The following is a 117,407-nucleotide window of genomic DNA, read 5'->3' on the forward strand; positions in this document are numbered from 1 at the left end:
TAAAGAGTTTAAAGCCCTTGTTGAAAAACATAGCAGCTTTAACATAAAAATGTTGAGATCAGACCGAGGAGGAGAATTCACCTCAACTGCATTTAACAATTACTGCAAGATTCAAGGTATCCAACGTCAACTGACAGCTAGCTATACACCTCAACAGAATGGTATAGCTGAAAGAAAAAATAGGACAATTTTTGAAATGGCCAGAAGCATGTTAAAAGCTAAATCTCTGTCAAAGTCTTTTTGGGCAGAAGCTATTGCTTGTGCTGTATATTTGTTGAACAGGTGTCCAACAAAGAGTGTTCTTGGAAGAACTCCAGAAGAGGCTTGGAGTGGCAACAAGCCAGATGTTTCTTTCTTACGGGTATTTGGATGTATTGCATATCCACATATGCCTGAAGAAAGAAGGAATAAGCTAGACGACAAGAGCCAGAAATGCATCTTCATCGGCTACAGTGATGTCACCAGAGGTTATAAATTATATAACCCGGTATCAGGGGCAGTGATCGTGAGCAGAGATGTCTAGTTTGTTGAAGATGAAGCCTGGGCATGGAACCAGAAAGAGGACAACCAGAAAGATGTCATCATCGAAAATGAACCGTGGGAGGACACGGACAGATCTTTACCCAGCAGTTCATCCCCTTTACAAAGTTCTCAATCACAGGCAGCAGTTCCGGAGCCTACGGAACGACCAAAGCGAATGCGGGTGATTCCGACCCGCTTACAAGACAATGTGATCACTTTAGACAGCGACACTGATAAAGATATTACTGATGAAACTTTAGTAAATTTTTGTCTATTCGCAGATTGTGACCCAGTTTTCTATAAAGATGCAGCCAAAGATGCACGATGGATTCAGGCTATGGATGAGGAGATCCATGCAATAGAAAAAAAATGCCACATGGGAGTTGACTTCTTTACCATCTGGAAAGAAGCCAATCGGTGTCAAGTGGGTGTACAATACGAAGTACAGACCCGACGGTCAAGTCGACCGATTCAAGGCAAGGCTAGTGGTCAAAGGCTACAGACAGAAGCTAGGGATTGACTACTTTGAGGTGTTCGCACCTGTTACCAGAATGGATACCATCCGGATAATCGTAGCACTTGCAGCTCAAAATCGGTGAAAAATCCAACAGATGGATGTCAAATCAGCATTTCTAAATGGCGTCCTTGAAGAGGAGGTTTATGTTGAACAACCAGAAGGTTATGTCAAGAGAGGCCATGAGAATCAAGTGTACAGGTTGAAGAAGGCATTGTACGGACTGAAACAAGCACCACGTGCCTGGTACACACGAATCGACACATACATGCTGGAAGATGGGTTCCAGAAATGTCCTTATGAGCACACGTTATATATCAAGTCAAAATCCAACGGTGATATGATGATTGTATCTCTTTATGTTGATGACTTAATATTCACAGGAAATTGCAAGGCAATGTTTGCTGAATTCAGGGAGGCGATGACTCCTCAATTCAAAATGACAGATATGGGATTGATGTCCTATTTCTTAGGCATCGAAGTGCAACAGACAGATAATGGCATATATATTTCTCAGAAAAAGTATGCTAATGATACCTTGAAGAAATTCAAGATGGACACCGCGAAGCCAATTCGGACTTCGGTTGGCGTTCTGGAGATGAAGAAAGAAGGAAGTGGAGAACTGGTAAACCCCACCTATTTTAAAAGCATAGTCGGTAGTCTACGATATTTCACTTCCACTAGACCAGATATTGTTTATGGAGTGAGGCTTATCAGTCGATTCATGGAGACACCACAACAATCACATCTACAAGCGGCAAAACGGATCTTGCGGTACGTCGGCAGTACTCGAGATCATGAAATTTTGTATACATGTTCTGACAATTTCAGTCTAGCAGGTTACACAGACAGTGATTGGGGAGGTGATATTGAGACTCGAAAAAGCACTTCCGGGTATGTTTTCTATCTGGAAGCAGGAGTGTTTTCCTGGTCTTCAAAGAAGCAACAGGTTGTTGCGCTGTCAACAGCAGAAGCAGAATACATGACAGCAACTTCAGCGGCATGTCAAGCAGTATGGCTGCGTCACATGTACTGCTTGACATGCTGGATGAGTTGAGGTACAAACATGGAGGCCCTACCAAAATCATGTGTAATAATAAATCTGCAAGCGCACTTGCTAAGAATCCAGTTTTCATGGCAGGAGTAAGCATATTGGGATTAAATATCATTACAATCGAGATTTGGTTAAAGATGGGGAAATCGAGATCGAATTTTGAAGATCTAAAGATGAAGTGGCAGATATTTTGACAAAACCGCTGCAGACGAATTCATTTGAGAGATTGAAGATGATGCTCGATGTTGTTGATTTTAAAAATCGATTTAAGGGATGTTGTTGAAAATTAAATCGATATTTTAATGTTTGTCAACAACTCTTGAGATTGGTAGATCTTTGGCGGTTGGTCAAAAATTCGGCGCATGCAAATCCGAAGATATCAAGACATGCAAATAAGATTCGTAAAAATCCTTTAGTATTGCTTTTTCTTTGTATTGTATTTATGGCATTGAATGTGTTAGGTGTTATGTGATGTAACATGAAAATAACATGCATTCTATATAATGCATGGTGTGTGTGAAATAAAAGACAGACGAATTTTAACATCTCTCTCTCTCTCCCCCTTATCTTTCTCCTAATCCAGTAGAAGAAATACACTGGTACAGATATCATTTTTTAAAACAGAGTTATTTGAGTAGAGTTTCTGGTTTCAACACCAAGTTATCGAAGAAGAACCTAACATAAATGGGGTCAAGTATGCTTAGAGTTTTTTGTGGGCATAACTTTTTGTGCTAGTGTAAGCCCAATGGTTCCCACCTTGGCATTCCCATCTTCTTTTGATGATTTCAAACTCAAGTGATTTTATATCACTAATGTGTTTGATTGTCTTAGTTATAGATCATGATAGTTTAACATCAAGGTTGCTCGGATCAAGTCCAAGAAGCGCTCTTATTGGACCATATTCAGAAGGCCAAAGTCATTAGAGATCCAAGAAGCAAGAAGACTTGAAGCAATGCAAAGTGAAGACCATATCTTTGAAGTTTTATTAGTTTGTAAAGATCCAATCCTAGTTTAGGTTTTGAGAAGCATAAATAAAGTAATAACACACTCCTAAATGGCTAAGTGATTGTCCTTGTGGTGTTCCAAGACTTTAGAATCCTCATTACAATCCCAACTGGGTACAAATTGGAAGTCCATGAAGCCCAAAACAAATCAGCATTTTATATTTGAAAACCTGCTAGAAACAGGCTTCTCGGAACTCCGAGAAAATTCTCGAAGCTTCGAGCTCGTAATTCCAAGAAAGTTCTCGAAACTCCGAGAAATGGTTCAGAGACTAAATTTTCAATCTCTGTTTGTATTCCAGGAACTCCGAGAGAAATTCTCGGAACTCCGATAAAGCCTCTCGGAACTCCGAGAATACTATGAAGGGACAAATTTATATCCGCTGGGGATTTTTCCTAGAATTACGACTATGCCCTCAAACGGTCATATTTGGGTTTTCTATATATATATATATATATATATATATATATATATATATGAGATCTAAACTTCACCAAAAAAAAATCCTAACACTCTAAAACCTTATTGGGACATCCTAAGAGTGAATCAAACTTGTTTTATGCCTCTCATCCTCTAGATTTAGGATTTGGATCATAGGCTCTCATTTATACATCCTCTTCAAGATTGTAACCCTTTGGAAGGGATTTTTCTTTGTTCTTTCTTTCTTGATAAACTATTGTATTTGGGCGAGTGTTCGGAGAAGCGAAGCCCTCTCTCCGTGGTGAGGATTGCCACCAAGGTTAAAGCTATTGGAGATTGTAATTGGCACCGGTCTTCGCCAAGGTTAAGAAGATCAACATAGTGAAGCCATCAACGTGTTTGGTTGGTGGAGTGGAGTAGGCCTCGTGTGCACTCTTTCTTGACTCTTGCTCTTTTCATTTGCATTGCACTTTAGATTTAACTTACTTGCTTAAATAGTTTTTGATCTCTTAATCTTTAAATTGGGTTAAAAAAATTTCAAAAGATTAAACATTATTTTTATAAATAACCTAATCTCTCTCCTCCTAAGTTGTCAATCATAATACTCAGGCCTATCGTTGGAATTTCAGCTGGTCTTCACAATAGGCAAACACTGGCTGCAAATTTGATGCGAACGAAAAATAAAACCTTCAAAGAAGAAAATGTAGGTTTAAATTTTGACATTCATCAACAAATTGAAAATTTGAAAAATAAAAATGAAATGTTAATAAATGATTTAAAAAGACGAAATCAAGAAAACTTAGACATAAAGAAGGAAAACAATGAGTCCAAAACAAATTCAAGACTTGAAAAGGAAAAATGAACAAGTAATAAGAGAATTTATATGATGGGTAGCCGTGAAAACACGTGAAGTTTCAGAAAACAGGTACGGCCCACTTTTTTTTTATGATCCAAACCGTTCATCTGTTTGGGCACAACGTAGATAGGTTGTGCCCCAAAAATCATTTCCATAGGATGATCCTAACCCTCCGATCTGTAGAAGGTTCCATAAATGGTTTTTGAAAATTTCCATATTCAGATCAGTTCAGATCGGAGGGATAGGATCATCCAATGGAAATGATTTTTTGGGGCACAACCTATTTACGTTGTGCCCAAACAGATGAACGGTTTAGATCATCAAAAAAAGTGGGCTGTACCTACTTTTTGAGACTTCACGTGTTTTCACGGCCACCCATCATATAAATTCTCCAAGTAATAATATGTCTAAGTAGGTTTATAAATGGTGAATAAATTATAGACATTAATTATTCTTAAAAGTTCAAGATGCGCGAAAACAAAAGGAAGCTATCTTGCATCATGTAATCATTCTAACCCATACATTAGATGTCACTAATGAGGACATTAAGGACACCATCAATTTAAATGAAAATTTGAAAATCTTAATGAAAATGAGTATAAATGGGCCCAAAGAGAAGCAAATGGCCCAATGGAAAATGGGCTTCAAAAGCCCCAACTTGAACAATTCATTATTTTCACTTGGTGGCTAATGTAAAAATTGGTAAGTTTTTTTTCAATGCGGAGCATACCCATGAGTCCATGACTTTAAGCGAAAGAGCCACCACCCGTACGGGTTAGGACTTGGGAAACTGAAAATTGTCTGTCGTTTTGAATATGGGTTGTTTAATATTACAAGAATGACCCTCACGAATAGTCAGAAGAATGAAAATATAAAGAGGAAAGTGTCTCTAGTCTCTCCCCTAGATAAGCTTATCTACTCCTCCCTTTAAAAAAAACACAGTGGGCCCACGCTGTTTGGATGATCCAAAGCATTCATTTGATAGGTCCTAACATAGATAGGGTGTGCCCAAAAAATCAGCACCAAAGGGTCATCCTAGAACTTCGTTTTGTGGGGCACACCGTGTCCAAAATGGACGCATATAAACGTGGACGTTTATATGTGTCCATTCTGGGTACCACAAGGCCCCACAAAACGAAGTTCTAGGATGACCCTTTGGTGCTGATTTTTTGGGCACACCTTATCTATGTTAGGACCTATCAAATGAATGCTTTGGATCATCCAAATAGCGTGGGCCCACTGTGTTTTTTTAAAAGGAGGAGTAGATAAGCTTATCTAGGGGAGAGACTAGAGACACTTATTTTCGTACGTTTATGGCCTCAATTTGAATAATGTTCCATCTGGCTATCCAAAATAAGTTCGGACCTTATGATATGGATCCAATAAAGATAGTTTGGTTCCAATTCCTGCCCATATATGTTCGGATCCTAGAGATTAATCGAACCATCTGAGTCCATTGACGCCCCTTATCTTTAGAGTAAGATGGGTCCCACCGGATTAAAATTATTGTGACAAAGCTGAGAGAGAGAGAGAGAGAGAGAGAGAGACGTGGGAAATATGAAAAGTTGTATGTCATTTTGCTTACGGTTTTGAAAATATTCCTGACAAATTGACAATGCAAAGGTGGGACCCATAATATTGTGTCTAAGCGTCTCATTTGGTGGGTGTCTCATGCTATTGAAACCCTAATCAATGGAGAGAGAGAGAGAGAGAGAGACGTGGAAAATTTGAAAAGTTAGATGTAATTTTGGGTACGGTATTATTCCTGACAAATTGACAAAGCAAAGGTGGGACCGATAATATTGTGTCTAAGCGCCTCATTTGGTGGGTGTCTCATGCTATTGAAACCCGTGCTCCATTTGGTTGCCGGAATTATTTTGGTTCTTGGAATTTTTGTGGAACAAAAAACTTCCTGGGAGATTGGTGGGAAAACTCCCTGGAAGTATCCCGGTAAAATAAAAATCCCATGTTTGGTTGACCGGACTATGGTGGGAAAAAAAGAAGCTTTGTTTAGTTGCTTGAACTGTTGGGAAGAAAAAAAATTCTTCTCCAAGCTTATTTTTGGTTTCTAGGATTATTTTGGTTCCTGGCCTCTGGGAGTATTCTTTTATCCTTCCTGGGGTTTCGTGTGGGGTTATTTTGGTTCCTGAGATTATTTTGGGCCCACCAACCAAACGTGGGTTTTCTGCAGAAATTTCACAAAAGTCTCAAGAACCAAAAAAATTCCGGCAACCAAGAATGGATTTTTTTTTCTTCATTAACAAGTAGTTAGCCATTAAGAGAAATGATATCAGCACAACAATGTTTTGATATTTGCACAAAATCATCTTGTCTCTAATTAATTAAAGAGCTGTCAAAGGTCATTAGACTTGCCAAAAAGCTTTCAGAAGTCAATTAAAAAAGAAAAGACAAGCTAGGTTTGTGCAATTATTAAAACATTGTTGTGCTGATATCATTTCCCTTCAACCCAAAACCTATAACCCAGTTGGCAAACATATAATAGGAGACGCAATTTTTAGTTCTGTATGGCTGTGAACTTTTAGAAAGGTTTGTTTTCTGTACACAATCAAGTGTGACTGCTGAAAAAAAATATCAGAGGATAAAGCCATTGGCCTTTGCTTATCTGTAAAGGAGAGAATCTTATAAAGTAACCGAAAGGCAGACTTTTCTTGGCTCTTAATATTTTCATGGAAAAATTGCCAATGGGGGACATCAAAATACGAGAATTGCCAAGGGGGGACACACTTTTGAAACATTGTTAGAGATGGACGAAATGGGGTTATCAAGTCTCTAAAAGGGGGTTATCAACCCTCTAAATGGGGTTATCAAACTCTCAAAAGAGGGTTATGAACCCTCTTTAACAATTTTTCAAAAGTGTGTCCCCCGTTGGCAATTCTCGTATTTTGATGTCCCCTATTGGCAATTTTTCCTATTTTCATCAATAAATAAGACAAAGACCCATCTCTCAACTCCAATTAATACCCACCCACCTCTGTAATTCAAGCCATTTTTTTTTTTTTTTGCAACCTCTTGATCTTCTTTTCTTTTCATTCAGGTTCTTCTCAAATGGCTCAGGTATCTTCTTATTTTCCTTTTCTAATTATCACTTGTTCATTAGCTGTTTAAATGATTAATGGGTCTTATCAATTTTAGCCAAGTTCAATTTAAATCTTATTCTTCTTCTTCTTCATAATGTTTAGCAAAAGGTGGTGATTAAACTCACAGTCATGACTGATGAGAAGACGAAACAGAAAGCTATGGAGGCAGTCGCCGATATTTTTGGTATGTATGGAATTTCTTTTATTCCTTCTGATGATCTATGTTTATTTTAAGGAAAAATGGAAAACACCATCTTGGGTCTTTGAAATTGGAAACTACTATGGATTACACATATTTTAATCCGATATTAAGAAAAATCATTGAATTTCATAAGCAGATAGTATGCATAAGATTATTTCACATTTATTGATTCACAGCCATGTTTGGATTGCATGATTTTTTTGGAAATGTTCTAAATTTCATGATTTTCCATTGTTTGATTACACATGGAAAAGGCGACTTGAACCACCAGAGTTCAAGTCTTATATATTTAAGGAGACCTTTAATTTAGAGAAATGTTATCAGCACTCCCGTATTTTGATGATCGCACTCCTCACTTTATTAAAAAGTACGGAATGGCCTCCACCATAGGATGATCCAAACAGTCCATTGGATGGGCCACACCCTATGGAAATTATTTTTGGGGCACAACCTATTTAGGCTGTGGCCCATCTAATGGACGGTTTGGATCATCCTATGGTGCGGCCCATACCGTACTTTTTAATAAAGTGAGGAGCGCGGTGGTCATCAAAATACGGGAGTGCTGATAACATTTCCCTTAATTTTTAACAGTATCCTAAAATCTATTATTTCCCTCAAAATAAGAAAATCCTACGAAAAAATTTCTTCAAGAAATGTTTTTCCTACAATCCAAACAGGGCACCACCAAAATCAACCTTTATCTACATATGTAAATAAGATTAAATCTTACTTACAAATGTGACATTAAGGCCACTTTGGAAGACATTAGCTAAGATAGATGAGAAGTGTTGTAAGTGGAAAAACGTTAAAGTTAGTTAGTTCATACTTATAATTATATTTAAAGAAGGTTATAATTATATTTTATATTTTATAAAAGCATATATTATAACTATTATTTTCATGTAAGATTATATATATATATGTGCAAATACGGCAAGATTATATGCAAATGTGAATAATCCGATGAAAATTTCATTTTACATTTATTGCTTAAACAATTCTTTGATTATTTTAAAAAAATTGTGTAGGTATTGACTCGATTGCCGCAGATTTAAAGGAACAGAAGATGACGATCATAGGAGAAATGGACACTGTTGCGATCGCCAAAAAGTTGAAAAAAATTGGGAAAATAGACATAATATCAGTTGGGCCAGCTAAAGAAGAGAAGAAAGAAGAGAAGAAAGAAGAAAAGAAGGAAGAGAAAAAAGAAGAGAAGAAAGAAGAGAAGAAAGAAGAGAAAAAGTAAAGTAATAAGAAATATGTTTTCCATGTCGTAAAATCTGAATAACTGAATTTGGAAATCTATACTTATAATTATGTAAATTTTTCTTTTCTTGAATTTAAGCACGCATTTAAAATTACTATAGGAGAAGTGTCTCGCTACCTTTTGTTATTTTGTTATCCTCTCATGTTAGGAAAATAAATTTATGTGTAATTTAGACAAAATAGGAGGGTCAACTTGGTTCGAGTCATCCCAAACCCGGTGGGTTCGACCTGATTTTGGCTCTGATTAGGTTGGCATTTCCTTAGTTTGGGTCGGAAAAGCCAATCCGACTAAATTCAGGTCTGGTTACTGTTAAGGCCTTAGGCAAACCAACCTGACCCGAACCGACCTAAACTAGACCCGCCCTCTAATTTTATTGTGATATTCAAAACTTGGGCTTTTTCTGTATTTTTTATGTTTCTTACACCAGGCCAATCCAAACCCAACCCGACTCGACCCGATTTGGAAAAAAATAGGTTAGAGAGGTTGGATTAAGGTTGACCCTCCTTAACATGAGGCTCGGGTTGAGGGAATTCTACCTTGGGTTGGACTAGGGTTGGCCTCAACCAGACGCAACTCACCATGCTAATCATTCTATATTTGATCTTTGTTTTCATGTGGGTGTGTAGGGCTGCAACTCGAGCCGGGTTTTACCCGACCCGCATCGACCCGACCCGAAAATAGCCTGGGTCGGGTTCAGGTTTCATGGGTTTCGGGTCGAGCCGGGTTCAGCATGCAAAAGCCCGCATGAATCTCGGGTCGAGCCGGGTTTGAAGGGGCCCGACCCGACCCGACCCGAGTTACATAAGTTATAGTATGTACATTTTTTTCTATTGTTAGTTAAAAGTTAAAGGGATAATTACATTTACACCCCCTCTAGTTTCTGACACCTCCACTTCCACCCCTATAGTTTAAAACGTGACAAATACACCCTTGTAATTTCAATTTGTTTAAGGTAGGCCCCCTCAGCTGAAGGTTCGTCCATAGATTGAAGGGTTAGGATGATCCGATGGAGCTGATTTTTTGGGCACACCCTATCTATGTCAGGACCCATCAAATGAACGCTTTGGATCATCCAAACAATGTGGGCCCATATTATTTGGATGATTTTTTGGTAGTGTTTGGATTCGGCTAGGGGCCCACATTATTTGGATGATCCAAAGCGTTCATTTGATGGGTCCTGACATAGATATGGTGTGCCCAAAAAATCAGCTCCATCGGATCATCCTAACCCTTCAATCTATGGACGAACCTTCAGCTGAGGGGGCAAACCTTAAACAAATTGAAACTACAGGGGTGTATTTGTCACGTTTTAAACTATAGGGGTGGAAGTGGATGTGTTAGAAACTAGAGGGGGTGTAAATGTAATTATCCCAAAGTTAAAAGTGAAAACCCACGCACCCACTGTTACTGTATGTGAGTGTAATTTCTGCTTCTATGAGTTGAGTTGATTCAAGTGTTTGATTCAGCATTGTTTGATTGTAATTACAACATTGTTTGATTACTGATGTGAGTGTAATTACATCATTTTTTGATTCAAGTGTAATGTGAGTGTAATTTCTGCTTCTATGAGTTGAGTTGCCTTGCCAAACAAGAATTTTCCTTAAAAATTTGCGTCAACGTGAAAAAACCCGACCCGACCCGAACCGACCCGAGATTTATCATGGGTAGGGCCGGGTTTGGGAATCGTGGGTTTTCCGGAAAAAAACCCGACCCGACCCGACCCGAGATATTTCTCAGGTAGGGTTGGGTTCTCCAAAACCCGACCCGCCCGACCCGAGTTGCAGCCCTAGGTGTGGCTTCTTTAATTGGGTTTTAGTGTCATTATTGCTGCGATTAAGTTGGTGGGAGTCACATAAGTTTTCATATCAATGTGACAGAGGAAAGAATGTGTAGAAGCTTGGAATTTGATTGCGACGTAGGAGTAGGCAGCTGGTAATTGTTATGAAAAGAGGGCAGTCTTGGAATCAATTCTTAAGTGGGGCATGACTTGATTTGTTACATCGTGGGCCCCATTTTTTGTATATATGAACTGTACATTTGACAGGCCCAATGTCAAATTTCTAAGGACGTGAAAATCATGTCATTTTTATAACTTTAATATTGAATGAAATTTGGGCGCTGATAATCCCCCCCTAAGGCTAACGTTAAACGTTAGGATATGTCACTTTCCCACCATTTGACCGGTCTCTCTCTCTCTCTCTCTCTCTCAACACACACAACAGGAACAGTTGGTGGGCCCAACCGTTGGTGGAATGGTGGGCCCATCTTTACACAACGTAGGCCCCACCCATACCACTGTCGGATAATCCAAACCGTCCATATGATGGCCATAAACGTAAATAGGTTGCGTCCCAAAATATCATTTCCATAGGCAGATCCTAGCCCTCCGATCTAAATAGAAACTACACCTTATACAACCTCTATAGATTGTAGGGTTGTGATCATCCTATGGAAATGATTTTTGGGGCACAACCTATTTACATTGTGGCCCATCAAATGAATGGTTTGGATCATTCTATGGGTAAAGTAACATTAAGGCCCGTCCACAACATAGGACGATCCAAGCTGTCTATGGTTTGGATAATCCTATGGAGTTGGTAACATTAAGGCCCAATTGTAGGCCCCACCGATTTTTTTTCAAATTGAAGCGTACCGTCCACAACATAGGATGATCCAAACCGTCCATGGTTTGGATCCTCCTAGGTGTGGTTCGTACAGTAACATTAAGGCCCAATTTAGGCCCCACCCATATTTTTGAAAATGAAGTCTACCATCCAGACCATAGGATGATCCGAGCCGTCCATTTGATGGGCCATAACGTAAATGGGTTGTGCCCCCAAAAGGGTTGGCCGGTCGTACAGTAACATTAAGGCCCATCCACAACATAGGATGATCCAAGCCGTCCATGGTTTGGATAATCATATGGAGTTGGTCGTACACTAACATTAAGGCCCAATCGTAGGCCCCACCGATATTTTTCAAATTGAAGCGTACCATCCACAACATAGGATGATCCAAGCCGTCCATGGTTTGGATCATCCTATGGTGTGGTTCGTACCAATTTAGGCCCCACCCATATTTTTGAAAATGAAGTGTACCGTTCATACCATAGGATGATCTGAGCCGTCCATTTGATGGGCCACAATGTAAATAGGTTGTGCCCCAAAAATCATTTCCGTAGGATGATCACAACCCTACAATCTATAGAGGTTGCATAAGATGTAGTTTCTATTTAGATCAGAGGGCTAGGATCCGCCTATGGAAAAATATTTTGGGACGCAACCTATTTACGTTTATTGCCCATCAAATGGACGGTTTGGATTATCCTATGGTGTGGTATGGGCGGGGCCTACGTTGTTCAAAGATGGGCCCACCATTCCACCAATGGTTTCTGTTGGGCCCACCAACTGTTCCTGTTGTGTGTGTGTGTGTGTGGAGAGAGAGAGAGAGAGAGAGAGACCGGTCAAATGGTGGGAATACGTTAGCCAGCCGTAAGGATGGGGAAATTTAATAGGGCCGTAACGTATGAATCGATCCTTATTAAGATCCTAATCGGTTATTTAATAGCTATTACAAAGTTCCATCAACATTTGATTATTTGACCTAATGTTTCCAAAAGCATGCACTGAAGCCCTTCCATTACGTTTGATTTGGTTTCATATAGATTATAAAATTGCATAAAATAACATAGCACTCTCAACATTATATAGTTTATTAGGAAATTACTCGTGCTTATGGAGTCTAACAAGGAAGCCATTAAAGAAATCTCTCTCTACCTTTTTCACTTTATATAGTTGATTCAGAAATCTCACTTTTTCAGGAGAGAACAACCACCTCATATGAAGATGACAAAATTTTGCTAAAAAGTATTGTAGGGCCCACTTTCTAGGATGATCCTAACTGTTGATTTGTTGGGCCACAATCTAAATCGGATCTACCCTGTAGATCATTTTCATAGGATGATCCTAAACATACAATTTTTGAGGGATCATACACCGTAGATCATTTCCATAGGAAGATCCTAACCCTCGGATCTGTAGAGGAACTGCACATTATAGCAACCTCTATAGATCGGAGGGTTTGGATTATCCTATGCACATGATCTAAGAGGTACAGCCCATTTAAGTAGGTTTGGACCATCCTATAAACTGGGCCCCACATAACATTCTGAAACAAACTGGTCGTCACTCGTCAGGCGCACACAACATATAGATGGGCCCATGCATTCCAAATTGCGCCATGCATGACATCAGCCACTGCGCCAGACATTTGAAAATTTACGATTTTTTAACGTCTGTGCCTACGTGTTTTGATAGTGACACTCTTTCTCATCTGTTAAGAATTTACCTATAGCACGCCCGGAACAGGACTTTGTTTTGTCTTTCGGGAAAGAATAGATAGATGCCTCCCAAAATAGTATATGGACAGAGGCCTTTCGAACTTTAATGAAAGATGGGATTCTATGGGTGCCACCAAAATTAGTCCTTATCTGCAAGTGTGAATCCCTATCTCTCACACTTGCAGATAAGAACTAATTTTAGCCCTCCCCGGTAACGCTACGTACATCTAGCCCTCTCTAGACCCCGCAATGGTGGGAGCCTTGTGCCCTGGGCCACCCCAAGTGTGAATATTTTAATTTAAGAATATGCTAAGCAGTTTCGCTCACTTCTGCAGCAGAGAACAGCCACGTAGGCTCACTTTTAAGCAAATTTGTCTTATTCATCTAACATGGCTTTCGACAAAATTGTTCAGCAAAGCCCTTTAATTTAATACTATTTGCTAATATGGGAAGTGAATTCCTCTTGGAAGTCATTAACTATGGGCCTTTTTGGATGCCCCTGTAACTTATTTGCAGATAATTTTAGGTTAAAATAATGGTTTCTGATGATGCCGAAATCCGCTCTACAAGATCTAGTAGTGATAGAGTTATTCCTGTAAACAACTTGTACTCATAGAAAGATGCTAGTAGTACCAGAATTATGATACTTCAATATTTAAGCTAGAAATCGAAATCACAGGTGAATTGAAGGGAAGGGGATGAGATTCAGAAGCATTACCACCGAGGAAGAGGATGAGATGATTTGACTGAACCTGGTCTTCCCAAGCTGCCTAAGTACCCCTTTATTGAGGATCAAGTCTAGCGTAGTTCCATTATGAAGTAAGGGTCCCTTTTATAGAGAAATGAGTCCTCGATGATTAGAATTCTGCTGTTTTAGGAGTCTTTCCTGATTGGTTGACTTCCCCGGGAGATAAGTTTATATATATTTTTAATAGATATCATATTTCCCTTAACGAGTAAGTTATTATTCAATGAACTTCCTATAGGTAGAAAGTCACCGCCATAGAGTACATTGCCTCTTTGAGGGGCGGTTTCCCAACTATGAACGTTGTTGTTTATAAGGAAAGGATAAGATTTTATTATCTTTTCCGTAGGTCGGTTTCTTCGTTCATCAATGGCTAGTGGTGATTTTACCCCCAACATATTGCCCCCCACTTCCTTGAGCCATTTTTGGGTCAAGGAAGTAGCTCGAGGATTCCTTTATTCTGTAGGAAGTTTTATCGGTACCGATGGTGTTATGAACGCACATTTCCAGGGATCCATCCGATCTTCAATGTTTGGCTGGTTGAAGTGAAAACCGAGTCTCGCAAATGCAGTCATTTTTAACTTTCTCATTCCTCGTAGTTCATCATGGGGAATCGTCAAATCACTCTTGATATTCGAAATGACGGTGTCTATCATAATGACGTGATGGGAAAGGGTCTCTTCATAATGGACGGCGTTTCTTGGGGCAAATGGTATTGTGCCACGTGGCAAGGAGGCGAGAAAAACCCAAAGGACACTTAATGGTACTTAGGTTCCTTTTCTCTCTCCTTTCCACTTCTATTTATAGGGAGTTCCCCTTAGATTTTTACACAAAAACTTTTCGACAGAGACATCCTTCCCTTTTCTTCCTTTTTTCCAAAAACTCCATGATTGAAAACCAAGATTTGGACCTTTCCACTCATGGGCTCTTCGAGGCCCACATCGTTGATGTGGATGTCGTGCCCGAAGCGGAGGTTGTGATGACGCCCCCGCCGGAGCCACCAGTGGAGCCGGTTGCCAAAAGAACAAGGAAGGCTTCTGGAGGAAAAGAGATAATGAAAGAAGAAAAAGTGAAAAATGAGACTGTTGCACCTCCCTCTCCTCCACCGCCGGTGACCAAGAAGAAGCCGGAGAGGGCTGAACCTTCTTCTCCTGCCCAGTCAGACGCCTAATGCGAGATGTAAGACTTAAAGGGGATGAGATTGTTTGCTCGCAACTACCGGCGCTCAGTGAGGCGGGCCAAAGATCGGAACATAAGATTCGCTGACCGATTATAGAACTGCCGGAGGAGATGAGCGATCTGGAGATGAAGGCGGCCCTTCTGGAGGATGAGAACGCGGTGTTGCGCGCCTGCATCGTGGAACTGTCGGGGAACGTCGGTCCCTCGAAAGCTCCCTCCGCTGTAGAGCCTACCGAGTAATGTCGCTCAGTGCCCCTAGATTCTGGTCTCGTTGTCGAGGAGGCAAGAACATCGTTCTTTGCACTTCTCTTAGAATCCGGGGCGGGCTCTTTTAGCCGGGCGGTCTTCATCAATCTTCTAGGAGTTTACTGATCTTTTTTGTTTCTTTGTTTTACATGATTTTGGCTATGAAGCCCCCCTCTTGTAAACAGTTTAGCAAATTAATGAAAGTCTACTTTACTTACACCTATCATTCATATAGTTTATGTTTCATTTTACACTTTGCTCGCACCAATTTAGACGCGTATTGACCGAGTCATAAGTTTACTTGAACTATCTCATTTTGGCTCCATCATTTACATCAGTTACCTCCGTTCGCATAAATCAGTATTTACCCGAGAATAGTTCGTTACTGATCCAAATCTCTTTAGAGGTACATAGTTAATACCGAGCCATGTACACGCCTCCTTTTTGGCGGTTATCATCTTGGGAAGTGACATCTTTTACTCATAAAGGTAACCGCCACTTTTTTCAGCGCAATGATGGGAGATGTGAGGCGTCAATGCCTAGGGGCGTAACACGTGTTTCCTTTTAGAATGGTAACCCTGGTTTTTCCCGCCCAAGGGTTTTACCCTATTTATAAGGCTTTTTTATCCTTTCATTTTTTACCAAAAGCTTTTTTACTTGTCAATTTAGCTTCAAGGGTGGTGGCAAAGAATAGTGGGACTTTTCTTGCCTCAGAAGGTTCATCTGGTACCTTCGTTCTTACAAAAATCCGTAAGTTCTTCTCCTCTTTTCTCTTGTGTTTTTGCCTTTAAACATGTCTGATGCTTCAAACTCGCAAAACCCTTCTGGGAGCGTAGGGCATATGGAGAACTCAGAGTCTCCTCATAAAGTAGATTTAGATGAAAACCTTAGGGATGAGGCCAGCGCTAGTGAGCCACCAGCTCCTGCGAAGTCTTATAAGAAGAGAAAACCCACTAGGAAGGAGAGGGCCCCAAAATTGTCTAAGAGGGTCAAAACTGATTTGGGGGCCACTAGTGATGTTTACAAACCTGATGACATTCCTTTGGGTTTGATAATGAAAACACCGTTAGGGGAGCAACACATTTCCCTAGTTAAAGAGTCGAACGATTTCTTTAAGGCTATGGGGGATATTAGGGGACCCCATAGACCGCAGGTAGTCGCAACTCAGGTTTGCACCTTGATAGGGAGAAACGTAGATGATATCTGTAGAGAGTATCTCATTCCTGATGATTATTTTATTCGGATACCCAACTCCACCGAGCGAGCCTGTGAAAGTTCAGTCGCGGGTAAAACAGCCTTTTATCTAGAGGCCTTTCGTGGGAGTTTACGATTCCCCGTAGCGGAAGTAATTCCTCAAATCTTCAAGTTTTATGGGATAGCTCCCTCTCAAGTCTTTTCGAACAGTTGGAGAAATTTATTGGCCTACTTGGCCAAAAGCAAACTTTTGAATGCCGATGTATCGATTGATATCTTCCGTTAGTGTTTTAAACTGGTGGATGATGGGGAATGGTTGACCATTACACATCGTCGAAACATAATGATTGGGGCCAAAACCCCTTCTTCAATCAAAGGGTGGAAGAATGAGTTTCTTTTCGTTCGGCCTCCAATGGGTACTGGATGGGATTTTCCCTTTGATTGGAGAAAACCCTCAGCCGACAGATTAAGTGTTTTACCGAGGCTATGAGATATGGGAAATAAGATTTTCAGCTCCATCTCGTCGGGCTTTAAGATTGACACTCGGGAGTTCAAAGACCAAGAAAAGCTTGTAGAATATGGTTTGTGCTGGGAGGTAGTTCGCCCTAGAGTTTCCATCAAGGGGGTCGGATCCTCCAAGAGCAATAATTCTCGTTTTTGCGTCTTATTCATTCGGTTATGCCCCTATTGAAGAATCTAATAATTATATTTCTTTGTGCAGGAATGTCTTCTCAACAAAAGGGTGTTCCCGAGAGGAAAAAAGTCCTAGAAAAAATCAAGGTTCTTGAAAAGAGCAGATAGTCTGAGAAGGATAAAGCTCCTGAGAAAGGTGGAGCTCCCTCACAACCCGCCCTGATGATATCGGTGGCGGCTCTGGAGAGGGCTCAAAAAGCCAGATATGGGGGCACCAACCCGGTACCACCCCTCCTTTGACGACTCTTTTTGGAAAGTCGAAAGAACTGTCTGGAGGAGAGAGGCCTGACCCGGGGAAGAGACTCAAGGAGAGCACTTCCGAGGCTCCGACTGATGGAGGTCCTAGCAATCTCCCCCCCCCCCCCCCTTTACTGTTGACGGGAGTAGGTGAACACAGCTTCTCTTTCATCATGTCGACTTTCCAAAAGGAGACGCCCAGGTTCGAGGAGACCCCTTTATTCCCTCTTGGAAAATTGGGGACAAGGACTCGGCTATCCATAATCCACGAGTTGGGGTGGAAATGTGTCTGAGCAGCGTGCTCCCGAATGATAAGGAAGAGTTACGGAAATTAAGTTCTGGGGCCTTGAGTCGCTCCTTCCTTCATCAGCAGAAGATTGTAAGCTTTACTACACCTTTTTCTTTTCTTTTCTTTATGCCTCATGGACTTATGCCTTGCTATCCCTTGTTAGATGAACGATCTAAGTGCCATAGCTTCCAATCACATTATGGACACTTTGGCGGACAATCTAAAATTGAGGGACGTGGTTAACAGCTTAGAGGGGAAGAATAGCTCTTTAAGGGAAAGAGTTGGGGAACTGGAGAGAAAGGAAAAAACAGATGAAGAGATCATTGCCGCTCTCCGGAAGGACTTAGAGGACACGCAAAGGAAACTCAAAGAGTCGGAGGAGGCCATTAGCGATCTAGTTCGAGATCGGCAGGTAGTCGAGGCGGAGGCAATCTCCAAATTTAAGGAGAGTGAGGATTTTGGCTTTGAAGTAGCGTTCCTTGTTCTCGACTTTGAAGTGAGGAGGTTCGAAGAATGCAAGAGGCAAGTCCTGCAAATTATGCTCGATTTTCCGGTAGAGCGCTTCACTGCCCCTTAGATCGATACCGTGGCCACTGACTCTCCGCTCATTGCCGAGTTGAGCCCTCCTTCTGCTAATGTTTAAAGTTCTTTTTTAGATGCGCTTGAAGCGCAAAAGCTTATTTTATTGGTTTGTAATATTTGCCTCATGGTGGGGCGTATACTTTGTGGTGGTATGCTTTTGTTAGCACTTCTTGGTACTTACAAGTACCTCTTTTTATTTATACGATGCACGAATTCTATTCCTCACCTTTCCTTTGTGAGGGGCGGGGTCATCTTTTATTACTCTGATATTTCCCCTCTCATTGTTATATTTATGTGTGAATTGTAGGTAGAAAAAGCATGCATATTTGTTGTTTAGAACGGTACTACTAAGGTGTTTTGTTTGTTTTTTGTGTTTCAGGATTATTCTCAAATTCATACGGAGAATGGGGCTAAGAAGATATAAAAATAAAGAATTTTCCATTATTTACATTGCAATCATTCAATTTGGTGGCTCGGATCCTCATATGCATAGTGTAATGTTCCTTTTTGTGAACATCAGTCGAGTATTATGGATCGGATGGAGGTGCAACGATTGGGCCATGTGGATCAGCTTTTTGTGTGTTTTGGCATCGTCCATGGGGCCAGATTGGGTGGAAATGGTCTACTTGTGGGGCCATTGGAATGGGAGCCCCTCTTTGAATGCATTGGCCAAGGAGCCATCTGGTGTCCAAAGGGCCCATAAGATGTCCTTATTTTGTACTAATCCTCCTTGGGGCAAAAATGATACGAGCACACCTCTTTTTGAATATAAGTGCTTGACTTGGAATGAGGGTGGTATGCATCTAAGACATTCAAAGCAAGTTTCTCCTATGCTAGTGAAGCAACCAAAGTGAGTTTTCGTATTGGATGGTGCAGTGAGCATCCCATCTAATCCTCCATCCTCCTTGCAGCAGTGTGCACTTGGAGAACACCCATCTTCCATAACCATTCAAGAGAACACCACCTCCATCCGGCCAAGCTTCCCCATCTTGTGTTAACAAGCTTTTGAAGCATAAATAGTTCAAAACATGGTCTCCCACTCCATATGCCCCACAAGTGGACCACCTCTACACGATCCGGCTCCACGGATGATGCCCAAACACACAAAAGGGGCCCCACACGGCTCAAACCTTGCACCTTTGTTTGATCTTCAGCCCACTGAGTGGTCCCACATGAAGATGGCCCTTGGCTTATGCCCACATTAGCACCATAAGTGGTGCCCTCTTGAGAATGACCAAAAGAGTGGCCCTTGAACATGATGGAGCACGGTCCTCGATCAATGTTCCTAAAAAGGAACATTACACATAGATTTTGAAATTTTAACCCATCTAGGCCGAGAACCAAAAGTTGAATGGTTCGGATCATCTGTTGGAATTAATGTTTGGGTGCAACTCATTACACTGTGGCCCACCGATTGGACCTCACTTGCAGCCCAAATGAATTGATGGTTTGGATCACTTCATAGAATTGATTTTTGCGGGTACAATTTGTTTAAAGTGTAGCCCATTACTTGAACGGTTGGGATCATTATTTTGGGAATAATTTTTTGGCACAATTAGTTAAGCTGTGACCCATCAATTTGGACGGTTCAGATTATCTCCCGGAAGAATTTAGGGGGCACATCTTCACACGTGTAATAATGGGCTGTTGATATTAAAATATCAATTAAGGTGGGCTGTTGAATTGGACTGTTATTATCAAACACATGGGTGGTTTGGATCATTCCAATCCCTAGTGGATCCCATCCATATTCGGTCAGCCCACGTCGATATGCGAAAGTGAACTTACAAAATCTGATGTGATAAAAAAATGGAAAGTCAATGTGCATGGGCATGCATGGTGAGCAAGCAAGAGAATAATACACTACTGAAATAGAAAGTGACAGCAAAGATTTTTTTTATTTTGGTAATGGAATATTAATGTACATGGCATCTTGCTATTTTAACATCTTGCCATTCACATCCACCGTGCACTCTCATTAACATCTCCCATTTGAAGTTTCAAAATAGCAGCCCGCGGTTTTGAATTCAAAATAGCACGTATTGTATATATTATACTAGTAATACCCGACGTGCGATGCACGACACTGCCAAAAAAGGACTATGATACCAAGAAAAAAAAATAGTTAAAAATATGTAGAAACAATATATTTAACCATGACGTGAGATGCACGACACGGCCAAAAAAGGGAGTATGATACCCGACGTGCAATGCACGACACGGCAAAAAAAAAAGACTGGGATAACAAAAAAATTAGTTAAATATATGTAGAAACAATAAGCAAAAAAGCATGCATAAATACGTACCAAGTAATGAAAAAAATGCAAAAGAAAGAGTTTTCTAATTACTTTTTCTGGAAAAAAATATGCACGATACGGAGGAAAAAAAGTATATGATACAAAATTTCGTAATTAATTTTTGTGTAAAAAAATAAAAATATGCACGGCACGGCCAAAAAAAGTATATGATACAAAATTTCATAATTAATTTTTGTGTAAAAAAATAAAAATATGCACGACACAGCCAAAAAAAATATGATACGAAAAAATGTTATTTAAAAAATAAGTAGAAAAAATAAGTAAAAAGTAGCTATAACTAAAAATATATGCTTTTTATATTTTTCTAAAAATATTTTCTAATGCTTTTTAACAAATGAGGGGGGTAGGATTGAAATTATGCGTGTTTAATGGGTGCCTTCGTTAAAAAGCATAAAGGAGGGGGTATGATTGAAAATATGTGGGTTGAATGGGTGCTATTGTTAAAAAGCATAAAGGAGATGTATGATTGAAAATATGTGGGTTAAATGAGTGCCTCTGTTAGAAAAAGTCAAAAAAAGTGAGGTGTAAATTCCATAGATTTTTCAAAAAATTCAAAAAAGCTTGGGCTTTTCCATCCAGTTTATTATAGTAGATAATTCAAGTAAGACCCACTTACTAACTTGTTTTACTTGTTTGCATATTTAATATAAGTGGGGCCCACCATGAAGAAGGAGAGAAAGTTGCCAAATTCCCACCCATTTCTTCGTAAAAGAAGAGGAAAAAGTCAACAAAATTGCTCAAGTTACCAAAGCAAAGTACAAAGTTACTGAAATTGTAATGAAGAAAAGAAAAAAATTGTGCAATTATTAACAAATACTGGAAGTTGCTAAATTACCAGAGACAGGTGGTAGTTTCCAAAAATACAAGACACTTGCCAAGTTTGTGTCTTTTCTTGGATTTTAAAAATACAAGGGAAAGAAGGCTATATATCGAAGTGAAGGCTTTCTCTACACATACTCTACACACTCTCTTATACTCTCTCTTTACTCTCTTGTTCTCTCTTGCTCTCTTTCAAATTCTTTTTCTTTTCAACTCTCAATCCAAGGCATCATCATCCCCATTCAAACTAAAAGTGACATCAAAGCTTGAAGGAGGAAGATTCAACCAAAGATTAAAGGAGAAAAAAGACAAGTCCTTTTAATTTTTTGTTATTTATTTTCAAGTTCAAGTTGATATACTTTTGTTTCAATTCAAATTAGTGGAGTATTTTGCTTTTGTTTCTTTTCTTTCCAAGTTCTATATGGCACTCTTTCTCTCATCTATCTCTTTTATTTTTATTTTTCTTCCCTTCTTCATGAATAACTAAATCATAATTACTTAGGGTTTAGTTAAAGCCATGGGAAAAGAGAAATATTTATAATTAAATCAACTACTCAATTGAAAAATTGTGTAGGATTTTGTGTTTGAAAAATCCCAATCATTCATGTCATTGGCTTTCCCCTTTTGTGTGAATGATTATTGATTAACAAATATAAAGTTCTATATAATTAATGTAAATTGGAGAGTGGATTTAATTAATTACTTATAAGGAATGGCATCCCTTTGATCTTATTCCTTATTGACTAATTAATCGAAATTTCAACCCAATTCAAGATCCTTGTAACTCTGTAGGGCCCTTCCCATGAGGGGGTGAGTTTTCCGACATTCCTTGGGTCTAAAACCTCTACCCGTCGAAGTACCAGATCTCCTTCCTTAAGAGCTCTTTCTTTCATCCGATGGTTATAATACCGAGCGTGGTATGCGGCGACTCTAATCTGAGCTTTCTCTCTGGTCTCTTCAACGAGGTCCAAGCTGCTTCGCATGAGTTCGTCGTTCATATGTTCATTATAGCACTCGACCCTTGGAGAAGGGATGGCTATCTCAACAGGAATAATTGCTTCGACACCGAATGCTAGGTTGAATGGGGATTCACCCGTTGCGGTGCATGTAGTTCAGTATGCCCATACGACATTCGGTAACTCTGATGCCCAAGTGTTTTTGGCATTTTCAACTCTCTTTTTAAAACTTTGAAGGAGAATTCGGTTGGTTACCTCGACTTGTTCATTTGCTTGTGGATGTCCGACCGAAGTAAATCTTTATTCGATCATGAGTCTTTCGCAAAGGGCTAATGCCAGTCCGGCCAGGAGTGCCTCATACTCGGCCTCGTTATTGGAAGAATTGAAGTTGAGTTTCAGAGCATATTCCACTAGAAATTTATCGGGTCCGGCCAAGACTTTTCCTGCTCCTCTTCCGCCTGCATTGGCTGATCCATCGACAAACAACATCCATTGATATTGTTTTTCTTATTCATTGGTATTCCATATCTGCATATGATGTCATGGTAGAAAAAGGTTTCTGTCGCCTTAGAAGTGGCATTTTTTACTGCTTTGGCCTCTACCCATTTGGTGAAATAGTCTATCGCGACATATAGCATCCTATGTCCGCCTACTGATGATGGAAATGGACCTCATAGATCCATTCCCCACATCGCAAAGGGAATTGGGCTGGAGATAGGGGAGTATTGGGTTGCGGGCTGACGAGGTACCGATGAAAACTTTTGGCACTGTTCATACTTCTTGACATAGTGCTGGGCATCTTCCAGTATGGTCGGCCAAAAGAATCCTCGGCGAAGGATCTTATGAGCCAGCACCTTGCCCCTGAGTGATCTCCACATATGCCTTCATGTACCTCAATCATTGCTCGATCGGCGTCTATGAGTCGGAGACACTTTAGTAGTGGCCAAGAAAATGATCGTTTATAGAGCACTTCACCTTTCAGGATGTAAAGGGCGGATTTGGCAGTAATTCTCCTTGCTTCCTTTCGGTCATCTGGCAAGATACCGTCTTTGAGATACTGTATTATGGGGTCCATCTAGCTGGGTTCATGATCAATATGAGTAACTTCTTCTCTCTCTCTCTCTCTCTCTCTCTCTCTCTCTCTCTCTCTCTCTCTCTCTCTCTCTCTCTCTATGCTGGGACGGGAGAGAACCTCAGTATACACATTCCCCCAGCTAGTGGTTTCCGAGGAAGGCATTTTGGATAGGGCATCGGCTCTTGCATTAAGGGTTCTAGAAATTTGCACAATCTCAAATTCTTTGAAAAGGGAGATTTTCCCTCTCACATTTTCTAGGTATTTAAGCATCCTTCGATCTTTTGCCACATAGAGTTCATTAATATGTCCAACCACGAGTTGTGAATCATTATGGGCTTTTAGTCGGTCGGCTTCCAATTCAAGGGCTAATGCCAGTCCGGCCAGGAGTGCCTCATACTCGGCCTCGTTATTGGAAGAATTGAAGTTGAGTTTCAGAGCATATTCCACTAGAAATTTATCGGGTCCGGCCAAGACTAATCCTGCTCCTCTTCCGCCTGCATTGGCTGATCCATCGACAAACAACATCCATGGATATTGTTTTTCTTGTTCATCTTTTATCTCCTCCTACCCCCCAAGTCTTCGGTCGGAGCCATGCATTCTACCACAAAGTCGGCAAGTACTTGCGACTTAATTGCGGGGCGAGGTCGCACTTGTATGTCAAATTCGCCAAGTTCTACCGCCCAATTGATTAATCGTCCCAAAGTGTTCGGTTTTTGAAGGATTTTGCACAATGGTTGGTCGGTGAGAACAACTACGGTGTGGGCTTGAAAGTATGGACGCAATTTTCTGGCGGCAACGACAACCGCAAATGCAAACTTTTCGATCTTCTGATACCTTGTTTCAGGAATATTAGTATCCGATTTATAATTAATTAATATGAACTTAAAATAATCTAACCCATAAATAAAGATGGATTTTGGTGATATCTGAAGAGGCATGAATCATTTCTACAATTATTATAAGGGAAATGATAAATGCGCCCCTTTTCATCGCTTGGGACACCCAGCTAGAGTGTATCTATGACTGCAAAGGTGCTGATGTACTTCACATTTGAAGGAATGAAGTGACCTGATTGCCACGTACAATGCAGCTGGGTGTCCCAAGTGATGAAAAGGGGCGCATTTATCATTTCCCTTATTATAATCATTATTTACAAATATACATATTTAACTTCAAAACTACTTATAAGACAATGGCTACGGATCGACCATATTTTGATAATGAGAAGAATCACCTTGTCTTATATGTCTTATATTGTATGACCAGTTGGTTGTAATTCTCGAAAAGCTCCTGTTAGCCTTTCACTGCTGACTACAGCATATAAAACAATGCGACTTTGTCCCATTATCAAAACATGTATGTGCCGATATCAGTTGCCAAGGTAATATATGCAAATAGTTTTCAAGAGCCATAAAAGGAAGCCCTTAATAAGAAGGGTGGTTTCAAGGGCCCCTTAGATGTTGAAACAGCATCTTCAACCTTTATACCACATAACTTCATAAACAAATTGATGTGTAATAGTTGTGTTTTTCGTTGATGTAAAGAGTGTGTGTAAAATAATGGGAATACTTTTGACAATGTAATCCAATGACTATAAAAGGAAATTTATACTACACAAATCGTGTATATACAGAAAGAACAAAATAGGCAACAATATAGCATCAATCAAATGCTTGCCTCTCATACACTTTTCTCTAATAGCATGCCGCTTGTATATGCCAATAGCGTCTAATTCTTGCCTCTATACACTTTTCTCCAGTAAATTATATCCAATGCTTTCCTCACACTTTTCTCTAATACTCCCCCTGAAGTTGGAGCATAGATGTTAATCATGCCCAGCTTGCCAATTAGATGTTGAAAACTGTAGTTTTCCCAATGCTTTCATGAATAAATCAACAAGTTGTTTCGTTATTGGGAGATATGAGGTTTTGAGAAGACCGCTTTGAATTTTCTCTCTAATTAAATGAAAATCCAATTCAATATGTTTGGTACTTTCAAGGAAGATAGGATTGGCTGCAATGATGTTGTATGACACCAAGATTATTCAGAAGATACTTGAGCCAAGTAAACTCATAACTGACCAAAGCCATTGATCGAGACTCAGGTTCTAAAGTGGACCTAGATAGGTGCTTTGCTTCTTGGTTTTCCATGAGAGTGGAGAATTCCCAAGAAATGTGCAGTAACCACTAGCGGACATCATTGTCATGGGTTAGCCCAATTTGAATCACAATAACCTGATAAGGTGCGAGAGCTACAAGAGGATAATAACAATCTTTTTTCCAGGAGAACACTTTAAGGTAACTTAAGAGATGATGTGCAGCATGAAGATGAGGTTTTATTAGCATGAAGATAAGGTTTTATTCGACCATGCATGAACTGCCTTAGAATATGAATCGAATAAAGAATATCGGGTCTTGTTCTAGTGAGATAAATGAGTTGTCCAATCAATCTCCGATTAGAGGCAGTATCATCAAGTGGGCCTTCATCATCAGAAGATTGCTTGATATGTTAATACTTTGGAAACTTAGAAACATGAGATGCTATCCCGATATCGTGTAAAATATTGAGTATATTTTCTTTTGAGTGTGAAAGATGGCTTTTTGGAGCGAACAACTTCTATGTCAAGAAATTGTTAGCGATTATGTCAAATAATCTAATTAGAATTTTCTGTTAATATTTTTACTATAGATCTAATTATATAATCAATAAAGATAAATCAAACTAATAAAATCATTCATGAGAAAAGTTAAGAAATACCCTATATGTATGGATTGAGGCATGCTGAATAATGTTTTCTCCTTTGAGACGATACGCCCTCTTCTGCACTGGGTTTGATGGCATTCAACTCTCAAGATACAACAATCCTCCAGGGTTGTTGCACACACAAACATTCAACTCTCAAGATACAACAATCCTCCAGGGTTGTTTTTGTGCAGTGAAACGCTCCCCAACAACTATAATTGCCCATTTCTTCAAAAGAAAGTGAAATATAAAAGAAGCCAAGATAAAAACAATCAAAGTAGTGGGGTTTTTTCACATGAGAATATGGTGTTAGGTGAGAAATTTTTTAGAGAAAAATTAGAAGAAGTTATTCAAGAGCCTAACTGTTGAAAAGGTATTTTTTGAGAGGTAAGAGAGAGGTCTTTTATGAGAGTAAAGAGTGAGGCGGTTGAAATTATTCTCACCTCCCCACTCCTCTCTCTGTCTTTAATATCCCTAGAATCTGTCTCACCTATAACTTTCCTAAAACTTAGGTAACTAATAAGAATAAAAACAGTTAGTTTTAAAAGAGGTAACTCCCAATAATAATAAAAATCACTTAAATTTTAAATCATGTGCAGAGAGGTGACCACAGACACTTGTGACTCTCTGATTTGGTTTGACAACATGGAGTATGTCCTCAAAGTAGTAATCTGTTGTGGTATAGAAGAGGGTAGGGGTGCAAGTTTGGCCCTGTCAGCCCTGACCCGCCCTGAGCCCGAACAGGGTCAGGGTTCATTTTTTTTTACCCTGACTCAGGTCGGGCGGGTTTTGGGTTAATGCCTCGGGTACCATGACCCAGCCCGACCCTTAGTTTTCTATTATAGAATTGAACCATATGTGCATGTTTCTTTTGCTAATGTTTTCTATTATCTTGGATTGATGTTTCTTTAGATTATTATTATTAATTGTCTTTGTTGCCCGCATGTTGTTGAATTCATATTGTCTTATTTTGTTCCCTTTCTCTGTTTATTGATCATTTTGTTCCATATGATAAGTGGTTGCTTTATTATTGGCACTCTTAACAGATTTTTGCACTAGGGTCAATTAGGCCCGGCCCGGCCCAATCGGGGCCAATCAGGGCGGGCCAGGGCCAGCACAATACCCTGTAGGGCGGGTAATGGGTTGAGGTTTTCCGACCCTGACTCAGGGTCAGGGCGGGTTAGGGCCAAGATAATGGGATCAAGGGTTGGGCTAGGGTTTTGAAAAACCCGACCCAACCCGACCCTGTTGCAGCCCTAGAAGAGGGAATCTTGATGATAGCATTATTCTTTCAAGTTCAGAACCAAGCCTGAGAAATATTCTGACACAGGGGTTGCTATGAACGCAGACACCTTGAAGAAATTAAAGAATGCTTGATTCATTGTCAAAGCACTGCACCTCCTTATGCTTCTCCAGGTTATCAAAATAGAGAGACTAACCATTGAGCTCCTTGGCTTCAAGCACTCCTGCATCCAAGTTAACTCAGAACTGCACATTGCACTTAATGAAGTAATAATTTGGAAGGAACTACAATAATCTTTACACAAAACCAGATCTTGGAAGCTCTTCAAACTCAGAATACTCAAGGGCTGAAAATTCATAGAAACTTCACCCAGTCAGCAACAAACACCTTTTGAACAATCAGTACAAAAATTAGCATGGCAGAACCCTATGAGACCTGTGTGTTGGTTATGTTCTGCCCGATTGGATTTAGCACTAAGTTCAACCTTCCTAAACTTGAGAAAGGGTTAGAGCTTTTAATGTCTCTTGACAACCAGCAGAAGCAAGGAAGTTAGAGGGGGCATTTTTATGTAACTCTCATGAGCAGAAAATTCACTTGTGCAAAATAATTTCTAAAACAGGTTTCTCTTTCTAAAAGACCCAGCTGCTTGTTCAAGCTCCTTCTCTTGACTCATTATGAAATTGTGACACTAAAGCCAGCAGCAAGTGAATATCGAGCAGCAAAAGGCCATGTCCTTTTCCCTAGATACATGAACAAATGCATGCCCAACTTTGCTCATGTCCATTGATATATGTAGGCACATCACCTAATATGAACTAGATTTTTTTTTTTGGTTGCCAGAGAGATCATTGAAAATTCAAGCTGAGGCAGAGTTGCAGGGAACGTTGAAGAAAACCCCCAATGCTTTTCTGGAGACAGGAGCTATGTGCTTCCAGCGGTAACTGATGAGCCGAAGGAACTTTCTCAAGTTAACCACACAACGTAACTGACATCATCTGTTCGCAACATTTATTAGGACTGTTGTCACCCAGAATGCACAAATGTTACCTACGTCCCCTTGTTACTTCTCAATCAGCTAAGGAGGTCGTCTCAAATAAAGAACATCAGTAATGTGTGCTCGAAATAGTTAAAGAGCAGATCATCTTGAGCTGAACCCAGCAACCGAACACATAATGTGAGGCAAACAATTACTCAACTCAACTCAACTCAACAAAGCCTTTGTCCCAAACTAGTTGGGGTCGGCTAAATGAATCATTTAGAAAATTTTCATGAAGAATGTGAAAGGAATCTATCCGGTTCTAATCCTGGCTCTAGTTGGGTTCTTCTACGTGGATCATTTTCTTCCATTCTATCCTATCCAAGGTCATGTTCTCTGCTATGTTCCTAGCTATCAAGTCTTTCATCACTGTTTCTACCCAAGTTGTTTTCGGTCTGCCCCTACCTCTTTTTACTCCATCAATTTGGCACGAGTCGCCTCTTCTCACCGGAGCATCCAAAGGCCTACGTTGGATATGTCCAAACCATCTTAAGCGGTGCTCTCTCATCTTCTCCTCAATTGGTGTCACCCCCACCTTTTTACGAATGTCTTCATTTTTAATTCTATCGAACCTTGTGTGGCCGCACATCCATCTAAGCATTCGCATCTCCGCTACACTCATCTTATGCACATGCTGCTTCTTGGTTGCCCAACATTCAGAGCCATACAGCATGGCTGGCCTCACAGTTGTCTTATAAAACTTTCCCTTCAACTTGGTAGGGATTTTACGGTCACACAGAACTCGTAAGGCAAGCTTCCACTTCAACCAACCTGTTCTTATACTATGGTTAACATCGTCTTCAATCTCTCCTTCCTTATGTAGAATTGAACCAAGATGGCGAAATATATCCCTCTTAGGTACCTCCTGTCCAGTCATATTTACTACATCCTCATCCCGCCTCCTTACATTACTAAAGTTGCATTCCATATATTCTGTCTTAGTCCTACTCAGTCTAAAACCTTTGGATTCCAAAGTCGTTCTCCATAACTCTAACTTAGCATTTACTCATGCTTTGGTTTCGTCGATTAATACTTTGTCATCTGCAAATAACATACACCACGGCACTTCATCCTGGATACCCTCCGTAAGATCATCCATAACTAGCGTAAAAAGATAATGGCTTAGAGTTGATCCTTGGTGCAGTCCTATTGTACTTGTAAACTCACTAGACGTGCCATCCGTGGTTCTGACACGAGTTACTGCTCCATCGTACATATCCTTAATCATATCAACATATTTAGTAGGCACTTTTTTCCTTTCAAGGACCCACCACATAACATTCCTGGGAACCCTATCAAACGCTTTCTCCAAATCAATGGAAAGCATATGAAGGTCCTTTTTATTTTTTCTAAATCTCTCCATTAAGCGCCTAATTAAGAAGATAGCTTCCATAGTCGATCATCCGGGTATGAAGCCAAACTGATTCTCTGACACCTTAGTCTCTTTTCTTAGTCTATGCTCAATTACCCTCTCCCAGAGCTTCATAGTGTGACTCATTAGCTTGATTCTCCGGTAATTGGTACAAACTCTGAATATCCCCTTTATTCTTATAAATAGGTAGGTAGTAATGTACTCTTCCTCCACTCATCAGGAATCTTCTTAATCTTCAAAATATTATTAAATAATCTAGTTAATCAAACCAAACCCACATCACCCAAGCATCTCCAAGTCTTAATAGGAATATCGTCAGGCCCCCTAGCCTTACCTAATTTCATATTTTTCATAGCTACTCTTACCTCTGATGTTCGGATTCTATGAGCAAACCTCCGGTTTGTATCAGCAAAAGCATTATCAAGTTCTCCCAAATTCGCTACAGGTTCTCGATTAAACAACTTATCGAAGTAACTTCTCCACCACTCTTCCTCTCTTTAACCTTGTTTTCTTTTACTAACAATCTGTGATTCTCTTCTTTGATGCATTTTATATGATTCAAGTCCCTGCTCTTCCTTTCTCTTATCTTAGCAAGCTTGTAGACATCTTTTTCACCCTCTTTCGTCCCTAACTTGTGGTACAAATCCTCATATGCCTTGCCTCTAGCTTCCCTTACTGCCTTCTTAGCTTCTTTTCTAGCCAATTTATACTTCTCAATGTTCTCCTCATTTCTACACGTATGCAAATATTTATAACACTCTTTTAGACTTAATCGCCTTTTGGACCTTCTCATTCCACCACCATGTGTCTTTAGAGGGCGGCCCACTTCTTCCAGATTCTCCATAACCACTTTCCTGATATAATTAGACATCCCATTCCACATAATATTAGTCCCCTCATCAGGACTACAATGTCCTTCTTTAAGCGGTCTATCCTTAAACATCTTTAGTTTTTCCCCTTTGAGATCCCACCACCTAGTCCTCGGATGTCTAACATCTCTATCTTTTCTCCTCCAATGTTTGATGCATATATCCAACACCACCAACCTATGTTGTGTGACTAAACACTCCCCGGGTATAACTTTACAATCTTTACACGCAGATCTGTCCCCCCTCCTAGTGAGGATAAAATTTATCTGGCTACAGTTGGTGCCACTGCTAAAGGTTATCAAGTGTGAATCTCTTTTCTTAAAAAAAAGTATTTGTTAACATCAAATCATATGCCACTGCAAACCCTAAAATATCTTCTCCTGCCTCATTCCTATTGCCAAAACCGAATCCACCATGAACCCTCTCAAAACCTCCACTAGTTCTTCCCACATGTCCATTTAAATCTCCTCCTATAAATAACTTCTATCGATGTGGTATTCCTTGGACTACTTCATCCATATCTTCCCAAAATTGCCTCTTGACAGAATCATTTAATCTGCTATGTCTTCCAATCCTTTCAACCTGAACATTTGTATTCAACAAAGTTTCAAGACTATTGGAAATGAATATGCAGGTGCATGTAGTTATCTTGAAGTTATCGGAGTTGAAAAAAGAAACAGTAGGAAATCAGTTTACCAATCAGTCCTAAGCAGTTCAGTTTAAAAGGTAAAACCAAGCACGAAGGGATATGAATACAGAGTTACAGAGGAGCTTCGAGATCTGGGACGGGAGGAATTTCTTTAGTCCGTGCGGTCTTGTTGGAGCTTGAAACTCTCTTTAATAAGCAAGCTAAGTCACAACCACTCACATGCACAGTGACAAGCCTAGGTATGGTTCAGATTTTCAGTGGTTTAATGCTACCAGTGAGTAAAATTATACTAATTGGGAACTCCAAGGTTCCAAATCAGATCTGGCAAAAAGTAATATGTGTCAAAGCTTCCACGGAGGAACTATATGTTAGAAATAAGTGAATATGTTGCAAAGTTTAGTAAAAAACAGACTACTCTCCCACATGATTCTTTTCCTTCTCGCTTCTTCTGTATAGTACCATATGTGATTGAAGGAACTTTGTGTTGGGAATGATAAATCCTTTGTGAGGAGAAGACTCATGCTCAATTTTGTGGTTTGAAATGGCAATAGATCCTTTGTGACACAGAGAAGAGAGTGTAATTGAGGAGAAGACTCATGCTCCATTCTGTGGTTTGAGAAGGCAATACATCTTTAGCTCCTAGACCCTTGCTTCCAATACCTCTACTGTCTTTTGGTTCTGGCACTCATCTTCATTGGGTGTTTTGGGATAACAGAAACAATGGCGGGAATCATCATGGGGGTGAGATCTCCAATAAAAAAAGGAATGCAAGTCCATCTGCAGATAAAACAAAGGTAAAGGCTTTTCCACGAGATCACAGCTCCATCTAGAAAATCGAGCGAATGCCTTGTAGGAGTAAAAACTTAAGGAAGATGGAACAATGAAAGAAAGCTTTAAAGGATGGACAAAATTCACAACACAAACAGATGCAACCTGCAAAGGCCTCATCATAGAGAATAAGGGCCGAAAATTATAGTAACAAACAATCAAGTAATTTTATTGGTGTTGACAATTTGTTGAAGAAATTTCAGAAGCAACCCTTTAACTTCTGAGCTGCTTAGGCGAAAGAATAGAGGGATGCCCTTACCCTAGATGAATCAGATAGCAAACATACCTTTATTACATAAAAATTAAACCTGCAAGCAATCTACCGACATTATACTGAACCGATAAAAATAAACAAGTAGATAAAGATAAGCAAAGTATAAGATGTCAGCAAAACAATGATTTTCTTTTCAAACCATTGAAAAAATAAAAATTAGTTTGAAACAGGAATAGAAGTTACACAAGCCACTCCAAGTCATACACAGCGAACATATAATCATCATGAAATGAAAGAACAAGAATATCAAGGTCATCAAAGTTATCAGAAAATAGTCGCAGCCCAAGACCATAGAAATACTTTTCATGTTTGCTCAACTTTCTATACCATCATTTTCTAACTGCCACTTCAGGAGTTGACCCAAGGCCATGAATGTGTGTGCATGAGAGTTGGCAAAAGGATGCACCAAGAATGTCCTTATAATAATTCTTTTCCAGAATCACGGGCTGTTCTAGCAAGAAACAATCACTTGAAGAACATGAAAAAATGAGTGCTGCTAGCAAATGGGATTTCTTTTGGAAGATGAGGAGGAAATCCCATGTTGTGACACATGCAGAAAAGACAAGGAAGTGAGCTTGTATCCCCACAAAATGCAAAAAAAACTGCGGAATTGACCAATTCATCGGTCAATGCCATTTTCATCTAGATTTTCCAAACGAAATCCCATTTTGGAAATGTTTTCTTTAAAAAATAGCAAACAAGATACAGAGCAAATAATTAGTAGAAGCATCTATTTGGTACCCTCTATTGTTTCCATTGGTAACCTGTTTTACTACATTAACACTCTTAGTTACCGTTTCCTTCTTCATGCTTTTGATAACAATTTTTCAAGAGAGAGAGAGAGAGGGTATCAATAGAAACAAAAAGGGGTAATAGCAGCTCCTTCATTAAATGATTTAAGGATATCCTGGAGAAATCAATGATATTAATGCATCAAAAAGAGTCATAGCTATCATTCAAAAAAATAAAGAGTCGTAGCTTACTGAAATGAATGAATGTTTGCATGTATATGTATCTGTATACATACATACATATGTATGTACATTGTATCACCACAGATATAAAGAACTTATACTTACAGTTCACTTCTGCACAGGAATGTATGCCATTTCATAAATCATGTGTTGATACAAATACATATCACATGCTTTAAATTCTGTGTTTTTTAAATTTCTACCACACTTTCATGGAAAGAATAATGCTAATGACCAATAAGAACCCATATGATCTTAACTTTATTGTATTGGCTCATCATGTATATGAGAAAGTTTTCCAAAGGTAGGAAGAAAAGATAATTTAAAAGAATATCTAGTCTTACATTTGGCTTATGGTAATCATTGCCTTTCCTCTACCACTCATTAATGACCCAGCTACGATGAGTAACATTGTAGTATTTTCCAATAAGTTTACAACCAAAGAATCTCTTTATAAATACAATTGCCATTCAGCATCTCCTGTAGCCCTTAAATTTCGAGATAAGATGAATATACCGTTCCTTTTCCACCATATGGCTGATTATTTCATTTGCTTCAGAAAGCTTTCCAGCACTTCGCAGGTTCCCTACAAGTGTACTATAAACCCAAAAGTTGGGATTACATCCCCTTGATTCCATATCCTTGAGCATCGAACGAGCCTCCTCAAACTTGCCAGCAATGCAAAACCCACGAATCATAGAATTGTAAGTAATCACATTTGGAAGTTGCCCTTTGACAATCATATCATCAAACATTCCTTGAGCTTTCTCTATTTCACCAGCCACAGCATATCCCATAATCATAACAGTGTAGGATACTACGTCCGGTTCACAACCTTTCTTAACCATCTCGTCAAAAAAATACTTGCACGCATCCAAATTACCAGCCCTACTAAGGCCATCTATTAATGCCGTGAAATGTAGAACAGTCGGAGGACAACCAACCTCATCCATGTAGTTCAAAAGATTAAGAGCAGCTAATGGTTTGTCCCCTTTTCCAAGTACATGAAGGAGAAGGTTATATGTATGCAAATCCGGAGCAAATTCACTTCGACCCATCTCATCGAGCAATCTATGGAACTGATCCAACTTTCCTAACCGATATTTCGCGCACATAAGCATGTTATAAGTTAAAACATCTGGCGAATGCCCATCAAGTAGCATTTGCTGGTAAACCCATTCAATCAAATTGTATTGATTTACTGCAAGAAGGGAATGTATGACTGCATTAAAGGAGTGCTTGAAAGGTCTAAATACAAAAGTTTTGGACTTGACAAACATTTCAACCAATCTCCTTGCCATGCCTGCCTCCCCACAAGTGCATATCAAAATGTTAAACGTCCGAGCAGTCGTTGGATAGCCATTTTCAATCATCTCATCGACTAGTCTCCACATGGCCTTGAACTCCTCACAATTGGCAAAAATCTTCATAATCAGATTATACATATTTGAGGTGTGTCTGTAGTTTTTCTGTTGGCCTGACCATACGAAGAACTTATAACTCAATTTCGCACTACGATATTTGTTCGTATGATTGATGGATTTTGAAATCCTTTTAAGAACTTCCCTTACGAGACGGGTCGAAACCTCGAGCTGCATTTCGTCCAGAGCCAATCTTGCATCACAGCCGGGCCCATCTTGTTGGAGGGTTTCGAATATCTTATCCACTTTGCATCTAAGATTCTCATAAAATCTCTGCCGAGGAAAACTACTATCTGAACAATTGATTTCTTCATCATCATCTCTTTCTATAGACGAAAATCCAAAAAGGGTCTCGTCGGGTATTGAACTCTCACCCAAATCACACTCAAAACCCAATTTCACATCACATTCTTTTGAGAAATCACTATTAGCTTCAAACCCATTCCCATTATCTTTAGAACTACTTTCACATATCGATTGCGAATCAAATTTAAAACCCAACTTCGCATCACATTCCTTTGAGAAATCACTATTATCTTTAGAACTACTTTCACATAGAGATCGCGAAATGTTGCCAAAATTGCAGACTTTGCGACCGATTCTTCGGCCAAACAGGACCACAGAATTCATAGTGAAAATGGTTCAAACATTTGTAGAACTTCATATTTTGTGTAATTTAGCAGTCTCTAACAAACCCAACAAAACCCCATATCCCAAATTAAAGAATCCAAGTAGGAAGAACTTATTAAGCTTTATTCGCCTTTTGAGAAAGCCCCATTTTTTCATGTTTGTAGGTAGTGTCAAACAGACAGAATCCTTAACAGGTCAGAACACAAAACATTCTTGAAAAAATATATGATTTTTATTTCAATAAATCAATACAGCAAGGGAACTGTTTCAGAACTTATACTACTAAATTGAAGAACAGCTCTTGATAACAGAGTGTACACATACCATGCTTTGTTGTTCCCTTAATTTCTTTGCTTTCTATCCCCCAACCAACACACCTTGCTTTGTTGTTCCCTGCCAGTGTTTCAAATTCTAAGAGAGGATGGTTCCTCTATGAGAAGTGAGAACGGTTAGAAGACTGTAAAATAAAGTTTTTATGCGGTGCCCTAATGGGTTTAGGAACTTAGGATAGGTTTTTAATGGTATGTGCGTGTGAAGTCTCGTATATTTCATATAAAGTAGTGTGGGGCCCACTTGGTAGGATGATCCAAACCGTTCATTTGCTATGGCAGAAAAAAATAAATAGGTTGTACCCTGAAAATAATTGTATGTGGATTCTTCCTCTTCCTCTTCCTGTGTAAACGTGTTTTCAACATCTCGAAAGTTGGGGTGTTACAACCGGTTACAACCGAACCGAAAAAACCGAAATTTGATAACCGAAATAATTTCGGTTATCAAATTGTGGAAACCGAAACCGAACCGAATTTTACGAAAACCGAACAGATTAAAAATTCGGTTATAACCGAATAACCGAATAGTGATAGAAAAAGATAAAAAAAATCTATTTGGACGGTTTGATCGGAGGGCTATGATCAATCTATCGAAACGGTTTTTTAGGCCCAACCTATTGAAGTTGTGATCAATCAAATGGACGGTTTGGATCATCCTACGGAGTGCCCACACACCATTTTTTTTTTTAAAAGAATGTTTATTATTTGTTAATTTCGGTTATTCGGTTAACCGAAATTTTTTCCTGAGATAACCGAAACCGAATAACCGAATTAACCAAAAATAAAAACCGAAAACCGAACCGAATTGGCAAAAAACAGAACCGAACCGACCGTATCAATTCAGTCCGTTCGGTTATTCGGTTAAAACCGAATAATGAACACCCCTACTCGAAAGGGTGGGCCCCGCGGAGTGGGTCGGGCACAGTTAGTGCTGTTAGAAAACAAAACCAGAGAGGGTAAAAGACCCAGAACCGGACAATATTTACACAGTGGGTCGGGGCGTGACATAATGGTATCAGAGTAGGTCCTCCCTCTAGTATGGTGTTTTACACAGTGGGTCGAGATGTGACATAATGGTATCAAAGCAGGTCCTCCCTCTAGTATGGTGTGCTGGCGATTTCCCCTTTCAGTTGCTCGGCTATATATTTGGATTTCCCCTCTCCCTGTATAGACCTGTTTTCAGCATCTCCAAGGAGTGGGTCCCGCAGAGTGGGTCGGGCACGGTTAGTGCTGCTGGAAAACAAAACTGGAGAGGGTAAAAGACCCAGAACCAGACAATATTTACACAGTGGTCAGGGCACGACAGTGCCCGATAAGGCTCCAACACTAGCGGGGCATCCACCTTTGATATTGATCCAACAACCCACTTTTTAACTTTTTAAGAGAGATGCCAATGTGTAGAGGGACTATAGGGCATCGATAAATTCGCCCCCGCCAGAACATATGCGCCCCTACAACGGGTATAGCAAATTAGCAAGTACATACACATTTTGTCATTCTCTGTCTCCTCTCACACACTGTTGACATTCGCATCTCTCTCATGTATTTTTTTTTATTTTTATTAAGGCATGAGAAATCTATTATGGGTGGTCATATACTCATATAAACCCATATTTTAAAAGTACGGCACAGCCCACCCCATAAGATGATCCAAACCGTCCATTTATTGGATCACAACGTGAATAGGAATATAGGATCATGCTATGTAAATGATTTTTGGGACACAATCTATTCACTGTGTGGCCCAACAAATGGACGGTTTGGATCATCCTATTGAGTGGGTACGGGTTCGTACACTACAACCACAAATCATATAATTTCTTTTTAAAACGTAACCTATGTTATGACTTTGCATCACTTAGGCTCAACTTCTTCTAAATATCCAAACCATTCATTTGTTGGGCCCAATGTACATAAGCTTTTCCCCCAAAATTCATCACCAAAGGATGATTCTAACCATTCGATCTATAGACGGAAGACACCATATAACAGATCGAAGGGTTTGAATCATCACGTAGAGATAATATTTGGGGGGAGTGCCTAACAAATAAACGGTTTGGATCTTTGAACAATGTAGGCCCCAATAAATTTGCTAATAAATAAGCAATATATGGTGCCCATACATGGGGGTATGTATTTTTTTAAAAATCACTTGGGCCACTTTGTTCGAAGATCGAAAAGTTGATAAAACATAGAAATCTCTATAGACTGGATGGTTGGGATCATCCTATGGATATGATTTTTGGGCCTAACAACTGAATGGTTTACATCGAGTGCCAAGAAATGAAAGGTTTGGATCTTCGAACAAGGTGGACTCCACTCTATTTTTAAACAAAATGAGTACGGCGAGCATTATATAATGTGCATTTCTTAGAAATTTCACTGGGACCCACCTTGTTCGAGGATCCAAACCATTCATTTGTTGGACCTTGATGTAAATAGGCCTTTCCCCAAAAAACATTTCCATAGCCCAATAACCGAATTGTTTAAACCTTTGAATAAGGTAAGCCACACTTATTTTTTTTAAATATGTGCACAAATGAATGGATCCCCCTATGGAGAAGATTTTATAGGCAAGACCTGGTTACATTGGGCCCAACCAATGAATGGTTTGGATTTCGAATAAAGTAGGCCCAAGTATATGGTCCCTGTGTATGTAGATGCAAGTATTTTGTTTTTTTTTAAAAAAAAAAAAAAAACTATCGTGGGTCCATCTTTTCGAAGATCTAAAGGAAAGTGATATATTCGCCCCCCTTTTTTTGCTTGGGACAGCCGCCTCTAGTGTAAAAAAAACTACCAAGGTGTAGCCATGGTGCTGGATCGACGCACTGATACCACTTGTTACGTGCCTAATTAGCCGTAGCACAAATAAACAAGGAAACAGATATAGAAAGAGACAAGAAATGAGGCTGAATCGACGCAACCGGACCTCCTAATAGTTCAATTCGAGAGGTATCATTACTCTCCTAGAACAACCCTTCCTTCTTTACTGGAAAATTCTCTTCCTCCACATTTCATTCAAGTACTACTTAAATACAAGCAAGAGGGAGTACCACATCACAAACCCATCTACCCACCTACAAGACACATCACCAATAACTAACCCTACAAACCTAAAACAAATAACCACATAACAACTATTAACTACGTTATAACTACTCACACACACACTCATTCCGAGCATGTTCTTCACCTTTTTCAAAACCGATTTTTTCTCTTGCTGCTCTGCATTTCTCTCTTCAGTACATAAACAAAAAGAAGAGAAAATATAAGACTATAAGAGGACAAAAAAACCATATCATACTCAGAATTTCCATTTTCAAGTTTAGTTTCTCACCCATTGCTTGAGGGAGTTTTTCATAATTATGGAGGTTCCATCCTTCCTTCAGTCCTTCCTTTTGAGTATCCATCATTCAAACACTGAGAAAACTGATAGGTTATAAATTTATAGTTAGAGGAAGTCTAAACTGAAGGGAGCCCTTGCAAAAAAGAGGTGAAAGGCTCCCCTATTAGCTACACATCACCATCATGCATTAATAACTGGTGATGTGCAGCCAATAGGGGACCCCTTTTACCTATTTTTTGTTAGGGCTCCCTTCAGTCTAGAATTCCTCTTATAATTATATGGGACTCACGAGAGAGTTGCACAAGGTTTCGAGGGAGACCGTTTCTGTGACATTTTTCTTCTATACGTTTCGAGCTGACACGTGTTGTTAAAGCATGTGAGCTGGCCTTGAGAAAAATATAATCCAGGCAGCTGTCATTATACAGTGTGAAGGTACCTCTAAGTAAAACTTAAATTGTTGAGGTTAAAGTTACCTTCTCATTTGTGTCGGGGGTAAAATCAAGCATTTCATTTGTGTTGGGGGCAAAATCAAGCAATCGGCCAGTGTCAATGGTGACACTGGACCCGCGGAAGCACAAAACCCCATAAGGAGATACCCTCGATACCAAGATTCGTGGCTGCTCAGGGTAAAAAGACAAAAAAAACGCCCATTGTTGAGATCTTGAAACGTGGCTTCTAGTCTATTTTAAGGAACTAGACTTGCCGTTATGAAACAATGGCAAGCGAGCCATTTGCCCACTCTCCAAGAATAGAAACTACAATAGTTAGGAAAGTGGACTGGGGAGGAAATCTAACCTAGCATGGCAACCTTCCTAAAATATCAAAATTTAAATAAGCAACCGAGGGGAAAGTCTCCAATAATGATAAGCCTCCTAAGTTGCCAAGGACTCCTCTCTTATAAATAGACCCCATACTCGAAGGTACATCTTCTCTAGTTCACAAGCATTGTTATTCTGCTTCTTCGATTGCTTGGTTTTCCTACTTGTGTGCTAATTTCTGACTTGAGCGTCAGAGTGGTCTCTCGGAATCGACACTACAGAACCCCTAATGCGTGTTCTTTCAGCCTAGGACAGACATGAATTGGAGCTCTACTGTTCATTAATCCTAGAAGCATATTTTGGCACCAACATAGTGGCGCTATCCGTGGGACACTTCAGAAACATTTAGATGAAGAACCCCCTCCCGCCAAGCAATATGATTACCGGGAGATAAGCCAATCAAGGTTCTGGCTCCACTCGAGTCCCTCCAACAGGAGGAAACCAGCTTCCTCGCGTCGAATGGTGAATGTGACAGAGATGTTGCGACTCCACATCGACAACATGAGGAACCCAGGGGCTGAAGCCTGCACCGTTCCTCCCCAACCTATGCCGCGGTTGCCCGAAGCTTAGCACATTCCTATCACCCAATATGAGGAAGATCTAGATCCTCATGAGAGAAATCCAAGCAATATACGTCCACAAAGGAATCCCGTGCCGTTAGCCTGTGTCAAGTCCAGCAATGCCACAGCCATAGAATCAACTAGTGGCTACAGATCCCTTACTCCAAAACCATGTAGCGGTTGTCAACCCCGTTTTCTTGAATGGAGCTCCGGCCAACCCAGTTCCCATCGATCCAATTATTGCGAACCTCCAACGTCAAGTTCAAGAGATGCAGCAAAAGATCAATGAGCCAAAAGACAAACCAAAAGACAAGGATCTCCTCGACGAGTGGGAGGCCGAAGTCATTTGGTATGTAGCCCTCTTTTACCGCAATGGATCTGTCAGGGCCTCACAGTGGGCACCAAGCATCACTTGAAAATGTCAGCGCCTCACAGTGGGCACCGAGCATCACTTGAAAATGTCTGGGTAATTGAACGGTCCTGGTTGGACGGGTCCCGTCTTGAGCCTGGTTCTGATTGTAGGGAGAGAGGGGGATCGCCTCAGCCTTCAACCTACGCTCACAAACAAAATGTTAAATTGGCCGTCCGGAGTTGAAATTCCGATGTAACCCTTGGACACTCAAGTCAGATGGAGGAGCCAGAATGAGAGCTTAACACCAATCAAAAAGAGAGTCAAAGCAGCTAGGATGGCCGGGCGGATACCTGCGCGGGGGGGGGGGGGGGGTTATGTGGTGTGTGATGTGCTCTGATCATAATGGTGTTGAATAGAGTCCAAGAGGGATCCCAAGAGCCTCAGGATTGGGCGAAGAGGCATATCGGGCTTAGGGAGCTGAGAAAAGTCCCGTATGTAGAGTGGAGGGTTCCCTCTTTTATAGGCGGAGTTGCGCGCTCTTGGGCGCAACATGACACTGTATTGATCACTAGAGATGAATAACATGCATGTTCAAGCCTAGGGAGGTAGGATGATGATGTGACAAGATATGGAGTGCGTAGGGCTACTGATAGCGAGAATAGGTAAATGATAAGACATTGCGCCGCCCCATCCAGTATGGTTGGTAAATATGACAACAGTCAAAACTAACTAATGACCTCAAAATTAAACATAAATTTGAGTCCAATAATCTGCTTTAGACCCACAATCAAAATCCAAAACAAAGAAAGCTTAGGGCGTGTTCGGCAACCATTCTTTTACCCCCATTTTTTGGGTGCGGAGAAAATAGCCTAAGAAGTAAAAAGACACTAAAAATTCTAACTTATACAAAATCATAGTTGTGCAAAAGTCACTAAAACCAACCAAATCTATGAAAATAAATATTTTACATACATTACAATTACATACATACAACAAAGCAAATTCTCTTAATTGGCGGATTCTTGACACCTCCGTTCCTCTGTATTCCCATTCCCATTCCCATTCCCATTCCCAGCACCCTCGCCCTCGCCCTCTGCACAAATAACAAACCCATTTATCACAAAAAAAAACATCCAACATATCGAACCGCTAAGATCAATACACATTTGATTAGTACATTTTACGAACCATAAGCCACGTGGACGGTGGAGATGCTTGAATAATAGAGAAGTTAGAAAAGAGAACTAAATAGGTTACGTACCACGTGAGTAGGGGTCAGATCCCGGCGAGGCACGTGACTCCCCTCCTTTCCCAAACAGAGAAGAAACCGCTCCCCTAATCATACCCACGACCCCACCTCCGGGACTCTGGTTGCCGGAATCTACCACCGCCGGCCGATCTGACACATTTCCCGGCCTCTCCTCTCTCCTCTTACGAATCACTTCCAAAATAACCTCCGAAAGTGCCCGATCTTCATCTCCAGGCCTCAATTTCTCCGCCACAAACTCCTTCACCGATACTCCCATATCGGCCCGATACGGATTTTCAGTCACGGTGTTTTTGGCCGAAACGGCTGTTATTGCTGACGTGCCGGCGGATATATTCTCACTGTAGTTGCTTGCCTGTTGGTTTGGCTGTTGGGATGGGACATGGAGGGGATTTTCAGAAAAGGGGTTGGTTTTAGTGGAAGACGAATCTGGTGGGGGTTCGTCCGAAACCTTCATGGCTCCCAAAGTGCGGAGAAGTGGGCCTACCCCAGCTTCGTTGCCACCTGTCATACAAGACGCGGAAAACCGTCAAGAGTTCTTATACGTACACTTTACGGCTGCACACGGTTAATCCGGTTCGTTCTAGGGAGGTTTTTTTTTAACCGAACCAATTACATCGGAGAAAATCCAAACCCATGGGGGACGTTTATCTATAGACAAAAAGGTTTATATATGAAACAAAAATGAGGAGACCCCTCCCTCTCAAAACCTAATCGAAGGACATATAAAGGGGATAATATATTCTCCGAACTCCCCCTCCCCTCCTTTTCTTATCTTGGAGAGCCCCTCTAAGTATGTATGACTATTCTTTTTTACACTTCCAAGAGGTAGCCTAAGGGGAAGGGGTGAATGTATTCTTTACTTTTGAATACAGGGAATTGATATAGACACGCCTCCCTTGTTTAAATCACCCATCTTCTCTTTGCAAGTAATATTAACTCACCTTATATTGATAATGACACAAAATCATTTCGTCTTTTCCTCCATTTCTTGGTTCGGTTTGGTTAATTTTCGGATTAAAATTCTAAAACCGTGAACCGAACCGATCCCATTGGTTCGGTAAAATTATAATCCATGACCGAACCAACGCCGAGAAAAACCAAACCAAACCTAACCGAAAAGCCCGGCACGGTTTATTGGTTTGGCCAATTTTTTGTGCAGCCCGTACACGTACCCAGCACAGTTTAAGTCATATTTAAGGCAATGATAAATACGCCCCCCCCCCCCCCCCCCCCCAATGATTCGCACCCCAGTAACGTTGAAAAAACGTTACAGTCTGCCACATACCCTCTTTTACAATGGCGCAAATTATGCTATAAGGGGTGCGAATTTAGAATTTATCATCGCACCATATTTAACTAGAGTAGACACAGGCAAATAATACAGAGATTTTATGCCGTCTAAGCACGTATATTCCAGTATTTTTCCTTTTGTTCAAGTATATTTCAATAAATACTATATGGACCCACAATAGGATGATCCAAACCGTCCATTTTGTGCCCAAAAATCATTCCATAGGATGATCTCAACTCTCCAATCTATAGAGGTCGGAGGGCTAGTATCATCCTATGGAAATAAATTTTTCGGCAGTCTATTTACGTTGTGGCCCATCAAATGGATGGTTCAGATCATCCTATGGCATGGGCCATGGTTCTTTGACTTCTTTCGACAATACCATACATGCACAAACCCTTATTGATAATACCAGTTAGTGTAGGGTCGGCCACTTTGGTCTGATAATTAGCGGGGTCCGGTCGGTCTTTAGGCGAACCAGGGTCCTCTCCGGAGGGTGGTGAATTTCCTAAAATGCCCCAAGATTGCCCCGAAATTTCCAGTCCACCCGCAACGTTTGGAACTGCTGCAGACTCATACACTGCATAGTAAAGTGACAAAATCGTAGTTTCACTTCTCAGTTCTATAAAATGACTAAAATAACCTTAAAAAAAAAAGAAAAAATACTACGTACTGGGTGCTCCGTGAACCTCAGGGGATTCTTCACTTTCTTCCTCTTCATTGTCTTCCTCGTGACTGTGACTGTCACCATGTTCGTGACCGAGCATTTTCTTTATCTTCTTGGCCTTATCTTTCACCTTCTTCAAAACTGATTTTTTCGCATCTCCCTCTTCAGTACATAAACAAAAAAGAAGGGAAAATAATGTTAGATAGCATTACACCATAGGAATGTAGTTTGGAATACTTAGTTTGATGCCTCCGGTCCTTATATATATAGAGATACACTAAGGTTATTGACCGGTTGATGGACTCTAGCCCATATAGGCCCACTACACCGGTCTATTACCTTATTGGGCTTATATTTGAACATACATAGGATTATACTATATACCCAACAAATAAGAGGGAAAAAAACCCATTTCAGACTGAGAATTTCTAAAGTTTCATGAGAATACCATTTACAAGATTAGTTTCTTACCCATGGCTTGAGGGAAGTCTTCGTAGTTATGGAAGTGCCCTTCTTTCATTTGAGTGTCCATCGTTCAAACACAGAGAAAACTGTTTTAAGGTTAGTTGGGAGACTCACAAGAGAGACTTAAAAGAGGATAAGAGATGCAGAAGGTTTTTGGAACCTTTTTCTTGTATAAATGCTGGTGCAGACACGTTTGAGTAGTTAACGGACGTGGGACACGTGCTATTTGTAGTTAGACGCGTGTTGTTAAAGCGTGTATAGGAGTAATGTGCTGTCTTTGGAGCCAAACCCGGTGGGCTTTATCTTAAGTAGGAGTTTTTTAACTGTTTTATAAAGGTCGAGTTTCTAACTGTTTTATTGCAGTTGGGTAACGTGAAATTTTATACGGTGTAAGCCTTTACAGTCATGTATTTTTCAAAAAGTACTGTACGAACAACATCATAAAATGATCGGAGGGTTGGGATCATCCTATGGAAATGATTTTTTTGAGAACAACTTATTTATGTTGTGTTCCATCTTATGGACAATTTGAATCATCCTATGATGTGGTCCGTACACTACTTTTGAAAACACAGGACTATAAGGGCTTACACCTCGGGTAACGTACACAATTTTGATTAGGGTGATGATAAATTCAAACAATCACACCCCCTGTCTTATTTTTGCTCATGCATCCATTATGTAAGAATAGGGGTGCAACTCAGGTTGGGTTCAACCCGAAAAAAGGTCGGGTCGAGTTTGGGTTGCTTTTTTCCAACCTGGGTTGAGTTCGGGTCTGGTTCGAGTTGAGAGTTTATGCAACCCGATTTGAGGGAAACCCGACATTTTTATGATTTTTTTTGTAAGCTTAAAAACTCAGGTTGGATCGGGTTGAACTCAAGTTGTGTTCGGATTGTTAAAAAGGTTCCTTGGGTCGGCTCAGGTTGAACCTCGTCGGGTTGCACATCGGGTCAACCCGACCCGAGCTGCACCCCTACTTATAATAACCACAAGAAAAATCCCTATATAGTGATCGGATTATCTTTGCCCTTGATCTATCAAGACTGTGGGTCACCTCATGATACTCTACAATATCAACGATCTCGATGTCACATAAAAGCCCCCTATGCCTCCTTGAGAGTAAGGGTGTAAATGGGCCGGACTCAATCGCAGTCTTAGCAGACAAATGATTAGTCACAAATCACCTAATACGGATTCAACATGACTACTAAACTAATGTTGGATCCAATTAACAGGTGGATCCGCCCGTTGATAACCCTATGTGACTATGTCCCTAATCTTAAAAAAAATAAAAATATAAACCCTATATTACTGTGCTACAAAAAATGACTTTTAGCATTGATCGGGAAAGTCGTTGCCTGCCCATATAGCTAATATTTTTTAAAAAGTATTGCACGGCTTACACCATAGGATGATCCAAACCGTCCATTTGATGAGCAACAACGTAAATATGCCGTGCCCAAAAAATCATTTCCATAGGATGATCCTAGCTCTCCTATCTATTTAGAATTACATATTATGAAAACCTCCGTGGATTGGAGGGCTAGGATCATCCTATGGTGTACGCAGTAGAGTACTTTTTGAAAAAGAGACTTGCTAGCGTCCATCACGAAAGGCATTTCGCGGATTGCACGTTGCATGTGAGAGCAGCCAAACAGGCTCACTTTTCAGCATAGTTTGTCTTTATTCACGGGTGGCTGCTCTCACATGCAACAGGCTATACGCGAAATGCAATTTGCGATGAACGCTAGCAAATCCTTTTGAAAAATAATGGACCATACGGGCGACCATACGGTGTAAGCCCGAATGGTCCATTATTATCATCCTCTGGTGTAAGCCGTACTGTAGTTTATGAAAAATATTGGACCATATAAACAGTTGCTGATATTGCCACTACCAAGTTATGATAATTGCACAAACACAGCTTGTCTTTTCATTAATGGGCTTTTTCTTCCGAGAGGCCTTACACATGCGCAATCAACATATAAAATCTCCTCTTTGAGAACTATGATACCATCTGACAGCTATCTAAATTAAAAAGACAAGAAGATTTCGTGCAATTATTAAAACATCCAGTGCCAATATCATTTACGTACAAAAATCCCCCTTCTCAACGCCATCTTCAGTTTCTCTGCAAGCAGTAAAAAAACACTAAAACCAGAACCAAAACCCTAGTTCCCAAAACCTCGGCCATGTCTCTCCTCTCAGGAGCAACATCTATCTCCTCTCCAATCCTCTGTAAAAGCAACCACAACCTAGAAGCGTTACACATTCGTCGTGCTGCCGATTTAGCCGATAAATCGGCCGGTTTTACGTCCCCACACCCGAATTTCGGGTGCGTAATTGCTAGGGGCGAAACAGTTATAGGAGAGGGTTTTCTTTACTCGCAGGGAACAAAATGCGCCGAGCTCCAAGCAGTGGAATCAGGGCGAGAGCTTTGTAATGGCGCCACTGCGTATCTCAACATGGAGCCTGGTGACTGTCATGGTGATCAGACCGCTGTTTCTGCCCTAATCAAGGTTCTTTATTGCTTCTTCTTTTTCTTTTTGTTTGCTTAATTTGAGTTTCAATGTTAGAGTTGGGGTTATTTAATCATGGGATAATTACATTTACACCCCCCTCAACTATGGCCAAATTCCCGTTGCATCTTTCAATAATGCTTGTTACGTGACGGGGTGGACGGAAACGAAGAAATTGTCAGGGGTGTCTTTGATGAATTTTGAACTATAGGGTGAAAAGTCAGGGAGTCTACTTAAAAATGTCAGAAAGTTGAGGGGTGTCTTTGGTACCTTTGATACCACAGGGTTAGAAGTGGAATTTGGAGTTATCTAGATTGTCTTGGGTAGGTGTTTTATAGGAAGTGGTCAAGTGGGTTTTTCTATAAATAACATGTAAGTAGTCTTTTTGAAATGAATATGAAGAAATTTATCCCAAAAATTGTGTCTTTGAGCACAAAGGAGGACAGACCATAGTTACCAGAAACTCCTTGGGCGGGTGGGAAACCCGTTTCCCATAAAATGCGTTTCTCGAGGTTGGGAACTCGTTTCCCCTGAAATGAGGGAAACATGTTTTAGAAACGTTTCCAAAATATGATACAAAATTGGAGAAATGTTTCTGAAACACATGGGAAACATATGGAAAACTTATGTAAATAATGTGTAAATGCGTGATAAACGTATGCAACACTCGAAGAAAGTGCATGTGAAATGTGTAGGAAACATGTGTGGAACTTACGAAAATCATTTTGGAAAAAACACATAATTTCCTAAGACGTTTCTTGTGCGATTTTCTATTGTTTCTCGTTTCTTGTTTCCCCTATATATTTTTTTTCATGCGTTTCCCGTTTCCGTTTCACGTTTCGTTTCCCGAATTCGTTTCCCACCCTTGTAACTATAGGACAGACCCTTTACTTGAAGTGGGTCTAGAGGCTGATCTTCCCTTTAAGAAGATCAATCATGTTGGGAACTGATTCAGGTGCGTAACATGCGTAACATTTAGTTTCTGGAGAATTGTTTGGGAGAAGGTTTCACTTAGTATGATTCTCTTTGGTGTATTAATTTGGGATTAGAGGATGTGTTACATAAGCTGCAATCTAAAGAAGACCTAAGTTGCAATTTTGGTGTACATACAAAACACACACTTAGGCCCTGTTTGTTTTGGATTTTGAGAACCGATTGTAAGTCGAGAACTGAATATTGGACTCAAATTTTCATTGAATTTTGAGTCCAATAATCAGTTTTAGACTCACAATCGGTTCTCAAAATCCAAAACAAACAGGGCCTTTAGTTAATTCTTCTTTGTTTAGGAGTTTGGGTGTTTCTAGATCACTAATACTTTGTTCTGTAGGCAGGAATTTCAAGAATTTTTTGTGGTTCCCTCTTACTTGTTCTCTGCTTAATCCGAGTTACTTGTCCTTACCAGGTTTAATTTGAGCTGTGTTAGAGTTGTCTCTGACTCGCACGGCCTCGTAGGGGCCGGGCCGGCGTGTTTTGAATCATAGTTAAACTAGGAATTGTGGTAGGTTTGGGAGTCTTGTTTGAGTTAGAATGAGTGTCTAATTTTGGTTGGAATGGAATTCTAATAGTTGTAGTTAGAGGAGTTTTAGTTGTTTTAGAATAGGACTTTGTAATTTTGTTTATAAGGGGGAAGGAGCAAAATTGTGAGAGTAAATTTTTTAATAACATTATATTCAACAGAAAATTCTTCTCTCTCCTTAATTTGGCTTTCCTTCTTGATTCTTTCCTTTTGCTTTGATTTCTTCTTTAACAAGTTGGAGTTATTCCCAAAATACCAAGCTAAACCAACTACGTATACAGGGTAGAGTTCTACCACAATGATAATTATGGAAAAATGGAAGTAGATAAAAGCAAACACAAGAGACAATATTTTTGTTAACATGGTAAACCTTAAATTGAGGGAAACATACGTGACAGAATACTGGCAAAACAAAATTCCACTATCAATGATAAAGAAATGAGTACAATTACTAGGACTGGATATAGACCACTTACCTCTTGGTGCTAATCCTTTCAAACACCCAAAAATATCTATCTTGTTCTTTTTCAATTTTGAATTATTCTCTTGTTTTTCTTCTTTTTCTCTTATCCCCAACTCTTGGGAACAAGAGGGGGTTCTTGGTTTTGAAAAGCAACTTCCCACAACAGAGCCACTTGTCACACAATTAAAAAACGAAAAATGGGTTTGAGTACTTTAATAACTACTCAAACTCCCCATCAATGGGAATGTGGGGTTGTGGGAAAAGACCCGCATGTCCCTTTTTCCTGAGTTAATTCCGGATCAGTTGCAAACTGTAATTCTTGGAGAATTGGGTGGATGAAGATTAGCCTTTGTGTGCTTCTCTTTGGTGTATTATATTGAGATAGAGGATGTATCACTTACACTGTAATCTGAGATAGTCATAAATTGCAATTTGTGTGTACACCCAAAATGCACCCTTTGTTAAATTTTCTTTGTTTCTGAGTCTGGGTGTTGCTAGATCACTAATAGTTTGTTCATTAGGCAGGAATTTCAAGAGTTGTTGTGGGGCTTCGACATCCTTTGCGACATCTGCGTGGAAATGCAATACGCACGTTAAGAAGGGAACGCGTACAAGTTGATGTTCTTGGGGAGGAATTGCAAAGTAAAATGATTGAGGTGCTACAATCTATAACCATCTCTGCATACTCAAAATTTCAATCATAATATTGGCATCCATGTATTGATTTCAGTAAGATCACTGTCATTGACTTTAAGGTTCTTCGCCAGATTTTTGCATCACTATGTTTTAATGCTAGCTGTCTTAAATATAGGGAACACTCATATAAAAGAAACTAGAAGTACAATTTTTGTGTCGTCATGCAAAACCGTATCATTAGCATGAAATACAAATGGATTGACCTAATGGGTTAAGAGTCATTACATTAATTTTGTATGGTAGCTTCATGGGCAATGCTCACTCACGGGAAAGTGGTGGTGTACTATGGATGACGTTAGAAGGTGAATTCTGCTTATGTTGGGGCAATTGGTATTAGAAACTCCAATGGAGTGAAGGCGTGGGCTCTCTCAAAAGGTCTTAAATTTTTAATTTATTTATCTTCTGGTCCTCTTATTGTTGAAGGCGACTTCTGTAACATAATCAGATGGGATTCTTGAGATGCTCCACTAGTATGGAGAGATAGATCAATCTAGCAATGATGAATTCATGTTCTGTTTGTTGATTTTCAATTCCATAAAGATTTTCCATTTATGTGGTTCGAAAAGACAGATTTTCCATGTATAAAAACAAAGATTATCTTGCATTTACTAGGAGAGACTCATATGGTTGATTATCTATTGCGACTTGCGAGGGTATTGTTGGTCATGCTCTAGAAAAATTTCTTGCCCTTCGGCAAGAGCTATTGGCAATGTTAATCTCTAGCAATAGTAGTAGCGTTGTTTAAATTGTATCCCAAAAAGGGTATGATTCAAATCTATTAGCGTTAGCAGCCATGTTATTAAGAGAGTTATAATGTACATCAAAATTGAAATTCTGGGTGTTATGGGAGTACCTTCCAACTCCCAAGCAGAAAAAGAGAGACTATTGTCTATCTCTTGTTACCTAATAACACCCATGGAGGAAGAAACTATGGAGGAAGAAAGCCCCTTTTAGCCACCTACAGCATTCAAATAATCGACCTTGATACAACATCACCTTATGGAGCAACTTTACCAATTCCATAATCTTTTTTTTTTTTACCTTGGCATCATTCACATCCCTGCTGGATGTTATGGGAGTACCTTTCAACTCCCGAGCAGAAAAATTGGATTTATCCATCATCTAGGCGGAGCCTCCTGGATTTTTCTATTTTGGGCTGAAGGGGAGTAATACTAGCAGTACCCCATACAATCCTTGGACACCTCACCTAGTGACACCCCTATGAAACAGTGGATATACACTTATATCTCTATATGTATGCTATCTTTACAAAAAACAAAAATCAACATATGTAAGTTTTACCATTCAAAAAAAGAAGATGATGTCTAGTAGATATATTACTTTTATAGATATCTTCTTGGCACTTGTATCTTTTATCATGAAACAAGTATTAATATTACATCCATTAGTATGAGCTCATGTTTTTAATGACGAAATCCAAGTGCACAAGTCATGGTTTTTTGCCATTTTATTTTCATGAAAATATAAAAATTGAAAAGAACATGTAAAGAACAGACTAGAACAATTTTATGCTACATAGATGTTTTCTATATTTAAAAAAAACATACAAGAATTTGGGGTACGTGTATTTAAATGTGTAATTGCTTATGCTGCATCTAGGTTTGGATTTTTCTTATGATTTGTATTGCAGTATCAATACTAGCTCCGATCATATGGATCTGCATAAAAGCCTGAGCTTGATTCCCTTGATAGTGTATTCACAACTCTTTTTGCTGCTTTCTGTTCCTTGACAATTCTTAGCATTTGAAGTGCAACATAAGTTTGGTATTCCTCCTTCCATCGTTTGTAACATTTTGAAATAAACTATTGTAGGAAGCCTTAAAATCCTGTCTCATAGTCAATGCGCCGCTACTTTATAGAGCTGCTTCTCGAATTCCATTCTCCGTCCTCAAGTATGCTATGACCCTAGATGGTGAGTCTTATGAAGTGATGTGTTCTATGTGCGATTGTTAATTCACCTTGCCTGGGCCCTCAAATTCAAATAAGTCTACAACTATGATGCAAGTACATAACCATTTGTTGATAATCTTTGTTACCTGGGTGCCGACAGGAAAAATTGCAGCTAGTAGTGGTCATGCATCATGGATAAGCAGCAAGCTGTCTCGGGAGCGTGTGTTTGAATTGCGTGGAAGAAGTGATGCCATTGTTGTAGGAGGGAACACTGTACGTCGTGATGGTATACATATTTTTAAAAGTCACTTTTTTCTTTCTGAAAATTGTGATGGTATACATATTTTTGAACGTCAGTTCTGCTTTTGAAAATTTTGTTGTTGTGGTTATTTCAGTGTAAGATATTGCGACTCATCCCCTAATATATATGATTTGATTTCAGATCCACGGTTAACTGCAAGACATGGAGGTGGGCATTTGCCTGTTCGTATTGTAATGTCGCAAACTCTTAATCTTCCTGAAGTTGCAAACCTTTGGGACAATTCTGAAACACGCACCATAGTTGCAACACAGCGAGGTGCTAGGAAAAATTTTCAGAAATATCTTGCATCGAAAGGCGTCGAAGTAGTGGAATTTGACATCTTAAACCCTAGAGATGTCATGGAATATTGCTATGACCGTGGGTATCTTTCAATTCTGTGGGAGTGTGGAGGATCGTTAGCTGCACCTGCTATTGCATCTGGCGTCATTCACAAGGTTTCTATTTTCACTGCATCCACTGTAAATGCATCTGGTATAGCTCTTGATGTTGCAATTTCTAGTTCCCGTGGAGCTTCAATTTGAGCCCATCTCCCTTACTGGTAACTTTTATTTGATTGATATCCAAAACCCCTTTACTCTATTTCTAAGTTGTGTAGTTGGCCTATCGCCTTCATCTTTTGTTGTGGACCTACTATGGCTGTTGTGGTTCTTTCACATCTTTATGAGTGATATAGGACGATCGAAGGAAGGACTGATACTTTGCTCTGATATCAAATATGATCAGGAAGATCGAAGGAAGTTGCAGATTTATGTCGGGATGGTGTAGACTGTTGTGGTAGGAAATATGGGTGAAATGAGTGGGTGAAAATTAAGGGTTTGGGTCCTAAAATAGGTGACTAGATTGGGAAAATATCTCTATGAGATTAGGATATGTTTGGAGTGGTGCAGACATATGCCAGGAAGTTGTCGAAGGATACTGGGAGGGTGTAAAATTAGTTTTGGGACAAAACAAGAGAGATGATTGATATGGATGTCTTTGAATGATGTTTCTCAACTCAACTCAACAAAGCCTTTGTCCCAAACTAGTTGGGGGGCTAAATGAATCCTTTAGAAAAATTTCATGAAGAAGGAATCTACCCGGCTCTAATCCTGGCTCTAGTTGGGTTCGTCTACGTGGATCATTTTCTTCTATTCTATCCTATCCAAGGTCATGTTCTCTGTTATGTTCCTAGCTATCAAGTCTTTCCTCACTGTTTCTACCAAGTTGTTTTCGGTCTACCCCTACCTCTTTGAATGATGTTTCTAAGGTTGGAAAATTTTTAATGGATATTCTATAGGTTTTGGGTAGAAGATAGGTGAAAAATAATGCAAGAGAGGTGTTGGGTGAGATTAATGGAGGTTGGAGGTTCATAGGAAGGCGGTCTATGGAAAAAAAACCTTAAAAAAAAGGAAACATGAAAGTGGTAGATAGAAAACTTAAAAACTCACCAACCAAAACCCAAGGCATCACACCAAGGGGTTCCTAGGCATCGCACCATAGGGAAAGTAGATCTCACATCCATGATTTGCAAGAAAGCAAGCGAAAATTGTTATCCATTCATTCATCCATAGCATGACATAGAATAATAGAAAAGGGTCTTGAGGCTTACAATATATAAGAAAAAGAAGAGAAACAGAAAGTTCTAAAACCCTAACACTTTTGCACAAAAATACCCTCTAATGACTTAAAAACCCCACTTAAAATTCCCACAGTACACATATGTGGGGCCTATTTAAAATACTCATAACTCAAAGAAACCAAATGACATTAGTGGAAAAAGATTGCAGTACCCCTACTATGACTTAACAGACTTAAAAATCACCTAAAAATTAAAATTTGGACCTTATGATGGTCCCTATCATACTCCCCCACCTCCGTCGAATATAATGATTGGCATGACATGTGGGAATTTGTCGGCTCTGATTCTCACACAATCTGTAAATGGTTAACCCTTCCATTGGACTAGGATCTTCCAACGCACAAGAAGTTTCAGGCAGCCATGTCGTTAGTTTGAAGTAGTGTAATCACCAGGTGCACTTTCGATGCATTCCTTATAACCTGCCAATTTAGGCAAAAAGAAATTCAGGTTTTTTGTCTTATTAGTGTTAGGAATGGAGTTAGGGTTAGAGAGCAAGGAAGAAGAAGAGTGAAGGATGGAGAGTCTCCACTAGGGAGCTCCTCATGAAATGATGTATATGTAGGCCCATCTAGGACAACATGAGTACAAAGACAATAATACCCTCTAATCTATGTCTAGTGCCTCCTTACATGTTATTCAACACTCCCCCTCAAGCTGGAGTGTAAGGGTGTCAATTTTGGCTCGGGCTCGGAAGCTCGCTCGAGCTCGGCTCGAAAAAAGCTCGGCTCAAGCTCGGCTCGAATCCTTAACAAGCCGAGCCGAGCCCGAGTTAGGCCAGGCTCGGCTCGGCTCGGCTCGTTAAGGCTCGTATGTCAACATCATCTGCAAAAACGTACCGAATGTCATGTCAACATCATCTGCAAACTGAGGGTATCAAACGGTTGTGAAAATTCGGAAATTTATTTTTTCCCGTAATTGTCATAACTTTTAACCTTTTTTGGTATTTTTTTCTTAATTGTCATAACTTACTGCCTTTTTTTGGTAATTTTTCATTTTAAACTTTATAAATTCAGCTAATTTACTTTTTGTCTGTAATGATTACTTTTTTTTCTTATCTGCTTTTGCTAGCGACATTTGCGATTTGTGCGAAACTTTATAACACAAGCTTGATAAACCCAAGCTCGATAAAGCTCGCGAGCGGCTCGCGAGCCAGGCCGAGCCGAGCCGAGCCCGAGCCTGGTTCGAGCCCGAGCCCGAGCCGAGCCGAGCACTTGAGCTTAACGAGCCGAGCCGAGCCTGGCCAAGCTCAGCTCGGCTCGTTTACACCCCTACTGGAGTGTATATGTTATGGAACTCAAGCTTGGTACAAAGAAAACTACTACAACAACTAAAAATAACCAAAAGTACATAATCTCATACACACATCCAGCTTGGTATAACACTCCTCAAGCTGATGTGGTAAATACATAATGAAAATCATAAACAAAACACAACGGCCACCATGAACAGCATCGAGATCAATGGCCATCAAAAAGAGCAGCTCCCCCTGAAGTAATACCGCAACGAGAGCGATCAAACAGGATCTCCTCCTGAATGAGAGCACGACGAACAAATCTGCATATCATGAGCAATAGAGGCGTCATGGCAGGAACAACTACGATCCAACAAGCAAAAGGGGCACACCAAAGCTGCCAACAGTGAATATCGGCGAAGCATCACAACACCAAATGAAGGATAACAACCGATGGGGAAACCGTCGCCTGAAGAGAAGGGATAGAGAGAGAGAAAGGATAACCAACCAACGATGGGGACACCATCGTCTGGAGACAAGGTCGACGGCATGAACATTGTCACCTGAAAAGAATCGACCAATGATGGAGAAACCATCGTCCGGAAAAGGGAGGTCAACGGGAAAAGACCCTCGCCTGTAAGAGGGCCGACTAACGATGGATATGGAAGCCATCTCCTGGAAAAGAGGGGATAAGGCATAAAGCCGAGAAGACTGAGACTGACTAGGGAGCACAACAACACTCCTCCTCGGGCGAAACTACATGAGCCCGGAGATGATAACACAGGAAGGACAATATCAAGACAACACGAAGAGATAAGGCATAAAACCGAACAACACAAAGAGCCATGAAAAACAATACATGAAAACAAGACAACACTCCCCCTAAAGAGAAGACAACAAAGTGGACACCACTCCCCTCAGAAAAACAACAGTAACACTCCGCAAGAAGACAACTAAGAGGACAACAACAAGAAAAAGAACAACATAATAACACTCCCTCAAGAAGACAATATAAAGAGAACAAACCACGAAAAGAACAACCCCAAGACAATACGAAGGACAAGACGATCACAACCCTCCCCCTCAAGTTGAAGCCGAAGGGCTCTCAACTTGGAACCAAAAGATGACAAGCAAGGCACAACACCTCTCTCTGACATTCACCAAACTCTTGGTGTGCGCCTTGAATAACAAGATAAAGGAATAGAAAAAGCACAAACAACAAAAATGACATAAAAGACAATGAAAAGAAAGAGATAAGAGATGACAAAAAGACAACCACAAGGCAACAAAAGAAAATAAACAACACCAACAACCACAAAAGAAGACTTCCAAGGCACCATACCTCTCTGAGATTTCAGCGAACACTCGGTGTGTGCCTTGGTTAACAACCCAGAGGAAGAGAAAAATAAAAGATTTGGAGGGAGTTTGGGTGTATTGGGAGCCATTTGGCTTCTCCAAATGGGATGGTGGTGAGAAAGTATGGTCCAAAAAGGGTATTTGGGATAGTGAGTTGAGATTGAGAGTTTTGAGTGGAGAGCCAAAGAGGCCAAAAAATATAGAAAAGAGAAAATAAATGGTTGGAGAGGAGATTTAGGAAGCGAAAGAGGGATTTGGGAAGAAGATTTCTTCCAAAATCAATTCAAAGAGAAAGAAAGGGAAAATAGTTGGTGGAGACACCCAAAATGGGTTCTCTGAAAAAGAGAAAGGAGTGCGATAGATTTTTTTTTCCTTTTTTTTTTTGGATTTACGTTGTAGAAAGAGAGAGATATATGGTTTGAGATTGTAGGAAAGAGAGAGAGAGTACGAGAGGGAGAGAGAATAAGAGAGATGTAAACAGGGAGATAGAAGGGGTTACGGGAAACCCCCAAAAAAGGGGTTTGCGAAATGCGCAAGGACGGAGATATTCTCCAAAAAAGAAAAAAAAGGAAACAAAAGGAAGAGAAAAGATATTGAGAGAGATTTGAGGGATTTGATAAAAAGGAAACCCAAGATTGAGGGTTGAGAGATTTTAGGGAGTGTAGGAGAGAAAATAATTTGGGGTGAATGAGAGAGCTCAAAAAAATAGAAAACCCAAAAAAAATGGGTTTGCCGTTGTGGACCCCGATCCGAAGAGGCGGTGAGGTGAGGGAACCGGTCCCCACACCATCCTCTGGATCATCCACGTGTGAAGGAGAGCTCTACCAAGGAACTCTCGAAACGGATGCCACCCTCATAGCATAGCACGAGTGGCGATATAAAAAGAAAGAGATATGTCTTGATCCGGAACCGAAGTTCGAAACCGAGACATACCTAAAATAAACTCAGAGTCGCCATCCATGGATATGCCATGGAACCCTAAAATCAAATCCTCTGTGCAATGGATAATCAGAAATATATATGGGTTCGTGCCTGGTTACGAATGGGGAAGGTCTGAGAGCACCCCCGATTCGTCCGAGTGCAAGCACTTGGTCTCTTATGCCATTTATTATTAACTTCAAAGAAGTGTGGGTAAAAATCATGTGAAATGGGAACAATCCTCAGGAATCGTCTACCTAAGCATGCATTTCCTGAGGATAAAGATAATAAACACACATAAAATAAAATGAAAGATGTGTCACCTAAGCATAGCTAGGTTATGAGTGACATACCTAATGGGTGTCTAAATTCTGATGTGCAAACACATGCAAGCTATAGCTAAAAGTACATGATCAGTACAAGAAAATAAGAAAACACATCAAAACATACAATGACTACACAACAAATTCTAAGACTCTAAATTATTAGCCCGAGTCCTCGGATGGTCTGGTATTCATCCAAAGAAGCCTACGTATCCCCGCCTCCACGAGAATCAAGGCAACGTAGTTCTTCGCACCTATTCTAAGCTAGGATGCCTAAGACACCTAGACCTCTATCCTAGACTCGATCTAAAAGACCGGACCAATTTTTAAAGTTTATTGTACGATTATTTAAATTCCAGTGAATTGTGGATTTTAGGACACCCTATATGCCCTAACTAAATGCAGATTAGCCCTAGGCTAATGCAGGTGGTTCCTACAACCTATGTGTAACTAGGCTGTATTTCCTAAGGAAAACCAAAGGTGGACTACCGTATCCTACTCTAGTCATCACTCGGCGATGTGGATCGCCGACTGACCGGACGGAGGCGCTCCTATAACTCTAGGACAGACCCCTAACTCTAAAACAAGCACAAACAAACAAACAACATATCAAAAGACACAACCTAACTCTAAAACTCTCTATCTAGGAGAAACTCCTAACTCTAGAGGAAGATCTTTTGAAAATGAAGGTTTTAAAGGTTGCTTATTCGAAAAGATTTAAAATGCTATCTACAAAAGTTTGGCTGGACTTGGGATGTGGATCCCAAGCTGCGCTACGTACCTCGGAAGAGGATCAAGCCAACGTAGTTCGAAACGAACTCTCTAACTAACAAACACTTACAGCAAATCAACTATTTTTTATGTTTTAAGTTTCTAATGTTTTTGAGATTTTTAATGATTTTAATGTTTATGGATTTTAAAATTTCTGATGCTTTCACCCTTTTGGCCAAAGACCGGAGGGAATATACAAAATAACACCCTAGGGACAAACCCTAGGATGAATAAGGGAAACTATGCTCTAATAACACCGTTATAAGAGCAAATGAGTCAAATACTCTCTAATAAGAGTAACTGATAACACTGAAAATGAGATAACGGAGTCAAAGACTCTCTAATGACTGCAAAAGGAAAGGTGAGTCAAAGACTCTCTAATAAATCCAACTGAAAGTACAAATGAGTCAAAGACTCTCTAAGAAAACTGCGAAAGAGATAAATGAGTCAAAGACTTTCTAATAACATCACCAAAGGAATAAATGAACCAAAGATTCTCTGAAAGAAAAGAAAACACGATTCAAAGACTCTCTAAGAGAGATGAAAACACGAGTCAAAGACTCCACTGACAACAACTAAAGGATATACGAGTCAAAGACTCTCTAAGAGATGAAAACACGAGTCAAAGACTCCACTGACAACAACTAAAGGATATACGAGTCAAAGACTCTCTAAGAGATGGAAACACGAGTCAAAGACTCCAAAAACACCGACTGAAGGATATACGAGTCAAAGACTCTCTAAGAGATGGAAACACAAGTCAAAGACTCCACTGATGCTAATTAAAGGATAAATGAGTCAAAGACTCTCTAATAACACTACACTAAAGACAAATGAGTCAAAGACTCTCCTATAACACCACCTAAAAGGCAAATGAGTCAAAGACTCTCTAATAACACCATCTAAAGGATGAATGAGTCAAAGATTCTCTAATCAAGGACTAACTCCTATGCGAATGAACTATCGAATAAGGAGAAGATCACAAGTAAAAAGGAATAAGAATTTGTGCACATTTGGCGGAGGTAAAAACACCCAGTCGGGCCGGACAGCTACCTAGCCCTAGGGTGCAACAAATGTGCAACCCAATACCCATAAGGGTAGGGGTATGAAGCCAAGCCGAGTAGGGTGTTCTCCCAAAACCAAACGGCGCACAAAGAGGAGGTTTAGCAAGAGAATGAGACCGGGCGGGTCTCCTAAACACACACAAAGTTGGGCTCTAAACAACCTTATCATTGCCCTCAAGGGGTAAGCAAGGCTAAGACAACTAATTGACCAGATTGGTCTCTAGTCAACAGAGGAACAAGTTGAGGTGCAACCTCAAAGAGGATTCTACAAATGAGGCCAAGCAGGCCTTCTAAAGGCTAATCATTTATCAGAATCAAAGCAACCTCCCTGAGGTTAAGCTAAAAAAGAGGCTTGCCTCCAAAGGAGGATCGCCTAACGAGACAAAGTATGTCTTCTAGTACAGGTTCTAGTATCTAAAGAAGTCTAAAAGAAATCTAGAAGACTGTGTTAGTCTAATCAAAATAGAGAAGAAAAAGGCTACCAGGTAATCTCAAATTTTCATTCAATTATTATAAAAACAAATCAAGTATTAGCAAAGTATGATTTACAACTAAAGAGTGCACAATCTGTAAGAATAGCAATCATAAAATGATAAACAACATTAATTAGTCCAGACCAGCCGCTGGATAGCCTAATAAAGTAAAACAATATCAAACACTTCAAAGCCAACCACAAACCCCAATACGGGGACTCCAATGAAATCAGATGATGCCAAAGTAATCATCTGATTTCCTACACGTATAATATTTCTACAAACCGCCTTGAAATCAGACGATATTCGTGTCAAGGACATCGAATAGTGCAAATCATCTGATTTCCTTCTTCAATTAAACAATTTATAAAATTAATTAGCCCAGACCAGCCGCTGGGTAGCCTAATGAAATAAAAGAAAGTATGATAAGGTTTCAAGATAGTCTCACCTGAATAATCCATTCATCACCATCTTCAAAACCTAACTCAAAGCTTAGTATAAGAAGAGTATTAGATTTTCAACAGATTACACGAATATATCAAATGATATTCCCAATTTATAAAAAATTTAGTGCAAAACATAGTTGAAAAGTGGACAGATAAAGCTAGCTCTATAGAGACACAAATTGTCTCTCTAAAGGGGAGGCTCTAAGCAACGAGGCTTGTCCCCAGAGGAGAGCTGCCTAACGAGACAAAGCGTGTCTCCTAGAACGGTACTCGCTAATGAGACCACAATGGTCTCCTAAATGAAGAAGAGAAACTACCATCTAATGGTGTCTAAAAGACTAAGTAAGTCTACTAAACTAAGAGGGGAAACCTACTCGGACTAAGCAAGTCCCCAAAGGATGGGCTTGGGCTAGCGCCTTCATCGCCCTTTCAAGAGAAAGGGTCATCTAAGATTTAAAGGTACCTGAAAGGAGAGGAAGAGAGAAGAGGGTACTACCACAACCAGATAAGTCCCTCTAATGATGGGCTTGGGCTAACGCCTTCATCGCCCTGCAATGAGAAGAAGACTCCAACAAGCCGAAGGAGATATCAAATGCCGATAATTAATCTAAACCGAATGGGAAATCTCAGATGAAAGCGAACATTGTCACGCTTAGCTCATTAAACCTAGAAACCTGGTTCTACATCCTAACCCATTTGCTGACCAAGGCAAAGTTGACCCTATATCTTACAAAACAGGGATTGAATTGCAGGTTTAACTATGGCTAAACAGGGGCTGAAATGTGCTAAAAACAAGGGGTGAAATGTGCTAAAACAGGGCTGAACTATGCTTAAAAGCAGGGAGCATATGCGCTAAGACAGGGGCTGAACTGTGCGAGTTGACGAACTTGCACACAACCGGATTGAGAGAGCAGCATTACCAAACCATGCTGGGTCACAATTATTACATAGTAGTGCTGATATTAATTAAAGCATTGATGCATTCACTACTTTATCTTGATATTCTCATCTCGCTATTTCCTCCTGGGAATGACTAATAACTGCTGCACAAATTGACCCGCGAATGGATTATTACAAATGGGAGTAACCACAATATGAAAGCTTATGTGGCTATTCACATATGCGACATCCTACTAGTGAAATGCCTTTTGAAGTGAATACTCAAAAATCCAAAGCGGAAAGGGAAGAGTACAAATATCACGGCAGTGAGGTAATCTTCTCATTTAAGCACCCAGAATTCTAAATTTCTTACCAACCGGAACTCATGAGAGGCTTCTTGTGTATCTACACTGAGCGCGCACAAGATATAAGCACAGAAAATGACCAAGACCAATTAGTCCCGACCCCAACACCACTATGGAATTTTAGAACTAGGAAATTTGATACGAACTTCCAGCTTGGGTTGCCACATTGAACTGAGCTAATTATGGCAGATCAACAGACATGATGCTGTCATTCACTAGCACTTTAACCTCTTGGTAATGTAAATATCAAGTGATTTTCACGAATCATAAAGCACGACCAAATGGGTAGAATTTAGAAAGGGGAAGAGCAATTACCATTCTCATGAAGTTCTATGAAATTAACAAATTCAGGGCACTCCTCACAGATTTTAATGAAATTTATTATGAAACAAAATGATATACCTGAAATGCTACCTGAACTGAAGATTAAGCGGATTTGTTGAAATTGCAACGATGATCTGGATGAGGTACAGATAGTCGTGATAATCGAACCTCCTTGATGTTCTCACTCCGGCATCGCCTCCCGATGATCCACCATCGATGGAAATGGAAAAGATAAATGTCGTGGGGACGGTGGGGATGCCGAAATCGGAGATAGAGTCTGCTGGGCAAATGGGTTCAATCCAATGGCAAAATGGGGATGAGGAATGGGGTCTCTGAGATGGGGAAGTGATGGTGGTCGATGGAGGGTCGGAATGGTCGGAGAAGACGGGTTGGCCGGAGATCAGCCGGAATCCGACAGAATCTACCGGAGAAGATGCCTAATAGTTTTGGGTTAAAAGAAAAGGGGTTCAAGGAGATAATGGCTCAGTAGAAGGGATGGTGGTGGTGCCGGTCAATGGTGGAAGAGGTGGAGGATGCGGCTGTGAAGAAGAGGGTGGTTAACATGGGGAAGAAAATGGGTTTGATGATGAAGCTTTAAGTCGATTCTAATGGTAATGGAGGTGGAATTGGTAGCTACGGAGGAAATGGGTTTTGAATAAAGCAGGGGATGGGTTGGAGATGGGTTTATAGGGGTGGCTGTGGTAGCGGTGGAGATCTCGATGGTGGTGATGATCGGCGGCAAGGTGGAGGTCGAGGAAGATGATCGGTTGGAGGAGATGATGGCCACGGCTCCCTTTTTTCCCTCCTCTGCAATCCCTCTCTCGCTCTCTGCCATGGGTTTCTCCCTCTCTGGTTTTGCTTCACGAGAAGAAAAAAAAAAAAAAAAAAAAAAAAAAAAAAAACCCAGATCTCTCTGCAAATGGGGGTTTTACTCCTTAGATTTTGAAAATTTCAGATCCAGATCTGAGATTTTCTCTCAAAATCTCAGATCCAGATCTGAGATTTTCTCCAAAATCTCCTTCTTCTCCCTTTCTCTCTGGAAAAACCAACGAAAACGAATTCTCACCCTTTTTACAAAAATTGATATATTTGCCTCCCCTTTTTCCGTGGACAACCCCCTTTAAGATGATTCACCCCCCCTTTCTACATCTGTACTGCGCACATTCTCTCAGCTAGTTGACTAGGTGAATGGGCTCGGATCTCGACGAAATTTTGTGAGGATCTGGACGAGACCCTAATCTATGCTGGGGTTAAATTTGGGGTACCCACTCACTCATTTGACGAGGTTTTCGCACAATCAACATGAACTTGGGTTCGGTCAAAATGGGGTGTCTACAGCCGTGAGGAGAAACAGAGAGAGAGTTTGTCGTGAGAAAGGTATGCGCACGAGACAGAGAGACGAGAAATTTAGAGAGATATTTTATGGATTTTAGGGAAATAAGAAATAGAGGAAATAAGCAAGAGATAACGAGAGAGGTGGATAGAGATGAAACACTTCTTCTTCTTCATTCTTCCCTAGGATCTGACCTAGAGCTCTGATACCATGTTAGGAATGGAGTTAGCGTTAGAGAGCAAGGAAGAAGAAGAGGAGTGAAGGATGGAGAGTCTCTCCACTAGGGAGCTCCTCATGATTATGATGTATATATAGGCCCATTTAGGGCAACATGAGTACAAAGACAATAACACCCTCTAATCTATGTCTAATGCCTAATCTACCCTTACATGTTATTCAACAATTAGGTCTGTAGGCGTCCGCTCGCGCATGTTGTAGTTGTCGTGTAAGCTCTTCCTGCTGAGTTTGCTGAATGATTCACCTCTACCAGGCCAAGCGTGTTGGATAACAGTAATTATCCTTAGATTCTCAGGTAGTCCTTACGGGCTAACGTCTGTCTGAACTAGCTTTGTATGACGATAGTGACTCTGGTCCGTTGCTCTAATTTTGTTCTCTCCATAGGATGTATCATCAATTATTATTCGAACATGAACTCCTAAGTCTGTGCAACCTGTGGAGTCTCCAAGGCTATAAGATGTGCTTGGAAATCTTGGTGAGAACGATTCGCACTATCCAAGTAGAATAGAAACCCTTCAAATTTTGCATTTAAGCCTTCTAATAACTCAACTATTTGATTGGCATTGCATCTAGAAGACATGTGTCCAACTTGAGCTACGATACCAAATCTGATGTGGGACGATCAAAGGAAGGATTGATACTTCACTCTTATACCAAATCCGATGTAGGACGATCGAAGGAAGTTGCAGATTTATCCCGAGATGTTGTAGACTGTTGTGGTAGGGAATATGGATAAATTGAGTGGGTTCGAATTAAGGGTTTGGATCCTAAAATAGGTGATTAGATTATGGGAATATCTCTACGAGGTTTAGGATATGTTTGGAGTGGTGTAGACATATGCCGGAATGTTGTCAAAGAATATCGGGAGGGTGTAAAATAAGTTTTGGGGGAAAACAAGAGAAATGAGGGATATGGATGGGTTTGGATGGTGTTTCTGATGAGGTTGGAATCTTTTTTAATGGATATTTTTCGGGTTTTGGGTAGAAGATAGGTGAAAAATAATGCAAGAGAGGTGTTGGGTAAGATTAATGGAGGTTTGAGGTTCCCGGGAAGGTGGTCTATGGAAAAAAAGAGTAAAAAACACCTTAAAAAAGGATACGTGAAATATGTAGATAGAAAGGTTGGAATCTCACCAACCAAAACCCAAGGCATCGCACCATAGGGAAAGTAGACTTCACATCTATGATTTTCAAGAAAGCAAGAGAAAACTATTTTTCATCCATAGCATAACATAGAATAATAGAAAAGTGTCTTAAGACTTACAATATATTATATATAAGAAAAAGAAGAGAACTAGTCTAAAACCCTAAAACCAAAACTGAACACTTTTGGACAAAAATATCCTCTAATGACTTTAAAACTCGATCCCCACTTAAAATTCTCGTAATACATATGTGGGACTAATTTGAAACACTCATAACTCAAAGAAATCCAATGATATCCGTGGAAAAAGATTGTGTTACCCCTACTATAACTTAAGGGACTTAAAAGAAGCCTAAAAAATAAAATTTGGACCATATGATGGTTCTCATCAATGAGGCTGTAGTCATTGCTATAAAGCTCTACCTGATTGTGTGAGACACCATCGTTCTGACGGCCTTCTTACTATTAGCGTGACCTTTCTACCATCACTGCCTTTTAGCTTATTGTGGGTTATTTGCTATGCCCTTTTAAACATTTTGCTGGCTTTGTTTCTCTTGTCATTATTGTGAAATTCCATTTAGATTTTATATATCCATTTAACGATAAGCCTATCAATGATCAATCATTCCCTCTGTATCGGGGCTTTTCAATCATATAATCAATGTTTACTTTTTTTTATCTATTTATCACAAATGGTTACTTTAGTTCTTTGTTATTTTATCCTTTTATTTTCACTTATAGGTCTCAAATTAATTAAATGCCTACACAATGCTGTGAAGATGTATGAATTAATAGTAGAGAATATTTAGGAACATCAGCATTGAAGTTTCCCCTCCTTTTGGGTTCTTGAAGCTAAACTTTAATGGTTCTAGCTTAGGGAACTCGGTCCTGTTAGTTGTGGTGGTTTGTTGTGGTCTAAGAAGAGCATTGTCAGATGCACTTTTTGGGGCTATTTGGAAGTGGTTGACACTCCACTGACACCAAGGTTCATGAGCTGCTTGAGGGGATCCTGCTTGTGGACACTTGTTTGCTTGATTATCTCATGGTGGAGGGTGATTCCCTCAATGTAAACCATTGGGTAAAGTAGGGATCTTGTCCCTTGGAGACTTGTGGATCAGACTGAGGAGATTTTTTGACTAGATTGATGGTCATTCTATCTTTTAGCATGAATGTCTTTCCGCCAATGGAGAAGCTGAAAAGCTTACTAAATCTGGGGTCCGAGGGTTTTTGGAGGACTTTGACTGTCTCCCTCCTTGAGAGGCTAGTCTTTCTGTTTTTCTCTTTGGATATTTGATCCTTGACCAACTCAGTCGAGGGGTCTCTTTGCTCTATTAATAAAGCATTTATCACCATTCAAAATAATAATAATAATAATCTCCAAAACACCTACCTAAACAAAAGGATAGTATTGATGTAAATATGTGGGACCTGTAAGACCTTCAATTTTTTCTTTTGTTTGTATTTTGAAACTTGAGCATGGCCTTCCACCCAATACACTTTGTAACATAAGAAAAGTAATTTTCCCTCTCTAAAAATGTATGTGCCCTTTCAACTATTTCTCTTTATGAAAACTATCAGCACCATTGCTATCACTTTATATTCTGCAAGTTTTAGAAATGAGATTGAAAATGGAAAATGGTTACCGGTGCTGCAGGTGTTTGCTTTTGTTGCCCCTAAAATTATTGGAGGAGAGAAGGCTCCTTCTCCAGTTGGTGAGTTGGGGATGGTTGAGATGACTCAAGCACTAGAATTGACGGATGTCACTTTTGAGCAGGTTGGTGCAAATGTTACCGGCATTTTAGACTCGTAATTCACTCGCAGATTATTTTCATATTAGTGTAATCAAAATGGACTTGAGTAAGATTTTCCTTTATGAATTCGTTTATATTGGCTACCACTTCTCTTTCAGTAATCCTGTGGATGGTCGTCTCTTTTTGGTGTTAGCATGGAAAACCTATTCCATCCCCATCAAAATCGCTGCCTAAAATGTCTCCCCTTGCATCACCAACACACATATAAATATAAAGAGTTAATATCAAAGCTAAAAGAAAAGGCAGAAGTTTCATTCTGTAGTCATACTAAGTATGGCCTAGACTCAAATTCAAGCTTGATTCTAACTAAAACGCAACTTTTAAATACATATTACAGTTATAGGAATCCAACAACTCAAACCCTCTAAGATTGTAACGAAATCCCACCGAAATACAAGGTTAACTCCTACCCTAACCTAAACTTAACCTTCAATAACCCTTTTCTAAGGGAGTAAGGACTTCGAAACCTTCAATAACCCATTTCTAAGGGAGTAAGGACTTCAAAAATTGAAATTAGAAACTAAAATAATTAAACCCTAATTTTTGTTACTATTCTCGTCACCGAACTTTTATCCACATATTGAGGCTCGAAACTCTGCAGTCAGGCAAAATCCATAGAAATACTTATAGATCTTGAAAAGATATTCTAAACAAGCAATCGATCAATTTTAAGAAAAAAAAGTTACTGATCACATAAAACTGATTCTGGTGAAAGGTTGTGACTTCATATTTCTTGCGTCAATTTGAAGAGAACTCCTTGAGTTCTTTAGAACGGGGTGCATGGAGCGGCTTGATTCATTAAGTCGCTTCAAAGAATTCATTGGAAGGTATTGGGGAATCCTTTCCAACTAATATGATACTTGGAGTAAACTTATCCCAGTTTTTACGTTTTTGTATGTCCAAGTTCTTTAGTACTGTACCATAAAAAAAGATCTTCAGTACTTTCTGCTCAAGAATTTTCTCAAAAGGACGCCGTTTTCTTTCATCACGATTAGAACTTCTTTGATTTCTATTTACTAAAGCATCTAACTATATATGGGTGTCGGAATCCGACACGGGTATTAGAGTGTCGGATTTTGCAAATCTCAAAAAGAAAGATTTGTAGATTTGCCAAAATAATTTTATCAGTTCTCAAATTTAATTCTTTTACGTAATAACGTGGTCGTAATAAGTAATATATGTTAAATTTTAATAGGTTAAATAAGTAATATATGTTAAATTTTAATAGGTTAAGTAAATATGATGTATCATCTCCATTTAGAAAACTTACTATTAGGACGGATAAAACTCCAAACATACGGTAATTGTAGAGTTGTGGGAGTAGTATCCTGGGCAAAAACACATATCAAAAAACTCTAAAAGTCTCCGGGCGAATCCTTCTGTATTGGAGCCGACATGTGTCTGCCACGGGTACTTAGCCCATGCAAAAGAATCCATGTAACAAGGACCATGGATTTAAATGTTGGTTTCGGCCACAACCAAAACAGGAATTTCAGATGAAATCATGTAAAATTTTGGAAAACAATTTCAGTATTTTACAAAATTTCGGTGGAATTTTCGGCAATTTCGGTGGAAATCTTGTAAATTTCGGCGAGAATTTCATATATATGTACTTTCGGTGTCGGTCCCGGCCGAAATCCGAAATTTTGACCAAAATTTTGGCCAAAATCTAAAACCATGACATGGACATCTAATAATCAAACCTCTTTCTGTCACACCTTATGAAACTATTGTCGTACAGCATCTGTTGTTTCAGTTTTTGCATCAGTCTTAAACAATTTACACTTCTTTACTAGGAAAGTGATAAATCCGCCCCTTTTGATTACTTGGGACACCCAGCAGCAGTGTATCATTGATTGCAGAGGGGCTGATGTACTTCACGTCAGAAGTATTAAATGGGGCTGATTGCCATGTACACTGCTGCTAGGTGTCCCAAGTAATCAAAAGGGGCAGCTATATCACTTCCCCTTTACTATGGTGCTCCTCTGTGTCTGGCATAGTCTCTCTTGAACTTGAAAACAGGATCTCCCACAATACAAGTTGTGATAAATCCACCATATAATTTGAGTCTCTATGTCTCGGAGCCTGTTATTTCCTCTTGACTTTTTGACAAGGGATTGCAGATTGGGCCAGACATGCTTATTAGTGGATATCTTCATCCCATTCCAGACTTATCACCTGTAATCCCATCAGTGGATGAAATTTCAGCCATTGATCCCACTGTTACTCCTTACGAGGCAAGCATCATATTCTTTTATAAGACGTGGGACCCCTATGGAGCATTTTCAAATTTCTCTCCTCATCCTCTGCGCATACCTGATGAAAATGGTGATTATCTAACATGGCCGACTGTGGAACATTATTATCAGGTTATTTCTCTGATTTCTGCTACCTAATCGTTGCACCGATATTCTTCTAATAATTTTGGATGTTTAAAATTCAGATGTTCCATGTAGCATCTTTTAATATTTTTGTAGTCCAATTTCCTGATGCTACCTCGGGAGAAAATGCTGAAGAGCGTCTACCTTTTTTTTTTTTTGCAGGCCCACAAGTTTGTGGGGGTAAATGATCCCCTGGCGAGAGACTGTGTTGAACAAATAAAGGCTGCAAAGAGTCCAGAGGAAGCAGCACGCATGGGAAGGACAATGCAGATGCGACACCCTGGTCTGGTATGGCACTAAATGAACACATTTGGTCTCTCTACCAATTCCGGGCCCATGATTTTTTGGGACTTCATATAAGCTTGTTCCTTTTGGCTTTATTTATTATACCTTTTTTTTTTTAAAAAAAAAAAAAAAAAAAAAAACTTTTCAAGTCCTATTAGAAACACTAACTACTATTTTAACTTGCCGAAACGGTAACACAAGTGAAGGAAGTTTTTAAGGCACTGAGGATGACTTACGTTTGTATATTTTTAGTAGTGAAACTTTCTATTTGTTGTCCTTATCAAGTTCCCATCAACCTTGGGAAGTGGTGGGATCTAGTGGGGCCTGCTACTTATCACTATTTGATCAATTATATTAGACAGTTATCAGTTTCACCAATAGTGAGAGAGGGTTCACAATTGGTGCCAACACAAATCGTCGTCTATTGATGCCCATATTTGTATGTCTTGTTTTTTGTGGATCTAAGTACACTTTGATGCCAGTATGAAGCTTGAACTTGGCTGGTTTTCTGGCCTGGCTATACATTATAAGAAACATTGTGAAAATTCAGGCCAGTGAAGTAGAATCATTCAGAATAGAAAAAATTAAAAACCATTCTCCAGGGACACTAATGCTCTCATGTTAGTATATCTTAACGCTCGAGGGATATGGTAGGGCGATTTTCTTGCCCATTTTTATTTCATATTCATCACTAAAAGCAGGAAGGTGTATGCCACCAAATCACCTTTTTCTTATCAATGACCCATTGAATTATTTTTGAATTGGTCATTAGCATTTCATTCTTTGAAATATTAACTGCTTTTCTTCTATTTTGTTGCAGAACTGAAGATTTTATGCTCACTAGTTAAATCAAACTTAATTGAATATTTGGGTACAGGTACGGCCGGACTGGAACAAAATCAAGATCAATCTTATGTACAAGGCTCTAAAGTGCAAGTTTTCCATATACCCTCATTTGAATTCTATGCTACTTTCAACTGCGGGTTCTGTTCTCGTTGAAGCTTCACCGCATGATCTCTTCTGGGGCGGTGGTCGGGAAGGAGAAGGTCTAAATTATCTGGGAAGGCTGCTGATGCAATTAAGGTCAGAGTTTTTAGGTGAGTCCTCGACCTTGGTAGAGAATCCTATTAATTTATGATACATGTATTTTTATTAAAGTTGAGGTATTGAAATGAAAAAAAAACTGAAATTCCTTCGCCAACTTGTTAATAATCATATCTCATGGTTAGCCATTGGAATCAATATAAACTGACACACTTCTCCTCAGTTGTTGGGGTCCTGTGTTTCGAAAGTACGAACAGTCATTGTATCTCTAAAGGTGTTGAACATCTAGATTGAGTGTTTACTATGAATTTATTTTGCAATGGAAACATTTTTTTTTTTTTTTTTTTATTTTTGTGTGTGGGGGGGGGGGGGGGGGGGGGGATGGTTTGGGTGTTTCTGGAGCAGAGAAAACAAACAAAGATGATTCTTGGTTTTGTTTGATTCTACCTATCAAACATGTGTCTTCTGGTTTTCGGATTTTAAGATGAGGGAAAACAGGAAAACCCACTTTTCTGGAAGGTAGCCAAGTGCACCCAAGGATTCACAAGGTGGTGGGATTAACTAATTTTCACTTCACTGTGCGATATTGATCTGATTGTGATATGATTTTTCTTTAGGGTGTATTATATCTTTGTTAAATCTGACGTAGAATTTGGTAAGTAAATGATTGATTTTTTTGGTTCATGATGAGAAGAGAGAGAGGGGCGCATTCTACAGCTCAAGAAGCTCTACCTTTCTAAAGTATGAACAAACCATAGTAGCCGGGAACTTCATCGGAAGGTGGGAAACGCGTTTCCGAAACGGAAACAAAAGGCCTATTAAAAATAGAGGAAACGTTTTGGAAATGTGCGGAAAATGCTCGGGAAACACGGGGGAAATTGCGGGAAACGTTTCACTCCTGTTTCCCTCTCATTTTCCCACCCTCTTGGCTTTGTCCACCGTCCTCACTACAATTAAATGCATGAATCTTTCACTCACAATTCCTTTGTGTATTTCCAACCGTTTCCCTCTCATTTCTCAGCACGTTTCTCAATGCGCTTCAAATGCGTTTTTCTATAGTTTCCCATTTCTCATTTCCACTTTATTTTTTTCTTTTACCCGTATTCTTTTCCCAATCTGGTAACTATGAAACAGACATTCTATCCCTATCCCTGCAGTGGAATATCTACATCAGAGTGTTCACTATGATTTTATTATGTGATGGAAGCCAATTTTTTCCCCGTTTTGCATGTTTATGGAGTGGGAAAAAAACAACAAAAATGAATTGGTTTTGTTTGATTCTTGCATCATCATTTTTTTTTGTAAGTTACTTTTTTGGGTGTTTATGGAGTGGAAAAAAAAGAGGGAAATGTTATCAGCACTACTGTATTTTGATGATCGCACTCCTCACTTTATTAAAAGTACGGTACGGACAGCACCATAGGATGATCCAAACCGTCCATTAGATGGGCCCCAACATAAATAGGTTGTGCCCCAAAAATCAATTACATAGGCTGATCCTAACCCTCTGATCTGTAGAGGGACTGAATGTAAGAGGGTTGATCCTAACCCTTTATAGATCTAGACCATCCATTTAAAAGGCCCCACCTTGGACTCTCGAGACATAATCTGCTTTTATTTGGATAACCCTAGTTATCCGATCGACAGCCTATAAAAACATGGGACAACAAAATTATTTGCCGTTAATATTAAATGACAAATTATACGTGCAAGAACAATGAAAGGGAAGTGATATATTTGCCCTTTTTGCTTCCTTGGACCACTGTTTAAAGGGTAGTCATAAATAGACCAGAGGGGCTGGCCCGCCCACGGAAAAAAGAGGCAAATATATATATATATATATATATATATATATATATATATATATATATATATATATATATATATATATCACTTCCGCCTCGGGATGTATCATTTATTCTTGTTGTTTAAATTTACCAATATACAATCATACAATTAGGTAGATATAATTAGATCGCGTTCTTCAATATTTCTCATTCTCCATTTTTATTTTTTATTTTTAGTAGGTACGACCTGAATACATGATCGAAGCAGCTAGAGGCGCAATCCCGTAATTTCAAAAAGTTCTTTCATATATTTCTCATTCTCTAACTTCTGGTGCGGCAAAACGAGTAGGATAGAATTGTTTAGAGTGATTCTGCTTTGTTTTGAGAATTCACTTGTTTTAGCTGTATGGAATTCAAGATTTAGAAAATGAACCGAATAGGTCGGGCTCCCCACTAGGTTGTGAATGCTGTCTTAATCATGTCCTCTAGTGCCATCTTCATCTGATTGTACTCTTAGAACCCATCCATAAAAGTCAAGACAACATGTACAGCGGTATTGTCCACCAAAATATCAATGCGCGGCGAAAGGGAAATCATCCTCAGGACTTACTAGGCGGGTCTTCCTATTTGCAATACGAAGTAAAAACTATATTGCGAGAGATTTTATATGGTGTAACCTCGTATAGACCATTATTCTTCAAAAAGTACTATACGGCTTACACCATAGGATGATCCAAAATATCCATTTGATGGGCCATAACGTAAATAGATTATGCCCAAAAAATCATGCTCTAGAATCATCTTATGGGCATATTTTTTGGGAGAAATGATAAATGCGCCCCTTTTCATCACTTGAGACACCTAGCAACAGTGTATCACAATGACTGCAAAGGGGCTGATGTACTTCATGTCAGAAGGATTCAACAAATTTGATTGCCACGTACACTGCAGTTGGGTCTCTCATGTGATGAAAAGGGGCGCATTTATCATTACCCTTTTTTGGGCGTAATCTATTTACGTTGTGGCCCATCAAATGGACAGTTTGGATCGTCTTATGGTGTATCCGTATAGTATTTTGGTAACTTTATGGTGTTTGGTTGCCAATTAAGCATCGAACTCCCTGGAGATAATCAAACAAGTATTAAAAGCAATAATTGCATGTCTGGCCACGTGACATTGATGTCCCCTCCTTGTACTTTGCAAGCCAAATTTCCCAAAGAAGGAGGAATTTGGCTTGGAAAATTTTGTTCTCTCTCATTTCTTTCTATATTGGTAATAGGAGAATTTATATGGTGCCCGACCCTCAAAAAACAAGGGCGGAGAGAGAACATCTCCAGCCTTGATTTCCGATCCAGCAAAAGCCACCTTTTTGACTTTTTGCTGGATCGGAAATCAAGGGCGGGGAGTTCTCTCTCTCTCTCTCTCTCTCTCTCTCTCTCTCTCTCTCTCTCTCTCTCTCTCTCCTCTCTCGCCCTTATTCCTTAAGGCTCTGTTCACTTGCGTTCCCTGGAAAGCAAATCTCTGGAAAACAGCCTCTTTTTTCCTTGACAAGACCTTGACAAGACAAAATTCTGGTGGTCACTTGCTTTCTAGTGAAAATAGAATTACACATGTGGAATTTCTACAATAAGTCAAAAAATGACATAGAAAAGCCCATTCCCCTGGAGATAATCAAACAAGTATTAAAAGCAATAATTGTATGTCTGGCCACGTGGCATCGATGTCCCCTCCTCGTACTTTGCAAGCCAAATTTCCCAAAGAAGGAGGAATTTGGCTTGGAAAATTTTGTTCTCTCTCATTTCTTTCTATATTGGTAATAGGAGAATTTATATGGTGCCCGACCGGAGAGAGAACATCTCCAGTCTTGATTTCCGATCCAGCAAAAGCCACCTTTTTTTACTTTTTGTTGGATCGGAAATCAAGGGCGGGGAGTTTTCTCTCTCTCCCCCCCTTATTCCTTAAGGCTCTGTTCACTTGCGTTCCCTGGAAAGCAAATCCATGGAAAACAACCTCTTTTTTCCTTGACAAGACCTTGAAATAAGGGTGTCAATTTTGGCTCGGGCTCGGAAGCTCGCTCGAGCTCGGCTCAAATCCTTAACGATCCGAGCCGAGCCGAGCCCAATTTAGGCCAGGCTCGGCTTGTTAAGAATTTAATATATTTAATATATATATATATATATATATATATATATATATATATATATATATATATATATACACACACACACACTAAAAGGGTTGTCTAGGGAGTGAAAGGGAGAGGCAAAATATGTCACTTCATTTTCGGAACCCCATTTGTTACTTGGATCACCCCCCATAGTGTAAAAAAAGTAGTCAAATTACACTAGATAGGGTTGTCCAGGGAAGATGAGGGGTGTGAACGTAATATAACCTGAGCTCGGTAAGGCTCGCGAGCCTGGCCGAGCCTGACCGAGCCGAGCCGAGCTTTTGAGCTTAAAGAGCCGAGCCGAGCCGAGCCTGCCAAGCTCAGCTCGGCTCGGCTCGTTTACATCCCTACCTTGACAAGACAAAATTCTGGTGTTCACTTGCTTTCCAGTGAAAATAGAATGACACATGTGGAATTTCTACAATAAGTCAAAAAATGACATGGAAAAGCCCATCCCCCCTTTAGGGATTTCATTTCCAACCAAAAACACACGGATTTCGTTTCCCTAGAAAACTAGTGCAAAAAGAAGGACAAGCAGTTTCCCTGTAAACCTTTTCCTGCGCAAGTGAACAGTCCAGAAATAGTCTAGGAAAACCTTTTCCTGCACAGATTCCCTGAATTTCTTTTCCTAATGCCACGCTAGATTCCGGGGAAACATTTTCTTTTCTTTTCCCGGGAAAACAAGTGAACAGAGCCTAAGGGTCAGGCATCATATAATTTCTCTGGTAATAGAACCCTTTCCCACACTGCTGGACAAGGTTGGCAACCAATCACTACTTATCACTATTCTACGAGATAAATCCCAGGTAGATCAAATGTTTGTCTCCTCGTGTACCACTAATCTACGAGTACTTCCTCTTATCCAAACAGAGGCAGTGGTGGATTGCAGTCATTATCGATGGTCCCACTGTTAATTCATAACATTCAAAGGGATGTTTTGGGAATTCACCATTCACTATAAATACCCACCCGAGAATTATTTCTGCCTCTTCTTCTTCTTCAAGAGAGATGGTGACAACCTCACCAGTGGTAAATGCGTACCCTCTGTCGAGCTACACCTTTGGGACGAAGGAACCCAAAATGGAGAAAGACACTTCCGTTGCAGATCGTCTCGCTCGAATGAAAGTCAAGTAAGTTATAACCAAATAAGAAAGAGTTTACAATTTTATAGTACACAAAACCCTAGATTTCGTAAACCATTGATTTAGAGGTGATCTCTTCTTCTTCTGAAAAACTAACTTAGGGTTTTTTGTTTCTTTGATCTTATCAGTCCTTAAGTAGGGGTTTTTTTTCTCCTTCAATTGTTTCTCCTTTTTTTTTTTATAGTATTATCTGTGAAGAAATCCAGGAATATTGAAGGCATGGAACTCTGTATTTTCACGTATTACATTCACCCAAGAGAGATTTTATATGGTGTAAGCCTGTATAGTCTAGTACATAGTTACCAGTGTGGGAAACGAATTCGGGAACGAAACGCGAAACGGAAACGGAAACGGAAACGGGAAACGCATGAAAAAAATATATAAGGAAACAAGAAATGTGAAACAATAGAAAATCGTACGCGAAACGTCTTAGGAAATGATGTGGTTTTTCCAAAATGATTTTCGTAAGTCCCACACATGTTTCCTACACGTTTCATATGCATTTTACGAGTGTTGCATACGGTTATCACGCTTTTGCACATTATTTACATAAATTCCATATGTTTCCCATGTCTTTCAGAAATATTTCTCCAATTTTGTATCATATTTTCGAAACGTTTCCAAAACGTGTTTCCCTCATTTTAGGAGAAATGAGTTTCCCAACCGCGAGAAACGCATTTTAGGGGAAACGGGTTTCCCACCCGCCCAAGGAGTTTCCGGCAACTATGGTCTAGTATTTTTCAACAAGTACTGTAGGGATTACAGAATAGGATGATCCAAACTGTCTATTTGATGGGCTGCTATGTAAATAGGCTGTGCCCAAAAAACCATTTCCATAGGATGATCCCTTACACAATAGGATGATCCAAACCGTCCATTTGATGGGCCGCAATGTAAATAGGCTGTGCCCAAAAAACCATTTCCATAGGATGATCCCAACCCTCCGATATATGCAGTACCTATGGAGATGATTTTTTGGGCACACCCTATTTTTACATTGTGGCCCATCAAATGGACGGTTTGGATCATCCTATTGTGTAAGCCGAAGATGGCTGCTACTGATGAAGATATAATGAGATATGTAATATGAATGGCCATTTACAGAAATAATAAATCCTATAATGGAAGGGATTGATGGACATTTCTAGCAATGATAAATAACATAATGAAAGGGATTGATTGACATAAATAATAAATCACATAATAGGAGTGGCTCTTATATGCAGCAGACCAAAAATGAAAGTGTTACTTATTCGTTCAATTGCGTATTTAGTTAGTTGGAGCTCGTTTGATATGCCAATACCCCCTCAAGTGGGTGTGTGGCTATGATTTAGCGGACACTTTGAATTTATTGCTGACACACGTGTCGTGTCCGACACTCCTTTAGACACTTTTAAATGTACTGCTAGTGTTAGTAACTTTATATGTATATACGTGTTTGAGTGCGCCACTATTTCTAGATTTTTAGGGGTCTCATGTCAAATACCTCGTATCTGTGTAGAAACTCGGCACACGAGTCATTGTCCACAAATCATGATTATATGTACTTTCTATTTTAGCCGTGTCCCCGTTTCTAAATTTTGAGAGTTTGCCGTGTCCGACACTCTGTGTCCGTGTCCACAAATCATAGGTGTGTGGATATCAATAACACCCAACTTTTCAAATAAAAATCTTGAACAGTCTTTCTCCCAAAAGGTTTAGTGAACAAATCAGCCAATTGTTGACAAGTATAAAGATAGGTAGTACGGAATACGGATGAGACCGGATTGAATTTTTCCGTATAATAGAATGGGTTGAGGATGCAGAATACTCAGATTAGTAAGTATTTGAGCCATGTGAGCTCACATGAAGCATGTCCATGGCCTGGTATTCCGCTTCAGATGAAGAGCGGGAAATGCTAATAAAGTGACGGTCATTGGGCGACTCGCCCAATCAGAATCATAGTAGCCATTGAGTAGGAGAGAAATAAATGAGGAGAGGAGAAACCCTTGTCTAGGAGAGCCTTTGAGGTACCATAAAAGATGAATGAATGTATCATTGTGAGGCTATCGTGACCGGTGCATAAATTGGTTGAGTATATGCATGGTATAGATAATATCAGATCTAGTTATTGTGAGATAGATGAGTTGACTGACTAAATTTGATTTTCTTCCTCCCTGAGGATCCTTGTTGGTCTTTGTTGTTATTTTTTCTTCTCTTTTGCTTGGCCGTTTCTTGTTGTTGCTTTCTTTTGTCCTGACTTCTTCTCGGAACAAAAGAAAAAGAAAAAAATTGTCTTGTATAACATAGTCACCTTATCATCCAAAAAAAGAAAGAAAAAATAGTCACCTCACTGCCCCTTCTTGCAATCACCAAACCTCTTTGAAATAATCATCTTCATCATACAATTCTTGGAGATGGTCCATAGTGGAACTTTTGATGGACATGGTATCGATCGATGTGGTCCTAATAAGAGCATCTGTGACCTTATTTGACACTCCAAATTTATAATTGAGGAGAAATAAGGACCCTTGTAGATAAGAAATCCACTTGGCACGTCTTAAGTTAAGCCAGAATTGATCATTGATATGCTTAAAGGATTCGTCGTTCGTGATCTGAATAAAACTCAAACACCCTTATATAAGTTAGTGCCTCCAATGTCGAAGAGCTTGGACAGTGGCGTAAAATTCTTCGTCACAGGTGAAAAGGGCTCTGCAATGAGATATGGTTCTCGAATAGGAAGACGGGGGGTTTGGTATTTATTTTGAGGCTGCGGAGGATTAGGGTTTCAAACTTGAATCATTAAACTCAGTGACAAATGATATGGGCCTTCCCTTATGGCTTAAAACTGCTCCTGCACCCACTCTGGATGCATCACGCTCCACTTCGAATAGCTTCTCAAAGCTTGATAACACTAACATTGGAGTCTTACACATACTTTAGTTATTTTGAAAGCCTTATCCTCCTCCTTTGGCCGGGCGGTCAAAATTGTTTATTTCATGCATATAGTGACTGGTGCAACGATGCTGCTAAAATCTCGGATGAACTGCGTATAGAATATTGTCAAACCATACAAGTTGTGCACAACTCATGCATGGTATAGGCCAGTCCCGGATAGTTTCTACCTTGTTCTCATCAACTTGGATGCTTTCAACACAGCATATACCCCCAAAAAATAACTGATCTGTCATGAAATCACACTTTTGTAGATTAGCTTACAACTCTCTTCCATAAATTTTCCAATACTTTATGTAGATGCCACATGTGAGCCTTTTTGTCAATGCTGTACACTAGTATGTCATCGAAATAAACCACCACAAATCTTCCAATGAATGGATTGAGTGCTTGATATATAAAATGCATAAAAATACTTGGTGCGTTTGAGAAACCAAAAGGCATAACCATCCATTCATAGAGTTCCTGATTCGTTCATTGACCACAAAGAAGTTATGTTATCGTCCCTCCTCCTTAGCAGACTCGGGAAACTCCCCTCATCTCTCATGGCGGCAATAACAACCTTGTTACCATCCTTGTAGGTGTAGATGTCCTCCCCATCATGTATGGTTTTTGGTCATATTGCCAAGGCCGACCCGACAATAAATGGCAACCTTTAGTATTCAGTACAGTACACCAAACTTTATCTCTACTTAGTTGTCAATTTCGTTTCGTTCGCAGTTTCGTTTTAGTCAATGGAACGGGACATTTTGCCGTTTCATTTGTTTTGGTGTTTTGTTTCGGAAAAGACGCTACTACTGGGAAAAAATAATAATAATTAGAATTAAAAAAAAATGGTTAGAAAAAACTCTTCATTGTCGTGTAGAATGCTTTGGAAGTAGAAGACACAAAAATTAAGAAACATATTGTGCAAATATCTTGATTATCTGGGGGTGTTTTGGGAATTATAGATGTAGTGAAAATTTCATGTGTTTTTAACTCTCCCATATGTTTGAGGGGTAAAAACTAAAAAGACATAAAATGCTCTTAAAATATCTATAAGACGGGCCAAAAATAAGGATAAAACCGGGGGGGGGGGGGGGGGGGGAACCATCATTTAAAAAATACAATTTTGGATGAAACAGGGCGTTTTGCCTTATTTCATTGGAAACCGACTGAAATGGATGGAAAGCAATGAAACAGACCAGTACAAAATTATTTTTTGACCTGTACATTTCATTTTTTGTTGTAGTACTATTTGCCTAAACTATACGACATTTTTCTTCCTTAACATCCAATTGAAAATGAATCTAAGCATCGATGACCCGCCTTAGATTCATTCATGGTTTTAAATTTCAGCCGAAATCTGAAATTTCAAATTTCGGCGGGGACTGAAACCGAAATTCGAAATTTCACAAAATTCGAAATTTCGGTCTGAAATTTTGACAAAATGCCATTTAAAAAAAATAAAAAATGTGATAAAATTTCGGAAATTCGGTCCGAAATTTTGAGACAAAATACCAAATTTCGGATTTCGGTGGGATCCGAAATGGATACCGAAACCGAAATTTAAAACCTTGGATTCATTACCCTCATTGAACCAACCTATACACAAAGGTTTTATGAGTGGTTTCTTGTAAGGCTAGATTCTCACAATTTCTGTAATCAACTATTACTTTGCAAAGCTTCTCACTTGTATTGCACCTTGTTTAGAAGATATTATTTTGTTGCCAAATCTCCTTTGTCAACTTAGGAGTGAGGTTAACATGTCGGACGACTAGAGCATCACCTTGGTTTCCAATTGCATCGTTGGTCTCATAGATTCTCGTTTGCTCCAATCGTTTGGCAACGTTTCCCAATCAATTGCTGCAACGATTAAAACTTCTCTCGATTCACAAAGTCTTTGCTAGTTTGGTGGATTATTTCCTCCTTTACCTGCCATGACCCACAAAAGTCACCGGCCAAATAGGCTGTGATATCAAGTGCTGTATGCTAGTATCAAGAAGGACAAAAGATAGCAAGCAATGAATCCACAAATAAGATGAAGTAGAAGGGAAACTCTAATATTCTCAATAGAAAATAAAGCAATAGTTAAAAGTCCCCTTTTCTCTCTTTCTTTCTCTTATAAATGAAAGCCCTCGGTTTAAGACCCTCCTCCACCAAAATTTTCGTGCAAATAAAGAAAATAAAATTTCTAAAGTGCCACCCGTAAGTTATTTAAAAGATAATGACAAATCTGCCCCTATTAGCTGTCACTAGCTAACAAATCCTTTTCTAGCCACTAAAACAATAGCAAGCATGGCCCATTTTGCACCAAATTCGAACCACAGGTAGTTGACTTGATGATGATCCACCTCCCCACGTTTCAACTCAAATGCTCCAACATCGGGCCTGCTATAGTCATCTAAAGTTCGGGCAGATTTTGCGACTTTGCATAGAAGTCATCCCCTTTTTTCTCCTTGCCTCATTCTTTATTCTTCTTCCTTGAATTCTTTGATATGTAGGACATTGCGTTTGGCATTATAATTTAATTGGAAAACTTTTGTAGAAGTTGTTGGAAGCTATAGCAAAGCAAACAAAAAAGAAGAAAACAAGTCTTTGTCATTTTCAATAAAAAAGGATGTCCCTTTTTCTTGTAAGATCCAAAGCTTTATGACAATGTTTGGAAGGATCTGCTAGCATGGCAGGGTTAGAGTTTTTAGGAATATAAAAGCTAAGGTTAGGTTTTAGATAATATAAGAAGGATGTGGTTTTGCTTTTCAGACATACCCTCTAATTAGTCCCAACGGTGCCCCAAACAACTCAAATATGAAAGTATTGAATTGTGACGAGTTTTTTTTTTTTTAAATTGACAAATATATTCATACTAGCAAAATTTACAATGGGGACCAGTAGTCCCACCAGATTTACATAGTATGAATTGCCCAGGAGCATTCTCCTTGGCCCAAAAGAAAAGCCCATTACCCAATAGCCTCAATTGTAACGAATTCAACAATAAGTGCCATATTGTGGGGCCCACCAAGTCAAGATCGTGACCTGCCACGTCACACAAATTTCTCCACCACATTATGAATTCAATTTTCAAAAATCCCGCTCGAAGGCCCAGAGCTATTGTGCGCCCCTAACCGTGCACGATAGTCGACCACCCAACAACACCGTCGGATCTCTGGCGGCCTCCACCTCATACCACCACCAAAACCCGGCGGGTTATCCTCTCCACCGACGACCACCTCCTTCTCCATGGTCACCACCTCCAATCCCTTTTACATCTCCACAAAATTCATCTTCGCGGGGGAGTCTCAGCCACCATCATCGTCATTAAGAATCCGGCCACCTCCATTGCCACCGGCCATCACACCCGTTCTCAGGCCACCACGCACGATCTTGATTCCGAAGACCACAGCCTCATACGGTCAAACCCAACAACCCCATTGTGAAGTCCGGCGATCCACAACCTCGCAGATCCCCCATGGCCTCCAGATCCGATAATCCACGGCCTCCACGGCTCATCTTTTGTCGACAATGGGAGAGACGGGAAAGAGAGGGTGAGACTAAAAAAAGCAGCAATGGGGAGAGACGAGAGGGCGAGATTCCAAAAATAGAGAGAGAGGGGGAAACGAGAGAGAGAGAGAGAGAGAGAGAGAGAGAGAGAGAGAGAGAGAGAGAGAGACCGCCTCCCTCCCTAGGCGGAAACCCTAGGGAGGGAGCGTAAGAAGTCGCCTTTTTTTTCGCCTCAGAGATCGCCTCTTCCCACTCGCCAGACAACCGAACTCCTCTGCATTACCTTTTCAGACATACCCTGTAAATACACTCCCAACAGTGTCCCAAACAACTCAAATATGGAAGTGTTGAATCGTGACGAGTTTTGACTCGTGGATTCATCGGTTGTGGGTGTCGACATGATAACAAAAAGTACGGAATGAGCAAATGCCCAGCAAGCACCAATTCACTATTACAGGTGGATCAAGCATGCAAATAAAACATTATCATAAACATGATAAATCATCAGAGCTATGTACCATATGTTAAATATGTATAATGGAAAGAGGAATGGAAACAACTTTTTCAACTGTAAGTAAACCACAATGCAACAAGTACCCGGTTGCACCATCTTAGGAATCCATGTAACATTGTTTGCAAGTCATTTCTTTGTTGATATCTATTGTTTGGATGTGGACTTTGTAGAAAACGAGTGATGCATAGCCAATCCATCCACCTTTGATAATATAGGTAGGGTTTTGGCAAGATTAGGGGGGCACGTGGTTGATTTGAGTTAGGATCATGGATTTAAATTTCAGCCGAAATCCGGTTAAAAAAAGTATTATTTTAATATTTCGGTTATTTCAGCAGAAATTCCAGAAAAATTTTATATTTTTGAAAAAAAACCAATTTAACGAAATTTCTGCCGAAATCCTTGAAATCTGAAATTTCGGATTTCGTAAAATTTCGGTCTCGGTCCCGAGATCAATTTCGGATTTCGGTGGTTAGGATTAAGGCTTCTTGGGGAAGGGAGAATTTCTTTTTAGGGAGAATGGTTTCAGAATTTCGGTATGGATACGGTGAGTGTGGGGTTATGTTGAGCTTTTAATGCTTGGAAAATATGTGTTTCGGGATTTTGGGTGAGATAAGGTGGGCGCAGGGTTTAGGTTGAGGTGGGATGGGTAATATTTTTGGTTCCCGAGTAGATTGGTTTTTGGAAGAAACAAAAAAGGAGAAGATAGGAGAAATATAGACCGGAAGTAACGAAGAAACAAGATACTTATCTCGAGGCATCCAATCGAGAGTTTTTTGGCTTGTCGCCAAAGAAGAAGATTATGATAGAATCACACTAGCAATCCTGAGAATTCACACTAGAGGAACCCTAGGCATCGCAGCAAGGGGATCAAGGTATTGCACCTGGAAGAACAAACCTCACATCCACACATGGGAGGAAAACAACTTGAAATATGTACTCATTCCATCATAGCATCATCAATGGCTTTAAGTCTCACAATGCATATAAGAAAAGAAGATAACTAGAAAGTTCTAAATCCTAAAACAAAAACCTAACACTTGGACTAAAGTACCCTCTAATGACTTAAAGACTATCCCCACTTAAAATTTTTGTAATACATGTAAGTCCTATTCAAAATACCCATAACTCAAAGAACCGAAGTGATTTTGATGGGAAAAGACTCTACTAACCGCTTTAACTTAATAATAGTTAAATAACACTCTAAAAACCAAATAAAGCTTTTTTAACATCAACAATGGGCCAGATCTTCTTAATCCCTTGATTCTTCATATCATCTTGGATGGTCCCCCGATCAACGAGTATACAATTGGTCTTTTCTCCTTTTTGTTATATGTCTATCTCTCTGTATGTAATTCATACTGTTCCTTGGAAGGGTGGACCAAACATTCTATTCTCTTCGATCTATTTCTTTATCTCCCCATGAATCGTACGCTTGTAACAATAAGGACAGGATTTTCTCAATTCCAACCGACTAGGTGTATTGCGTCGATTCTTTTGAGTAATATATCTGGAAATGCCCTGCGATACTTTTTTTAAATAATTTTGGACAGAACTGGTACATTCCAAAATAACTCTTATTCTGACATCTTTACCCTTGGCCATGAAAAATAGAAGTTGCTAACTGATGATGTTATGAGTCGTATTTGCAAGCTTATGGCACTAACACAAAATAAAACTCGTTGTCGCCATTAAAAAAAAAAAGGATTCATTGTTATAGCATATTGGCTTGTTATGATCTAAATTTTAGACATGAACATTATTTTTAGATGTTGCAGATGGTTGAAGTTTTTATTTTCTATTCTTCATTCTCTGTAGTTATTGATTTACTTGCATCTTGTGCTATATGCATGGCTGTGGTGTGTATTGATTGTTACTATGTGTAGTATGTACTTTTCTATAATGCTGGTTTGGATTTTTGATTTATGCTTGAAACTTGGAATGATGATTTATGCTTGAAATTGAAGCAAAACTTTTTCTAATATAAAATATTAGAAACTTTTTAAACATCAAGCCTTGCCTCCTAGGAGGGTGCGCCCCGACATTCTGCCTTTAAAAGCATTGAATACAGCAAATATGTGAATTTTCAGTCTGTCTAAAATTTTTTGGAAGTGATGAGAGTTTATGACCTGCAGTGGATTGACTTTTCTCTTTTTGTTCTTTTAATACATTTTGGATATTTGAGCATAATTTTTTAAAGCCTTAGTCTTCTTAAGTTTACATTACATGTTACAGATGCTGATAAGTTTTTGTTGATGTTGATACTCAGCTATATGAAAGAAGGAATGAGGACAAGTGTGGAAGCAATTCTATTGGTTGGTATTTACCATCTCTGTGCATCTTTTGCTTGTGTTTCAACTCTTATCATGTTTGGAAGCTGCATTTGATTTCTTGAGATTATTTACTTTTTCTTGACATGACTTGTAGTTTTTCTTTTAACAACGAGATGAAAATTCGAGTCTCTCTCTCTCTCTCTCTCTCTCTCTCTCTATATATATATATATATATATATATATATATATAGAAATTGGAACAATTCGATGAATATATATCCCAGTAAATTTGATTTGTGCAGCTGATGGATTCCAGCAACTTTCTATAGCAACATTCTATACCGAGGCTCAAAAACCCATTTAAGTTGGTTGTCTTTGTGCTTCACAATAAGAATTGAACAAGATCCACCGTAGATAAGACAAAAACTCTTTGCATATCCACCGTAGATGAAAGGAACAACAATTAGCTCCTTCGAACCAGTAATTATGGTTTCAAGATTCGTGGGAACTACAATTAGTGGTTTCAGGGGTTCTCAACTCTTAAAAATTTCAAAACATATAAGAAAAATGGAACCTCAGTTAGAACCCTTAGAACCACTGTTAGAACACTTGCAACCACTGTTAGAAATCTTGGACCCACAATTAGGGGTTCCAAGGGTTCTAAACTGTTAAAAATAATGGTTTTATAACCCTTGAATCACAGTTAAAACCCTTGAATCCTTGAACCACTCTTTCTACAAACCCTTCAACCATTTGGAACCACTGAAAACCTACAAACCAAATGAAACCCTATCCGATTTTGCTTCCAAGGGTTTTAGACCCAACTGTTAGAGGTTCAGAGAGGGCAATACTGGTTCCAAGGGTTTGAGATCCAAATGTTGAGGAAACCAAAAAAACGAAAACCCTAAATGAAAAGCTGAACAAAATACCGTCGAGACACGATTTCCGTTGAGTGGGAGATGATTTCCAGCGAAAGGAACAAGATTTCCGTTGAGAGGGAGATGATTTCGGCCGAGAGGGTCCTTGATTTCCGGCGAGAGGGCGTGATTTCATCGAGAGGGAGACTTCCATTTGAAAAACGGTGAAAAAAACAAAGTAAAAGAGAAAATAACGATGGTAGGGGTAAACATAAAGTGAAGGGCATTCTTGTCTTAAAAAATGCCTTGGGATCCGTTTCACCCCTTTCTCATAATTTAGAAAACAGACCCTCTTTTTTCATAATTTCAGTTAAAGTCGCATTTTTTGATCATTTTCCCAAAATTTTAATCAAATTATTAATTTTTGATATAAAAATAAAATCCCTCTCCGTTGATCGGTAGATCAAGCAAGATCTCATAAACAAAATTGGAAGCTTCATTTCAAATAAAAATAAATAAAGCTAACTCATATATGATATAAACATATTTTTTCCATATTTCAAAACTCAAAATCCATGAGATTCGTATTGTCATGCACTAATCAACGTTCAAATGCATCCAATCAACAATTTGTTGATGTATTTGCATTTTAATTCAAGAAACAAGATATGTGTGTGTGTGTGTTGGGGGGGGGGGGGGGGGGGGGGGGGGTGGTTAGCATCTTAGTTCGAATGCTACCGAAATCTGCCAATGTCAACTAAAGTTCTGGTTAAGATTCTATATGTTCTGTTTGGTTGCCAAAGTTGGGAAGATTAGCAGCGTTTCAAATGCTGCTGATCTTCCCAATATCTACCCAAAGCATGTTTGGTTGCCCAAACTCCCTTTGACCTCCTGACAACTTCGAGACATCATTATTAGCTTTTTTCCTACGTGGCAACAATGTTTCCCCCTCTAATCTTCTCTCCATCTTTCTCCATTTTGGTGGAATTTGGGGAGAAGATTAGGCCAAGATTCTTGTCTTATTATTTTCTCTCTCTTTCTCTCTCTTCCATCCTCTATTTTGTTAAGGACACCCCTACATCTTCTCCTAATCTTCTCGCGGGTTGCCGCGGAACCAAACACTACTTACTACTCTTCCTCTAATCTTCTCCCCATCTTCCATGCTTGTCTAATTCCCTTTGACTTCTTCTCCTCCTAATCTCCCAGCCAACTTCAAGCAACCAAACAGAGCAATACAGATTTTGCTTCCAAAGCATTTCATTTTAATGCGAACCAATGTTGACAGATGTAGGCTGAAACTGACGTTTTGATCGACATTTTAAACTATGGCTATAATATTCTAATGCATTCCATCATCAGACTGATAGTGGTGAATGGTAGTTTGTGGGATTTGCTATGTTGATTGTTTGGTGAGCATGTTACAGTTGGATCAGTTGTGCCCATGAGTGAATTTACTTGTAAAGGTTGAGTCAACCAATCAGTATACTTATAGGAGCTCCTTTGAGAATGTTGTCAGCATGCAACCAAAGAAACCTGCTGACTTGGTTCTAGACCTAGTGCTGCAGCAGAAGATTTTTTTTAAGCACATACGACAATTGCATGATGAATTTACAAGGCAGACAACCTTAAACAATGAGTCTTATAAGGCTAGGGCTGATTTGCACCTCATGTTTACTGAATTTCGGGAAGGGGATGTTGTGATGGTGCATATTAGACCGGAACGATTTCCTTGGTTACTTACAAGTATTTTACCTCATAGGTTAGTGGTGTAAGCAGTCAACAGGGAGGGGGCAAGAATTGGATTTACCTGGAACTTGCCTTGTAGAATAGTGGTAAGTAGTGGTTGGTTGTCAACCTCGTAGAGTAGTGGTAGGGGTGTCATTTACCTATATATATATATATATATATATATATATATATAGAGAGAGAGAGAGAGAGAGAGAGAGAGAGAGAGAGGGTATCTGCGCTCGAGCATAGAAACAGGGTGGGGCCACATTTTGGGTGGGATCCAAAGCATTCATTTGATGGGTCCTTTCATGGGTAGGGTGTCCACCAAAAATCAGCTCCATTGGATCACCTTAGGGTGTCCATTTGTGGGGCAAAAAATGGACAGATTTGTGGACAAACAGTATCTGTCCATTTTTAGCCCCACAAATCCAATGGAGCTGATTTTTGGTAGGCCCCCCATGCATGATGGGGCCTTCCAATGAATGGTTAGGATCACCCCCTGTTTCTGTGCTCGAGCGCCGAAACCCTTTACTGATATATATATATATATATATATATATATATATATATATATATATAGAGAGAGAGAGAGAGAGAGAGAGAGAGAGAGAGAGAGAGAGAGAGAGAGAGAGAGAGAGAGAGAGCATCATTTCCAAGAAATCCAAGCAAAATTCCACCTTTGATAGTTTTTGGCTTGGATTTCATAGGGAGGAGACAAGGGTGACACACAAGCAGACATACAATTAACCAGGAGACATCCCAAGTAGTCTCCAGGGATTTCAGTGCTATATTGGCAACCAAACAAAGAGTTTTACCAATGTGACACCCAAATGCCAAGCAAAACCCATAAAGCCATCCTGGCTTTTGTACAACCAAACACACCCTCTGTTTGGAGCCTTTTTCTGGGTTTTTCCGTGGCCGGGTGAGGCTTTTCTAGGGAGATGCAGCTGAGAAAGATATGGTAAATTACCGATGTTTACGTTCAGAATCTCTCTTTTTTTGGGTGTTTTTGTGAGTAGAGGATAAGGATGTCACATGGGCCTTCCGTCACCCGACAGAGCATTTAGTTGTTCGGGGTTTTGAATTCGGTTTAGCAACCAAACAAAGTATTTGCCTGACGTGGCACCCCCAAAACTGACTAAAATCCCGGGTAAAGCATTAAAATAAGGCACCCAAACATAGGTGCTAATGTTTATGTCTTGGATCTACATGGTGACATGGGTATTAGTCATGTTTTCAGTGCGAAGGATCTCTTTATCATGGATCCAATAGTGCTACAGTGAGTGATGAGCAGGCTTATGGTTAAAGAAGTTGTAGAAGATGTGCTTGATGATGATATTGTGTCTACTAGAAGTAGTGGTTATTAGAAGTATCGTGTTTGATGGAGTTGGCGACCACCATTATCTTATGTTAGGCGATCGGCAAATGGTGGGGCGAATAGGTTAGCTAGAGAAGGGGTTTCCAGAGAGAGTATTGAGCTCTTTGACTCCCTCCCTCCCTAGCTATTTGATCATTCTTGAATTGTATGCTGAGCAATGTATTTCCAGGGACCTTCTCGGTCTCTGTTCTTCTTTAATGAAATCTTGTTACCATTCAAAAAAAAATAAAAAATTCCAGCATATAATCCTGATGTCTATGACCATCACTACTCTATTTACTCTATATGGTCGAGTCTTTTCAAGCTGGGAGAGATGATAGGGGAGGCGTGACGCTGTTGTTTGGTATGCAATGCTTCTCTCTTGGGCATAAAAATTAATGACAATTTTAGAAAGCTATTGCACAAGCAAACTTGCAGCTGTGGGGTAGTGAGACCACCATCTAGGTGTGATGCTGAAACAAGTCACTAGCGGGATTCTAGTGTCTTCTCTTTATTCACAATTAAAGGTATTTTATTTATCTGTGATTTTTATTTTGTTTCCTATTCTGTTAGTGACTTAACCTCCTGTTCTTCTTTACTAAATGTAATCTCTCTTACTCCCTCCTATACCACTTGGCCACTGCATTCCACTATCTTCATCTCTACGCTTTTTTTTTTTTTTTTGAATGGTTGAAACTGAATCATCTCTAATCTTGTTAAAACCTAACTTAAGCCATTTGACTGGTCCCTTGTATTCTAAATCCTAAGTCCCAAACCTTAAGCCTGACACCTTTTTCTCTCACCTTGACCCTTATATAATTACCCTTTACCAGTCTCAACTCGAATATTTCCCTTTGAAACTTTCAATCTGAACCCTATTTCATTACCTAGATCTCAACCTAGCTCTAAACCCGGTCATGGCAGCAATTAGATAGAATTTTGTAGCCTCTTCCCTTTTGGGTCTGGCATCCTCCAGTTTATTTGACTGTTGTTGGATGGATATCCCTCTTTTCTATGGAATTTAAATGACAGTCTTCCAGGATTTGTTTTGGTTGGAAATAACTAAGACATGAGCAACCTTCCTACCTACATGTTTAATTATAGGGGAAGAGTTATATGATGTCCATAGGGTATTATTGTTCATAGGAAAAACACTGCTGGCAAAAGGTGTAAGCAGGATCCAGCTGCTTGGTGATCCAAACCATTTATCTGTTAGGCCATGTAGTTGATGGGGGCCACGTACCAAAAATCTCTCCTATCCAGTGTTGCATGGATTCGGATTCGCGTGTCGGGATCCGACACGGATTCGAGGTGTCGGATTCGGCAAACCCCCAAAAGTAGGATTCGGATTCGGTAATTTTAAATAAAATATTTTTTTCAAAATTTGAAATTTATATATATATATGTGTGTGTGTGTGTGTGCGCGCGCGCGGGGGGGGGGGGGGGGGGGGTGGGGGGTCGGGGTGGGGCGTATATATATATATTTATGAAAAATTTGAGGGTAGAGGGTAGAGGCGAGTTTTGTATTAAGAGAGTTGAAGGAGGAAGGGAGTCGATGTTCGAAAGTCAAGGCGCTAGGGTTTTTATTAAAAGAGTACGGGTTGTGCTTTCATATAAAAAAAGGTTAAGAAAATATGTTTAAAGGGAAAATATACAGGATTCACATTTCAAAAGAGACAACAATGAATCGGATTTACCCGAAAGAAACGGGATTCGTGCGGGACACGGCTACGACAAGAATCCGGGTGTGTCCCACATGAATCCATGTCCGATTCGGATGCGGAGATGTGTCGACACGGATTCGGCATAGGGGAGCAAAGAATCATGCAACATTGCTCCTATCCCTTTGATTTGCGGAGATTTATGCATCATTGTTTTTTTCCTTTCTGAACCGTCCGCTTTACAAACAATACAAATTTGAAGGTTAGGATCCTCTAATGGGGAGGATTTTTGGGGTTGCCTTATTCATATTGTAGACCAAAAAAATAAATGGTTCGGATAATGGAACAGGTAATACCTGCCAATAATTTTAGAAATAACAGGGCTGGTCACCATATAACTTCTCTTTTTTTTATGTGGGCATTTTAATTTTCTTTCTTTCTCGTTCTGACAAAACGGGGTCTGACTTTGCAGGTGCAGGAGCATAACCATCCACATATACTTCTTCTGCAAATAGGGAATACCTTCTGCAAACTTCCTGGTGGACGTTTGAAACCTGGAGAGAATGGTGTGGTGTCTTGTTTGCTTATGAATTTGAAATGCATGACCCATTCGATGTGATTTATGTTGTTGAGACTTCCATTATCTACCAAATTTTTACCCTAATTGGCTAACTTTGCAGAAATCGAGGGCTTGAAACGCAAATTGTCTAGCAAGCTTGCAGCCAATTCAACTTCTCTTCAGCCAGATTGGCAGGTATTGTTTCCTAGAGTGATTCACCTCTTTTACCTTTTTACTTCCTAGGGTTGGTGTTATTGTTTCCCTTATATTTGTACATGCGTGTGTGCTTGTGTTGATGCAAGTTTACGGCCTATGCTGCATGGGGAATAAGCTCGAGTATCGGAATCGAACATGATCTCAAGTGTCTAACTCGGCTAACCTCGAGAAAAAGAATTCATGGATTCAGCAATATATTTAATTATTTCTCTAGTAATTTTGCATAATAATATAGTTATAGCAAATCATTCAAAAAAAAAAAGAATTCATGGATTCAGTAATATATTGGGAAGGGATTTGCTAGGGACCATCGCAGAAGGCATTTCGCGGAACGGCTGTTGCAGGAGGGAGCAGCCACCTCTTGAATAAGACAAAAATCTGTTGAAAAGTGAGCCTACGTGGCTGCTCCCTCCTGCAACAGCCGTTCCGCAAAATGCCTTCTGCGATGGTCCCTATCAAATCCCTATTGGGAATTTTAATACGTTTAGTTAATCTTATGTTTTATTTACATATAAAATGCTTACTATTAGGATGGATAAAACTCCAAAGCTGTGGTAACTGTATATTTGTGTTAATAGTATGCCGAAAATAGTAGATAAAAAGAGATCCCGAAAGGTCGAATAGCATCCATGGAGTGTCGAAATTTGACACATTTCCGACATGGGTGCTCCGCCCATTCAGAAGAATCCATGTGACACAGTTTCCAGCATAATAAATTCTCTAAAGTATGATGCAAGTCATGTCTGACACGGGTACTTAACCCGTTCAGAAGAATCCATGTGGCATAGTTTCCAACACAATAAGTTCTCTGTAGCATGATGTAAGTTAATAAGTTCTCTAAACTATCCATGTGGCAGAGTTTCCAACATAATAAATTTTCTATTCACAGCAGAGTTCTGGTTGAATTGATAGGCTTATCTTCAGGAATGACATGTATTGATTTTTTTTTAATGATATTGATTTTATTTTATCATTAAAAAAATAAAAAAAGGTTTTAGACTAAGCAGGACTAAGACATAGTATATGGAGTGCAACTTTAGTAATGTAAGGAGGCGAGGCGGGGCGAGGATGTACTAAATATGACAGGACAGGAGTTACCTAAGAGAGAGATATTTCGCTATCTTGGTTCAATCCTACATAAGGAAGGAGAGATTGAAGAGGACGTTAACCACAGAATAAGAGCAGTTTGGTTGAAGTGGAAGCAGAAGCATGCTTCAAGAGTTCTGTGCGATCGTAAAATACCTACGAAGTCGAAGGGAAAGTTTTATAAGACAGCTGTGAGTCCAGCTATGTTGTACGGCTCAGAATGTTGGGCCACCAAGAACTTAGATGGATGTGCGGCCGCACAAGGTTAGATCGAATTAAAAATGAAGACATCCGTAAAAAGGTGGGGTTGGCACCAATTGAGGAGAAGATGAGACAACACCGCTTAAGATGGTTTGGGCATATCCAACGTAGGCCTTTGGATGCTCCGGTTAGAAGAAGTGACTCGTGCCAAGTTGATGGAGTAAAAAGAGGTAGGGGCAGACTGAAAACAACTTGGGTAGAAACAGTGATGAAAGACTTGAGGGCTAGGAACATAACAGAGAACATGACCTTGGATAGGATAGAATGAAAGAAAATGATCCATGTAGACGAACCCAACTAGTGTCAGGATTAGACGTAGTCAATTTGAGCCGGGTAGATCCTTTCACCTTCTTCATGAAAATTTTCTAAAGGATTCATTAGCCGACCGCAACTAGTTTGGGACAAAGGCTTAGTTGAGTTGAGTATTAAAAAAAAATTAAAACATGTCATTCCTGAAGATAAGCCTATCAATTCAACCAGAATATTGATTTTATTTCCCAACTAGTTTGGGAGAATCGCATAGTTGAGTTGAGTTGAGAATGATATTGATTTTATTTTCGGTGGAGATGATGACTATTCGGCAATATCCGGTGGTGGCTGGAAGTGGGGTTGGAGCTGGGGTAATCTGATTATCCTCACATTTATGCTTTATTAGGAGCTTAATCTGCCCACTGGGTGTAGGGATTTTATCTCTCTCTGGATGTAGGGGACATCTTGTCCCCGTTTTATATTGACTCTTGGATATTTAATAAAGTTAATTTTCAAAAAACAATATTGATTTTATTTTCTTAGGGGGAAGAAATCTATTCTCATTCACATGTCGGAATGTGTTGCAGATTGGAGAGTGTGTAGCTATTTGGTGGAGGCCGAACTTTGAGACAACAATGTACCCTTACTGCCCACCTCATATCACTAAACCCAAGGTGAAAAGTATATCAATGGTAAAACCCCATCACTGTTTTTCATGCAGGCATTTCCAAACTGTACTGAACCCGGGATTTTTTTTTTTTGACAGGAGTGTAAAAAGCTTTTCCTTGTTCACCTGTCTGAAAGGGAGTATTTTGCAGTACCAAAAAACTTGAAGCTGCTTGCGGTTCCCTTATTTGAACTCTACGATAATGTTCAGGTCTGATACAATTTTTTCCCTCTTATCTCATTTGCAGAGGCAAATACCATTTTATTTCTCTCCAAGTTTTAGAAGAAAGTAGTTTATTCTCAGTTCTTGGGAAGTGATCTAGGTTGATTGTGTGCCTACTTTCATTTTGAAAGGTTTCCAAAGTTGACATTTGATCATTTAGGAAAAGAAATATGGTGATCAGCCCTAGTTTTTAGGGGAAACCAGGTCAGGTACAAGGTTTGGTGTTTTTCTTTGGAGGAGGTGGGGTTTGTTTTTTTTTTTTTTTGGGTTGGGGGGGGGGTCGACTTTTTTTAATGATTCAGACAATCTATATGTTGGACCCCACGGTAGATAGGCCATGCCCTAAGAATCATTTCCACAGGGTGATCCTAAGTTCCTAACCATTCATGTTGTAGGGTGTAAAATGGATGGCTCCTAAAGATTAATAGAAAAAAAAAATGAAAAGATGCAGTTCAAAAATCTCAGCAAGTCAGACAGGATTGTCCATTGTTGGAGACCTGGTTTGTGACCCATCCATTATAGAGTCCACCAAATGAATTGTTTGGATCACCTAACTGGTGGGCCTCACTTGTGCTTTTGCCTTTTTGTGCCTATATAATTCCTTAATCATTTGACTCATTGATTTCTAGAACATTCAACCACTTTCCTACTCAATCCGCATAAGTTTCAAACTCATCTTCACTAACCTTTCCATTTCAGAAAAAAAAAACCTTTCCAAGATTTATTTTCTCTTCTATTTGCAACATAGTTTCGAACAACATTAGCATGATACAGTCTTGCCTGAAATGTCATTTAACGCAGAGATATGGACCGGTTATCTCCACCATCCCACAGCAGCTATCCAGGTTCCAGTTCAACATGATCAATGCTTGAATCCGGAGATACCGAAATGAACGAGTGAAGCTGAATTCTTTAAGATCAACCCATCAGTTAAAATTGGATCTCAAGTTTTGCAGGTAGAAGTGTTACTTTCACATGACAGAAGCTAATGCATCTCAACTTTATTATCTGAATAGTAAGTCTATTTGGTTTTTATACCCTGTCTCCATGTGTTATAAACTGTTTGATCCAGTTTGAGTTTCTATTCACTTGTATTAGTATGAGCAATTTATGTTTTAGGGATTAGCTTAGAGAAAACAACAATTGGTTTGTCTTGAGGCCAATCTAGGTGTATGGTATATGTGTGTCCTGTCTTCCTCATCAATGGCTTATCTATGAAAACTAATGTAAGATGCAAGAGAAGTGTTAATGGTTTGTATGTGGAAATATGTAACATTATTGGTTGTTGTTTATGCTACCATGTAACCTGCTAAAAGATAAGGGTTGATATGCTTCTGCATGGTTTCTTCCTTCTTGTCTTCCTTGTTATACCTATTTTCAATATTTGAAGTGCTAGAAGGTTGTTAGGCTTTATGCTGGTAAATATAATTTACTTTTATTAAGATGAGATTTTATATGGTGTAAGCCCTTATAGTCCTGTACTTTTTCAAAAAGTACTGTACGGACCACGTGATGGGATGATCCAAACCGTCCGTGTGATGGAACACAACGTAAATAGGTTGTGCCCGAAAAATCATATCCACAGGATGATCCTAGCCCTCCGATCTATAGAGGTTTCCTTAATATGCATTTCCTCCATAGGTCGGAGGGTTTGGATCATCCTATAGAAGGAAAGAATTCAAATTTTCATTCAAATATTGTTACTTTGTGTGTTTGGTTTACAAAGAAGCAAATTCCTGGCAGCCAAACGTGCCTTTTAACTTTTTATAAAATTACAAACGTATCATATATTCATATGTTTGTAGATATGGTAGTATCAGAAGGGCTGTTCGGACTGACCTTGACACAAGCGTGTCTTCCTATCGCTTTCAAATATAAAATGAAACCCTCCCATTATTCCTGGTTTAACTACTTAGTTGAGGATTTGTTGGCCTCCCAAACCACCAGACACCCATCACATCTTCTTTCTATATTCAATTCCCATCATTATCTCTATTGACTAAGCCTAAGGATAAGATCCGACCATCATTTACATACATACATACATACAGGAGTAGAGGGTTATTAGCCCTATTGAGGCATACAGACAAGTCCACCTGTTAAAAAAATGGAAAGATCATGCCCGTTGATCACTTGATCAAGAAGTATGGTTCACAATCCAAAAACCACAACCGTCGGATGATCCTAATTTCTCATCCAATGAGTGTGTTAAAAAATTGGAATGATCGTGCCCGTTGATCACTTGATTTAGAAATATAGCCCACAATCTTCCTAATTTCTCATCCAATGATTGTAGGTCAAGATCTAACGGTTAATATAACTTGGACATCATAATTTTTGCTGGGCTTCGGCCAATCAACATGGTGGCCCACCAAATCAATAGCCCGATTCACCACACTTTTGTGACCAAAATTGGGTCCCACATGGGATATACCCTTATGATTTGAATCATTGATCTAGTGGATCATCAAGAGGTGATCCACGATGATTAGGACCTACAAAAATAAAGCTTTATTATTATTATTATTATTATTATTTTGAGATCTATGAGCTATGATCATCTAATAAAGGTGGGGCCAATGGAACTGCATTGGAATTATCTAGGGTTGCAACTCAGGTCGGGCAGGTCGGGTGTTCCATAACACTATCCTACCTGAGAAATTATCTCGGGTCGGGTTTGTTTGGGTTTTTATTATTTAGTGTAGAATAATGGCTAAATTCAAATATTGTAGAAAATAACAAATTTTCACGCCGAAAGTCTCTATATTTATACCATCAAGTGTATAAATTTAGGAAGGAAACTATTTTTCTACATCAGAAACGTGATAGGGAAAACAATTATATCAATATATTGGAAAATATTTTGCCATTTTATTCGAGAGATATTTAAGAAAGTCATAGTACACCCATAAGAATCAGGTCGGGTTTTGGGTTCTTTTTTTTTACTATAAACCCGATCCGAATCAAGATTGGGTCGGCTTTTTCAACCTAAAAAACCCTACCCAACCCAAGACCCATGATTTCTAAACCCGACCCGGGTTAATTTCGGGTCGGGTGGTTGGGTCAACCCCGAATTTGCAACCTTAGAATTATCTTTCTCGCTTGGATCAACGGATCCGATCATCTCCACACGGAACAATTCGGGCCCCAATGGTGACTGTTAAGAAGAAATGCTAACAATGACATGTATTTTTAGCAGTTTCTCGTTTTTTAGTGTTTGATCACACATTTTATGCCTACAAATTTGGACGGTTAAGATCATCCATTAGGTGTATTTTTGAGCAGTAGCTGTGGGGCCGACCTGCTTCAATCCCCATCTAAATACACGTGTACGTTGGATATTGCGGAAGTACCACAAATTTAAGGAGGTCTCGCGGCCCACCAAACATACCCATTTATTTGGGAGATTCACCTTTTTGATTCGGCTATGATAAATTCGCACCCTTGTAGGATAATTCGCAGCCCTTGAACATGAGGTTGACGTTAAAAAGCGGTAAAGTCTGCCACATACGGTCCTTTACAAGGGTGCGAATTTATCATTGCCCTTTTCATTTGGCGAACGTTTTATTCCTTCCAGCTTTCTGCATAACATCGCTCTTCATTTCTTCCTCTGCATCTCTCTCTCTCTCTCTCTCTCTCTGAAGGCGAAACCCTAATTTCGAGCTCGAAAGCGTAATTTTTAAAATTCAGAAATGTGTTTCCCTATTTTGTTCACAGATAAGAGCAGAATCTCATGTTCTTGAGGTAACTGACAATGTTATTGAGTTTAGATTGTCGAATCCATGTAATTCTATGGTTTTCTCACTTTTATTGAGTTTTGATTGTTGAATCATGCTCCGAATCGTGGATTTTCATAGAATCGTTACGTTTTACGGTGTTGTTCTCTTTCTTTTTTTTGCGTTTATATTGCTATTTTTTTGCTCTAGATCTTTAGAAATTCAGAGATTCATGAACAAATCCTCGTGTGATGAGTGTCCGTACACGATTCTTCTTTCTGGTACTCGTATATTCAGGACTGGGAGATCCTGGATTTTACAAGCTAAAACCTGGATTTTATAAGCTAAAACCTGGATTGTACATTTTCAGGACTGTAAAATCCAGGTTTTAGCTTATAAACTCGCAGTTTTAGCTTATAAAATCCAAGAATCGCGATGTTTACGTTGTTTGCCACTGTTTTTGCGTTTATATTGCTATTTTTTATTTTATTTTTGCTCTAGAGCCTTAGAAATTCAGAGATTCGTGAAATATTCTGGTACTCGTATATTCAGGAAATAATCTGTGCAGGAATGTTGTGCTTAGGTTTGTGATGTAAAATTAGGTACGTTAAGCTCCTGTTTTTGAACATTTGGATTTTCAGAAATATTTAGGTCCTGTTTGGATTGCAAGGAAAATATTTCTAATAGAATTTTCTTTTTTTAGGATTTTTCTTTTCCTTTCTCGATTTAGAGGGAAATGATTTGCTTAGGGTTTATTTAGAGGAATATTATCTTAAATTGAAGGTCACTCTATGTAAACATTGAATAGGGTTGGTTCAAATTATCTTTTTCGTTGTAAAAAAAATGTAGGAACTTTTACAAATATTTTTTCCTTTCCAAACTTTTCAGAAAAACCCCCCGCAATCCAAACAGGGCCTTAGTGTAAGAATGGTTTTTTTTTTTTTAAAGCTATTGCTCTTGAATTTTCTTAGTACAGGACATAATCTGTGCAGGAATTTTGCGCTTAGGTTTGTGATTTTAAAATATGTGATGTTAAAATAAGGTACGTTGCGAGTGAACATCCAGTTGAAGGAACTTGTCATTTTAAACTCCTGGTTTTGAACATTTGGAATTTTGGATTTCCAGAATTTTTTATGGGTCGCTTGGATATAAGGATTTTATAATGCAGGATTGTGAAATCCTGGATTTTACCAGCTAAAACCTGAATTTTATAAGTGAAAACCTGGAACGTACATTTTCAGGATTGTAAACTCCAGGTTTTAGCTTATAAAATCCATTTTTAGCTTGTAAAATCCAAGATTTTACAATCCAGGATTATAAAATCCATGTATCCTAAAGTATGGTTTTTGTTTTTTTTGTTTTCAAAGCTACTGCTCTTGAATATTCATAGGTACGTTAAGCTTTCTGTGAAGAATGTTGTTCTGAAGCTCATGATTTGGAGTTATCAGTTTAAAGGCTCGAATTATTCACTCTCTTCCACATATTAGCCCTTTTTTTTTTTTTTTGTCAAGTTTTGAATTGTTTGGACTTTTTCTTCTCTTTGGATGGTTTTCTGGATAATTTACCACATTTTAATGGAGTTATTGAGGTCTTGATTTGGCATATTTCATGATTTTAATAAGTTCTGATTGTATTTCTCGCATGGATGATTTCATATGCAGGAATGAGGCAGTTCAAATTCAGTTATTCATCATCATAGAGAGTTTCTCTATCTGGGTACAGGCTAAGGTTTTGGGATGAGTTCTCTCTCTCTTTCGGTTGGAGTCAGCGGAGGAGAAGAACGTCGGAATATTGCATCCGGACCACGTATTGGTTTCAGAAAGGAGTTTTTTACTACTGATTTACTTAGAAGTTCATTGAAAGGGATTAGAGGTGTTTGGTTGAAGGATCTTGAGCGATCTAGGGTTAGATATGGGCGTAGGAGCTGTGTTGTTGCAAAGATAAAAAAGGGGAAGAAGCATGATTATCCATGGCCAGATGATATTGATCCAAACCTCAAAAGTGAGCACTTGAGTTACCTGTCTCATTTCAAACCTCTCTCACAGAAACCAAAGCCTGTGACACTTCCTTTTGAGAAGCCATTGGTTAATTTGGAGAAGAAGATCATCGATGTGAGTATACTTCTATAGTAGTGGTTGTTTGGCACATTGACCTTGTAATTATCATTTGAAAGTGAAATTCCATGTGAACTGTTATCTTTCTGATATTTACAAAATGACACAAAAACTCGAGCCATGGGACAACCCCAACTGACCAAAGCTAAGGGACTGTATTCTATTTATGCTAGCTTTACCTCTCTTGCCACATTCATGCCTTCGGATCTGCTGCCAATTTCCCTAAGGATATGGAAATCCTAAACACATTAATTCTAAGAAGGAATGAGCATTCCCATCAATATCATAGCCAAGACTTCAAGAAGGATTTGGAACATGATTTGTCCGTCTGATGGCAACAATGGCCACTGTAGTCCCATTTAATCCATGATGGTGCCCCAATCTCTATTGTTTATACCTCAATAGTTGTAGATAGGCTTTGGGTTTCACTTCTGTAACCTCCAAAACTCAACAGGCCCCGATAATAGCATATTAAGATTGTTATGTTATGTAAAAGACTCATAAACCTGCATCACCTGTGTTCCACCTACGATTGACATCAAATTTTAACGTTATGGTGGTTACCCAAGCATCATTTTGGATGTCTTGATTACCTAATTTGGCTGCTAACCAGGTTCAAGAAAATTGTCTGTATAAACCCTGCCTTCTCTGCAACTTCTGCAACAAAGTTCTCCACAATCATTCCAGTTGTTGATATGGAACCTAAATCGTGTGCATGCCCAATCCCCATCCCCACCAACCACACAGACGCGCGATGTCCGTACAAATAGAACAAAGAATTGTCTAGCAAGTAAATTGCTCAAAATGCAAATTCTCTAGATCGACTTCCATGGTCTTGTAACTGGACTTCTACTCGTTCATTCTTTTGTTTACTGAAGCCAATTGCTTGCATTTGACATGGTTCTATTATCTGTTTGGGCATCACAGCCCTCATTTAGGTTGCTTTTTTTGGGTTTATACGTGGTGCAGCAGTTTTTATTAGATTAAGTGGAACTTAGAACTGGGCAGAATTAAGTGACCATGCTCAAACTTTATTAAGGATTACTCTTTTGTTACTGAGACTTTGGTATTCTGCTTTTCCCTTGATTCCTTTTTACAGGTGCGCAAAATGGCTGATGAAACTGGCCTGGATTTCAGCGATCAAATTAGTTCTTTGGAGAGCAAGTATCATCAGGCAATTTTCCTAAATATATCCTTTTTTATTTTATTACTGTTAATATTTTTATAGTAGAAGAGATAAAAATCCATGTGGTGTTATATTGTTATATTCCTCCTTTGAAGTATATGCTCAATAAACTTTAGGGTCTTTTCACAGGCTCCCCTGAAATAAAATGCAAGTGAAGTAATGAACAACGTAGACGAGGCAAGCAGACAAAAAATGAAAAGAAAATGATAAACAAGGCAAACTATTTCTTTGATACACCCCTTAGGCAGAGATGCCTATTATGAATTGAAATCTTGCTTGGGATTTCAGTGAGAATGTCCTTAACTTGTCCGTAAGTATAATGCAGAGATGCTTTATTTAACCTGGCATCATCTTTTTTCATCTGCAAAATTGATGATTTACGTGTTGCATTTTGATCTCCCATTGTAAATTCGATTAAAGCTGACATAAAATGCAGTTTGATTATCAACCTAGCTAAAGGGGTAGGTTGTTGAAGGCCCTCAGAAGTTGCTTAAGCTGTTGAATTTCCATAGCCTTATGCTTTTCTTTCTGCTATTGATCGTGAAATTTTGCTACTGTCAATACAAAAAACTTCTCCCCAAGAAGATACAATACCTCGAAATAGTTGTTTATAGTTAGAATCCCCTCTCCCAATCAGCATTTGTGAATGCTATTAGTATCGTGCCTGAGTTAGTGAGTTCCTTACGAACGTTAGCACATCATTTCCGTTGCCCTTTATAAAGATTATTATTCTTTTCACTGCACACATGTACAATACTTGTAGTTTATGTATAAAATGGTAAACCTGGTTCTTTGCATAGGTACTGTTGGCCCAGGTGGCAATCGGAGAGGGTGGGGGGCAGAGGTACTGTTGGCCCAGGTGGCAACTGGAGAGGGTGGGGGGTGAGTTGGGATGTTAAACACTTTTGTGTTCTTTTAAGGATAATTTCACAATTAAAGCAAAGAACAAAAACAGATTCTATAGAAGATAAAAATCAAGATGCAAGAAGAATAAAAAGAGTTAAGAGATGGCACCAAGATTTTTATAGTGGTTCGGCCCAATACCGGCCTACATCCACTTTCACGAAGATCTCCCCCTCTTCGTGCTTCCACTATCTTGGACTTCTTACGGGTGAAGTCCAAACCGTTAGTTTGATTACAAGCTTTCACTCCGCAAGGTTGATTCGGTGTCTTGACCACCACTTCGAGCTTTATCCCCAAGCTCGACTCCTACGGTTGAGGTGGTACCCTCCACCAATTACAAACAAGAATGTATTGTGATAATTAGGAAACTATCTTGTATCTTTGGCCGTTCGACGACATCTAATAAAGAAAAAGAAAAAGAAATCTGGCAGCTAACTTCATCGCAAGCAATCTTGTTTTTCATGATAAGACCAAACATATTGAAGTTGGCTATCACTTAATAATGGATTGGGTGAAGAGCAAAGAAGTTGTTACTGCTTATGTTAAGTCATTAGGAAAATAAATCAGTTTCTGAAGATTTGCCTCTCCTTTCTCCCTTCTTCGTTCTATATTTTTCTTCGCTTTTGGTTTGTTCGATTGCAATGTCATTTTCCGTCGCTCATTTCAAGAAGGATTCTTCCGTTATTTCTTTCCCAATGACGTGGACATGGCTCCCGTCTATTAATTGTTCAGTGTTTTGTAACGCCCATTGGTGTTTACCGAAGTGTCCGTTTATGGATACCTTATTATTTTCTTTTTTGGCAATATCCAATGTTTTTCACATTAAGTGATGTGAATTGTTATATGTCCGTTTATCGATTTTCTTTTTTCTTTAATGGTAAATTTATTGATTTCCTTTTCCATTTATTATTTTCTATTTTGGCAATGTCCATTGTTTTTCACATGAAGGGATGAGAATTGTTAATATTGTAATCTGCTTATTTTCTAGATTCTTTGCTGACTAGTGGCTGTTGAATTTCGCACATGTTTCTTTAATAGTTTAATCAACTTTCACGCTAAGCTGGTACCAAATTTATGCGGAATTGTATTCTCCAACTTTGCTACAAATGTTGCTTTCAGGCTCTGAAAGATCTATATACACATCTGAGTCCTATTCAACGCTTGAGTATTGCCCGACATCCTAACAGGCCAACATTTCTTGACCATGTTTTGAACATTACAGACAAGGTACATCATAAATTGGTTTTACCCTTGCACCTCTTTGTTGAATTTTATATACATTGGTGACTACTTAAAGAAAATCGTCTGACTACTTGCTTTCTATATTTTGAAGTGGGTGGAGCTCCACGGAGATCGTGCAGGTTATGATGATCCCGCAGTTGTGACTGGTATTGGGAGCATAGATGGTAAAAGCTACTTGTTCATTGGCCATCAGAAAGGTAGGAACACAAAGGAGAACATTGAGCGCAACTTTGGCATGCCAACTCCACATGGGTATGTTCCTTGGTCCCTTGAATGAATGAATGAGCCGATTCTAGAAATGTCTTTCAACCAAGGAGTTAAATTTCGGTTTCGGTTTCGGACATAGCCGAAACCGAAATTTCGGCCGAAATTCTGTAAAAAAAAAAAGCAAATTTAATTAATTTACCGAAATTTTGGAAAAAACCTGAAAAAATGAAATTTTCCCGAAAGAACTTGGAAATTTCGGATTTTGGCGATTTCGGTTTCGGTCTCAACCGAAATCCGAAATTTCAGTATTTCGGTCAAAATTTAAAACTATGCTTTCAACATGCAAGGACTTTGCAATGCATTGTCAAATGACTGGTATTTGTAGTTCTGTGCCCATTCAGAGATCTCACCATGGTGCTGGATTCATAATGTTTTGTTTTCTTCCTGATTTTATAGGGAAGCAAGAATCCGAACTTATTGTCTGTAGGTGGTACTAGAAAATAGAAACCCTAATGCTTGGTTATTAAGTAATTTTCTCAAAGCTAAGCAACATGAATTTTTTATCTAGACCGGCCTTTATTTTTCAAAAACAAAAAAAAAAAATCTAGACCAGCCTTTGCTATTTCGTCAGCCTTGTCATTACCAGACCTATAAGTATGCGAAAATGATGCGCGAATGACCTTGCAACAATCCCGAATTTCTGAAATGATGCTAGAAAGTTTCCAACGACCCGTGGCTTCTCCACTCGCCCAAGAGATAACATTGGAAGAGTCTCCCTCCATTAACAATGGTCCGGGACAGCGAATAACATACCATCTAAGTCCATGCAATAATGCTCTTGCTTCCCCCTTGTTAGACTCGCATATTCCTGCCGGGCTGGAAAATGAGAATATTATATTGCCCTCAGCGTCATGGATGAGCCTTCCGATCCTTGCAGGACCCGGTTTACCTTTGGCGCTGCCGTCAAAGTTGAGCTTCAACCAACCAGCAATGGGCGGCTTCCAAGATGGAGAAGGGTGCTTCCTGATTCTTTTCTTCCAAATGATCACCTGGCAATTTTTCAAAATATCGCCAACCGAGTATGATGCTAGTAAACCGACTGATATTACCCAAGATATGAGATCAATCCTAATCTCTGAAATGATTCTCATGATGGCCTTTTCCTTATCTTCAAAAATTCTCAACTTCTCTCTTGCCAAATGTGCCACAATATAGCAAAAGGATCCATGCTCAAAGGCATCGACCTGACTCACCGAAAGGGCTACTAGGCCAGAACAACAAGGTTTTAGAGATTGATCTGGGAAAAGCCCAAGAGAAACCAAAAAACCCTAATAATTGAACTCCACACAGTTGCTGAAAATGTGCAATGGAGTAGGACCTGGTTTAAAGATTCTTCTTCCCTCTTGCAAAGAATACACTTGCTTGCAAGATACACATTACGCCTCTTCAGTCAATCACAAGTATTTATATGCTTATGAGCCACTGCCCAAGCAAAGGCCGCGACACGGGGTGGGACCGATGATTGCCAAATGATGGAGAACTTGGAATCCTGAGCATCATCACACACCAACTTGCGAAAAAATGATCGGACTGAAGAGTCCGAGGCCCAGATTCTACGATCCTGACACGCCGCAGAGAAATATTGGGACTCAAGTAGAGATAAAAGATCGGCTAGCTGAGTAATTTCATATTCCTTAAGATCCCTTCTGAGTCTGATTATCCAATCTATCCCTCTACCATTACTTTTCTTGTCCATATACTCACAGACACGAGCTTCTTTGTTTGATGCTAACCGATAAAGGTCGGGAAAGGCCAGGCTAAGAGGAGAGTTCCCTAGCCATAGATCTGTCCAAAGCGAGTTTTCTCCCCTTTACCCACTAACAATCTAACACAAGGGTCAAAGTGATTTCTAGATTTTCAGATAGATTTCCAAGCACCCGAAACTTTACCTGCACTAGGATCCTTGCATTCCCAATCACCCCAACCCTTCCCATATTTGTCGCCAATAATGTTGTGCTATAGAGCATCCTTTTCCTCACCGTGTCGCCAGAGCCATTTTCCCAAAAGAGAAATATTTCTCAGCTTGATTCGACCAATATTCCTAACCCACCTTGCAGCTTCAATCTACATACCTTTTTCCATTTCAAGAGATGTTTCAGCCTGCTTTGCTCCTCTTTTCCTTCCCATAGGAAGTCTCTCTGCAACTTCTCTAAACGTTTGACTACTTTAGCAGGCACTTTGTAGAGGGAAAGATAATAAACCATGTGGAAGAGACGTGCTCCATCATAGCTCAGGGGAGCATGGTCGAGGCTTAATATGATTTTGTATCTCTAGAGTTACCATATGTACAGCATAACTCGTGTTGGGGGACACCTTGTCCCTTTCATCCCTCTGTATTGGCATTCTTATCAATAAAGCAAATAAAGTCACCTTTATAAAAAATAAAAAAAGGAATCTTTTATCTAGAACGCCATTTATGCAGCTGAACCTTCTCTTGATCCAATCCCCAACTTAGCACTACCACAATTCCATGACAGCCACCTTTCAATATAAGCCTCCTTTCAACTCTATTAATATTGTTCTATAGGTAGTATTTTGATATTTTCTCAGATTTAGATCTGGATATTTTGAAGACAGTAACTAAATTGATTAAATATTTGATTGAACATAGTATCCTGTTTTTGTCTTTTACTGTTGTTTTATATAGATGTATCATAGGCACACTTTGAATTTTTTTTAGAGCTGCCACTTCTCCATTCCTATGTCATAAACATCATTTTCGGCAAGGGAAAATCTCGGGATATTTTAAATTTTTTATTTTTTCGGGTTTATATCAGGGAAAAAACAGTAAAAATAAATTAATTTACAAGTATAAAATATCAAATATATACACTTCTTTAATTCAGAATTAGAGTTAGGTCGAAGGTTTTAGGATGTTTGAGATATTTTTAGAGCCAATGAGAAGTTTAAGATGTTTAAGACATTTTTATCGTTTAATCAAAATATCATATTTTCTCGCGAGAAATTGAATTTGTCGCCGATATTTGTGACATAGCTACATTCCTGCATCCAATCCTTCTCCCTCTTTGTGCAATTAAGGATAATTCATAATTCTCTTGTTTGGATAGATAGAAATCCAAGCTCACTGAAAAGCATTGGCTTCTGCACAGGTATCGTAAGGCTTTGCGTATGATGGAGTATGCTGATCATCATGGATTCCCCATCATTACATTCATTGACACTCCTGGGGCATTTGCTGATCTGAAATCTGAGGAACTTGGTCAAGTATGTATCTTATTATTATGGCCTTGTTTGTTTATGATTACGACAACCGATTGTAACTGCTAAACCGATTATTGGTCTCACATTTAAGCGTAATTTTGGGACCCGTAATAAGTTAGGCACTCACAATCGGTTGTCATAATCTTAAACGAACAGGGCCTATCTGTTGTCAACTGTGTGTAAAATATACCTTGAATATGCAGTAGTATGGATTGCATTTGTCGTATGCTTGGTTCAGTGCTCATTTACTACTTTCAGGGTGAAGCAATAGCCCATAATCTTAGGAGTATGTTCGGCCTAAAAGTTCCGATCGTTACTGTTGTAATTGGGGAGGGTGGTTCTGGTGGGGCTCTTGCCATTGGTTGTGCCAATAAATTGTTCATGATGGAAAATTCTGTCTTTTACGTTGCCAGGTGATTTAGTCAGTTCCTGTTTTTATGTAATTTTCTTGTTCCAGAACCTCTACTTAAGGCTTTTAGTTTCTTGATCAGATTGGGAATTTAAGTGCTTTTTTTTCTTTTTTTGAATGGTGGTAATTTAAGTGCTTTCTGGGGAAAATGTCAAAATTATGATGTACCTCTGATTTCAAATTATGTTTTGTCTTTTATTCTTAATAATTATATTGTATCCTAGTTATGGATCAGTTGGAGGCACTATTGCGATATATACTTCAGGAAACATTTGTTCTTAATTCTTACAGAAAAAAGTGTATCAATCTTTTATCATTCAAAAAACAAAACATTTGTTCTTACCTCTTGTTGTGCGCCTTGTTTCTGGATACAAATTTGCAAACTAGATATTTTGGAGAACAGTAGAAATTGTTGTAATGAAATTGAAAATGAACAGTTACTTCTGCTCACCAATATTAATTAGAATGCTTGTAGAAGTTGTTTCAAGAATAAATTTCCATGATTCGTCATCCCTTAATAAAAGTTTGTTAAAAATAAGTTTTGCCATCCCATCTGATAGGAGCCTGTGAAAACCATTAGAAATGGGATGTTAAAATTGCTAAATAAGGTTATTTATTGATTTGCATACTTGACTAGGACTTAGCTTGCGTGATTGCAGCAATGAAAGTCCTTTTCGATTATTATTTCATGTGATTTCCTCATTCTAGATCAAATCACCGCTCAGATTCATTCTAATGGAAAACATACTCAGCACTGATCACCCTCCTCATGATGGCGTGCCCCTCCGGGAACCTAATGCAACACAAATGCAGCTCGCTTCTCAGCCATGGTGGCTATCTTGAGTTCAGCTTTTCCGTATCACTGATAAATTGATTAAGGTCGGCCTTGGTTTTAAGATTTCAACTTGATCAGGAAATGTGCTTCGCATTAAAGTACGTAATGGATATACGGTGCACAGATGCACCTATTTCCTGAATGCCTTGTATTTGCATGGAATCCTCTTCATATGATGACGCCTCATGCTTTGTTGGGTTGATGATTATATGCCACAAGGGCATGCTCAAGTCCTTCAAAGCTCTAAGGGAATATCTTGACCTTGCAGTGCATGTTTAAGATGTCAAGAACACATGAAATGTTCCAAGTCGGCCATAATTTGTTCCAAGGTGTTTGGGTTGTCTTATTTCACAACCAAAATGTGCTTATGCGCTAAAAATACTCCTTGTGGCCGAATGCAGGAAGCAAAAAAGCTTTGAAGAAAATAAAGAGGAAATGTGTAGGAGCTGTCATTAAAAGTCAGCATGAATCATGTACTAAGCCTCATTAGAAATGCATAGAAAAAGTAAGGTTATAGAAGGTTAGGGAAATAGGGTAAGGGTTACAAGTAGTGAAGTTATAGTTTCACATGTTTTATTCATGTAGATTTAATGTTAAGTTTTTATAAATAGATCCACATGTTTTATTTGAAACTTAAGGTGACTTTTTAAAATGCATTTCTTTTAAATGCACTCCTTTTGACATTATTGAAAAGGGGAAAAAATCACCTTAATAGGAATTGTGCTCTTAACTAAGAGGAAATACATTGGAAGCATTTGGGAAGCGAGAAGAACTTAGCTTACAAAGCGATCTGAAGTGAGTTTCCCGTCCAACTAGGAAGCTTGCAGTGAGCTCAAACCTTGACCAAAACGGTGTTTGCAAATGGGTAAAAAGTGGATCTATTTTTTTTTGTTGGGTTTGACCGTTCTTTTTCGTGTTGATTGATCACATTATTCTAGTCAAGGGTTGGATCATTATTCTAGTCAAGGGTTGGATGATGTGGCGTTTTTTCAATCCAAGTCAACACTGACATTCTTTGTCAGGCTTTGAGTCTTCGTTGCTTGAACTTTAGTTCGCCAAATAAATGTGATAATGCCGTCTACACATACGGGGGAGCAAGTGTAGAGACACTGGATCCATCCATACATATGGGGGAACAAGTTTAGAGACACTGGATCCAACATTTTCTGGTAAAAACTAAAAACCTCAAAATCTGATCCCACATTTTTCTTTCTCCTTTTGTTTATCTAAATGAAAATTTGGTAAAAGTAAAAGGGTTAATTTGGTCGTTTTCAAAATATCAACTTTAAGAGAATGAAAAGACAAACAAATGCATGCATGCCTTAGATATATGTACTAGTACTGATGGTTACTAGGAGGTACAAATTTGTGATATTAGATTTTGAATTTGTGACTTGCACTTGGATTTCCATCACACTTGGTCTCTCGTACAATGCATGGTCACCCATAACTTTGGCTTTTTTCTCGAACATGGTGATCATGAAGTCTTAGTTTCTTGAGCAATTATCCTTTCATATCGAGAGAAGGCAAAGGAAGTCTGATTTAAATCTAGTTTCTATGTCTTACAGATTTATTCCCTCTAAAAGTATAAAAGTCTACCCTAAAATTAGTTTTTAAATATATCTTACTGTTTGTCCTCGAGACCCCATTTTCTCTTGTTGACCACTTAGATTTGGATTGAACTTGTACACAAGGATACAAATTTTCATTTTTTTCACAGTAACTATTTCATCAAGTGGGTTTGGGCATGTAGCACAACTGAACAAGGCTTTGCCCTTTAACCTTGAGGTCTTAAGCTCAATCCGAGCTCTGCCGAGAAAAGAAAAACACTTTCAATTGAGTTTTGATAGAGACTATCATAGGACCCATTTTTTAATTTTTAATATTTTAGATGGCTTTTAAGTCCCTTGTGTTATAGGAGGTGTACCATGGTCATTTTCTCCAATATCACTCATGCCTTTAAATTTCCACCGAAACCGACTTGAAATGACCGAAATGTTTTTGTTTCCATCCCCACTGAAAAGAAATCTCTATAGATTCGTTCCACTTCATTATTTCTGTTGAAATTTCGACCAAATTATTTAAATTTGATTGAAATTACCGAAATGGTCAACATGACAAAAAAATGGAAAGATGTTCCCATTTACAGCGTATAAAACTGTTTTTTTCTCTCAAAACAAAACAAAAAATTCGTCCCTAATCCGTTGTAAATTGAAAAAACCCTGCAAATCGAAGAAACACGTTTTTCCTGCTTTTCATGGAATTTCCTAAAACCCTAAAATGTTTAGGATTGTTGCTAGAAAAAATTGTTTTGGAAGACCCCATAAAGTATACAATTTTTTTGCATAAAATGTGTTTCGTTGATTCTTCAGCATTTGATTTGTTGCATTTAGTGATAAATTGTCATTTGGATGTTAATGGTGCAAATAGTGGTGCCAATACCAACTGCAAAGGTTTTCTACATTTAAGATTTTTTTTTGGTCTTTGTCAACATGCTTTGCGTGCCCATCCTATAAGCTGGGCTCACTTTTCATTTTAATCTAAACTTAACGGAAATTTCAAATTTCAAAACCTTTGCATCATAGAAATGATTAGAGATTACCAATTGCAAAGGTAGAAAAATGTTTTTTTTTATGAAATGGAAAGATAGAAAAATGTTTTAAGATTTTTTTTTTCTTTGTCAACATGCTTTGGGCAAAAGTTTAGCATTTTTGCTAGAAAATTTGTTTTGGAAGACCCCATAAAGTATAGAATTTTTTTCCATAAAATGTGTTTCTTTGATTCTTCAACATTTGATTTGTTGCATTTAGTGATAAATTGCCATTTGGATGTAAATGGTGCATATAGTGGTGCCAATACCAATTACAAAGGTAGAAAAACATTTAAGATTTTTTATGTCTTTGTCAACATGCTTTGTGGGCGCACCCTAGCTGAATCGAAGCTGGACTCACTTTTCATTTGAATCTAAACTTAACGGGAATTTCAAATTTCAAAACCTATGCATCATAGAAATGATTAGAGATTACCAGTTGCAAATGTAGAAAAACGTTTAAGATTTTTTTTAATCTTTGTCAACATCCTCTGTGGGCCCATCTTTAGCTGAATCGAAGGTGAGCCCACTTTTCATTTTAATATGAAGTCACAGAAATTACAAATTTCAAAACCTATTTATCATACAAATGATGACTAACTAATCATGGAATGGGAAATGTTTTTTTTTTTTTGTAAGTCATTTTACTTGGCATTTCATTTCATTAATATAGATAATGATATTTGGTAGGCAGCATCATCATTGGATTGCACAACAAAGTAATCGTATCTTATGCATGGGATGTCAGATCGGCATGTTACCGATACCAGATCGTAACTCTTTGTGGTACTGACATAAAGTTATAGTCCTTGGAGGGATGACTGGTCATTGTACTTTCTCATACTTCATTATATTGTACTTCTTTATTGACTCTTCTATTCTTGACATGTACGACAATGCATGTCACTAGGTATTTGATGTGATTAAGCCGTTATAGTTTGCTTTGTTGCTTATGTGATGGTTTTTAAGTATGTTTTTGTGCTTATTCTAGCATTTCTTGAAGTTTCATCTTAAAATTTTATCATTTGCATGTGTTTCCGTGCGTGTCCGTGATTTTACAAGATTTCCAAAGAAATTTCCAACCGAGACCGAAATGTTTCGGTTTCCGTGCTGACCAAAACTGAAACTGAAACTGAAATTTAAAACCTTGATATCACATGGTTTCTTTCAGTTGTAGGTGTTTAAAATAGGGCTCACGAGTATATTATGGAGATATTAAGTGATAAGTGCAATTAAGTCGGTTTTTTTTTCAACACACACACACACACATATATATTTAACAGAGTTCCTTCAGCCTATGACAACTACCTCCCATTATCCTTGAAGTTTTAGATTTACATAGTGATTGATCTGAGGCTTGAACACAAGCCATGATCCTCAAATGTGATGGCCGACATGCTGTCAAAAGAAAGAACAGACAGATCGTAGCTAAGGCTAGGAAGGGCGTTCCCTCTGAAGTGATTCTGTTTAATAAGGTCCACAAGGAGGGTGTTTTTATTCTGTTTTTGCAGCTTGACATCTCGTCCTTGGTTTCTCTATAGTGTAATTTCTGTTTTTCTGCAATAAAGCATGGTTTAGAAATAACCCAGCTTTTCATGAGAGGACCAGACACATTGAGAGACTAACTGTCATTTTGTCTGTGATAAAGTGATTGGCAACGAATTGTCTACCAGCCCATTCGTTCAATCGCAATATTAGTTAGTTGGTATTTTCATCAAAACCATAAGCTCCAGTTGATTTGATTTTATCTGTTCCATGTTGGATGTGCATGACATTTATGATGTAGCTTGAGGTGGAGTATTACAAATTACTTGTAATTATGATGAGCTCATCCCTTGTGTCTGTTTTTCTAGGATGGGGCTCATCATTAATAAGGATATCAATGGCAAACATGTAATTAGTTTGATTTACCATAGTATATTTAGGGAAATGCTATCATCACTACTGTATTTTGATGAGGGCACTCCTCACTTTATTAAAAGTATGGTATGGCCAGCACCATAAGATGATCCAAACCGTCCATTAGATGGGCCACAGCCTAAATAGGTTGTGCCTCAAAAATCATTTCCATAGGTTGAACCCAACCCTCCGATCTGAATATTAGAGGGTTGATCCTAACCCTCTATAGATCGGAGGGTTAGGATCAACCTATGGAAATAATTTTTGGGGCACAACCTATTTAGGCTGTGGGCCATCTAATGGACGGTTTGGATCAGGCTATGGTGTGGGCCATACCGTACTTTTAATAAAGTGAGGAGTGCCCTCATCAAAATACAGTAGTGCTGATAACATTTCCTATATTTATGGGGCTGGATTTCAATCTGACGATGAATTGTTTTACCTTTCCGTTCTTTCTTCTCGTCTTTGTCACATCTTTCTTTGGTTTGTAACAACAAGATTAAATAAGCTTTCATTCACAAATTGTACTTGATGATATAATGGACCGATTTGCTTTGATAAATCCTTCTTATAATTGATCAAAAAATTTAACCTATTATTTCCTGCCATTCTGTGGCATTGGAATTTGGAACTGTGGAGTAGTCAAGTTCCTTGCCCTATAACAGTTTCCCTTTTTTTTATAGATGTTAAGTTTGGCGACTTTACTCTCTCCTGCCATGAATTTTCCATGTATTTTGAATCAAGTGTTCAATTTGTTGTGCACAGCCCAGAAGCATGTGCTGCAATACTGTGGAAGTCTGCCCAAGCAGCTCCTAAGGTATTTGATTCATTTGGTGTGTCCTATGATGGGGATTTGTCTTAGTTATTACTCACTTATGCTATAACCTGTTGTTTTAGGCAGCAGAGAAGCTAAAGATAACAGCCACAGAACTATGCAAGCTAAAAATTGCGGATGGAATAATTCCTGTGAGTAGATTGGTCTTTGGGTACCCTCTCCTTAAACATGTTGTCCTTATAACCTTGGGACATGGTGTGTGTATTTAATTAAAGAATCGGATGCAATAACTTGTTTGAAACTTTGGAGCACACACTTTCCTTGAATTTTATTTCGGATTCAATATGATTGTCATTGTTGTAGGATTTGTATTTACTGCTATGGTCCTGTGCAACCTTACCATTTTGACAGAGTATGTGACATTTATTCTTTCTTATGGTATTTGCTAAAAAAAGATTCACCATATAACTTTAAATTTGATAAAAAAAATGAAAGACAGAAAATAGAGTATTTTAGGCTTCCCCCCTTAGGGTCTGAATTGTTGAAGTTGAAATCCTATCATTGTTAAATGTGTGAATCTAAAGTTTTGTTTGTGTGTATCTATATGCTTTACGGATCTGTTTGTCACTAGTGAACCATCTCTTTCAGTTCCCTAAAAAATTATCGCACTTTGTTCATGCCTCAAGCATGAGTTTCCTGAAAATCCTCCAATATTTAGTTGATGGTGATGTCATGTGCATCAAAGCATCCCAGGCATGCACAGCTATTCATGCTTTAACATATTCAACAATTTTGTTGACCAACTTATCATCCATTACACCATTCCAAAAAAAAAAAAAAACTTATCATCCATTATGTCTTCGTACACTTGGCCTTTCTGTGCTTCACCACAGTTCGTATAAATTCTTAAAAGAAACAATGACACGTCCCACATACATTAGAAGTTCAATCTTTGTTTTTGCTTGCTTCAAGTCTTTCACCACCACACTATCAGAAACCCAAGCTGGCCAAACACCCATTCCCTTCTCCAACTGGGCCACCAATGGTCTGCATGAAGAGTTTGAACTGATATCACCCCCATGCCTGCTCTTCGCTCAAGCAGACCACTCCCAAAACACATCCCACCTCGTTGCTACCCAATTCTTGTTTTTTTTTTAAACCCGGAGTTTATCTTGAACCTAGGGCCGGCACCTTAAATTTATTAATGAAAATAAAAGAATACAAGAGGACATAAAGCCTTGCCTCTAACAGGACATAAAACCTTGCCTCTAACCCAAATACATAGAGGATAAAAGATAAGAAAAAAACCGCTCTCTGCTACTCAACTCTTATAGCATTCACTTCTCCTTGAACTCTTATAATCTACTTTTACAGTCCATATGTGTGAGGGTATCCTTCATAGCAGGTAGCCTTGCCTTACAAAACCTTTAGCATTGGATCCTGAGCTCACCGTTCTGTCAATACCCATTTGATCCTCAGTCAGGCCATATGGCTCCATCAGATTTTCATCAAGGAGAGGAACTTGCCCCCATCCCCACCTGAGACATTGGCAAGCTTTGAACTAATGCTTTATGCTGCTTATTTCCTCCTGTGTTAACCTTTTTTTTTCCCTTGATTATTTTCTCGTGTCAGTTCATGTGACTTTGATCTGTATTTATCGGCTTCATCAATAAAAAAAATGGTGTGATTTCTACTTTTGATTTGTTATCATTTAATTACAGGAACCTCTAGGTGGTGCACACACTGATCCATCTTGGACTTCCCAACAGATAAAGCTTGTAGTCATGAAGGCCATGGACGTAAGCGTACTTTCTCATCAGATAAATTTCTGTTCCTGCTGTTATTTTTCTGGAACATATTTTAATATCTACCATATTTGAATAAAGAACCAAAATATTTGTGTTTTGAAGCCTCCCGATACCTTAATAAATATGAGTGATCTTGAATTTCTTTGGTTGAACAGTACAGCCCTTCATGTGTTAATACTGCCTATTTGTCGCAGAGTGCAATTCATTTTCTGAATTATTATTTTTTAGATTTTTTTACTGGAATTTACAAAAATGCAATCATTTTAGTCCATTCTTTGCAGCACCATCCCCTCACTGATTTTCAGGATGTTTTCAAGGAAACCCCATATATAATTTGCCCATTTCATACAAATTTTGGGATTCTCAAAAAGAAAATCCTATTGTGATCTATGCATCCTCACTTCCTCTTGCTTGTGATTCCCCTTTTAATTACCAATAGAAAAATAAGACCCTTGTCCATTCAGGAACTTGCGGAGATGGATACTGAGAAGTTACTCCACCATCGTAACCTCAAATTCCGGGTTCTAGGTGGCTTCCAGGAAGGCACCCAGGCAGACCCTGAGAAGAAACGCAACATGAAGCAATCTGAACTCGCCTCCACTGCTCCATCCACTGATGGTATTGAAGCAGAGTTGGAGACTCTAAAAAGGGAAATTCAAGAAGCCAAAGGGCCATCATCTGGCCCAATCTTCTCTGAAGAGTCGGTCGAGAAACTCCGACAAGAAGTTGACCAGGAGATGACCAATGCCTTCATTTCTATGGGCTTACAAGACAAGTTGGAGTCTCTGAAACTAGAACTTTCCAAATCATCCAATAACCCACTTGATCAGCCACTTAATCCTACACTAAAGGAAAAAGTTGATAAGCTAATGCAGGAATTTAAGCATGGCTTATCAGAACCCGGTTCGTACCTCGGGTTAAAAAAGAAGTTGGAAATGCTAACCAGGGTCAACAGGCTAGTTGACCAGAAAGCCAAAAGCGAGCAACTGAAAAAAGAAATAAACCAGAATGTCGAAAATGAGGTGAAGGAGAATATGGGGATTTTGAAAAAAGCTCGGGAAAGAGTAGTGGGAGGAGAACAGTTGGACGAGGATCTGAAAGCAGAGGTGGAGAGGGCGAAAGTGGAATTGAAAGAAGTGTTGCAGTCGGCTAACTTGGAGGTAGTGGGGATGAGGAAGAAGATGAAGGCAACATTGCCCCCACAGTTAGCAGAGAAGATGGCGAAGGTTGACGAGGAGATAGCAAAGGAGATAGAGCGAGCAATAAATGTGGCGGGTTTGAGAGATAAAATAGAGGAATTGAAAAGTGAAATTGGGAGGGGTTCAAGTAGGGAGAAAGTGGAGAAATTAGAGGAGGAGATTAGACAGGGGATTGCTGGTGTAATAGATTTAACAGCATTAAAGGAGAAGGTTGATCAGCTATCCACGCAGAAGCCAGTTCCATTACAGACAGTTGGTGCAGAAGAGATGCTAGGAGCAGATAATGGTAGGGGGTGAGAGAAATGCCTAGATTTTCTTCAGGGGCTCGAGCCTATAGATCAATTGGAGGGCACCACCCTGGTCACAATCTTTACATCGCAGGTTTGATCTCAACTTAGCTACCTTTTTGTTTTATTTTCTGTTTTATTTTCTTTCTTTTTTTTGTGTGTGATATTTTGTTGTGTAGTTGTTTTCTTTTGTTTGAGTATCATGGTTATTTGTCACATTCTTTTCTTTGATGAAGCGGATGTAATTGGTTTGAGTCTAGGGTGGGGACTACAATTTTTGTTGGATTTACTACTAAGGACCTTGAAGTTAGACCACCACATGCACTTTTATGTGTGGTTTGGAACATGGTCACTGGAATCTTCCTAGTTTGATGGGAAGCTAGCTTCTAAAGCTTAGTTCTTGCTTCCCAAATTTGGGGGGCACGTTTCTCACACGCTTCTTCCTCTTAGTTAAGAGTACACTTGTTATTTAGGTGATTACTTTTTCCTAAACAGATTTTCTATTGTTGATGAGGCCGTGTATTTTAAACGTAAAGCTCTTTTTAAGTTTTAAATAAAACTTAGGTGGATCTTTTTAAAAAAAACTTAGCGTTAGATCTACATAAATAAAACATGGTGAAACTATAGATCCGTAAACTATGTAATTTTTATCAGTCTCAAAGTCTTCTTTACTAATAATCCTTACGTTCAGTGACCCTTCCTAACTTATTACAACCCTACTCTTTCTATGCACTTTTTGTTTGCTTCCAATAGATTTATTACATGCTTCATGTTGACTTTCAATGACACTTACCACTCATTTACTCTTTATTATTTTAGAGCTTTTCTTTTCCTGCATTTATCGTGTCTAAACCCTTTGTTTTCCGCTTCTGCTTCTGTTTCTGCTCTCTGCATCGCTTCCCCTGCTCTGGCTACCATGGTTTGGAATATGGTAGAAACGAATATTTTGCAGACATGTAGCTCTTCTATTTTCATTAGATTTTTCATATTGGCTTTATTTCTTTTGACGTAAAACGGGTGTAAAAAAGCTATGCCCATTTTTAAGTGAAAAAATGGGTGTAAAATTTGTTTTATGTTCATTTTGGACTTGTCTGCTGTCTGGCAACCATGAATTTTTTTTTTCATGATAAATTAGTATTTCAAAGTGGTGAGAGAGGGGTAAAAAGTTATGCCCATTTTAAGTGAAAAATTGGGTGTAAAATTTGTTTTATGTTTGTTTTGGACTTGTCTGCTCTTTGGCAACCATGAAATTTTTTTTTCATGGTAAATTAGTATTTCAAAGCGGTGAGAGAGGGGTACTGCAGGTGGGAGAAGGATGAGACTTGAGAGGGTACGAAGAGTAAAGGGTGAGAAGTGGCTAAAACACAAGGAAAAAGTCAATCATGGTTTGGGTAGAGTTTTTGTTTCCTTGTTTTTAAGGCCTTTCATACCCTCTCCTCACTCAATCCCTCTCTCACCCACCCTCACCACTGGGTAGACCTGGCAAGCGGGCCGGTCAGGTCGACTTTTTTTAAGATTTTTTTTGTTTGTATAGGGATTTGCTAGGCACCTTCCCCAACCATCCTTCGCATTGATCATGTGATGTGAGCTCATTTATGTTGACTTTTTTGAGACATTTGTCTTATT

General features: G+C 39.2%; 6 protein-coding genes across 7 annotated transcripts; 4 read left to right on the plus strand and 2 right to left on the minus strand.

Annotated features, from left to right (window-relative positions):
• Positions 1–7,289: 7,289 nt before the first annotated feature.
• On the plus strand, positions 7,290–9,034 carry LOC143859310 (Copper transport protein family). The gene is made up of 3 exons (XM_077370037.1): positions 7,290–7,443; positions 7,569–7,650; positions 8,697–9,034. Exons 1-3 carry the CDS (start codon positions 7,435–7,437, stop codon positions 8,912–8,914), a joined length of 309 nt encoding a protein of 102 aa, XP_077226152.1. The 5' UTR covers positions 7,290–7,434; the 3' UTR covers positions 8,915–9,034.
• A 24,854-nt stretch (positions 9,035–33,888) lies between these two features.
• Positions 33,889–35,971, minus strand: LOC143859303 (uncharacterized). Its single transcript, XM_077370028.1, has one exon. It carries the CDS (start codon positions 35,643–35,645, stop codon positions 34,065–34,067), a length of 1,581 nt encoding a protein of 526 aa, XP_077226143.1. The 5' UTR covers positions 35,646–35,971; the 3' UTR covers positions 33,889–34,064.
• Positions 35,972–41,982: 6,011 nt separating this feature from the next.
• Positions 41,983–44,893, minus strand: LOC143859176 (uncharacterized). The gene is made up of 5 exons (XM_077369865.1): positions 44,750–44,893; positions 44,285–44,440; positions 44,024–44,191; positions 42,312–42,821; positions 41,983–42,143 (listed from the first exon to the last, which is right to left on the minus strand). Exons 1-5 carry the CDS (start codon positions 44,808–44,810, stop codon positions 42,058–42,060), a joined length of 981 nt encoding a protein of 326 aa, XP_077225980.1. The 5' UTR covers positions 44,811–44,893; the 3' UTR covers positions 41,983–42,057.
• A 1,935-nt stretch (positions 44,894–46,828) lies between these two features.
• Positions 46,829–70,512, plus strand: LOC143859289 (cytidine/deoxycytidylate deaminase family protein). 2 transcript variants are annotated; one of them, XM_077370000.1, is made up of 9 exons: positions 46,834–47,262; positions 49,763–49,897; positions 51,771–51,870; positions 52,009–52,134; positions 52,291–52,604; positions 66,306–66,425; positions 68,586–68,831; positions 69,006–69,131; positions 70,006–70,512. In XM_077370000.1, the coding sequence occupies exons 1-9, from the start codon at positions 46,936–46,938 to the stop codon at positions 70,264–70,266; spliced, it is 1,755 nt and encodes a 584-aa protein (XP_077226115.1). In that variant the 5' UTR covers positions 46,834–46,935; the 3' UTR covers positions 70,267–70,512. The 2 variants fall into 2 exon arrangements, with proteins under 2 accessions (XP_077226116.1, XP_077226115.1); XM_077370001.1 differs by lacking the exon at positions 66,306–66,425 and having other exon boundaries at positions 46,829–47,262.
• A 4,592-nt stretch (positions 70,513–75,104) lies between these two features.
• On the plus strand, positions 75,105–94,678 carry LOC143859076 (pre-mRNA cleavage factor Im 25 kDa subunit 2-like). The gene is made up of 7 exons (XM_077369760.1): positions 75,105–75,256; positions 84,463–84,508; positions 90,542–90,635; positions 90,750–90,823; positions 93,028–93,114; positions 93,207–93,317; positions 94,131–94,678. Exons 1-7 carry the CDS (start codon positions 75,135–75,137, stop codon positions 94,200–94,202), a joined length of 606 nt encoding a protein of 201 aa, XP_077225875.1. The 5' UTR covers positions 75,105–75,134; the 3' UTR covers positions 94,203–94,678.
• A 2,212-nt stretch (positions 94,679–96,890) lies between these two features.
• Positions 96,891–116,040, plus strand: LOC143858888 (acetyl-coenzyme A carboxylase carboxyl transferase subunit alpha, chloroplastic-like). Its single transcript, XM_077369575.1, has 11 exons — positions 96,891–97,073; positions 98,707–99,156; positions 100,259–100,333; positions 102,368–102,475; positions 102,582–102,742; positions 105,868–105,982; positions 106,238–106,392; positions 112,478–112,529; positions 112,610–112,678; positions 114,209–114,286; positions 114,760–116,040. The coding sequence occupies exons 2-11, from the start codon at positions 98,782–98,784 to the stop codon at positions 115,789–115,791; spliced, it is 2,220 nt and encodes a 739-aa protein (XP_077225690.1). The 5' UTR covers positions 96,891–97,073; positions 98,707–98,781; the 3' UTR covers positions 115,792–116,040.
• Positions 116,041–117,407: the final 1,367 nt, after the last annotated feature.

Source organism: Tasmannia lanceolata, unplaced genomic scaffold (genome assembly GCF_043159265.1).
Source record: "Tasmannia lanceolata isolate RefF3 unplaced genomic scaffold, GAP_Taslan_0.1 ptg000029l, whole genome shotgun sequence".
Classification (NCBI taxonomy): domain Eukaryota; kingdom Viridiplantae; phylum Streptophyta; class Magnoliopsida; order Canellales; family Winteraceae; genus Tasmannia; species Tasmannia lanceolata.

What these genes read in the sequence shown, in the direction of transcription:
- LOC143859310 (XM_077370037.1), top strand. An exon ending in GGCAGTCGCCGATATTTTTG is followed by an intron (nt 7,651 to 8,696) that starts GTATGTATGGAA and finishes AAAATTGTGTAG; the next exon opens with GTATTGACTCGATTGCCGCA.
- LOC143859303 (XM_077370028.1), bottom strand. Translation starts at nt 35,645, where the DNA reads ATGAATTCTGTGGTCCTGTTTGGCCGAAGAATCGGTCGCAAAGTCTGC.
- LOC143859176 (XM_077369865.1), bottom strand. Translation starts at nt 44,810, where the DNA reads ATGGACACTCAAATGAAAGAAGGGCACTTCCATAACTACGAAGACTTC. An exon ending in AGACTTCCCTCAAGCCATGG is followed by an intron (nt 44,441 to 44,749) that starts GTAAGAAACTAA and finishes TATGTACTGAAG; the next exon opens with AGGGAGATGCGAAAAAATCA. An exon ending in TGAGGTTCACGGAGCACCCA is followed by an intron (nt 44,192 to 44,284) that starts GTACGTAGTATT and finishes TTTACTATGCAG; the next exon opens with TGTATGAGTCTGCAGCAGTT.
- LOC143859289 (XM_077370000.1), top strand. Translation starts at nt 46,936, where the DNA reads ATGTCTCTCCTCTCAGGAGCAACATCTATCTCCTCTCCAATCCTCTGT. An exon ending in CGGATGTCACTTTTGAGCAG is followed by an intron (nt 66,426 to 68,585) that starts GTTGGTGCAAAT and finishes AAGGGATTGCAG; the next exon opens with ATTGGGCCAGACATGCTTAT. An exon ending in CTGTGGAACATTATTATCAG is followed by an intron (nt 68,832 to 69,005) that starts GTTATTTCTCTG and finishes TTTTTTTTGCAG; the next exon opens with GCCCACAAGTTTGTGGGGGT.
- LOC143859076 (XM_077369760.1), top strand. Translation starts at nt 75,135, where the DNA reads ATGGTGACAACCTCACCAGTGGTAAATGCGTACCCTCTGTCGAGCTAC. An exon ending in CTCGCTCGAATGAAAGTCAA is followed by an intron (nt 75,257 to 84,462) that starts GTAAGTTATAAC and finishes GTTGATACTCAG; the next exon opens with CTATATGAAAGAAGGAATGA. An exon ending in CTCTTCAGCCAGATTGGCAG is followed by an intron (nt 90,824 to 93,027) that starts GTATTGTTTCCT and finishes AATGTGTTGCAG; the next exon opens with ATTGGAGAGTGTGTAGCTAT.
- LOC143858888 (XM_077369575.1), top strand. Translation starts at nt 98,782, where the DNA reads ATGAGTTCTCTCTCTCTTTCGGTTGGAGTCAGCGGAGGAGAAGAACGT. An exon ending in TGGAGAAGAAGATCATCGAT is followed by an intron (nt 99,157 to 100,258) that starts GTGAGTATACTT and finishes TCCTTTTTACAG; the next exon opens with GTGCGCAAAATGGCTGATGA. An exon ending in TTTTGAACATTACAGACAAG is followed by an intron (nt 102,476 to 102,581) that starts GTACATCATAAA and finishes TATATTTTGAAG; the next exon opens with TGGGTGGAGCTCCACGGAGA.